Raw genomic sequence first — 123,074 nt, forward strand, 5'->3', positions numbered from 1 at the left:
CAGATCTGGGTTAGTTTAATTATTGGGTGTGCCATTCTTTTCACTGCTACTGTAGAAGAAAATATTTCCTCAGTTTCCTTCTCTCTCATTCTTTGTATAAAAATCCAAGTTTTTATGTGTTGATTTTATATCCTGGAGAAATGCAATTTTAAAGGTTTTTTTTAAAGTTTTTCATGGGTATGAGTGGTTTGCCTGCATATCTGTATGTGCACTATGTGAGTGTCATGCCCACAGAGTCCAGAAGGGGGCATCAGATCCTCTAGAACTGGAGTTATGGACAGTTGTGAGTTCACACATGGGAACTGGAACTGAATCCTGGCCTCCTATAAAAGTAACAAGAACTCCTAACTACTGAGTTATCTCTCCATGCCTGACAAATGCGTTTCCATTACCGCCTTTTAGTATATTTGTTTTGTCAATAATCCCACCATAAGATGGGGATTCTGCTAGTTTAATATTACTCCCTAGACATAGTCTAGGAAGAAGCTATTCATAGTCCCATTACACGATGGTCAAGAGCAAGTTGAGTAATCCACTTCACCCATTTCAGCTCTTAATGAGACAGTGGAGAATCAGACACGGGCTATGAAACCTAGAGTTGATGCTTTATTCTCTATGCCACGTTTCTTCCTAAACATCAAGCTCACAATGAGAACTGCTTCACGAATATGCAGTGATGTTCAAATGAGTAACAGCTCTGGGATTCGAATGTTCAAATATAACGAGCTCTTCTCATCTCCAGACCTGGGGATGAAACTCCCGGACAAGTGTGCTTGAAGTAAACTCTTTCTCTGAGGTTCAGTCAACAGAACATGCTGGAACAGAATTTGTCAAGGCATACAGCTACCAACCAAGATCCTAAATTTAAAAGCATATTCAATCTAATCAGTCATAGAGTGACTACTTTTGATGGGATGTTGGTGACACTAAAAGCTCCCTAAGAGAACAAGACGTGGGTTTTGCTGTCCCTGGAAGGAACCTGGGGGATGTCAAGCTCTTTAGAGTTGGTTTCTGGTGGGTAAACTGGCCTCTTCATCATACCTCCACTCCCAAGATGTCTTTAAATTCATCCCCAAGAGTAACATGAGACTCCCAAAAGCTGTACTCTTAAATTAGACATTATTCAACCAACTCACTCATTTCTTTGAACCTAAGAGATAGCGTCATGTTCCCCAGGAGTACAAACGTGATTTCTGGAAGCATTTTTCCATAGCAGTTCAAATAACGTGAAGAGAGCTCTTGCACAAGTAGTTCTGAGTTTCAAGTCATAGAGTAGATATGTATAATAATTTAAAAAGCAAATATACCATTAAGTGAAGATGTAGTCTACAAAAGAAATATATACATACTGCATGAATCCATCCATAAAACCGAGTATAGAGATAAAACTCCTCTCTGGACAATTGGGATGTCAACTCTACTCTTCTTACCAATCAGCATTAACTACGTCTCCTGACAATTCCAAGACCCTGCCTTGTTTTTTGTTGTCCATTTGATTATCGGTCAAAGGACATGAAAAGATCAGAAGACATCACCATCTTCTACTCAATAGAGGGGAAAGGATGGGAAAAGCCCCGAGACATTGCCAAACCTCTGTTTGTATTAACCAAAAATGGAGGTTTCCCAACTATCGAAGCCATGGTTAGACATTTCAAAGAGCCATGGCAATCCAGAAGACAAAGTCAACACCACTGTAAAGCATGAGGAAGTGCTGTAAATGTGTTTGTAGGTGGGAGGCTTAGAGAAAAGAAAGGAACTTTAAGCTTGATTTAATGTGTCAGCTCAAGTGTATTGATTGGCCCTACTGTCTGAACAGCCTGGAGACTTCCGAAATCAGCATGATGGGAATCTTATGAACCAAAAAGGGTTTGAACACGAACAGAAAAACATTACTGGAATCAGTGTCAAAGTGCCACCTCTGCCATCACAGCCCTTTGTTGGAAAACCCAAGTCAGCTGTCTGTCTCCCTGATTCAGCGCATTCCCTGGGATTCAGGGTTCTTGGGGAAGCAGAGACGTGGAACTCAAGCCCTTCCACTCTGACCTTTTCAGGCAGTCCATCTGAGTGACTCCTCCTGGTGTGTTGGTTACCGGATTTCCTACTTCACTCCAGGTGCCGGTTTCCCAAAAGGGCCATTAGAAACAGAGTCAGCAATTCGTTGGAGAGCCTTTGGGGCAAAATAATTTAAATTCCTGTACATGGGGAGGATTTTCACTTACTATCGCTCTTCTGTGTCACCCCAATTAAGTTCAGTTCTACAGAAAGCAGTTCCTGGAGCTCACACATCATTTGGGGGTACTTCCTGAAGGCTCTACAATTAATGACAAAGTTGCTTTCAGCCCAGCTGGTGACAGATAATGCCCTAGGGTTCTCTGAGGGCGAGTTGATAACGGAGCGTGGGTCGCTGGGGGTTTCCAGGGTGACAATCACTGAATTTCATAGGATATTATTACTGTGTTATTTCTCTGCAGTCTTCGCTTTTCCCTTTTACTCAAGATGATTTAGACCTTTGAAATGACTAGAAGCAGCTGTGAGTACCCTGATAGTTCAAGTCGGTCCTCGGTGACCCAGCTCAGGTGCTTTTTTTTAAAATCCCCTGTGGTTTATGCATTGCTAAATTTCCTGATTCTAGAAACTTCCACATTATTCAGGTGCCACTAAGGGCAATCCATAGGCTTCAACTGACATATTGAATCAAATCTAAAATCTCTCCCTTTTTTTCCGCTTCCAAGTCCATTTCCACTACTTTCCCTGTCCTTTTTGGCAGGGTACAAGCCTGTGGGCATTGTTCTCCCTAGTAAAATTTTGTCACCTTCCCTCCATCCCACAGTTAACACTAGACTCTGGTAATTTGTATAAAGGTAAGAGAACTCAGAATGTATTGGCTTTGCATTCCAAAGTGTCATGGCTCTTTAAAAGGCCCCGTAAATAGCAAGCCTAGATTTCAGGCTTATACAAGTCAAAGCTTGGGTAATATGTCTCCGGTCTCCTCTTCCACTCTCTCATGCGGTCAAAGGCTCCTTTGTTCTTACTCAAAGCTTTGACCCTTTTATTAGTGATTCAGAGATGACTTCATAGATTTTCAGTCTGGATTAATAGTTTAGATTTTTTTTAAATGTGGTTTCATGGCTGCAAAATATTTTACTGTTGCTGCTGTTTGTGTGGCAGGAACTATTTTTAGCATAGACATAGGACACCTTGATTTTTAACTCAACGACAGCTGGACATTTAGGAATAGCCTGGAATTCTGTTTAAGCTATGGAGAAACTAGATATACAGATGCAATGGCCAAACCAACATAAAACCAGAACTCTCATCCAGAATCTATATAACAAGGCTGAGAAATTAGATCATGAGTTCTGCAGCTACTGAGCCTAGGAAGACAAGGGGTTCATAACTTACAGCTGCTGGGTCTATTTGTTTCCAACTTGGGATTCTCTAGAGAAGAGGCCAAGCTTGCTCTGCCACGCACATGTCCTCATGTGAGAGGCTGCACGACTTTCCCCCTCTTCCATGGCAGGCAGTATGGCCCTCCAAAGTCTCACCTCGGCTGGTACACTTCATCACATACAAATACTGATATTTCTGTGTTTGTCAAGTATTATTTTTTAAGGTGTATGTACATTTTGCCTGCATGTATGTGTGTATACCATGTGTGTGCCTGGTGCCTGCAGAGGCCAGAAGAGGGCATTGAATCTCCCAGAGACTGGAGTTACAGATAATTGTGAGTTGCTGTGTAGGTGCTGGAAATTGAACCCAGGTCCTCAGGAAGCATAGCCAGGACTCTTTTTTTTTTTTTTATTAAGAAAAGAAGAAAAAAAAACATAAACAAAAAACAAGTTTCCACCTCCTCCCAGCCTCCCATTTCCCTCCCCCTCCTCCCACCCTTCTCCCCCTCCTCCCACCCTTCTTCCCCTCCCCCCACTCCTCTCCCCCTCCCTCTCCAGTCCACAGAGCAGTCCGGGTTCCCTGCCCTGTGGTAAGTCCTAGGTCCTCCTCCCTCCGTCCATATCTAGGAAGGGGAACATCCAAACTGGCTAGGCTTCCACAAAGCCAGCACATTAAGTAGGATCAAAACCCCGTGCCATTGTCCTTTGCGTCTCATCAGCCCTCATTGTTCGCCATGTTCAGAGAGTCCGATTTTATCCCATGCTTTTTCGGTCACAGTCCAGCTGGCCTTGGTGAGCTCCCAGTAGATCAGCTCCACTGTCTCAGTGGGTGGGTGCACGCCTCGTGGTCCCGACTTCTTTGCTCATGTTCTCCCTCCTTCTGCTCCTCATTGGGACCTTGGGAGTTCAGTCCAGTGCTCATGTGTGGGTCTCTGTCTCTATCTCTATCCATCACCAGATGAAGGTTCTATGATGATATGAAAAAGATGAACATGGGATGTACTCGCTCATAATTGGTTTCTAGCCATAAATAAGGGCCACGGAGTCTACAATAGGTGAACCTAAAGAAGCTAAGTAAGAAGGTGAACCCAAGGAAAAACATATAGTTATCCTCTTGGCTAAGGGAAGTAGACCAAATTGCCGGGGAGAAAATTAGGATCTTGGGGGTGGGGTGGGATGGGGGTAAGGGGAGATGGGGAGAGAAAAGGTAGAAGGGAAGGAGGGGGGACTTGGGGAATCAGGAGAATTGGGATAAAGGAAAGGTGGATAGGGGAGCACGGAACCACAATTCTTAGATAAGGGAGCCACGTTAGGGTGGGCAAGAGATTTGACCCTAGAGGGGCTCCCAGGTGCCCAAGATGAGGTTCCCAGTTAGTTCCTTGGGCAGCTGAGGATTGGGAACCTGAAATGACCCTATTCTAGAGCAATACTGACGAATATCTTGCATATCATAGCCAGCACTCTTAACCTCTGAGCCACTGGTTGGGATGTCACTGCTGTTAGTTGTAACCCACCTAGACAATCTCAGGTTGCATGATTTTCTTTAAAATCTAGTGCCAGCAGCCATGTCTGTTGTTGTGTGTGTCTCCATCTCATTTGGGGAGGAAAGGGAGATGGTAAAGAGTCAGAAGATCATGATGAGAGAGGAGATGGCAGAAAGGACAAGAGAAATGAAAAGAGAAAAAGGGAAAGAGAGAAGAAAGGAAAGGAAAAAGATGTTACAGGGAGGGTACTGAATCACTATCAATCAACTAAAGAAAATGGGCTTAGAAAAATGGGCAAAAGTGAGAAAAGCTCAAGGCTTTTCTCTCCTTCCGAGAAGGCAATGGCAAGCACATCGTTCCCACCATCAGTGGACTGGGATACCTCAGTGCTGCTGCAGGCTCCGTGACGGTGTGGCGTCAACACCCAGCGTAGTGACCGCCATCGTTTCCTGCCTCCAGAACTGTGCTCCACGGCTCCTTCCTCTTCATCTGTCTGGATCTTAATGCAGCATTTGGAGCTGATGCTTCTGGTTCACTCGGAGGCAACCGACTCATGCCCAATCTACATGGGTAAAAAAGAGGCCGAAGTGGGGTTGTCAGTTTGCACGGCAGGAAGGTAGCTTCCAATGGAAACTTAGGAAGTAGATTTTTCAACTTAACAGGTTCAATGACCAGAAAAATGAAAATCAATACAAATCCAAATACAAAAGTAATATCTGTTACGATGGGTGTCTAAGTGAACACTCAATTTCTCCGTGTTGGAAAAACCAAGGTGACACATGAACCAGGGCTACAACTGAATCCTGTCAACATCCAGTAGTTTGAGCCCCTGCACACAAGCCTAATTACCATCAGAGAGGAGAGAATGAACCCAGTTACAGAGAGGTCTGCCTTACTATTTGTTTGTTTGTTTGCATATGTTTGTGCCTGAGTGTATATGTGGGCATGACACCCACAGAGGCCAAGAGAGGGTGTCCCCTCAAACTGGGCTTACAGACAGTTGTGAGCCACCACACGGGGTTTGTAAACCAAATCTGGGTCCCCTGTAAGAGCAGTCAATTTTCTTAATCCCTGAGCCACTTCTCCAGCTACTATTGCTAGTTTTAAACAACTGGGTTTCTTCCATACCCTACAGTATGGTCATGGTTTAACTGATGTCATCGGACTTTCCCACAACATTTTTCTGTTGATGGCAAAGATGAGACACCCTGGCACTTTTGTGTTAGTTGTAAGAGAGACCTGACTTCTGGTGACCTATCTGTCGTTTCTCTCCTGGCAGAATAGAGTTATATTTTAAATTTATTACTTCTTCATTTAAAAGAACTTCACACTATTTGGTTTTGGTTACGAGGAAAGGGAATGAACTCCTGAGGAATGTACAAGGTCTCGCCGCCAGTTCAGAGGACCTGCCTTTCATTTATCTTGCTGACAGCCAATACTCTTTACCGAGAGCCCTTCCCTGGATCCTTCCTAGAACAGAAGACACTAGGGGACAGATTTCTAAATAGACTCTTCACTCAGAAAAACACAGACATCGACTTCCGACTTCCACATCTCTGCCATTTCTTATTTTTCCATGAGCCTTGTAACCATCTGTGCACCTATCCGACGTTCTGGTTACAGTGCTTGCATTTACATAATAATCTACTTCGGTGGTTTTAAAGATAAAGAAGCAGACAGCCCAGAAAGCATCAATGACTTGCTCTAGACTGCGCATCCAGAGTGTGGTGGGATCAGGACTCACTCTTGCTACACGGCTCTCCTCTTCCCAGGCTCACGTGGAGTGTGTAATAGATGCAGGTTGTTTGCCAAGGTAACTTGAAAGTCAAATCAAGACGCCCGGAAATGTGCCTGAGAGTCTCTAGCTACTTGGTTTTAAAGACCTAAGATATGTAAATCAATTAATTAAAATTCACTATTGATAATTACAAAGTGCTAATTTAACACCTTCATTGTCTTGAAAGTCTGGTGCATTGGTAGTTAACTCAGAGCCTTGAGAATTACCTTAAATTTCTCCATGTGTTGCACGCTTGAAAAATGCGGCTGCTGTTTCATCTGCTGGTATTTAACATCAGATCCAGGAGTGGGAATGAATCCGTAAGCACGGAGCAGATGTTCATTAGGTCTTATCTTGAAGCCCTGCGAAGGAGGGTATTCTAGGAGCACATAGATTTAGCGGGATGTATTTATTGAGTGACTCCTGTATCACACGTCTCTGGACAGAACAGATAATGGAAAGCAAGAGGAGATTGGTCATACAGTACACTATAGGAAGTCAGGAGGAGGTAAGTGTTACAGGAGAATTAAAGCAGAACAAAGTGAGACTGAATGGGTAGCAGCAAGAGGTGACATGGTTTTTAATAAAGTGACTAAGCTAGCTCACTAAGGAGACATTTGAGCAAGGCTTGAAGGGGATGAGGGACTTGACAAGGAAAGCTTCTGACAAGAAGGTTGTGGCAGAGCAACACCTCTGAGGTAGGTTATGCTTGATATGTCTGAGGAAAGAAGCAGCCTAGCACACCTAGAGGACAGGGAGGGGAAGAGAGGTGTAGGAGAAAGTCAGGCATGGTGGCGCCCTCTCGTAATCCTAGTAAGCAGGAGGATGAGGCAGGAGGATTAGCCATGAATTTGAGGCCAGGTGAGCTATATAGTAGGGTCAAGACCAGCATGAGCCTAAAATCCATGGTAAGATCCTAGAGGAAGAGGGTGCAGGAGGGGATGGAGAAAAGAAAGAACGAATAAACAGAAGAGCCAATGTGTGCAGGTATCAGGATTGCTCAGCTCCGTCTGGAACGGAGGGTAACCCTCCATGACCAACTATGGGGATTTCTGAAGACAAGGGAAATACAAGATGGTTGGTGGGAGACTGAAAAGACCAACTATAATCCTGTGGCCAGCTATAGTCATGTGATTGTTACCTGGGTCTAAGTCATGAGCCCACCTTCCTTATTTCATTGTGAACATGCATAGATATGTGTAGATGGGGACTTATTACATATTTTTGTTTTGTGTGTTCTCATTCTTTTACAATGTTACATTAGATGAATTGACTTCAGGTCACAGTATTTAAATATTGTTCTAAAAAGAAAACATCACCTATGGGCTTTACATTAGGGAAGGTGTGGTAGTCAGGGTTCTTAGAATCACAGAACTTATAGAATGACTCTCTCTCTCTCTATCTATCTATAGATAGGTATATAGATATGTAGATATAGATATATCATATGGAATTTATTGGAATAGCTTACAGGTTGAAGTCCAACAATGGCTGTCTGTGAATGGAAAGTCCAAAAATCTAGTGGTTGCTCAGTCCCATGAGGCTGGGTGTCTCAGCTGGTCTTCTGTGTATGCTGGGATCCCGAAGAAGTAGGCTTCAGTGCCAGTGAGGGAATGGATGGGCTGTTAAGGTGAGGGCAAGCAGGAGAAGAACAAACGCTTCCTTCTTCCCTTGTCCTTATATAGGCGTCCAGCAGAAGGTGAGGACATGTTAAAGGTGTGCCTTCCTGCTTCAAGATCTGAATTGAAGGCTTGAGTCATCCCGCCTCAAGATACGGATCACAAGAGCGCCCTCCACTTCTGGATTCTAGTTCATTCCAGATATATCAAGCTGACAACGAAGAACAGGGATCCCAGAGGACATTAGTGTACTTTTTTGTTGTAAGAGAGTTGCATCATGTTAGGCAGAATTATAATGCTGTTGTTGTCTTTGTTTAGAGATGAAGTCTGTTTTATAGATATGCATAGAGGTACCAATGGGTAAGAAGTGGATTTATGATGAGCAATTTTATGTGCCAACTTGGCTGGGCCAAGGCATGCGCACATCACTCCTGTGTGAGTTTTGAAGTATGTCTGAGTGTTTATGGAAGGTGTCACCACTTGAATTATTTGGGCTGGTTTCCTCCCCAGTGCCAACGGTCATCATCCAACTCACCAATGGCTCGAGAGTGGCAAGAAGCTGCAGGAAGCTGGAGATTTCTCTCTGCCAGCTGTGTGAGCTAGAACATCTGCCTCATCCTGACTCGAACCAGGGCTTAGCCGCCTGAGCTCTTAATTCTCAGGTGTTTGATCTCAGACTACAATTCACCCCCATTGGCTTTCCTGGGTCTCTAGTTTGTAGATAGAAGATGATGGAACTTCTGAGCCTTTGTAAACACAAGTAGCAGTTCCTCACCATAAATATTATCACACACACACATATGCACGCACACACACATGTGCAAACACACTTTGGCAGTTTCTTTGGAAAACCCTAATTGATACAGCAGTAGCAGCCTAAAGTTCTTTCCTTCAGAAACCTTGTAGAAGACTTAATTGCATCAACATTTTGCCTGTGATAAAAATTAATGACAAAACAATGGGATCTTATATAAAATGCTGCAATATGTTTTGAATTTTTCAAAAAAAAATCTATTATACAACCTATATAGCAACTATCTTTTGCTAGAACTTTTGTAAGACTCTATTGCCCTTCAAGCATTTCTGAATGTTTCTTTGAAACTTTGGTTAGGAAGTTTCCAGATCTTTTAAGCAGGGCAGAGAAACCAGTGTGGAGAGCACGGATGTCTCACAGGGACTGGCGCCTTGCAAGCAAAGAAAACCCCCAGGCATCCAGGAGACCCAGTTGGAAGGAGAAGAATCTGCAATGAGCCCCTTGGGAGCTGGCCAGACAGAGTCTGCTCTGATGGTTCCCTACAGAAAGATGCTCTTGGCTCCATCTGGTCCCCCATCAGCTCCACAGCCACTGGCAGCTACTACTGCTGCACAGCCTCCCCTGTGGAGTTCTCTGGCCCCAGGGAAGCTGAGGGTCAATCTGCCATGACCAGAACTCACCGTTTGGTACATGTGGCCTGGATGAAGCTTGGTTCGGGGCCAGGATTCAGACCTTCTTTAAAATAGCCCGGATTAGCTGAGGAGGAGGCAGAGTGCTCTGCCATTCTATTGTTCTATAAAAACAAAAGCCCGTGATTGTTTGAAATGAAAAACAAGCAATGCAATGTTTCCTAAGTGGAAAATTGTATAGCAATAGTGGCCATAGGATGGCTAGCCTGCTCTATGTTAAATCAAGGGAAGGAGATATAGTTTTACAGTCAAGTTAAATTCTGAGTTAAATGAGTAATTGTCTAAAATCCACGGCAAGGAGTTCATCTGTCCCTGCCCAAGCTGCTGGCCACTAAAGGGAAAATGTGTGCGCCCATGTCCAAAGACAAATTCAGAATAATACAGATGGCCTTTGTTTCCCAAGTATCCATAAAGACAAGACAAGCTGAAAACAAATCTTTCAAAGATGCTGTAAATTATTTGTTCCTTCCAGAAGGATGATCAGAAAGGCCTGTTTCCTGATCCACACCTTTTTCATAAGAAATCTTCAGAGTTCTGTGTGTGTAAATGGATGAAGGAATAAAGAAACGAGTGAGTGTGTGCTTAGAGCAGGCATAGAAGTTAGGAAAATGAGAAGTGAAAAAAATTATCTCATAGTAGTAATATTGACCTGCAGGAGCTATAAAAAAATAAGTACAGGAGGTGATTATCTCCAGCCATTGGAAGGCTTTATCGGCGAGGACCAGGAGAGAAAAAGGAAAAAAATGCAGCTGGTTGAAAACACAAAGCCAGAGTACATATTCTTAGCAGACACCTTTCAATATTTATGTTTATGGTGTTGTAGAATAATCTTTTTGTACACTGAAAAGATTTGTCACTCAGATTGGTTTAATGAAAACGCTGAACGGGCAATAGCTGGGAAGAAGGATGGAGAAGCAGAGAGACGATATGAGATGCAGACCCAGCAGGATGAGCTGCACAAAGATGAGGAAAATGAGCCTGGGGTAGCAACAGACTAATGGAAATAGGTTAATCTAAGTAATAAGAGCTAGCTAAAAACAAGCCTACGCTGTCGGCCAAGCTTTTATAATTAGTAAGAAGTCTCCCTGTGGTTATTTGGGAGCTGACTGGCGGGACAGAAAGGTCTGTGTACAGTATTGGTGTTTGGCCTTCATGTATGTCTGTGCACCACATGTGTGCCCATTGCCTGTGGAGTACAGAAGAGGGTGTTGGATTCCCTGGAGCTGGTGGTTGTGAACTGCCCTGTGGGTACTGGGAACAGGACCCGGGTCCTCTGGAAGAACAGTGTGTGCTCTTAACTGCTGAACCATCTCTCCAGCCCCTTTACTTTGTTTTGTTTATCTTTTTTTTTTTTTGACAGTGATGGAATGGCTATTGCTAGACTATGTCATACCTGTGCCTCACAATGCTATTTAACCATCTGTCCAACCTTAGAGAAGCAAATTATTTGGATGCAGCTGCATCCTTATTTCACTTAAAAAAGAAAAAAAATACCTGTTGTTATTGTTTTAACTCGGATTCTCCATGGCTTCCCCATGCAGTATGAAATAACTGAAGTGGGAAGCCCGTTTGGGAAGGCAGTGGCCTTTTTTACTTTAAAAGAAACAACTCTGGAGGGGAGTGGGTGGGGGTAGGCATAAAGCCTGGGTCCTTTACCAGTCTGAGAAAATAGCTGAATTCAGACCCGTGTCCCACAGTGCCTCCCAGTGGGCTTAAGGGACAGGATTCTGAACAGGGGTACATGCATGTGACAGTAGTCTCAGACATCCGCTGGGTGGGAAGCAGCTTGCTCTGTTTAGTGAGGGGACAGCTGTGGTGGGTGGCCTCAGGGTGAGACTGCACACCAGGTCACCTTAGGCCACGCACCTCCCAAGACTGGGCTTGGTTCTTTCCGGAAGCATCAAGTCAGGGCTTCAGAACTGGCTTTCCACCTGCCTGATATAAAACTGCCCGGCTATTTTGGAGATATTTTTTTCTGTCTGAGGACAAGATAGAGAAAATAACATACCGATAGACATAGTTTTATGCACATGTGATTGCCAAGCCTGTGGACAGACTGTGTGAAGAGCTGGCCTTATTCTCTCACTATGCTTCCTGTATCAAGTGCCACTTGGTTATGAGGTCACAGGACTCAGTCACATGACATTTCTGTTTGATTCACACCTTGCACATAGTTTCCAAGACCACCACAGGTCCCTACATGACTCAGTTAACTGAAGCTTGGGCCCTTCAGAATCCACCCCTCATGCTACCAGCCTGCATTCTAAACAATTAAACACCGATCCTGACATAAACGCTTTATGGACTTCTCTTGTCCTTGGCACTAAGTCCAGTGTGCCCCGGGGATATAGAAAGTTCCTTAGTGCCCACCCCTACCTGTCAATCTCCCAAGCAAACTGCCCACCTTGCTCCCTCCTCCTACTGGAATAGTCTTTGTCCTGGCTAGGTTTTATTGTTGACTTCACACCGTCCAGACTTCAATGAGGAGCTTCGGCTGAGGGATTTCCAGATTGTACAGGCCCGAAGCCATGTCTGGGGAAGATTGTCTTGATTGATAAGGGATGTGGGAAGGCCCAGCCCCTGAGGATGGTACCAGCCCTCGGCAGGTGGGCTGCCTAAGAAAACAGATTGGGTGCGAGCCAATTGTCAGTAAGCCGTCTTCCATCATGGTTTCTTCTTCAGTTTCTGTTTGAGTTCCTGCCCCGACTTCCCATGAGGATGAATTGTGACCTGGAAGTGAAAACTGAAAGAAACCCTGGGTTGCCTTTGGTCAGAGAAGCAGACTAAGACTTCCTTCCCCTCCCAGCCTCCATCGGGGCCATTCCCGTTTGCCCTGTCCTTCCTGGACATCATACTTCCATTAAGTACCTTGCCCACATTGCAGGAGCGCCACATATCCATACCATGTTACTTACTGTACTATGTAATCATTACCTGTGCTTCTGCCCCTATAGCCTGTTGACTCCTGGAGAATCCTGTGCTCTGTGCCAAAGGCATATTCAACCTTGATCAGTGTTTCAGAAAAAGAACCTGTGAATGTGGCCTACCCACTAACATAACCGGCCAATCAGATTAGTCCCAAAGTGTAGCATCAGCCCTGCTGGGACTTAGCCATGGCCATTAAACTGTAGAACCAGAGGAAGTGCGTCACCTCCCAAAGAAAGCCCACAGTGGGGAAAACCTGCTCCCGAGCCCTGCACTGAGCGAGCTGTGTGTGGCTCGGCAACCTGAGGTGTTTGGGAGAGTTTACTTAAAGATTCTTCATTAGGGAAATTAGTTTTACTCTGAAATTTCTTAAATATTTTCCAGTAAATATGTCAGATAGATTTGCAAAAAAAAAAATGAAGTGAAAATAAAAAATAACTTAAAAATAGTTCAAATATTAACCCTAGTCGGATTGTGATAGTGTCCACCTTTAATCTCAGCACTTGGGAAGCAGAGGCCGGTGGGTCTCTGTGAGTTTGAGAACAGCCTGGTCTACAGAGCGAGTTACCGGACAGTCAAGACCACACAGAGAAACTCTGTCTTAAAAAATCAAACACCAAAACCCAACGTGTGTGTGTGTGTGTACATCCCTATAAAAGTTCTCAAACATCTTAGAATAAGTTGTTTCCCTTCCAAAAATTCTATTTGAAATTGTATTTCAATATATAATAAACACAAAATGTACTCTGGTTTCTTTTTTATGTTTAAAAAGGTTTATTTTTATTCTTTTTAGATTTTTTGTTTTGTTTAGCTTTGAGTTGCTTGTTGTTTTTTTGTTTTTCTCACTGTGTTTCAGGTCTGAGTGTCCTAGAACTCACTTTGTAGGCCAGGCTGGCCTTAAATTCACAGAAATTCACCTGCCTCTGCCCCTCACGTGCTGGGACTAAAGGTGTACGCCACCACACTAGTTCTAAATATTTTTTTTAAAGCTCTTCTTTGTATAAATTAATCAAACGTATATCACTTCCATATTTTTTTGCAGGGGTGGGATATTTGTGACTTAAATTATTGCTTCATTTTTCCCAGTAAAAATCAGCACATTGTATCTGGAAAAGACATCACCCTATCCTTGATAAATTCTAGAAATTTCCATTGGTTTAAATTGAAGCTCTTTTTCCAATCAAATACTGATACAGAAATAAATTAGATTATCATGGAAAACTTTCAGGTAGTAATTTAATGTGTTTGGTGTTGAACAAATAAGACAAATTTTCATGTTCTCAATTGTCTTGAAATTGAGACAGTCACAGAGTACTAAAATAAATATACAAAATGTATTTTGGGCCTCATAGAAGATATTTGGAGGCAATCAAATTTTATATCGTGTGTCAGCATTTTTATTGGACTAATGGCAAGTCTGTGGCAGATGGATGTTTTTGCACATTCAATGTGCCAAGCCTGAGAATTTCTTCTTTATAGAATTTCACGAAAAATGTGGGGTTTTTTCATATTTATATGAAACAGACTGAGTGGGCCTTTAAATATCTTGAGTGGTCTTTAAACCCACCTCTGTGGGCGTTCACACAGGAATAACTTCCACTGATGAAGATTCAGTCTCCTTGGTTCCGGCATCCTAAGGATCTTTTACGGCATCTAAAAATCTTCTCTTGTCTGTTGTTCAGTCCCCAAGACAACTAACTTCAGAAAGGCCCATGAGCTGGAGTCAAATGTGCTTTCCATTACCCCTGCCGAACTGAGGAGCATGAATCACACAGACATCGATTTGATTCATCAAAGTCTGCCCCTCCCATACGCGCAAATCTCAGTTGGCATCAAACTATTTGTTCAGTGACTACAGAGCCGGGGGACTGAGTCGTGTATTCCGGCCTCTGTCTCTCTAAGTAGCAGCGTGATGTGGGTAGAGGCCTGGGGACCCTCGTCTGTCACATAAATTGAACTAGATGATGTCTAAGGTCTCCTTGTTGCATTCATCATGAAAAGAGACTTGAGATGTCAGCACATAAACATGACACTTCACAGCAGTATGATAGGATCCTTTCTTGCATCGCCAGATAATTTTACATTTTAGTAATTCAGAATTCACCTGGGCTTCTCTCTGCAGTGTTCTGGATCCTGACTTAACTTTAAAACAACAACAACAATGGAGCCTATTAGGAGAAAGTACTGACCTTGTTTTCTTTTCTGTGAAGCTATAACCTGAAGAATTTTACCCACCTGCTCATTGCCAAAATCTCCAGAGTTTTCTGCTGACCACTGGCTCTCTAGTGAGTTTGTAAAAGAAGTCTAGTGAGTTTGTAAATGTCGTCTGCCCACAGAAAGAGTCCTGATGTCAGTGGTTTGGCCAGATGATGGGTCAACACAGTTAAAGGCATCTCATTACCAGTTCAGAACATTTGACATGCTGGTGTAAATGAAATGTTTCAGCATAGAAAACAGGGATGCTGCAACAGTTGACTCGCTGCCTGGTCAGTCTTATCCCGTGGCTTCCAGAGTGAGTGACCAGGTCTATGGCTAGAACCGTCATGTGTGCGTACGATAAACTGGACTCAGCTTTAGAAAGACAAGCAGAGCTGGCCTTCAATCAGTCCAGAAGGGCTGAAGTTAGGGGATCTCCTGTTGAATGTAAAGGAAAACTCTCTGCAGATTATAGATGGGCAGAATGGGAAGGACTTCTGAGTGTTGTGGGTTCTGATCCCAGGTGACCACAGAGGCCACTGGGGATTGAAGAAATAAAACATGCTCTGTACATATGAAGGGAAGGAGGCCCTTCTTAGAAGGGCTTTCATGGTGCCTCTCTGTCATCTGTTTATTTTCCTGAAAGAATATGAAGTGGTACCCACACAAGGCAGACGTGGAGATGAGGTCAAGGGCATGGCCTCAGGGCCAAGGCTAAAGCAGAGAGCAGAGAAAGGGAGGGCCACATCTAGCCCTCTGGACCCCTAGCATGGCCTGGCCTACGTAACTTCAGAGAGCAAAGCTCATGAAGAAAGCAGCATAATGCAGACATGAGAGCATGCAAGGCCTTGGGGTCAGTTCCTGAGCTGGAGTCATCAACTGGAGGACAAATTTATGTATGCCACATCAGTCAGAGTTGTCCTACATCGGGTCTTAAGGTAACATAAAATTACGACCTTAAGAGCTATCCTAGAATGCTCTCCTGAGAATTGAGTCAGACCTGGGCATGATAATAAGGGATATTTGTATTATTACTGGGGCCAATTTAGTTCTTAAATATTCCCAAATCTATTCTTTTATTTGAATCTTGCGATAACTGTATAATTAGATAGGGTGAATATAGAGTATTATGCTTGTATTCTTGAGACCAAGAAAGCACAGAGCATTTGAATAACAGTAGCTAAAAGCCTTCTGCTCAGAGAGGCCAGGTTTTCAGTCATATTCCACCATGGATTAACCCTGTAAGAGTGAGTAACTCAACCTTGCCATCTCCATTTCACAGCCTATATAGCTCACAATGCAGTGGGGAACCAGAGAGTTAGGGCATACAAAAGCCTCATAGCAAAGCCTGACCAGTTGGAGGAACCAGGATTCTCACCATTGCTTCTACAGTCTCTCCCCTGATTAGTCCTACTTCTGACCCACTGCTTGGGAGAGTAATCAGTCATCAGAGATGGCCAATAATATTTCACTGAATGAACACACTCTAGAAGCAAAGATGGAAGAAGCCTAGAAGGTTCTGTGGAAGGTGATGATGAGACTTAGGTGGGCTTCATGAATGTTTAGAATTTAAATATTATGAGGACAGACCTGGAGTATGCTTCCAACACCCACGTAAAAAGCTGGTTTGCCCCATGCACGTGCCCCTGTAACCCTGGTGCTATGGTGGACAGGAACAGAAGTCTCAGGCTCAATGGGCCTGAGGATGCCTGTGTAGCTTCCATGCTCAATGAAAGACCCTGTTTCGAAGGGATAAGCTGGGGGTAATGGTGCAGGACCTCCCCTGACCTCTATGCACACATGCCTACACACACATGTGCACAATACACCACACATGCATCCACATACATACCCACACACAAAATAAATAGGTGCGCAGACACACATTCACATTTCTAGAGATGAAAGAAGAAAATGTATGTACCGCCTGTGTGTTCTGCAATTACTCGAGGATTTAATCAATTCTACAGTCCACCACTCTGTATCCTTTGTTCCCATTCAATTAATGGCAAAACTGGCTCAAAGTACATTCTAGGATGTGATTCTAGATTCTAGGATGTGATTCTAGAGTCTACAATCTGGATGCAGCATCTGTCACCCCAGTGATTGCCAGGGTTGCTCTGGCTGACCTGACTGGGCTTGATGGGTGGCCCCTTCCTCCCTCAGCAGTCTACGCACCTACCTTAGAACTGTGGTCTTTAGTCTGCCATATACATGTAGCTTCCCTCTCCAGCTAGAACCTCCAGACATGTTCTCAGAATACAAGTTTTCTACTCTAAAAGAGACTGTCATCTTACACTTAGATTTTAGTGTGTTTCTGGCAATTTTTACTTTATGTAATCAGACACCAAACCGAATCCATCATCATTATAAGACTATATATATATATATATATATATATATATATATATATATATAATCAAAGCAAACAACCCTGGGGATGTCGTTCAGCTGCAGCAAGGAAATGATGTGCAATAATTTCATGGAGAATTATTTCATTTCAGCTAAATGTTATTTTTGCTAAGTGAGTTCAATTACAGCTGTTTTTTTTTTTTTTTCTTTCCTATCAGTAGGTTGGGACTTTGTAATGATCTTTAGCAGAATGGCTCTGTCTCATCTCCCTGGACTAAAATGCCTATGTCTCATCTCCCTGAACTAAAATGGCTCTGTCTCATCTCCCAGGTCTAAAGCTTACTTTTTTACTGCCCAACATTTCAACTATTTGCATGTTTTTAGTTGTGATTTCCTCCCTCACTGTAGAGTCTTGATTTCTTTATTCTCCAAGTGTTTGCCATTGCCAGTGGGGGCATACCCATCACCCTACAACATACCTAAACACTGGAAACACACCGCAGAGAATGCAGAGGAATGTCTTAATTTTCCCCTTTAACTTCATGTTGGTAGCTTGTCCACTGAAACATGAACCCAACTGCAAGTTCACAAAGATGGATATCAAAGAAGGATGCTACACCCTGATTTCTGTGGTGGTAGCCTCCGAGTGACCATGTCTGCAGATTTGACACACACACCCCTACTTGTGTGTGTGTGTGGGGGGGGGTGTCTTGCCTGCACTGTACATGAAAAAGGCAGAGGTGGGCAAGGAGGGGGCTACAAGTCAATGGCATGCTTCCTCTATTCTTCTCCACCTTAGTTTATAAGACAGGGCTTGTCACTAGACCAGGAACTCACCAGTCAGTCAGACTGCCTGGTGGAGAGCCCTGAGGAGCCACCTGTCTGTCTCTCCATCCCTAGTGCTTGGCTGCAGATGTGCACTGCCACACCTGGACTTTCTGTAGGTGCTGGAACCTGAACTCATTCTTGCACAATAAGCATCTTGCCAGCTGAGCCACCTCTTTAGCCCTTCTTGTTCCTCTTGACTCTGGTCCTTGTCTCAGGTCCCTCTACATGTCCTTCAAGGATGACTTTGTCATCGCCTCCTTCTCCCGTCCCCTTCCTCTGCCAATATTCTTTTTTTTTATTTTTTATTTTTATTTTTCGAGACAGGGTTTCTCCGTAGCTTTTGGTTCCTGTCCTGGAACTAGCTCTTGTAGACCAGGCTGGCCTCGAACTCACAGAGATCCGCCTGCCTCTGCCTCCCGAGTGCTGGGATTAAAGGCGTGCGCCACCATCGCCCGGCCTCTGCCAATATTCTTAAAACCCTCAGTGTGCTCACACGGACCTTGACTTACCATTCAGGTTAGCCTCTAGAAGGCTGGGTCTCTATGCTTCCAGTGATCTGGCCCTTCTTCCCAGCTCAGTGGAAAGTCTGGAACCTCCTCCAGGGAACTCAAGCACTTTCCTTCCAGCTTGGCTAACCTCAGTACAGTTTGAAAAATTCTTGAACTGCCAGCACACCCAGCCAATGCTTCCTGCTCCCACCCTTCGCTTGGTGTCCTACCGTCTTTCTAACTCAATACAGACTCCACGCTAGTCTCAAATGGACCCTTTTTTTTAGTTTGTTATTTGCATCCTATTTGGTGAGAAGAGTTGTTTGGAAACCAATGTGGGGCACAACAGAGCCAAAGAGGAGTTTTGAAGAAGCTCTTGCCCAGTATCTGCTGTATACGATGAGGCAAATGCCACAGAAAGTAAGGAAAGCTGATAGAGAGCAGAGCATCCACAGTAGCAGCTCCAATATGGCCGCTCTTCCCATGTGGAATGGACTAGCGCACTTTCTTACTACATTGACAGTTGCATTGTCCCTGCTGTGAGTAAAATGATTTGTAAATGAGGTACATCTGTGCGTGTTTGGGAGGTCGGTTTCTGGGGTGTCAATCTTCCTGTATGTGATATGGAGTGGCAAATCTCCTTGACAAATGAGGTCTGCCATGGGTGTACAGAAGTACCCCAAATGGTAGTTGTACTGGAGAATATTATACAGTCTTGGGGATCAAGGCTAAGGGAGAAACACCCTGTTCCCTGGCTTGACTCGGAGACCCTGAGGCTTGGGTATCTGCCCCCGTGACTCGGTGCTATTGGCCAAAAAATAACTAACTATGCTGTATCTCTCTACTAGCTCAGTGCACATGCTCCAAAAAATCCCATAAAAGCCCTCCCCTTCATCCACCCTCTGCTGTTCCTCTTCCCACCCACAGGCAGCCACCATCTTGTGTTTCTCCCCAGTAAATCTTTTGTGTGAGGTTTGTTGCATGGTGTGACTTTGTGGTATTTCTTGGCTCCTGATTGCTAAGATACCCTTGTGCCAGAAAAATCCTTACAACAGTCCCTAAAAGAACCATAATTAAAAGGAGATTATAAAATGGTTGTGGCATCAGTTGCATGGCCTTTGCCATAGGCAATAAGACATGCTACTACAGTTGAGCTGCCCTACCCCACTCCACCAGAAAGACCATGCAATGGGGAAAAAGACAAGCAGATGCTGTCCTCTGCTCTAGCTTCCGAATTGGTAGGAAGGGCAAGGGGGTGGGGGGAAAGGTGAGGGATAGGGGGAAAGGTGAGGGGTGGGGGAAGGTGAGGGGTGGGGGACAGTAGGAAAGGGCAGAAAACCTGTCTGCGCTAAATAGCCTTTTGTGAACCCCAAAATTCATTTATGTGCATGTATGTATATTTCTGTGAATGTGTGCTATGGGGGAGGCTGTGGAGGCCAGAAGAGGGTGTTGGATTTCCTGGGGCTAGAGCTGTAAAACATTCTAAGCTCCTTGATGTGGGTCCTCTAGAGGAGCAGCAGGTGCTCTTAACCATGAGACATCACCCCAGTCCCCCTTTTTATTTGACCCTAGAGAGTTGTGGTCTTTTTTAGGCATCATGTTTACCTGGGTCTTTGGCACTTTTTTTTGTGTGTGTCCTTGTGTTGAAGTTTGCATCTGGTGGGAAAAGTATTCCTACCATATTTATACGGTGACCTCCTTAGAGGATGACTTTCTCCTGAATGTGTCTTAGTCAATTTTGCAATGTTCCCTTTGATTCTGTCTGGACACCAAAGAATAGTCTTCCTGTATGACTGGGTTTAGCTCCAGTGTGTTCCAGGTGGGAGATGGAGATACCGGCCACCTTCAGAGGTCACGAATAAATGAGGAAATATTAGCCTTTTGGCGGCTGAGACATGGAAAATGAAGTGTGTGAGATACTCACTTTGTGGCTACTCCTACAGAGGGAGGGTGACCCCGGCTTGGCTCAGGGTAGCTTCCTTCAGCACTGTGGGTTCTAGCTGCATTATTGGAAAGAGAATCTGGAGGTAGCAGTCCCAGCAGTGGGCAGGGGCCTAAAGCATCTGTATCCTAACAGGTCAGCACCATGGACCCAGATGGAGAGATTGCAGCTGGAAGGCTCAGCACCATGGACCCAGAGGGAGAGATGGCAGCTGGAAGGCTCAGCACCATGGACCCAGATGGAGAGATGGCAGCGGGAAGGGTCAGCACCATGGACCCAGATGGAGAGGTGGCAGCGGGAAGGGTCAGCACCATGGACCCAGATGGAAAGATGGCAGCGGGAAGTGCAGGCAGCCCTGTTCTGTGTGGGAGTGGCTGTTCAGGGAAACTACAGGTGGAATACCGAAGGAGCTGTGACAGTCTGTGCCACTCTGGTAAGCGTGTCTACCAGAAGCAGGACACTGGCTACAGACAGACACAGTTGCTCTTGATTCAGCCACTCCCACAACTGCCAACCCCGCAGCCCCCCTCTCTGAAAGCTATGCATCCCCAGGTAGGACAAGAGACAAGGCATCAGAGTCTCTCAAAATGCCCTCTGCACACCTTGTGGACATGGCAACAGTGAGAACTGCGGGCTTTTCTCCTTCCCTGACCATCAGGAATAAGTGCATGAACGTGATGCGGGAGGTAGGGTCTTAAAGGGAGCAGCAGGGGCACCTGCCTCTTCATTCCTGGCCATGGCGTATTCCGCACACAGTTACCATTGCCTTGATCTAAGAGGGCAAGAGCCCAGATCTAACTCCCAGTGGTGGCCTCTGCCATTCTCCTTTGTATCACTGTGCTGGGGCCAAGTGAGGACGGTAAGGCCCCTCCTCCACACTCACCACAGTGAAATGCTTCTGGAGCCCTAGTGATGGGAATAGGCTAAGTTTTCTGGCTCCTACATCTGCCCAAGTTGAGATAACTGCTCCCTTCTCAAGACAGCTCCTGGCTGCAGTGTCCTCGGGTCACTGAGAGATGATATGTGCTCTAGTTAGCTTTTCTGTTGTGATAAACACTATGGACCAAAATCATCTTAGGGAGGGAAAGGTTCATTTCATCTTACAGGTCATAGTGCATCACTGAAGGATGCTGAGGCAGGAATCTGGAGCAGAGACCTTGGAGGAACACCTCTTACTTGCATGCTTGCCTTGGGATGCTCAGCTACCTTTCTGATAAGGCTCAGTCTAACCTATCTAAGGATAACGCTGCCCACACTGGGCTGGGCCCACCCACATCAATTACCCATCATGAAAATGCACCCCCAGACTTGTCTACAAGCCAATCTGATGGAGATAATTCCTCAGCTGAGATTCCGTCTTCCCAGATGTGTCAGCCTGACAACTCACTAAAGCTATCCATGACAGTGTGCATCCCTTCCCAAAGCAAGGCTGCTGGATCGGTCTAACTTCCATGACCCAAATGGGCAGGAAGCCTGTAAGGACTGTGCACCTTTCCAGCAGCTGGTTTGCTGGGACTCTCATTCCTGATCAACCTCTCCTGCAAGAAGGATTTGCCCTCATCTAGACATGGCACCACAGTGACAAAGGACACACATTCTGCTTCTCTTCCTCTGTTGTTGTCCAAAGTCTCTGAATCCTCTTTGGTTCCAGTTTCTCTTCTGCCGATGCTGGATTTCCATGGTTACTTATCTCAAACTGTAGCTATACTCTACCTACCCCTTCTTTGCAAAGGTGGTTGCTGGGTGGTCTTATTTTCCCATCTCAGCATACTTTACTTCAGGTTGAAAACCAATGAAGGCATTCATCACAAACAGGAATGCTAGCCCCTCCTCTATTTTTCTTCCCACAGGCTAGTATGGCCTCACTAAGCAAGAGCTGTGAAAGCATTTTTCTTCTTTACACACGCATTGATCAAGGAGAATTCTTAATAAGATAATTAGCCTTTGTAAATTGAAGCAGGAGAAAGAAAAATGTGTTTAATTTTTGGTGGCCTCCAGGGAAGCGATCTATCTACTGCTAAAGCTCTTACGTTCTGAAAGTTTGGACCGCGGTCTAGAAAACTATGCTCTGCTCCCCAACACTGTCTCTGTGTTGTGTTTTCTCCTCAGTCTTCCATTTGACCTTTACCCCCTGACTTCTGCAAGTGTATCTGAAATATATACTCCGGAAATATAACTGAGACTTCAGGACACCCAGGGGCCTTGCCAGCACTCCAAGGGGTCTAGAAGCACACTGATCACTGGTCATTCCCGTGACTCATGTCCATGGGAATAGGCTGGGATGGAGCGTCTCCTGCCAAGGACCACGCCTTGCATTTGAGGAAGCAGCAGAGGCAGGAGAGTCACTCTCTCCTTCCCCTTCCCCCCTGAAGCAGGTCACCAAAGCCTTCTTCCTAGAGGTGCCCACCTGTGACCAGAAAGAGTACCTTCATCCTCAGAGATATGAAGGCACCAAGACAAATGTGAACTAAGGAGCTTTACTGCTTCCCCCAGGCTGTCATTGCACTGAACCCTATTTGTCCAGCCATCAAGCTTTAGAATAAATATACAAAGAGGCTCAGGCTGTCCTGGGGTCTCTGCTAAAGGCTTTCCCTCACGCACTTACCTGACACAATCAGAACCGGTCATGTGGTTTGATGTAGACAAAGCCTTCTCATTTCTCAGCAGCCAGTAGGGAGACAGTAACCCTTGACAAAAAATTGATAGTTGTGGAGTTTAGTGATGTAAAATTTCTTTACTTTTCCTTCTAATCCTAGCTCTCACAACCCCTTTGCTTTGATTTGATTTGACTCATATTTATGAAATACACTTTTTACATTCATTATATTTACTATGACCAGTGGGGCTTTTCGTACCATTCTAGAATCACATTCTCTATAGAGAGCAATTCTCTGCATGTACAGTGAAGAAAATAACAGACATTCTGGGCATTTGTTATTAGCTTGTGGGATTTTTCAAGATCTATTTATTTTATTTTATGTGTATGAGTGCTTGCCTGTGTGTGTGTGTGTGTGTGTGTGTGTGTACACACCACGTGCATGCAGTGCCCACAGAGGCCAGAAGAGGAACACAGATCCCCCAGAACCAGAGTTCCAGGTGCTTATGAGCCACCATGTGGGTACTAGGGACCAAACCCAGGTCCTCTGAAAGATAAACAAGTACTCTTAACGACTGAGCCATCTCTCCAGTCCTTAGAATTAAATTGCAATGATTGTGTCTGCTGATTTTTCTTAAAAGTTAGGAAGCCTTGAATGTCACACTCTAAAAATCTACTTCCTCTCCTGAGTCATAATGACCAACAAGAGAAGCTTCCCCAGAGACACAGCTGAGAGCCTGACTGTGAGAGAATCAGTTTTTACAGTGAGATGCTTTTCAGATCCTACTGAATGAGATTCAGAATTAAAAATGAAGGAACGCATGCCTAATCTTTCAGGCAAATGTCCTTGTTTTTTTTCTTGTAGAGCTCAGTCTTTGATTATCAATAAAACTGCATATGGGAAGATATAAGGATATCGATTCCTAAGGTAAAAAAAAAGATAAATAAACTCAGTTACAGGAAATGTATTCTGCCATACCTAGAGTGAGATTTGAAGTTCTGTCTTTGCAGGATAAAGCCATGTTTGTATTAATATTTTGAAAGGTTTTCGGGTTCTTCCAGGAGTGAGCACCTTTCCTGAGGAATTTATGGTTATTACGGAGAAGACTTTGTGATTTGTTTTAACTCGGGAATCTTTTTTTACTATTTTTATTTATTTTCAGGAATCTTTAAATGAACGTGAAACATTAACAGGTAAAAAACAGCAGGCCATCCGTAGATTAATGAGAAATGGAACAGAAAATACACAAAAGGGGGGAATGCCTGGAGAAGCAGAAACCATAGCGACAACCACAAATGTAGAAGTTCTTGGCAGAATCTGTGCAGGGAAAACAGCATTGTGTTAGACACAGATGGACTAATGCTGGTCTTTGAAAGGTAGCCTTCAGGAATAGCCAGGCTGAGCAGAAGGAGAGCTGAGTGGATTAGAAGAAGGCTAGAAGATGGGGGAGCCCAGATACAGAGATGAGGGAAGTAATGGGGTGCCCTGAGTGCACAGTTGGGGTTAATGAGAGTTCCGGGGAATAGGTGACTCACGTTTCTTTCTTACGTCAACTTTCGTCATGCTGAGGGCTTCTTCTCATATGACCTCCCCTTCTTGCCTCCTGGGTTTAAAACGTTGAAGGGAAATAATGAAAAGGAGAGGCAGGACCCAGACGTCCACTGTTCTAAGCAAGAGGATCAAGAAACACCGAGGGGACAAATGCGTTGTGGAACAGAATATTTGTTTAACTATGTCAAGATGTGTTGCTTTTGTTTATGACACATTTGTGTTTAATGATGTAAAGAAGTGTTGCCGTTTTACCTTGCCTGCTTAAGGCATCTGATTGATCTATTAAAAAGATGAATGGCCAATAGCTAGGAAGAGGAGGGATAGGTGGGGCTGGTGGGCAGAGAGAAAAGGGCCAGCCTGCCAGGGGCCAGCCAGCAGGGGACCAGTCAGCCAGCCGTGGGGGAAGCAGGAAAGCAGGGTGGGCAGCATGCAGGTGAGGTATATGAGCCTCAGAGAAACACACAGATGAACAGAAACGGGTTAATTTAAGTAAAAAAAAAAATGTCAAAAGCTAGCTAGAAACAGGCATAAGCTAAAAGTCAAGCTTTCATAATAAGAAATCTCTGTGTCATGGTTTGGGAGGTGGCTGGTGGAACAGAGAAAGCCTGCTACACAAATGATGCCCCAGATGTCTAGAAGTGGGTTCAGTGGGCAGTTTATTTCCATCACCCAAATGGGCTTCAGCAATTTTAATTTAAATCAGGTGGCTCCAAGTGACTTCAGTTCGCTGGAGAAATCCCAGCGCTCCACAGACTGCAGGAAGGGAGCACACCCTTAGAAAAATAATAAAAGCTATTCGAATTAAAGCAAATCTCAGGTGCTACTTAGACCTCAAGTCAGAGAGACAAAAGGTTGAAGCTGGATAGTCTTGCCCTTTAGAACACTCACACACTATGAAAGCATGCACGTTTGAGGGCTGAGAGATGGCTCGGTGGTTAAGAGCTCTGGATGCGCTTGCAGAGGACCTGAGTCCTGTTCCTGGTACCCACAGGCTCACAATCATCTCTAACTCCAGTTCTGGGGAATCCAGTGCCCTCTCCTGGCCTCTGTGGGTACTACATACATGGTGCACGTGCTTGTAGATAAAATACCCATATACATAAAACCTTTTATAGAAAAAGAACTGACTCTTTTTCGAAAGAATTTAAATTCACTCCAACCTTTAGAAAAACAATTACAATTATATACCAAGACCAAGAGTCCTGTAAAATACAACAATCACGTCATAAGTCTGCAATGCCACCGTGGAACTAGATCCTAGGCAAACAGTCCAAACAGGTGAACAGCAGCAGCGTCTGCACAAGTGGAAGTGGACCAGGAGCAACACATTTGAGACTACTGTTCTGTGCCACTGACTCATCCTCCTTGTCTCCCCAAACCCACGGCAATTTCCAGGCATTTAACAACAACAAACATCGACTCTGAAAAGCTTACTATAGATGACAAAAAGCTGAGTAATTGCCAGACTGCATAGTACTAAGGAGAGCAGACCTGTATTTCAGCCGAACCTGGGGAACAGACAGACAGGACACCCACAGAGCCCCACATACCAGCTCAAGACAAACCCCAAGAGTGAAAGAGAAAGAGCAGTCTCTGGGGAGGTTTGTCAGTGCTGGGGAAGCCGGACATGCAGATGCCTGTGTTCCTATGTTTCCACTCTTAATCCCACTCCCGACTGAAGCACATCATAAGAGGCGTCCATAGGCATCCTTACGTCATTATACTCAGCTGCGATGGGTTGACCAGACCAGATGGTCGTCTGTGATGACTGATAGATGGATCTTGACACTGTCTTGGGTAGGAACCAGCGGCAACGATGTGGGATTTCCTGCATGCACTGCGGATGAGTGTAGCTGATGTGAAATTGCGTCTGGAGGCTATTCACAGAGGGAATTCCATGTATACAGAAGACAGAACAGACAAACGCTGATGTATATCCAGTAACTGCCCTGGTGTTCTTTCTGTTGCTGCGGTGAACATTAGGACCAAAAGCAACCTGGGAAGGAGAGGCTCCATTTGGCTTATGGGTTACAGTGCTTCATTGAAGGGGCCAAGGCAGGAACTCAAGCAGAGGCACGGAGGAATGCTGTTTTCTGGATTACTTCTCATCTTGCACAGCCTGCTTTATTATACAGCCCAGACCATCAGCCCAGGGGTGGCACAGCCCACAGTAGGCCACTCCACCCCCAATTAATCACTTATCAAGAAAATGTCCCCGCGGGCTGGCTTCCAAGCAAATCTGAATCGCCAGAGGCATGCTCTCGACTGAGATTCCCTCTCTCAGATGGCTCAGGTGGACAAAATGTTAACAGAGCCATCTTGATGGCAACCCAGAGAGAGAGGAGCAGAGCCGGGATGAATGATTTACTCTGAGACGGGACTGTGCTTCCTCGTGTGTGCACAGGTCACATGCCTCGGCTTAATAGTTTTATGGAAATGACTCGGCTGTACAATTAAGAGCGCGACATTTTCTGTTAAGCTTCACGGATTAGGATATGAGCCCAGTGAATACAGCTCAAGGAAAGGCAGCTCTCAGATAACAGGGGCGAGAGCCCTTTCTCATCATAATTTAGCTTTACCTAATTAGGACACAACAGGTTTTGATTCATGCCATATGTTTAGAATTGGGATATTATTTTCCTAAGCTAGTTCTCTCTCTTTTAAAAGTTAAAAATCCTTTAAGTGATTGATGGTTCTTTTCTAGGTAGAGTTGTAATAAATTCTTTTCATAAAAAATTAACTGAATAGCCACCAGAGACAGAAAGAGAGGAAATGATATTTCTTGGTAAACTCCAGGGGCATCTGCAGTAGGTTCGTAGCACAGTTAAGCGTTCCCGAGTGTTGTGGCTTTACCTGCCTTCTGTTCCTTCATTTCTCTTTATAGAATTGCCAGTTCTGTGTATGGGCTTGACCTCAATCAAACAAAATCCTAAGTTCGAACTCACACGCAAGAGTTCAAACTCTATCTTAACGGCATATTCTTAATTAAAATATACTTGCTTAGGACAAAATGACAAACAAAATAGAAAATTAGATCAAAAAACACGAGGTAATTCTCAGGATAATATATAGTGCCTATTCTGTGAGCTTCCTCATGGCTGAAGCTTACTTAGACCAACACTACCTAGGACCACGAGATGCGGAAGCACACACTTAAATTCTCTAACCTTAAAGGCAATAACTTGAACCAGTGTCTCACCAAATGAGACGTGAGTGCCTCCTGTAACTTCCATTGAATGCCAGTGGCTTCCATACAAAGTACTTTCTTATTCACTACCAACTACCAATAAAGGTAAGACAGCATTCAGAGTGGCAGTAATGAACCGTTTGTCTGATTCAGGGTCCCATTTTAGGAAAAGCGTGTTTAGTTCAACAGTGCTGAGAGATTGTGTCCAGACACAAATGTGCCCGAACAGAACGATGCACAAGGCAAGCCAGATTACAAAACCACAGTGGGGAACCGGAGGATCGGGCCAGCAGTTAAGAGCACTGGCTGCTCTTCTAGGAAACCCAGGTTCAAAGCCCAGCGTTCACAGTGCAGCTCACAACCGCCTTTAAAGCCAGTTCCAGGGAATCTGACACCCTCTTCTGGCCTCCCTGGGCACTGCATGCATGTGGTGCACAGACAGGGATGTAGCAAGGCACCCATACATCAAAAAAAAAAAAAAAATCTCAAAAGAAACAGAGCCATAGGGCACCATTAAAAAAAAAAAAATCTTGAAAAGTGCACATTATATATTGCAGTTTTCAAAGAAAACATTTATTAAACAAGGCTAGGAGGAATTTTGAAGGTTACTTATTATAATTTATTACATAATAAATCCATATCAATGTAGCATTTTATATACATATATAAACGTGTTTCTGCCTAATTGATTTATTTGACAACTTTATCAGCTAGGTTTTATGCTTTTGTGGATCTGCAATTTGTGGGAATGGAGGGAAAAAGTACTTTTGGCTACAATGCTCCATTTCCCTCAAAGTTAATAAAGTACATTTACTCTGGGAAGGCCTCAGGATCCCCTCACGCCTCACAGACTGCCTTCTGGCATTTTCCTTCAGGCGAGCAGAGAAACAGAGTCAGTGGGACTCTGGCGGGGTGTGGTATGGTGTCACTGTGTCACTATGCAGATTGTTTCGACAGACAATTGCAGTTCCCTGCTGACGCTAACTGGGGCGACTTTTAACAAGGGGCAATGAGCTCTGGTGCAGCTAAGTACGATGGAACCAAGCCAGACAAAACGTCCGGGGTCTACTCTAACTATATGCAAAGCTTGGATTTCACACTTCAAAATAAATTGGAGGAAAACTTTATCTTTAGGGTCCATGACACTATCAAAATCAGACTGTCACTAAAGGGGAGGGTATGTATGAAAAACTGTAACAAAACTTTTGGTTTATGTTTTTCCTAAAAGAAAATGTATCTAACTTTCCATTAAATTTAACAATTTTGCTATTTGGTTGGCAAAATTTTAAGCAAACTAGCATATAAGATTATATAACGGAAGAGCATGTACCAGATTTAGCAAATAAAACAAAGACATGTCTTTTAAAGAATCTTTGAAAATCAAAATGGCCATGAGTCTTCTGTTGGCAGAAATATATAACACAGTCTTTATACATCTATAATACATCAATGTCTACACAAACAGACACAGATATAGGTTAGAAACTCAGAGTGATTTGATGGTTAGGTTTTGCTGACTTAGAAAAAACTTGAACAATCACAAGAGATGGGAAATGGGGCTTCAACTGAGAAACTGTCTCCATTAGACTGGCCTGTGAGTAGTGCGGACTGCAGGCAGGTGGTCTCGGGTTATATAAGAAAACTAGTCATGTAAGCTCTGAAGGACCAGCCAGTTCGCAGCGTGCCTCCATGGCCTTTGCTTCAGTTTCAACTTTGAGCTCTTGCCTTGGCTTCCCTCGTGATGGACTGCAAGACTCAAGCAAAGCGATCTCTCTCCTCCCTCCCTGGGTTGCTTTTGTTTCCTCACAGTAACAGAGAAGCCGACTGACAGGGAGGTTGTTTAAGGCCTTCCTGCAACAGTATGAATAGAAAACAAAGAAACACTTCTCAATGTTCATGATTGAAGCTTCCAGGACAGAGTGAGCTCCAAGGGTAAGACTGGGCTGTGCAGTCTTCTTAGGTTCTTCTGTTGTCTTAGTTATGGTTTCTATGGCTGTGAAAAGACACCATGACCATGGCAACTCTTATAAAGGAAAACATTAAATGGGGTGGCTTACAGTTCAGAGGTTTAGTCTATTATCATCATGGGGGAGACATGCTAGCATGCAGGCAGACACGGTGCTCAAGATGGAGCTGAGAGTCCTACATCTTGGCTTCCAGGCAACAGGAAGTGATTTGAAAGACTCAGCTTGGCTTGAACATATGAGAGGCCTCAAAGCCCACCTCCACAGTGACACACTTCCTCCATCAAGGCCACACCCACGCCAACAAAGTCATGCCTCCTCAGAGTGCCATTCCCTATGAGCTTATGGGGGTCAATTAGAAACAAATTATTACACTTATATAAGCTAAATAATTAAGTTCTCTGTGAAGCCTGGTGATGCGGGCTTGGTATGTGACCACTGCCTCTAGAAGGAGTGGGCTGTTGGTTGTCAGACACGTGTCTATAACTACAGAAGACAAGCAATTTCCTCTGGGAGGGGTCCCAGTCCATCCTCCCTTCCATTCCGCTCTCTTATCTTTCTAAGAATTCCAGGACCCTGAGGAAGCTTATTTTGTGTATTTTTTTTAAATAATCTTAGAACCTCCCCAGAAACTCTGTCAGACACAGCCTCTGGGATCCCTGCGAGCTGATTAGAGGCCAAATTCAATTCTACCACAGTAGCCCCAGCTCCAGAGTCCAAAGAATCAGTGTGAAGCGCTTGTCCTTCCTAGCTGGCTTTCTTTACACTTTAGAGGAAATTTTGCTGATTCAATTTTGCCCCATGTTGAGAAGCTAGAAAGGGAAATCTTGAGAAGGCTCCCTGGCTGGGTCTGACCGGAGCAACTTCTAGCTAAGGTCCAACAGTTTCATTTTAAAGACTGGAAGTAGAAGTGCCGGTATTCTCTAAATTTACTCTTAAGTACCCTATAGGTTGCTGTCATCCGGGTATCATACCTGAGCACAAGCCACAGGAAACGGAACCGGTTTCCTCTACTGTCTGAGTGGGGTGGTGGTTCACTGTGCTAGAGTCAAGCTGGTCATCTGGAAGCAGTTTCCAGTCTCCTGCGCAGGGGTGACACTGTTCCCCAGTTTCAGCAGTTGGTTTTCTGATTTTGTTCCCTGGGACACCGAGCGTGCTGACCTTGCTTCCACGTGTACATTTCCAAGGTCAGTAAACACGAAAGGCAGCGTAGAGAGCGAAAGCGTGGCTGGTTCAATGCCGGAGAGATTGTTCTCAGTTTGTGACGCGGTAAATCAAGACGCGGATTCTTTAGGTTATCAGTAAGCCAAGCTGGGCAGCAAATTCAGTTGCAGTGGATGCTGAGAACACGCCGGCAGGTCTACCTCTGCTGGGAGGGACGGCACATTGTTCGCTACAGCTGAAGCAAAGCTCCGGTAGCTGAGCCAACTTGCTGAGGGCTGTAGTTCAGACAGTCCAAGCACAGTGATTCTCCTCCTGGCACGTGAGCTCTTTGTCAGTCATGAAGTCCTTGAAATTGCCCACTCCAGATGCTGGATTTGGCCACTTGATGGGATTGTCAACAAAAAGCCACCCTTGCAGTTGGCGCCAATGGGATCCATCATTGATCTCTTGCTCTTCGGGTTTAGTTCCGCCCTCTCTGCTTTCTTTCCCCTAACCCCAAGAGTTGTGCCTCCTTTTCTCTGGGAAGGGTGCATGGTACTTGGAGATCTTTCTCTTTGGAGCCGTTTTCCTTTCCAAACTCACTGCTCATGATGACTCAAGCTTTGGATAAAAGTGGCTGTGTAAACTTTGATTTCCCTGAAATCTGTATTCAAACTGACCAGGGTCCTACACGGTGCTGGCATGAAAAGGTAATACACACGGAGAAGCATCTACCCACTCAACGGTGAACTTACGGCCACCACACCCTTTCCTGAGAGACAGTTCCTCCCAATAAAATGGTGCTAGCAAATCAGAGATTCTTTAGTATTTTGTTAGGATCTAGAATTCCCTCATCCTCCTTGATCCCCAACTACCTGCTCTTAACATTTAAAATAATGCTTCCTCTACATGTTTGTGCAGTGCCCCTGGAGACCAGAAGAGGGCACCAGAACCCCTGGAACTGGAGTTAGAGATGGCTGTGAGTTGGCATGTGGATGCTGGGAACCAAAACCGGGTCCTCTGTAAGAGCAGCTAGTCCTCTTAACACTGAGCAATCTTTCCAGTCTCCTCTTGGTACTTTTAAATTAACGATATTGACTAATTATAAGGGAACTAAAAGAAATGTTTCTCTTCATTTAATTATAAGAAATAAAGGAAAATATTTTTTCTATCATGTACTTTAACTATTAATGAGAACAATTAATCAAGAACTAAAAATAGGCTATTTCCTGAGAACTTTAAGTCATTAAATTTATCAATTTTTACTTATGGATTAGCGAAAAATTATGAATACTTTTATTAATTAAGTTCTTTGAGTTTAACCCAGTTGTGTCATATGGTTTATTCATTTTAATAGGGGAGATAAAAATATAAGGAAAATGAAAAAAGACGATATGAGGTGAACAGAAATAAAGAATGATAAAGGAAAAAGTCACGTGTTCACTCAGCTAGTGGATGTTTATGGAGGGTGTTCCATGTCCTCAGCCACATGCTAGAAGGAAGAAAAAGAAGGAAGAAAGAGAAAAACAAAAGGAAGGGAAAGCCCCATTTTGACCCAGAAGAGGTCAGGGGTTAAGTGCCATCTGCCACAACTGTGGAATGTTATCACCTGAAGGTTGTCACCACCAGCCTGTAACAAGTCCCCACGGCACACCCTTAATCCCTCCTCAAATGCAATAATCCCAGAGATAAAGTCACAGTGGCAGCTGCAGAAGTTCACGCCAAACCCACACTCAGATAAAGGACATTAGCCAAGACTCAGATGAACCAGGACTAGGAGGGTGAAATTTTGCCCATGGGCTGGAGGTCCGCCAAAATCCAAAGTGCTCCCATACGTTTTTCTAACAAATATTCTGAACCGTGTGGTCATGTCATAAGTTCACAGTTTGATGTACTGAAAAGAATGAATTATAACTCCCTCCCCCCCTCCCCCCCCCCCACACCTTGTGAAAGGGCCAGAAAACACAGCCGAAAAGGAGAGGCCTGCCCTGTCCTCTGCTCAGAGAACTGGAGAAAGTTTGCCGTAGTTGTCTTGTTGACTTGGCAAATGTATTCAGCCATCTTATTTGGCCTTCAGACCTTTAAGCTAAGATGGGGGGTGGGGGGAATTCTATGTAGTTCTTCGCTTTTCTTCAAATCCTATTTGCAGCTTATGAAATTATTTTACTGGAATTGCAAGAACCTGGATATGCAAAATGTTGACAGGCTTTGCTGCATCATGAAACATGGCTTTCTTGATGTCTTGGGGCCAGATGAATTCTGGAGAAAGACAATCTTGGCTCATAAATGCAAATCAGTTGGCTTGTGAAACCGTTGGGAAGCTTCTTTTACAGATGCTGTGGTGCTGACTGTTTCAATATGCTGTTACATGTTGCGAATGCTGGCAAGAGTTTTAGACACAACTGGTGCTGAAATTCTGCAACGTGAGATCTCTGTAAGGAGCCGGAAAGCCAACACCAGGTGTGGTAACACCCTACGGTGATTCCAGCATTTGGGAGGCCAAAGCAAGAGTTTGAGTTGGAGGCCAGCCTGAGAGGCACAGCGAGTCCTTCCAAATGGAGCAAAGCCTCCCTCACTTGCCTTGAGTTTACTGTGGGGACTGCAACTTCTAGTACTAAAGTACAGCACAGGTGAAAATGGTAGCAGAAGTCCAGCTGATGTAATTCGGTGTCAGTGTATCTGAGTGTGCTCAGAATATAGTGAGCTGAACACAGAGAGCAATACAAGAAACTCCTAATATAATGGTTCCAGAAAGGCTTTTCACGGGGTTTGAATGCTACCAAAGGGAGGTTCACCTATTGTAATGATTTGTTCTGTCTCTTTAAGAGACAAGCCATGCCCACCCCGCTCCCACCCCATCTGCTGAGACAGGCTGATCTTCAGCTTCCAGCCTGAGTTCCCTCTCTTTTCCATCTCCCTCTCGAAGAAGCAGCTTCTGCCGCTCCCCATTTCTCCCCTTCCCCCTTCTGTCCCTTCTTTCTTTCTCTCTCTTCTCTCTCTCTCTCTCTCTCTCTCTCTCTCTCTCCCTCTCTCCTCTTCTCTTCTCCCCTTCTCCCTTCCCCTTCTGTAACTCACTGAATAAATGTTCAATCTCACTCTGCATGGCGTGCCTATCCATGTCTCTTTCTCTTGCCCTCCACTGTGTGTCTCCCTGCCCTGGACCAGCTACTGCTTGGGAACCTGCAGCCTGGGACTGGCTGCTCTCAGAGCCCACTGCCTGCTGCCACATGGCCCGCTGCCACCACTTGGGGACCTGCAGTGTTTCTGCTGTCTGCCACCTCCCGGGATCCTGCAGCATTTTTAATAATCCATTTCACTTATTGCAGACAGACCACTGCAACAGCCCTCCCCCTCCCTCCTAGTAACTGACCCCCAATTTGCAGTCCTACAGTCAAAAAGGAAGGCTTTGCTGTCCTCCTCCTCTGGAGCAGTGACTCCTTGGTGACACATATGGCTACCGTTCTGGCCCTAGACAATCATCTTGATTATTTCATGTGAGAAAGGAACACACTTTCTTTTACAATGTTATTGGGTACTCACCAAGTGAGGCCAAATCAAACTGACCCCTGACCCCAGGGCTAGAAGGAGTAGATAAAAGGGGAAAGGAGGAAGTGGCTGGCTGTGGAGATGAAATCAGAAGGTGTGACATCATGAGAAGGGCAAGGTCCTCCCGCAATGCATGCCACTGCTATAGCTCCCATGTCCGGGTCCTGCCTTGATGGGGTTCACACATTTCAGAGTAGGTGCATGTGGATTAGAAAGTTTATGCAGAAGGAACAGAGATCAGAAAGAAAAAGTGACACAGAATAGAATCCGGAGGGCTATCCAGTGAATACTGAATCTGCCCCTGTTTATTTCTTATGTTCTTTAAGCACCCCAATCCAAAAGATGGAAGAAAACAAAAGACCCTTTTTGCATGATATAAGGAGCAAACAAAGTGATTACCATCTTAAAACCCAAAACACCAAGTAACCACACTGTAGGTCAAGATATCCTGTTAATAGCCACAACTTATGTCAAATCTGTCAATCTGTCAATAACCTCGAAGGAGCGAAACTAGGCCTGAACTCTCTGACCTCCAGTCCAACCAGACCTGCTTTCATGGGCTCCCACACATTATATGTTCAGCAAAGGAAGCATCCGAACTCCTGCTTCAGAACTGCAGGGCAGGCTCCTCGGGCAGCTGTGACCCTTTCTCTGAATCTCTGCATGGACCAGTGTTCCTGTGGGGCTCTCTCAGAGCAGGTGAGGGTTCACAAAGGAAGCGCCAGGGATGAAGATGCAGATTAGCGCCCATGAGGCTCAGCTGAAGAGAAAAATGTTGCTCATTTTCTTGATAATACTCAGTCATTCTCAAGTTTTCTCTGGTTGGTGACAGAGTGCTCTAGTTGTAACGGGCACACATTAGGGAACTTTCCATGGTCCCCACCCCATTGTAACGGGCACATATTAGGGTACTTTCCATGGCCCCCACCCCGCTGCATCACATGGTCATATCGAATTCTCTCAACTCAGTCTTGAAAGCAAATGCATTCTAGAAGTTTCCCTTGATGTTTGATGCATGTGACACACTGAGAAAGAAAATGTCAGCAAGTCTCTAAGAATGAACCCCTGAACCACCATCTCTCCTTCTTCACTCTGAGATTTTTATATTACTGTTTTTTTTTTCTTCTTGCCAACCTGTATAACCTTACAGTCCTTAAAAATCATTGTGTTTGAAAAAATGGTTTCTAACTTTTATGGATGTAATAAATAAGTCCAAGAAGGTCAACAGAATTCAGAGACAAGCAAGAGGGAGAACACTATTCCAAAGGACATTATAATCAAATTGCTTAAAAACAGTGGTGTAATGGTCTGTCCTGTCCCTTTAAGAGACAAGCCCCTCCACTTCCCACTCCCCACCCCCACCCCATCTGCTGAGGCAAGCAGATTTCCTTCTGCTTCCAGCCTGAGCTCCTAATGTCTCTCTCCCCAAGAGGCAGCTTCTACCTCTCTACCTTCTCCCCACTCCTCCCCTTCCCTCTCCTCTCTCTCTCTCTCTCTCTCTCTCTGTCTCTCTCTGTTTCTCTCTCTCTCTCCACTCTTTTCCCTTTTACCCTTTACCCTTTCCCCTCCATAACCCAGTAAATCAATACCCACTTTCTCTGCATGGCATGCATAATAGGTCTCTGTCACCCACACACGGCTCCCTGCCTGGGACCTGACTGGCTGCCTTCAAGGCCTGCAGTGGTCTCGTGCCCGCTGCCCACTGCCACCACTCAGCAAACTGCTGCGTTTTATTTTTACCATTACAAGTGGCAAAGGGAACATCTTAAAAAGAACTGAGAGTAAAAACCCATTTTATAAGGCTGGTGAGATGGCTCCGCACTTAAGAGCACGAGCTGTTCTTGCAGAGGACCCAGGTTCAGTTCCCAGCCTCTACATGATAACTCACAACAATCTGTAACTCTAGTTAAAGGGGATCTAATGCCCTCTTCTGGCCTCTGTGAGTACTACACATAAGTGGTACTTAGAAATACTTAGTCAAACAATTACATAAAATGAATGAATTTTTAAACACATATTCTACCCCACCCAAAACAAAATAAAAACTGTTTAAAACGACAAAGGAAGCAGTGAAATCTTGTGAAAGCTGATATATATCTGTATGTAATAATTTAATAAAGAATTTTTCTAATTTAATTCTTTGTGGATTCACATCATACATCTCAATCCCATTCATCTCCCACCCCTTCATATTTACCCTCTGTCCATGTAAACTCCACCACAAGATAAAATAAAATAAAATCTAAAGTCATGGAAGCTGTAGTGTGACCCAGTGAGGCATACAGCCTACCCTTTAGTCTGTACATCTTTACTTGCAAGTGTTCATTGCAATGAGTCATTGACCTGGTTAGAGGCCACTGGTTTCTGCTATGCTTTTGGTACTGGGTTCTCACTGGGACTCCTCTTGGATATCTCCTTGTTCTGTGTCATGGAGATCCTGGGACTTTGGGTTTGTAGGACCAGCCCCTTTCTGTACTCCAGCAGATCATAGATGGGGTGGATGTTGGGATGGGTCACCCTGAAGCCCTGGTTCTGGGCCTGAGTGGTTGCCGAGTTGGTCAGCTTGGTAAGAGTTGATAAGCTCTCCTTATCTTCATCCCCACGATGAGCTCTCCAGCAGGGCCCAGGCTAGTTCTCACTCTGTAGTAAGCAGCAGAGGCAGGCTGGTCCTTCTGCTCTCAGTGTCCACTCTCCCACATCTCTACCAACAGGGCCAGCTCTACTGCCTTGCTCAGGCAAGGTGCAGGGGCCACTCTCCCAAGTGCTGCAGCTGGTGAGAGGCAAGGTCAGCTCTCCTGCTCTTGTAACCTCAGGGCCAGCCTTCCCACCTACTACAGGCTACGAAGGGGGGTGCTCTCTCTCCCTCAGCCACATCACATGACAGATAAAGGGTGGAGGCACATCTCCCATGCTCATGTTCTTGGGTTGACTCTCTAGAGCCCCCCCCCCCCCCAACAGAGCTCTATTGAGCTGCCCGGTAAGGTGCAGGGCCTGCTCTCCAGAGTGCTGCAGTGGGGAGGGGTCAGGTCAGTTCTACTTAGTGCTGCAGCCAATGAGGAGAGAGGCCAACTCTGTGCAGCCTTATCCTTTCAGCCTTCAGGGGTAATAGAAGCCGCAGACGTTAACAGACTGTGGCTGTGGCAGGGCTATGGGCTCAGACATGGTTCTTGGCAGTAGCCCAGGCACAAACATCACCATGGCACCAGGTGGTGAGCAGGCCACCCACCTCAGCCCACTCCTCACCACCATCACCTCTTCAGATCTGCCTCTCTCCACAGGACATGAACACCCCCCCCTCTCTCTCTCGCTCCCCCCAGCCCCGTAATAGTGCCCGACTACCAGGGCACTGGGCAGGTCATGTTTTCTCCTCCCTGCCCAGGGTGGACAGCCCCAGCAGGTTTGTGGGTCTTCTCTTGCTCAGTTTAATCAGATTTTTTTTTAAGCCTGTAAGTTTTGGGAGAAAAACAGATAGCTGGAAAAAAAAAGTTTTAGATAGCAAGAACAAAGTAGAAGATCCTTTTAACTTGATATAAAAAGCATGTTAAAAAAAAACTTTAACATTGATTGAAGCTATTTGTTAAAACTTTTAGCAAAGTTGGTGTAGAAGGAAACTCTTTACTCACCAAAGGACACTGACAAAACTCTCACAGCAGCATTAGTGGCTCAGAGTGAATGCTGCCCCCCGTGGGTAAGAACAGCCACGCCCACCCACCCTAGTCACTCCTGTTGCGCAGGGTGAATGCTGCCCCCCGTGGGTAAGAACAGCCACGCCCACCCACCCTAGTCACTCCTGTGGCACAGGGTGAATGCTGCCCCCGTGGGTAAGAACAGCCACGCCCACCCACCCTAGTCACTCCTGTGGCACAGGGTGAATGCTGCCCCCGTGGGTAAGAACAGCCACGCCCACCCACCCTAGTCACTCCTGTGGCGCAGGGTGAATGCTGCCCCCGTGGGTAAGAACAGCCACGCCCACCCACCCTAGTCACTCCTGTGGCAGGGTGAATGCTGCCCCCGTGGGTAAGAACAGCCACGCCCGCCCATCCTAGTTACTCCTGTGGTGCAGGGTGAATCCTGCCCCCGTGGGTAAGAACAGCCACGCCCACCCACCCTAGTCACTCCTGTGGCGCAGGGTGAATGCTGCCCCTGCAGAAAAGAACAGCCACGCCCACCCACCCTAGTCACTCCTGTGGCGCAGGGTGAATGCTGCCCCTGCAGAATAGAACAGCCACGCCCACCCACCCTAGTCACTCCTGTGGCGCAGGGTGAATGCTGCCCCCGTGGGTAAGAACAGCCACGCCCACCCACCCTAGTCACTCCTGTGGCACAGGGTGAATGCTGCCCCCGTGGGTAAGAACAGCCACGCCCACCCACCCTAGTCACTCCTGTGGCACAGGGTGAATGCTGCCCCCGTGGGTAAGAACAGCCACGCCCACCCACCCTAGTCACTCCTGTGGCACAGGGTGAATGCTGCCCCCGTGGGTAAGAACAGCCACGCCCACCCACCCTAGTCACTCCTGTGGCAGGGTGAATGCTGCCCCTGTGGGTAAGAACAGCCACGCCCACCCACCCTAGTCACTCCTGTGGCAGGGTGAATGCTGCCCCCGTGGGTAAGAACAGCCACGCCTGCCCATCCTAGTTACTCCTGTGGTGCAGGGTGAATCCTGCCCCCGCGGGTAAGAACAGCCACGCCCACCCACCCTAGTCACTCCTGTGGCGCAGGGTGAATCCTGCCCCCGCGGGTAAGAACAGCCATGCCCACCCACCCTAGTCACTCCTGTGGCGCAGGGTGAATCCTGCCCCCGCGGGTAAGAACAGCCACGCCCACCCACCCTAGTCACTCCTGTGGCACAGGGTGAATGCTGCCCCTGCAGAAAAGAACAGCCACGCCCACCCACCCTAGTCACTCCTGTGGCGCAGGGTGAATGCTGCTCCTGCAGAAAAGAAGAGGCACGCCTGCTCACCCTTGACACTCAGTTCATCTATGTGACAAAGCAAGAATAATATAAAAACCCAACAAAGAAGCATTGCTGTCTTTGCAGACAGACCGATGCGCCACCACTAGACTCTAACAGGGCTACAAAAAGCCACCCTAATCGCCGAGTGTTTAGCACAGTGTCTATATATGACATCAGTATGCAAAAATAACTGAACTTCAATATTCCGGAACTAGTAACTCAGAAATAAATTTAAAAATACATAGAACTGGGTCATACACAGCAGGCATACACGCTTCCACGCAAGCCTGACGATCTGAGTTGGGTCCCCAGCTCCCACGTGATGGAAGGAGGGGGCTGACTCCTAAAGACTGTCCTCTGCCATCTGCACCCACGATACACATGTGCTCACATGAACACGCACACACAGTCACACACAACAATAACAAATCAATTTTAGCTTAAATGTTTAAAACTATAGAAAACTTTCAACATCTTAAGGAATACCTTATTTAAAGATAATTGTAAACAAATCTGTACACGATCTGCGCAGTGCAAACCACAGAGCGCCGTGAGAGCAGATTAAAATGAGGAAATGAATAGACACCAATCCCATGTCTGTCTGTCAATCAGAAGACCCTACATCAAAATAAATCCTCCGGTCGTTTCTCCGTAGATCCACACTTGGTAAGAACAGCAGCAGAGGGAGACATGGCGCTAACCTTGTGGAAATACAAGCAGCCCAGACAACTTTGACCAGGAAGCAACCTTAAGGCCTTGGAGTAGACGACTTAAAGACTCATCATGAAGCTACAGTGATAAACACAATGCAACAGTGGCAAGTGATAGATGAGAAATCAATAGCACAGAACACGAAGTCGGGAGATAGACTTACACACACCTATCCTCCATCGATTCCGTAGCCAAGCTTTCAGGCTAATTCAGTAGGCAATAGCAGCCTTCTCAACAGCGGTTGCTGGAGTGATTACACAGCCAGATGCGGGAAATCAGCCTTGTTTCATCTTGCCGAAAACACAAGAAAATGCAAAATTGATCATTATGCAAATATGTACTTAGTTGTATGCAATCTGTAATTCAATAATGTTGCTTAAGTGTATATATAAGCCCCACTATTGTATAGAACATATTTTTGCTATATTCAATGTGTTAAAAGGCCTGGTAGGCTGCAGAGATGGCTCTGTGGGGGACCTGAGGTCAATTCAGGGGACCTGAAGTCAGTATCTGTTCAGTTCTAATTCTACAGTACCAGCTAAGAGCAACTCTAGTAGAGGACCCCCACTCCGGTCCTAAATACTTTAAAACAAAACAAGCCAGTTGGAAAAAACAATGACAAATTCAAAATCACTCAGTTGTTATGTGGCAGGTATTAGTACCAGGGGCCTTATTTAGAAGTCATTCAAGTTCTAGAGCTAGCAAGGCACTCTGGCTATGTACAGTTAGTATCACACTGCTGTCTAGCGAGTATTTGTTACCTGTGATTAGCACGCCTGGGCTCCACTTGGGCACAACCAAGAAAATGAGTTGAGGAAATAACACGGAGGATGCTGTGCATTGGAGATAAAGTTGGAGATAAAGTCACATCAATAATTTCATGTTAATGTTTAGGTAGCTACTGCAATGAAATGTTAGATATTTGAAAATTGGCAATTTTTAGGCTTAGGTAACTAACATGAATAGCAAAAACATGAAATGTTTACAAACACAGTGTGTTTTCGTGGGCTACGGGACAGTGGCTGGAGCAGACAGTTGGCACTTTGATTGCTCAGAGCTGGCAAAAGCCTGGAACCTGCCCTTCATTACAGGCCCATTACATAGACTCATGCTTGTAAGTAAAGGCAACTTATCCAGGTCTTTGTTTCAGAAGTCCCTGAGTTCCAGGGAGGACCAGAAACAGAAAAAGGAGGAGCACAAACTTGGGTTTTGACTCAAGCAAAAAGCAATACATGATACAAGGGGCTTCAAGACAGTCTTGAGCACACAGACTGAGCCGACAGATTCTGGGGGTTCAACCAAGCTTCTGGGTTTTATGATCTTATAAAAAAGGAAGGGCTGACATAACAAATTGAAAAAGAACATAGATAAAAACACTGTGTGGCTGTTCACTTTAAATAAAGGACAGTGGCCTTCCCATACGCACCACCGGGATGCTATGAAGGCACATGCAGTCAGGGCTGACTCAGCACTGGCCCGAAGTTTGGAACAGCCAGCGAGTTAAGCTCTAATTCACTTTGTCACCTGATGCTTTACAATGAGCCACCCAGAGACTGCAAAACGTGTGCACCTGAAAACAGTGGCTGTCGGCCAAGTGTGCCTTTCAATTCAGCGGCAGTTTGCATAATTCCAAAAGAGAAAGAATTTGGTTAATATTTCAGGAATCCTTCTGTGAACAACAAAAGGAATCTTAGCCCTGGAATGAATTCTTGAATAATTTATTTCAAGAAATTTGAGTATAACGTATTCTAAAATAGGCATTAGAGGAGAACTCGGAATTGAGCGGTGGCTTTGTTTGCCTCCACAACCACCTCTGCCCCAGTTCATGCTCACATCAGTAAAGACCCTATGCTCCTCCTTCCCACATCCTTGCCAACATTTATTGTCATTTATGTCCCTAATAACAGTCTTTTTGACTGAGGGTACTTGGAATCTTAATGAAATTTTGATTTGGTCTTGAATATTTTTCGTACATTTATTGAACATTCGTACTTGTTTGTTTCCCCTTTTATAGACAGATTATTTGGCTTTGGCTTTACTTTCCTATTTCTTTACATATTCTGCATGTTATCCCTCTATTGAATGCACAGCAGGCCAATATTTTTTGCAATAATGTATGCTAATTGTCTCACTAGCTGTTCAGAACATTTTTAATTTAGTGAAATAGCATTTGTCAAAAAATAAGAGAACGAAATACATATAAAGAAAATTAAATTTATAGATTAACTGATTCCATCAATGTAGCATTCATTCATTACTTTCTGTTAATGTAACAGGATGCTCAAAGAAGCAGTGGAAGGTAGACAGGAAGGAAGGAAGGAAGGAAGTCAGGAAGAAGGAAGGCAGGAAGGAAGGCAGGAAGAAGGAAGGCAGGAAGGAAGGAAGGAAGGAAGGAAGGGAAGAAGGAAGGCAGGAAGAAGGAAGGAAGGAAGGAAGGCAGGAAGAAGGAAGGAAGGAAGGAAGGAAGGAAGGCAGGAAGGAAGGAAGGAAGGAAGGAAGGAAGGAAGGCAGGCAGGCAGGCAGACTTATTCTGGCTCCCAGTTTCAGAGCAGAAAAAGCATGGCAGCTGAGGAATGAGGCAGCTATCTCCTTATGCCCACAATAAGACAGTGGAGACATGAGTGCTGGTGTTCAGACCACTTCCCCTTGTGATTGTTTGGGACTGCAGCCTGTGGACTGGGACACCCACATTCAGGATGGGGTTCCCTCCTCAGGTAAAGCTTTGTAGAAATACCCTCACAGGCATACCCAGAGCTTTGCCTCCTAGATGATTCTTGATGTAATCAAACTAGCAAAGATGGCTGGGCAACACAAGTCCCCTCCCTTCCCTTGTTGTCTTAGCAACCAAATATCTCACTTTAACTCATAGCATTTGGGTCCTTAATAGGTTCATAGCTATCTCATAATGCAAATTACATAGTCTGTCGATTGAGTTCTTAAGTCTCAGAAATATACTGTTCATTTCTTAACATCTCTGTGGTTCTTTTTAAAAGATTTACTTATTTTTACTTTTTGCGTCTGAGTGTGTGCCTGTCTGTATGTTTGTGCACCATGTGTGTACAGTACCCACAGAGGCCAGAAGGGGGCATAGGATTCCCAGGAGCTGCAGCTGCAGTTCTGAGCCACCGTGTGAGTTCCAGGATCAAAGCTGCATCCTCTGACAGAGTAACCAGGGTTCTCAACTGCTGAGCCACCTCTCTGAACTCTTGATGGCTTTTTGGGATGGTTGGTTATTTCTTACCCTTCCAGGGATTCCATCTAGGCCTCCTTTTAAGGCATTTAACATTCCAGCACTGATCATCTCAGTACCTGATGTGTTCAGGGCACAAATCTATTATTGTTGTTTCTGTTTATGCTTACCCAGATGTGTTTAATTAACCTTTGAAAACGAGCTAACATTTGACTGACATTAAAATATGAGTGAAATGTGGGAGGCTGACTTGAGAGCATTTTCCCAGAGAGTTTGTATTTCTTGTGGCCACCGCTCTAGCTTTCACCTTTCAGTCCACAGGGCCTGTGGGTCAGCTCTCAGCACCCGCCAGTGGCTCGAGGCCCAGAAAATGCAGTTCTAACGTCCACATCGGCTTAGCACACAACCTAGCCTTTTGCATGGGCTTACTATGCTCTGCTAACATTCCAGCATTTTTGTCTTTCTCCTTAGACTTACATTTCTTATTTTGAAGTCTCCAGAAAGGCAATCCAATTTCCTTAATGTAGATGCTGTTAGCCGGAAGTACAAAGGCCTTTTAGAATACCCAGCCAAAAACTGGGAGGGAGGTGGTGGCACACAGCTTTAATCCCAGCACTTGGGAGACAGAGGCAGGTGGATCTGTGAGTTAAGGCCAGCCGGCTCTGCAGAGAAAGTTCCAGGACAGCCACACAGAAACCCTGTCCACTCTACCATTCACCAGCCGTGGATGTGTGGGCGACAGTGTTTGCTCTGGTTCTGTGTTCCTGATAGCAGTTCTTGCCGAGAGTGACAATTCTAGATGAATGAAACATGACTTAAGTTATTTTAGTTTTAGGACAGACAGCAGGGTGAGAACTCTGATTTTCTTGACTATGCACGAGTAGGTGACTGATTCGATCAACTAAGGGATATAAAAGGCTGATCAGCTGGGAGGGCCCACAGACTGTTCCACCTTGACTGGAGGGCACAGAGTTTGAGCCGATTTTTGCTTCCTCAAAGTTGTTGACAACAGGTGTGGCTACAACCAAGCGACTCTGACCTGGGGTGTGGTTAATTAGTATTTTGGGTATAGTGGTGGATTCACTTCACCTGGACCAATGGTCGGAGAATGCAAGCCTATTCTTTATGTCACAGTAATGCAGTCTGTTGTTCCCATGCCCCTTTTGAAGTGAAGTATATAAGCATGTGTTCTATAAACGTGGGTGATTCAGAATTCACTGAATTTTCCTCCAGGTGCTCTTCTATGTTTCTGTCTCTTATTTCTCTCACATCTCTGACCCTTTTGCCTAATAAATCTAATCCCCACACTCCTACCCTGGAATGTATGAGTCCCATTGAGGCTGGTCTTCGACAATGGAATTATGTGATTAGCATCTGCCCGAGGAGTGAGTCTATGTGAGCCAGCGAGTCTATGGTCACCTCTAAGAGTGCTATATAAAACACCAGTTTTAGCGACTAATCAGTTAATTCATGACCCCACATTTAGAAGCTAACATGTAATTATAATCACAAAAACCCTGCTTCTACAGCAGAATTACTTAGGGTTTTTTGTACCATAACAATTTATGGTAAGTAAATTACCCGGGTGAATAATGTCACTGTTGGCTTGCTACTGTAAGTTTTGATTTCTAATGTTTGTTATTATATTAATTCGTCTTTTTGAGGAAAGGCTTGCCTGGTTTGGTAATTATCCATGGAATATCAGGATGCCCTTTACCCCACAAACAGAAAATGATATTAAATCGGTAATGGATCAAATTTGTCAATAAAAGTCTGTAGAATCTTATAGTAGGTCTTTTTTTGTTCATTTATTTTTTTGATTGCCAGCCGCCAAATAATGACAGGGAGACTTATTAGTAATTACGAAAGCCTGACCTTAGCTTAGGTTTGCTGCCAACTAACTCTTAAGACTGAGATCATTCTGTTTATATTAATCTTTATTCTGCCATATGACTTATTTCCTCTCCTCCATGGGGTGGTCCAACTTCCTCAGTGTCTTGCTCGCATCTCCCAAGCACCTAGATTCAGTCCCTGAGTTCCTCTCTTTGCCCAGAAGTCCCACATAACTTCTCCTGCCTTGTTTTTGGCCAATAAGCTTTTTATTAAAGCAATCACAATGATATATCTTCATACAGTATATAAATATCCTGCAGCATTTCCCCCTTTTTGTCTAAATAAAAAGGAAAGGGTTTGATTCTAATGCAGCAAAACTATATACATTAGAACAATTATCAAGTAATTGTAAATTACATTTACAATGTCCAGTCCATTTGCGTTTGGAAAATTTGTAGAAGTACTTTATTATTACCCTATCTTGATGATAGGCTATCTTGATCCTATCTTGATGAGTCCAAAGATTTATATCTAAATCACTTCCTATTATAACTTGTATTATCAAGTTAAATATATCTTTTAGTCTTAAAACTTTTTTATATAAACAACTTAAGCTTTTATATCTCTCAATCTTATAAACTTTACATCTCTCTCCTAAGTTCTTTTCTGAATTCAGTAAAAAATAAAATAATATAACAATCAAATCTTCTGTAGGGGCTAGAGAGATGGCTCAGAGGTTAAGAGTGTTGCCTGCTCTTCCAAAGGTCCTGAGTTCAATTCCCAGCAACCACATGGTGGCTCACAACCATCTGTAACAGGGTCTGTTGCCCTCTTCTGGCCTGCAGACATACAGACAGAATATTGTATACATGATAAATAAATATTAAAAAAAAACAAAAACAAAAAAACAATCAAATCTTCAACCCATTAGAGACCCAAGAAGGATAAAATATTATCTGAGTAAACAGGAAGTGCAGAGCATGCAACTTTCAAAACTGTAGAAATGACAAAGACAGCTGGCTGCCTGGACAGTCACCCAAGATTCCTCTGCAATATTGTGGCATCCATCTTCAGCCAACAGGCCTAGAATCTCTGATAGACTTTCTGTAAAGCAGAAGAAACACGCCTTTAATCACAGAACTCAGGAGGCAGAGGCAGGCTATTCAAGAGAGAGAGAGAGCCTGGCAAGTTCTTGGGGAACTGCTGGTCCTCAGTCATCTTGACCTAGCCAGGGCTAGAAGCCTAGAAATACAGTTCTGATACCTGTGTAATGTAGGTAGGTCTTCTGTCTATGTGTTACTTTCATTGGTCAAATAAAGAGACTGCCTTGTCCTTTGATAGGAAAGCAGCTTAGATAGGCAGAGTAGACAGAACAGAATGCTGGGAGAAAGAAGCAGAGTCAGGCAGACGCCATGCTTCTCCTACCCAAGATGGACAGTGGTTAGACTCATGCCGGTAAACCAAAGTCCAGTGGCGATACACATTAATAGAAATGGGCTAATCAAGATGTAAGAGTTAGCCAGTAAGAGGCTAGAGCTAATGGGCCAGGCAGTGTTTAAATGAATATAATCTGTGTGTTGTTATTTCGGGTGTAAAGCTAACCAGGCAGGAGCCAGGCGGGACAAAAAGCAGGCCTGCTCGCCTCATCACTATACCAGTGAAAGAATCAGCAGCAACAGGATAAATCAACAGAGCATGGAAAGAGAGAGGAAAGGCCAAACAAGTAAAAGGCAGCCATCTTCCTTCTGCCATGCCCTTTTCATCTGGACTGCTACCCAATGGTTCAGTGCCCCCACCCTTTCTGAGGTCATGTTACTACAGATTACGTACCTGCGTCTATGTTCTTCACAACAGTTAACTTGGGGACTCAGCCTAGACACCCACCAACAGGTGAATGGGTAAAGAACACATGGTGCACAAAGACAGTGGAACATTTATAAGCCACAAAGAAGTCAGACAAACTCCCACATGGAGAGGGGACTTGGACACCAAATCTGCTAACTATCGGCAATGCAAGGATACTGGGAGAAAGAAACTGATTGTTTAAGGATGCGGCCCTGTCTAGGTCAAGCTTGCTCCAGGGGATAGCTACTGTGCTGGCTGGTCTCACGTCAACTTGACACACAAACTGGAGTCATCCGAAAGGAGGGACACTCATTTGAGAAAATGCCTCCATAAAATCCAGATATATGGCATTTTCTTAATCAGTGATGGATGGGGGAAGGCCCAGTCCACTGTGGGTGGTGCCGTCTGTGGGAAGGTGGTCCTGGGTTCTATAAGAAAGCAGGCTGCACAAGCAGCACCCCTCCATGGCCTCTGTATCAGCTCCTGCCTCCAGGTTCCTGCCCTATTTGGGTTCCTGTCCTGACTTTCTCTGACGATGAACAGTGCCTTAGTTGGTGTTTCATTGCTGGGAAGAGACAGCATGATCACATCAATTCTAACAAAGGAGCCCATATAACTGGGGCTGGCTTACAGTTCAGAGGGTTAGTACATTATTTCATAGTGAGAAACAAGGTGGCATGCAGGTGGTATAGTGCTGCAGAGGTACCTGAGAGTTCTATATCCAGAATGGCATACAGCAGGAAGAGAAAGTGACACTGGGCCTGGCTTGAGCATCTGAAACCTCAAAGCCCACCCCTAGTGACATACTTCCTCCAACAAGGCCACACCTTCCGATAGTACCACTCGTAATGGGCCTGTGGGGGCCATTTTATTCAAACCACCACAAACAGCAAAGTGGACCTATAAGCCTAATAAACTCTTTCCACCCCAGCTTGCTTTATGACATAGTGTTTTGTTGCAACAATAGAAATCTTAACTAAGACCGCCACACACCCAAGGGTACACAACAGCACAACGTGGACTTGATGGGTTTAAAAACAAAAAGAAAACCAAGTGGTGGTGGTGCACGCCTTTAATTCCAGCTCTTGGGAGACAGGCAGGTGAATTTCTGAGTTTGAGGCAGCCTGGTCTACAGACAGGGCTACACAGAGAAACCCTGTCACCCTGTCTCGAAAAAGGAGAGAGAGAGAGAACAACATTGGGCTCTAAGTAGAGAAGGGAGATGCGTCTGGGAGGAGCTGATGTTAAGTGGATGAAAACATTGCACAAAATTCTCAAAGAATGAATAGAAAGTGAGAAGAACGGAAAGGATAATGAAGGGGTGGGAAAGATGACGAAAGACAGTGTTTGCCTGTATGCAAACGTCACAGTGCAATGCATTTGTCTGGTTGGTAAAATGCTCTCAAAGAAAGGATTGAATCTTATATTCACGGTGATCTCTAGAGTGTATATAAAGGTTACTGCAGCAGAGACCGGCAGCCTTCACCTGTTATTCAGAGAGGCCGGCAGCCTGCACCCCTTATCCAGAGAGGCCGGCAGCCTGCACCCCTTATCCAGAGAGGCTGGCAGCCTGCACCCCTTATCCAGAGAGGCCGGCAGCCTGCACCCCTTATCCAGAGAGACTGGCAGTTTGTACCCCTTATCCAGAGAGACTGGAAGCCTACACTCCTTAGCCAGAGAGACTGGAAGCCTACACCCCTTATCCAGAGAGAATGGCAGTCTGCACCCCTTATCCAGAGAGAACTAGGCCCCTAAAGTTTCAGCACACCAACTCCCCTCAATTTGCCAGAACCTCGTTGAATCGCACTGGATAACTGTAGGGTTAAGACAGCCCCTTTAGGGGGCGGGGTTTGCCTCGGGCGAATGCCTAGGGAGGCGGCTCCAGCCCTTTTCCTTCCTACCTCCTGTGCCACGCGGGAACTTCCGTTCTGTAAGTTTATCATTAAAATGTAAATATTCTTTAGTATCTGCATTGCATTTATTTACGCCGATACATTTGGCGCCCTCCCCGTGGGGCTTTGCCGAGACTTGGCCCAAATCGGAGCCACTGCTCCTGGCGGTGGTCTCCCTGGGCGCGCGGAAGCAGCTGAGATTCTGAGTGACTCGATTTTCCCTGCTGCTTGCTAGAGAATCAAGCAGGATGGGAGAGCTAGCACTCCCTGCGTTTTGAAATAAGCAGCACCTCTGTAACAGCGTGATCAGTCTCTCTTCCCCACCCACCTCCTCCGGCGCTCGGGTCACGTGACAGCGGCCCTGCGAGCCCCTGCTCGCGGGCATCCCTCTAATTTGTTCACTTTGGAGGCTTTTCTCTCTGTTGCCATTCTGGACCAATTGCTACTTATCAGTCTGGTGTCTGTTTCAATTTTGTTTTTGAGTCATTCATTTCAGACTTAGGCCACATGGACTCAAGTGGACTCTTTCGTCACCACTGGCAGAAACTGGTCATTACAGGTAAAAGAATTTTTTCTTTTATACATAAAATGTCTGAGAACGTAACAGTTTCAGATTTCAACAGCTTTTTTGAGTGTACCATTTTGGAGATTTTACAAGAGGTGTCTATCAACCCACATCTATGGATATTTCTGGGATTCTTAATTTTCCTTAGCACTATTTGGTTTGATAATAGGAAAATGATCAAATCTCTTAAGGCAGAGGTTGAACGTTTAAAAACTATTGAGAATGACAACACTCTTCTCAAGAATCAGTTTGAAGTTCTCCAGGAAGAAAACAGATCTTTGTTTAACATGACTCGGTTAACTGAGCAAAATCTAAAAAAGGTACAGGCTGATGTTAAGGAGAAATTCATTACTATGGAAGAAGGAACAGCTGAATTAGATCATAAGTTCCAGCAGTCCCTTTCTGTAGGAACTAAAACATTAACTGAGAGAATCAAAACTGCTGAATGTGACAATCGAATTTTGTCTAAAGCTTATGACAGATTGGCAGAAAGATTATCAATACAAAAAGGCACGGTTTATGCCATAAAAATTATATCCAAAGATGACAAGTTATCTCTAATGGACAAATTTCATACTTTAGAATCCTCAATGAAGGCTTTGGAACATAATTCTGGACAGGAGATTCAGACATTACAAAAAACAATGGTGAATAGAATTGAAAGATTGAGGAATTTCTAAATTCTGATGAAGAAGAGCAAAGGGTAGAAAGGCAGATTTTAACTACATCTGTGGATAAATCCCTTAGGGACAATTTCCACAAAGCTCTACCTACAGCTCTACATGCCTTTCCACTAATAACAACAGAAAAGGTGATTGATTCCAGAAATCTAGGGTCATCAAGGAAGATATATGGGAGCCTGTCCGTATGAATGATCTCAAAGAAATTAAACAGGCTGTCATAACTTTTGGGATGCACGCCTCTTTTGTTAAAGAGATGCTAAAATCTTGGGCCACAACAAGCAGAGCAACCGCCTCGGACTGGCTCCAGCTGAGCTCCGCGGTCCTTGAGAGTGGACCGCAATTAAAATGGAAATGCTTATTCAGGCAAGAGGCTAGACTTTTAGAGCAGCAGGAAAAGGCGAAGGGAATTGACATTTCCCTAGATACGATTCTAGGTGAAGGGCTCTTTTCTGACCCTCAGGAACAAGCTAATTTGGATGAAAACATACTCTCCATGTGTACTACAGCAGCCTTAAGGGCTTGGGACAGAATACAAGACCCAGGACAGAGAATGGAATCATTTGTCAGAGTTAAACAGGGTCAGAGAGAATCCTTTAGTGACTTTTTACAAAGGTTAACTAAGGCTGTACAAATAGGGATATCTGACCCAGAAGCAAGACGTATAATAATTGAGTCTTTGGCTTACGAAAATGCAAATGTGGAATGCAAAAAGATCTTGGGGCCTTTAAAGTTCAGACCAGCGTCCTTGGAAGAATGGGTCTTGCATACACTAAATGTTGACACATTTGACTATGGCACTGAAGCATGGGTAGAAGAAGCAATTTATATGGTAAAAGGAGACACCAGAATACCAAATGTTTTAATTGTGGCAAACTGGGTCATATGAAAAGGAATTGTAAACAACGGATTTTCAGAAATAATAATAATGCATCTTCTAGAAATAACATAAATAGAAGGACTCAGCCTTCAGGTTTATGTAGAAGATGTGGAAAAGGCAGGCATTGGACGAATGAATGCAGGTCTACAAGAGATAGACAAGGCAATCTGATACAGACGGGAAACGTGAGAGGGGGGCCTCACAGGCCCCCATGGCAAACATGGGTCAGTCATTTCCAGTTTCTGCAGAGAACGTGCCTCATCAGGACAATTAGGAAGCCACATGCCTACTGTTACAAGCACTAGTAATCAGAAAGATGAGTTACGTGTATTTCTATAAATGATCAAAGACCTAAGCTGAGAATGTGTATAAATGGCATTTTTATTACTGGCCTGCTGGACACAGGTGCTGATGTAAGTATCATTACCCCAGAATCTTGGCATCCATATTGGCCTCTTCAGAATGTAAATGTTCAGCTCCTGGGAATTGGAACCCTATCTTGAGTAAGGCAGAGCACGAGATGGGTTGAATGTATAGGGCCTGAGGGACAAATAGAAAAATTAAGGCCATATGTAGCCAATATTGCAATGAATTTATGGGGTCGTGACCTATTACAACAATGGAATACCCAAATTAACATTCCTGCTGCTTCTAGAGCCTATATTTCTGAAAATAATATTAAAAGTTATTACAAACGGAGAAAACCGGCCATTAGGGCTGTGCAAGAACAAGCAATTGATGTCCCTTCAGAGATACCAACAGCCTTGCCTCTAAAATGGTTGACTGAGAAACCAATATGGACAAAGCAATGGCCTTTAGCTGAGGAAAAGTTACAGGCTTTAGAACAGCTGGTACAAGAACAATTAGATGCTGGACATATAGAAGAATCTACCAGCCCTTGGAATTCTCCTGTATTTGTGGTTAAGAAAAAATCAGGTAAATGGAGAATGGTGATAGATCTCAGGGCCATCAACAAGGTTATTCAACGTATGGGCCCTCTGCAATCTGGAATTCCTTTGCCCTCTTTATTACCAAAAGGATGGCCTCTCATAATTATTGATTTAAAGGATTGTTTTTTCACTATACCTTTGCAAAAAGAAGATAGAGAAAAATTTGCCTTCACAGTGCCTACTTATAACAATTCTCAACTTTCGAGGAGGTACCATTGGGCCGTCCTCCTCCAGGGTATGTTAAATAGCCCCTCCCTGTGCCAATATTTTGTGAACCAACCATTGCAAATAATACGCAAGAAATTTCCCAAATCTATAGTATACCATTACATGAACGACATATTGTTATCTGATTCAAACATGGATACCTTGAACAGACTGTTTGAAGAAATACAGATACTGTTACCTAAATGGGGATTGCAAATTGCTCCTGAAAAGATTCAGAAGGGAGATTCTGTTAATTATTTAGGTTATAGAATATGTTTGCAAAAAATTAAGACACAAAAGGCACAAATTCGGAGAGATCGCCTACGGACTCTTAATGACTTTCAAAGACTGTTAGGAGACATTTCCAGTCTACAACCAGCTATCGAAATAACACCTGATCTAATAATTCATTTGAACAAAACCTTGAATGGTGATAAAGATTTAAACAGTCCTAGAGAATTAACAGCTGAAGCAGAAAAGGAACTGACAATGATTGAGGAGAAATTACAACAGGCACATGTGGACAGAGTGAATCCAGAGCTCAATTGTATTCTCGTCATATTACTGTCAAAAATTTCTCCTACAGGAATTTTAATGCAGAGAGATGATATTATCTTGAAATGGATCTTTTTACCACATAAACCAAGTAAGAAACTGAAAACTTATGTGGAAAAAGTCTCTGAGTTAATTATAAAAGGCAAGCTGAGACTTCGTCAACTAGCAGGCATAGACCCAGCAGAAATTATAGTGCCTTTCGCTGCTGATGAACTAAAGAAATTATGGGAAGATAATGAACCATGGCAAAGAGCTTGTGCTAATTTTTTGGGAGACATTAATAACAACTATCCAAAAAGCAAGCAGCTTAACTTCATAAAGAGAACTTCTTGGATCCTTCCCCGAATCGTCCGTGATGCTCCAATAACTGGAGCCTGTACATTCTATACTGATGCCAATAAATCAGGGAAGGCAGGTTACAAATCAGAAGACTTGGGTAAGGTGGAACAAAGTCCTTATGATTCTGTCCAGAAGGCAGAATTATATGCCATTCTTATGGTACTAAGAGATTTTAAAGAACCTATTATTATAGTTACTGATTCACAATATGCAGAAAGAGTTATTTTACATATTGAAACTGCTGAATTTATACCTGATGATACAGAACTAACTTCATTGTTTATCCAGGTTCAAGATTTGATCAGGAACAGGCTTTGCCCTATGTACACATAACACACATCCAATCCCATACGGGTATGCCAGGTCCTCTAGCACAAGGTAATGCAGAAATTGATCAATTATTGATTGGTAATGTACTACAAGCCTCTGAATTTCATAAAAAACATCATGTTAATAGCAAAGGTTTGAAGAAAGAGTTTTCTATTGAAAGACCCTACAGACCCCCTCCCCCAAAACCCGCAGCTAGCATGCTCCCGGGGGAACGTCCTGTTTGTTTTAAACAAATCTCCGGATCAGCAGCCAGCCTGCTCCCGTTAGAACATCCCAGGTGCCTGAGAAAACAGGAGATAGAGATAGGAAGACTGCAAGGCAAGATGTCAATAAGATAGGATGTCAACAAAGCAGGTTAGCTATAAGATAGGAACAGGATGATTGTTGCCAGGCATCCATGCTGAGAGAGGAAACCTTTCCGCCGCATTCCAATAACCACGCTTTTGCTTCTGTAAACTTGCTTCTTGCTGACACCCATGCTGAGAGGAGAAACCATTCATGCCCCCGCCTCATTCCGGTCAATCGATAACCACGCTTTTGCTTCTGTAAACTTGCTTTTTGCTCTTCCCTATAAAAAGCCCGCCCTCCAGTTGGCAGGTGCGCAAATCTTCCAAGAGATCTTGCTGCCCACAGGTACCTGTGTCTACTCAATAAACCTCTTGCGATTTGCATCCGTGCGGTCTTGGCCTGTTCCTTGGCATTGGGGAGGTCTCCTCCTGAAAAGAGGTCCTTGTCGAGGGTCTTTCATTTGGTGCGTTGGCCGGGAAATTGAGACCCCCCACCTAGGGATCACCGACTCACCAACGGGAGGTAAGCTGGCCAGCTCTGTTAGTTGTCTTCTGTGTTCTTTTTTCAGTTGTCTTCTGTGTTCTTTGTCGAATTTTGTACACTCAGGTCTGAGTGCGCTGTACCTGGCGGAGGGAAGGGGGCTGACGAGCCTGGTACTTCTCCCCCGCAGTCCGTGGAAGACGTTCCACGGACATCGGAGTCAGTCCGCAAGGACTTCTGGAGCCCGATTCTTCGGAGCTCAGCCCGTATCCGAAGGATACGTGGTCCTAGTTGGAGGAGGGGGATCCGGACCCTCAGAGCCTCCGTCTGAGTTTTGCTGCGCTGCGCATCTGTTCTGTCTGTCTGTTCTGTCAGCATCTGTCTGTCTCTGTCTGTTCTGTCAGCATCTGTCTGTCTCTGTCTGTTCTGTCAGCATCTGTCTGTCTCTGTCTGTTCTGTCAGCATCTGTTCTGTCTCTGTCTGTTCTGTCAGCATCTGTTCTGTCTTTGTGTGTTTTTTTCGTTTTGTTTTGTTTTGTTTTTTGTTTTTATATTTGGTTCCCTTCTCTTCGAGAAGATGGGACAAACCCTAACCACCCCATTGAGCCTGGCTTTAGACCACTGGCCTGACGTCCGCGCCCAAGCCGACAACCTATCAGTCGATGTTCGAAAGAAGAAATGGGTGATCTTTTGTTCGTCCAAGTGGCCTACTGTTGAATCAGAATGGCCAAGAGACGGCACTTTCAATCTCAATATTATTTCCCAGGTTAAGGCAAAAGTGTTCAGCCCAGGACCACATGGACACCCGGACCAACGCGCCTACATTGTTACCTGGGAAAGTTTGGCACGTGACCCGCCCCTATGGGTCCAGCCCTTTGTCATCTCTAACAACATCTCTAACAAACCCCAACTTTCTCTTACCCCTACAGCCCCTAAGGCTCCCCCTCCCCAGGAGAGCCAACCACTTGTGCCTCTTCCTCCTACACCTTCCCCTGCCCCACCCTCTTCTTCCCTATACCCCACCATTCTTAAGGAGAAGGTTCCCAAAGAAAAACCTCCGAAACCTACCCCTGCGCCCCCTCCCGTCCTTCCTCCGAACCCTGACTCTCCCCTCACTGACCTTCTATCAGAAGAACCCCCTCCTTATGCAGATCCAGAGGATCCAGAGAGTCCGGATGGGCCAGAGACTGCAGCAGCAGGTGGACAGCCTGCACAAGTCTCCCCAGCCCCTTCACCCATGGTGGGAAGACTCCGGGGAAGGCGCGAACCACCCCCTGATTCCACTGCTCATGCCCTACCCTTGAGAGAGGGCCCAAACGGCCGACAGCAATACTGGCCATTCTCTGCCTCAGATCTATACTATTGGAAACACCATAACCCCCCATTCTCCAAAGATCCAATAACGCTGACTAACCTGATTGAGTCTATTTTAGTCACCCACCAGCCCACTTGGGATGATTGCCAGCAACTCTTGCAAACCCTGCTGACCTCGGAGGAAAAGCAAAGAGTCTTTTTGGAGGCTCGGAAAAACGTCCCAGGCGACAACGGGAGCCCAACCCTTTTGCCTAATGAAATTGACGAGGCTTTCCCTCTGACACGACCTGACTGGGATTTCACTACAGCTGCAGGTAGGGGACACCTACGCCTCTATCGCCAGTTGCTAATCGTGGGTCTCTGAGGGGCAGCACGCCGCCCCACCAATTTGGCCCAGGTTAAGCAAGTAATACAGGGAAATGAAGAGACACCCTCAGCCTTCTTAGAAAGGCTCAAGGACGCTTATAGGATGTATACCCCCTATGACCCTGAAGATCCAGGGCAAGCTACAAGTGTATCCATGTCTTTCATCTGGCAGTCTAGTCCGGATATTAGAAGCAAATTGCAGAGGCTTGAGGGTCTCCAGGGATATACTATACAAGACTTACTAAAAGAGGCAGAGAAGATTTTCAATAAGAGAGAGACTCCAGAAGAAAAAGAGGAAAGATTATGGCAGAGAATGAAAGATCGGGAGGATGAAAGAGACAAGAGGAGAAACAAGGAATTAACTAGGGTGTTGGCCACCGTGGTTCAGGGACAGAATAGAGAGGGAAACAGGCAGGGAGAACGACGTAGGGCCAAGGTGGACAGAGACCAATGCGCCTATTGTAAAGAACGAGGACACTGGATTAAGGATTGCCCCAGGAGGAACAAAGGACCTAGGAAGCCCAGGCCCCAAACCTCCCTCCTCACCTTAGAGGATTAGGAGCCCCCCCCCCAGCCCAGGATAACTCTTGATGTCGGGGGGCAACCAGTCACCTTCCTAGTAGACACCAGGGCCCAGCATTCAGTCCTGACTCAGACTTCAGGGCCACTCAGCGAACGATCTGCTTGGGTCCAAGGAGCCACTGGTGGCAAGAGATATCGATGGACAACTAATCAGAAGGTTCAGCTGGCTACTGGTAAGGTGATGCATTCCTTTCTGCATGTTCCAGACTGTCCCTATCCCTTGTTGGGTAGAGACCTCCTCACCAAGCTAAGGGCCCAAATTCATTTTGAGGACACAGGGGCTAAGATAACGGGCCCAGATGGAGGTCCCCTCCAAATTTTGACCCTCCAGCTGGAGGATGAATATAGACTTTACGAGCCCCCGGGGCAACAGACAATTGACATGGCCCCTTGGCTCAATGACTTTCCATTGGCATGGGCAGAGACCAGGGGAATGGGGATGGCTATACAACAACCTCCACTCATCATTCAATTGAAGGCAACAGCTACTCCTGTTTCAATCAAGCAGTACCCCATGTCCCATGAAGCATATCATGGCATAAGGCCCCACATAAAAAGACTGCTGGATCAGGGCATTCTCATTCCCTGCCGGTCACCATGGAATACCCCCCTTTTACCAGTAAAGAAACCGGGGACTGGGGACTACCGGTCAGTGCAGGATTTGAGGGAGGTCAACAAAAGGGTGGAGGACATACACCCCACGGTCCCCAACCCCTACAACCTATTGAGCACTCTGCCGCCATCCCACGTTTGGTATACCGTATTAGATTTAAAGGATGCTTTCTTTTGCTTGTGGCTGCACCCGGAGAGCCAGTCCCTTTTTGCCTTTGAATGGAAGGACCCAGATCTTGGACTTTCGGGTCAATTGACCTGGACACGGCTTCCCCAGGGGTTCAAGAACAGCCCGACCCTCTTTGATGAGGCCTTACACCGGGACCTGGCAGACTTTCGGGTTCAGTACCCTGCCCTGACATTGCTCCAATACGTAGATGACCTCCTTCTGGCGGCTGCTTCAGAGAAAGAATGTGAGGAGGGTACAAAGGCCCTCCTACAGACATTGGGACAAGCAGGCTATCGGGCATCAGCCAGGAAGGCTCAGATATGCCAGAAGCAAGTCATTTACCTAGGTTATCAATTGAAAGATGGACAGAGATGGCTGACCGAGGCGCGCAAACAGACCATCACTAACATTCCTGCCCCCCGGAACCCCCGCCAGCTAAGAGAGTTCCTGGGAACAGCGGGATACTGCCGCCTCTGGATCCCAGGGTTTGCAGAGCTGGCTGCACCCTTGTATCCATTAACTAAACAAGGAACAATGTTTGATTGGGGGGAGGACCAACAGAGGGCTTTCGAAAAATTAAGAAAGCCTTGTTAGCCTCCCCTGCTCTGGGCCTCCCTGACATTACCAAGTCTTTCGATTTGTTCGTGGATGAAAAATAGGGTTACGCTAAAGGGGTCCTAACTCAAAAACTGGGCCCTTGGAGGTGTCCTGTAGCTTACCTCTCAAAGAAACTCGACCCAGTAGCTTCAGGGTGGCCACCCTGCCTGCGAATGGTAGCAGCTATTGCAGTCCTCACCAAGGATGCGGGTAAACTGACTCTGGGCCAGCCATTGACTATCCTGGCGCCCCATGTGGTGGAGGCTCTGGTCAAACAGCCTCCAGACCGCTGGCTCTCCAATGCATTGGGTGCACTTCGGACCTGTGGTCGCTCTTAATCCCGCGACCTTGCTTCCCCTGCCGGAGGAAGCCCAACACCATGACTGCCTCCAGATCCTTGCGGAAATACACGGGACCAGGCCGGACCTGACAGATCAACCCCTCCGAGATGCTGACTATACTTGGTATACGGATGGCAGCAGTTTCCTGGCAAATGGGGAACGAAGAACGGGGGCGGCAGTGACAACGGAGACTGAGGTAATTTGGGCAGAAGCCCTTCCCGCAGGCACCTCCGCCCAGAGGGCTGAACTCATCGCTCTGACCCAGGCACTCCAGATGGCAGAAGGTAAGAGGCTAAATGTTTATACGGATAGCCGATATGCCTTCGCCACGGCTCACATACATGGGGAAATTTATCGAAGACGTGGGCTGCTGACCTCAGAAGGAAAGGAAATTAAGAACAAACTTGAAATACTGGCACTCCTAAAGGCCTTATTTTTGCCCCAAAAATTAAGTATTATGCACTGCCCTGGGCATCAAAAAGGCCATAGCCCTGAGGCAAAGGGAAATAGACTGGCAGATGACACTGCTCGAAAGATTGCTATGAAATCAACCAAGACCTCCCAAGCTTTCCCCTTGATGAACCCGAAAGAGGCCCCAGCCTCCAGTTCGCTACCCTATAGTACAGAGGACATTGATCTCCTAAAGAAAATGGGGGCCACATATGACCCCAAAAAGCAACATTGGGTTTTTAAGGAAAAGATTGTTATGCCAACAAAACATACTTATAAAATAATAGACTACTTACATAAATTGACCCATTTGGGGCCAAAGAAGATGAAGACCTTGTTGGACAGACAGGAGTCAGGCCAACACCTCCTGAACAGGGATGGAGCCCTGCAAAAAGTGACTGATGAATGCCAAGCCTGCGCTCAGGTAAACGCAGGCAGAACCAAGCTTGGTCCAGGAGTTAGGGTACGGGGACATCGTCCCGGAGTACATTGGGAGATCGACTTTACGGAGGCTAAGCCAGGTCTCTATGGGTACAGATACCTCTTGGTGTTCATAGACACTTTTTCAGGATGGGTGGAAGCCTTTCCCACCAAACACGAAACCGCAAAGGTGGTGACCAAAAAGCTCTTGGAAGAAATCTTTCCCAGGTACGGAATGCCTCAAGTCTCAGGCACCGATAATGGCCCTTCCTTCATCTCCCAGGTAAGTCAGTTGGTGGCCAAACTCCTAGGGGTCGAATGGAAATTACATTGTGCATATAGACCCCAAAGATCAGGGCAGGTAGAACGCATGAATAGAACAATTAAGGAGACCTTATCCAAATTAACGCTTGCAACTGGCACTAGAGACTGGGTGCTCCTCTTGCCACTGGCCTTGTACAGAGCCCGCAACACACCAGGGCCTCATGGACTGACACCTTTTGAAATCCTATATGGAGCTCCTCCCCCATTTATAAATCTCTTTGATTCAGACATTGCCGATTTTGCTGACAGTTCTTCTCTGGAAGCCCATTTACAGGCGTTACAGATTGTGCAAAGAGAGGTCTGGAAGCCACTCGCTGCTGCTTACCGAGACCAACTGAACCAGCTGGTGGTACCGCATCCCTTCCAGATAGGAGATACTGTTTGGGTCCGCAGACACCAGACCAAAAACTTGGAACCTCGGTGGAAAGGCCCTTACACTGTCCTTCTGACCACTCCAACGGCACTGAAGGTTGACGGCATCGCAGCCTGGATCCACGCCTCGCACGTTAAGGCCGCCCATACAGCTGAGAAAGTGGAGCCTGCTGCGACCCCAGCATGGAGAATCCAACGCACTCAAAACCCCTTAAAGATAAGGCTTACCCGTGGGGCCCTTTGACTATTATATGGGCCCTACTAAGACTGGGGATGGCAACACAAGAAAATAGCCCGCACCAGGTTTTCAATGCACCCACCAGCTGCACTTCCATCCCCCAGCATAAGCTGACCCTGTCTAAAGTATCTGGACAGGGACTTTGCATAGGGACTATTCCCAAAACCCACCAGGCCTTATGTAACTCTACCCAAAAGGTGTCCAGAGGAACCTATTACCTAGCTGCCTCCAACGGGACCTATTGGGCATGCAGTACTGGATTAACCCCATGCGTTTCAGCTGCTGTGCTCAGTGAAACTTCTGATTACTGCGTTCTAATTGAATTATGGCCCAAAGTTACATACCATGATCCTGAATACATTTATAGTCATTTTGAAGGGAGACCCTGATTTAGGAGAGAACCAGCCTCCCTAACTTTGGCCTTATTGCTGGGAGGCATCACTATGGGGGGGTGGGGAATAGCGGCAGGGGTGGGCACAGGGACCACCGCTCTTATGGAGACCAGCCAATTTAGATAACTTCAGGCAGCCATGCATACTGATATCAAGGCACTGGAAGAATCGGTTAGCGCACTCGAAAAATCATTAACCTCCCTCTCAGAGGTAGTCCTACAAAACAGGAGGGGGCTAGACATGTTGTTTTTGCGAGAGGGAGGGTTATGTGCGGCACTCAAAGAGGAATGCTGCTTCTATGCGGACCACACTGGGCTGGTGAGAGACAATATGACAAAGCTTAGAGAGAGGATAAGACAGAGACAAAAGCTGTTCGCATCACAACAAGGATGGTTCGAAGGATGGTTCAATAAGTCTCCCTGGTTTACAACTCTATTGTCTTCTTTGATGGGTCCCTTGATTATCCTCCTTCTGATACTCCTGTTTGGGCCCTGCATCTTAAACCGCCTGGTCCAGTTTATAAAAGACAGGCTGTCAGTCATCCAGGCCCTAGTACTGACCCATCAGTATCACATGTTACCACAACAAGATACCGAGGTTCTGTAATTGCTTTGAGTAAAAGATTTAACTCATTAACAAAAAGAAAAAGGGGGGAATGAAAGACCCTACAGACCCCCTCCCCAAAAACCCGCAGCTAGCATGCTCCCGGGGGAACGTCCTGTTTGTTTTAAACAAATCTCCGGATCAGCAGCCAGCCTGCTCCTGTTAGAACATCCCAGGTGCCTGAGAAAACAGGAGATAGAGATAGGAAGACTGCAAGGCAAGATGTCAATAAGATAGGATGTCAACAAAGCAGGTTAGCTATAAGATAGGAACAGGATGATTGTTGCCAGGCATCCATGCTGAGAGAGGAAACCTTTCATGCCCCCCCCCCCCCCCCCCCCCGCGCCGCATTCCGATAACCACGCTTTTGCTTCTGTAAACTTGCTTCTTGCTGACACCCATGCTGAGAGGAGAAACCATTCATGCCCCCGCCTCATTCCGGTCGATCGATAACCACGCTTTTGCTTCTGTAAACTTGCTTTTTGCTCTTCCCTATAAAAAGCCCGCCCTCCAGTTGGCAGGTGCGCAAATCTTCCGAGAGATCTTGCTGCCCACAGGTACCTGTGTCTACTCAATAAACCTCTTGCGATTTGCATCCGTGCGGTCTCGGCCTGTTCCTTGGCGTTGGGGAGGTCTCCTCCTGAAAAGAGGTCCTCGTCGAGGGTCTTTCACTATTACATGGCAACAAGCTAAGGAGATTGTAAAGAAATGCCCTACCTGTTCTTTCTATAACCAAATGCCACTGCCAGCAGGGGATAATCCAAAGGGCACCCATAGGAATGAAATCTGGCAGATGGATGTGTTCCACTTTGCAGAATTTGGCAAATTGAAGTATGTTCATCACACCATTGACACTTATTCAGGCTTTCAGTGGGCAACTGCTTTAAGTTCAGAAAAAACTGATTCAGTAATCACTCATTTATTAGAAGTCATGGCTATCATGGGTATACCTACACAAATAAAGACAGATAATGGTCCTGCTTATGTCTCTGGGAAAATGAAACGGTTTTTTGATTATTACAATATCAAGCATGTTACAGGTATACCATACAATCCTACAGGTCAAGCAGTCATAGAAAGATCAAATCAAACTATAAAGGATATGTTGAACAAACAGAAAGGGGTGGAAAACACCCCCAGAAATAGGTTACATAATGCTTTGTTAACCTTGAATTTTCTCAACGCTAATGAGAAGGGAACGACAGCTGCAGAAAGACATTGGATAATGGAAAAGTCTGCTGAACTAAATCAACCAGTTTATTTCAAGGATGTGCTGACCTTACAATGGAAGCCAGGAGATGTGCTGCGTTGGGGAAGGGGTTTTGCTCTTATCTCCACAGGTGAGAAAAAATTATGGATACCGTCAAAATTAATAAAGGTTCGGTTTGAGGAAGAAAAATCACTTGGAAAAGATAAATAACAATTCATTCACGAGGATGACCGGCATTCAGATGGTAAGGATTACAGATAGAATGGGGGCAGGGTTCTTTTCTTATCTCCACAGGAAAATATTCATCTCCAAAGAATTTAAGGGACCCTGAATATTTAATTACTGATGGATGGAAAATAGTTATGACCCACTAAACATCAACAATAAAATTCTATACATATTGTAAATATTGATTTTTTTATATATATTTATATGTTATATTGAACACTTCTTTATAAATGTGTAGAGCTGGTTTTGGAGTTGGACTATGGCTCAGTCCCTCTTCAATTCCAAGCCTGTTGATAAGAAATATTTCAGAGTTTCTGTCTCAGGTCAGGAGCCATGAAATGGGACAGAATAAGAATAATTTTATATTTGATAAACTTTCCTTGCCTTTCCTCATATCTGTGTCTTTCTTTATATGTCAGTATATGTCCTTCTTATTAATGTTTAAATTTCCCATAACAAGCAACATATTTTCCTACAGTAATCTTTGAAGTTTCCAGGATGAAGATGGGGCCCCACAACATCAACTCAATCAGGCTTTTATGACGTCATGAATTTTTCTTTTTTTTTAAGCGCTAATATTAGATCTGTTTTATGGAATTAGGGGTATATATAAAAAAAGGGGGGGGGATTAACTGGTTTGATGGGATGATTGGTATTTGTGACTTACTGTTTTTAGAAAATTATATTGGTACTGTTTCTTGTATGTTGATATATTGAGTATTGAATGTGAGTGTTCCTACCTCTATTTTTGTATAAGAGTATGCTTATATTGTATGGATACATCTATCATATCACAATGTACATTTCTACCTCTGGTACTATCTATGTAATAACATTGTTTACATTTTGATATGTAATGACATTGTCTACAGGTGAAGATCATTGTCTTCATATATTGCACAGTTGTTTATTCTCTTAGTTTTCAAATTAGATAGGTATTGAGAATTATATGTTTGTCATATTTATTTTTAGGTTAATCAGGTCTTTTAGATACATAGAGATTATTTTTAGTATAGATAGTATAATCTTCAGCCTCTTTGAAGAGCTGTAGAAAATGGCCTTTAATCTAACCTAGAATTCTGTGCCATCGAGACACAATTCCTCCTGGCAACACCACTCTACTCCCGAGAGAACGTTGAGCACCAAAGACACTCCACTGGGAGCTTGTCTTCTTGGCAGAACTGGCCTTTGGGTTAAGAAAAACCCATACCTCAACTACTGACTAAGATATGAAACAGGATTGTCCTATCTTGCCAAGACAGGGTAGGATAATTCTAAGAAAGTTCCTTGCATTTGATAATGGTATATCAGTTATGTTAGGCCTTAGCCAAAGTTGGTTGACTCAACATTGCAAACGAGACTTTGGGTGATTGCCCAGGTAGTCAGTTGTCTCTGTCATTTGCTGCACATTTTGGATATCTCTCATTTGTTAAGTAATATTTATTCCCTTCTCAGATCTTTGATGGAGTTAAAGATTATTTAATAGTAGTTACTCTCTACATTATTTAGACTCCTTGAGATAGAATGCCTAGCAAAACTTTTGTTCTCAATATTGTTTGTTATATTTATCATTTGTTATTATTGTTTATAGTTATATTTGGTTTAGTTCTGTCTTATTTAGACAAAACGGGGAGATGTAGGGTTAAGACAGCCCCTTAAGGGGGCGGGGTTTACCTCGGGCGAATGCCTACAGATAAATGGGCGCGCGGGCGGCAGCTCCGGCCCTTTTCCTTCCTACCTCCTGTGCCACGCGGGAACTTCGGTTCTGTAAGTTTATCATTAAAGTGTAAATATTCTTTAGTATCTGCATTGCATTTATTTACGCCGATACAGATAATACATCGCATACTTATATTTGCAATATTCTGATCAAAAGTCACTCCTGACAGGAGATTGTAACGGGAGAAATGAGTAAGGCTCACCAAGGCAGTTGTGTGCTTCTCTGAAGCAATTTGCCAAGTCTTCCATTCTAGCTCTGCACGAAGCACCCCTCTGGAACCTCCTTGCAGAGTGTACCTTTAAGGAGAAACTGGGTTCATTCACCCCTGCTTGCACACATCTATCACACCCCTGTGTGCCTTTCAGCCTCTCCAGCTGCAGGTCATGCACCCACGACCCATCAAAGATAAAATGCATCGACTACAAAGCCGCTCACATGCTCGAGGTTTCTGCCTTCAAACATCAGTAATGAGCTGAAGGTGTTCTTAATTATTATTTATAATTACTGCATTCTGGGTCATCCTGGGTTAACATTTCAAAGATTAACTCTGAGCAGCCCTGATACAGAGGATCTGACTTTTGCAAATTCAGTTAATATTAAGCTCGGGTTTAGCGTTAATGCAGAATTCTAAACTAAAATCTTTGAAGTCTAGATACCTTTTTCTTTCCCCCAAAGATACATTTTTGTGGAGAATATACTTACACTTCAAACAGCCTTGTGGCGGCCAGTTAACGGTATTTAATTGCATTTTAAAATTTACACTTGACATTTTAACAACTGAATCTCAGTGTCCCTCATCCTGGCAGCTCACAAGGTTATCTGAGCAGCACAGTGGGAGGTTTTTTTTTTTTTTTTTAAGTGACAGAGGTTTTTGTTGTTGTTGTTTTCATTTTTGTTTTGTTCTTGTTTTATCTTAAAAGACCTCAAGTTCAGTGAACAGCAGGGGAAGGTTTCTTCAAACAGGAGAAAACCTTCCCATATTTTTTTCATGTTTCATTCTCTGCTGCTCTTTCCTTTCGTTTGAAAATCAGACAAGCCTGGACCTCAACGCATCGCAAGAGTGTCGACAGGAATTTTTAGCCCACTTCTTAAAAGGCACAAGAACTGACTTCATTATGTGATAAATAAAATATTTTGTATCTCAAATTCTGTTTGGATCCTTAGTCTATCAAAGGCTGGAAGGAGAGCGTGAGGCCGGCTCCACCTGCAGGCAGCCCGAAGCAGCAAGTGGGGCTCCCATCCTGCCCAGCCCTGCTCTAACCCACACGACAGCCCTTCTTCCCCAGTTAGTGAAAAAAATAAAGAATCCATAGTTTGCCAAGGAAATCCCGCTTGTCTTCCTGGGACATTCTTTAGGATTACAGTCGGATCAATTGAAGTCCCTACCGAAGCTCACACGAAGCCGACTGTTTAAAAAGCTGCCTTGGGGTGTGAGTGAGAAAGAAGCCACAGTGGCTTCGAGAACTGAGTGCAAGCGGGGTGCTCTGTGCTTTAAAGATCGACTGCGGTTATGAGGAGTCTAAGCAAAATTTAAAGTATTAGGTGACTATTTCAGCTGCTGAACACGAGCCCACACTTCGAACCTTTGCTGTCTCAAGATGCTCAATATGGTCCCTAGTGTCCTTCATGCATGTGTTAGCGAGGAGCTTTTTTTCTCATTGGCATCTTGCATGAAAACTGCGTCTAAAGAGTTCCCACTGCGTTCTTGGTAGATCTATATTCTTTTACGCCTTGAGATGCTACATATGTATAGGTGAAGGATGGGTGCAAGTTGTTCCAGGTGCTTCGACGAAAACCACAAAGCTATTAAAACATCGCACATCTAGTAAGGCTAAGGCGCTATTTACATGGCCCCTCTTATCCCAGAATGAATGCAATGGTCAGGAACAAACTGGACGTTTAATAGAAAGTGAAACAAACAAACTGTAAGGACAGAAAGAAGAAGGAAAAAAAAAAAAGAGCAGGTTCCCTAGTGACAAGCGACCATGTCCCTTCATGCCAGGGAAGTTTCAGCTGAGCATGCTCAGATGCATGGGAGGCACCAGGCTCCAGCAGAACTCCTTCCGAGGAGCAAGGAGGACACGTCTAAGAACGCAACTGCTGCAAACCTGCAGGTCTCTCCTCCGCTACTGGACACCTGTCTAGCTCAGATTGATGGCAATGTGGCTCCTACTTCATGTCATCACCCTGACGGAGGTCAAAGGTAAGGCTGCTGATTCCCCAATTCCCCAAGATTAGAAAACCGGTCTGTAGTTCTGGGATGTTTACAACAGCCTCAATGCAAGGTTTGAAAAATAGACACCCCAGGGTGCATCCCCCAGAAATGAGCACTAAATGCAGTTTCCAAATGCAACATGCCTCCCCCCAGAAACCCAACTTTTCATGTTGTTAGAACTAAAGATGAGCTGTGTTTTAAATATCAATGTGGACATAGCAATTATAGCAAAGAAAAATGTACTTTAGTATTTCCTTCTGAGAGCAGGGGAGATTCGTAAACTGAAAGACGGTCTGTAGAAATCCAACCTGTTGAAATATGTCTATAAAATGCATGCCATCAATTGTTAGCGGCTGGGTTTTTTCTGTTTGTTTGGGTTTTTTTTTTGTATATTTATTTGCTTCTGTCCATTTAAACTAAGGACTGTAAACCACATACAAATTCAAAAAAGCCAGGCTCTCTAGTTCACCTATGGAGAACAGTTATTAACTATAAAATGGATATTTTTATATCCCTCTCTTATCTGCTCTGAGGTTTGGAAAGCTTGGGTGGAATGGTCTGCTTCCAGTCGGTAACTTTCTCACTTTTATAGCTACAAACTGCTAAACTGCTTCAAGTTGAGGTGAAAATCTCATTTGCCACAAGTTAACATCTACTCCCATGATATGTGAGCTCGTTATTACTTTGGTTCAAAATGTATTCAGTTAATTCATAGTTTTTCTTTAAAACTTTCAAGAATAAATATTAGATTTTGAAATTATAATTAGCTCCTGAAAAAAAATCCTTTTTATAACTACTCAGTTTGTTTAGACAGGTTCCGAGTGAATGGTTTTCATCTTTAAGTAAAACATTCTGCTTAAGGGCACAGACAGACTTCATTTCCAAGCATAGACTGCAGCATTTAAGAACAACCACCAAAAGGTTTTTAAATATTTAAATCTTGTTTGGAATTAGCAGTGACACCAGAACTTTGTTTCAAATTATCTGTCAAAAGCCCTAGCGCGATGTATGCAGTACGCGGTGTATGCAGCCCAGTTTTGGACGTTACATGGAAATCTGTTCTCTAAGGAGAAACGGTAAACTCATCCTTCAGAAAACCACGGCTTTACAAACAGGAGTCTGATTTGGTTGAAGATCTTAATTCAGAAGTCTGCGCTCTGTCTCCATTCGTCACCCTCAGTTTTGGAGGATGCTTAAGAATGGAAGGGTAAAAAGAAGGTCCTTGCGCTCTTTCAAGAGCCCTGGATGCCCAGAGGATCACCCGCATCCTCATCTTGGGGCTCTGGAGTGTGCTTGCGCTAACCTTCCCGACCCCCACGGCCCCCACATCGCTCTGACGTTACAGCTAATGGTTTAAGATAGCAATCGGCTCTGAAAAGTTGGTGAGGGGGAGAAGAAATTTAAAGCAGATCATTTGGGTTTTTTTTCCCCCTGAGGGCCTAATTTTAGATTTATACCGCAAACCTAGTAAATGTTTATTAATTAATTACATTTCTCTGATAAGTGTTGTTTTCCAAGCTCACATTAGTTCACCTCATCTCAAACCTTTATGTTTACAGCGAGTAGCTTCAGAGTGTATCGTGTGCTCGATGCTGGCATCTTAGGAGACTGCAATTATTTATTTAAGAATTGCTACGGCTCTTGCATTTCCTCATTCAATTCTTGACATCTAAAACAGCAAGTCTCTTGGTCACAACCAAACAGAGGGTTTTGTTTTTGTTTTTCATTTTTGTATTTTTCTCAGAATAAAAATTGTTTTCCTAAGTTAAATTTGCGATCCCTTTCCGAGCAGTTCAAGCTGCACGATTGTTTTCTCGTCGGGCCGGGGTCACTCGAGTGCTCAAAGAGTAAATTATGTTTCCTGTCTTAACCAACAACTTAGGTTGTCTTGGCCGGCAACCTCCAGACATCTATCGTGATGTCTCTTTAGCACTAATTAATTCACTCAGGATGTTTGCTAACCTGGCCCCAAACCATCTTAAAAAGGAATCTTAATGAATGAATAGGGACAGTCTTACAAGCTCAAACAGTGCGCCTCTGAGGAAAATTAAAATATCAAGTTCGGAGAATCCTACTTGCTACCAACCAACTGCAACGTCCTCAAATCATTGCCTGCTCTTCACTAAACATGATCTTAACGCAAAGCGGAGCCCTGGCGGGCATTTCGCGGTGAGTAGTGTTTGAGTGCCCCCTCGTGGCCAAGCTGCAGCTAAGCCTCGAGGGTGCTTTCCAAACCATGGGTTCTCTGAGACTGCAGAAAAGCGGCTCCAACTACGTTTTAATTTCACACAATTGCACCCATGCTGTGCCTAGCTGTGAAAATCAATTGTACTTCAAGCCAGTCCTCTTGAAATTCTTTCTCGCCTTTAATAGAAAAATAAATTTGCCTGCTTGAGGCAAAAAATAGGACCTGCTTGGAATGGGTAGCCTGGGACCCCAACGCCAAAGCCTTCTCAGCTGTGTAACCTCCAGAGGTGCCGGGTGGGCATGCTCCGCCACAGGTGCCCCCTCACTGGGAAGAAGCGTGGCCAGCTGCAGCAAAGACTTTCAAAACACCTTCCACCTGAATCCAAGACACCAAACTGGGACGCTGCAAGCGAGCTGATGCTGGAAAAAAACAAACCAAACAAACAAACACAAAAAACTCTGATGCTTTTTAAATCTTGAAATATGCTGTCTCAAGTAAACTTCAACCAATAACGAATTACTTGGGGGTAAAGAAGTAATGTAAAAATAAAGGCACGTGGCTTTTAGAATGAGCCAGCGCCGCCAAACGTCGTGTTTTACTTACTCAGTAAATGTGTAACTTGCTAATTAAGCAAAATCAATGTTTGTTTTACACAAGAAATACTAGTGGAGGTATGGGGATAATTATGCGGAAACAAACAAAAATGTTGTTTGTGTGTGTGTGTGTGTGTGTGTGTGTGTAATTTACAGTGTATTAATCTCTCATGGCTATGCTCCCAGGGCAGGGGACCTCGGAGGGTCTTTGTATAAAATGTCCTCCCAAAAACGCTGGTTTTGCATATGCACGATAAGTGGGTGTTTGAAGGGTTAACACTAGACAGAAACTGCAGTCTGGAAATTAGCCATGTTGTGAAAGAAAGGGTCGTTAAAATGGTTAAATGATAACCGATAGAATTCTAGCCTTCCTTTCTTCTCTGGCCCTTCTGCCGGCTGCCTTGGCCCCTTGCCTGTCCTTGGTGATGCCTGCTCCCTTCTCTCCTACTCCTAAGTAGGAATATTCTGATTTTGCTGTGTTTTGCTCTTCGCTTTCGTTTTTTACTTCATCTTTTTACTTGGCTTGTCAACCTTGTAGTCATTTGTGTGGGGGGAGGGGATCCTGGGTCGTATCTGGCTGTGCCCATGCTGTGATGTGCAAAGAAGAACAAGTACATACGCACACACTTTCGTTTCTTTACAGCCACAGCCTTCAACGGCCTTTTGCTTCTTGCTGACATGGATTGATTGTGCCCATCAGCAGGACTCAGTGTGAGGAGTCCTGGGTGTGCCAATCAACGCAGGATAATTTGAATTTCCCTGTCTTTCATTTCACCTCGGGCTTGGAGTGTGTGAGCACCTTCCTTCCACACAGGTAGAAAAACGCTGCACATTCTCCCATGTGGAGGTTAAGAGACTCTCCTGAAATGCAGAGCACTGCTTGCTAGAGGCCGAGGAGAAGCGAGGAAGGGAGATGGTCGCATCCTGCTGTCTACAGCAAAGGCATGGCCACTGTTTGGTATTGAGGAAGGCACTGCTTCGTGGGTTCACTTCCTGTGTATTTGCCTCTGCTCGCCTTTGTCCCCCTCTTCCTATCATGGCTACAGCCCTGCTAAGCTCTCTGCTTCCTGTCTGGTCTCCTTCTGAAATCTTTCTGGTTTTCCATGTCTGTGCTTCTCAACCCTCCTGTTCCACCAGCCTCTGTTTCTCTGCTCCCTCCAACCCTGCCACATCCCATCCTGACTCCCAGGGCTGCTCCATCAACGGTGTCCATGCCTGTGTCTGTATTTCCACTCGGGGATCCGTCCCTTTCAGTAAGACCTTCCTTCAAGTGTTCCTGGCCTCTCATCACCTCTGTCTTTGCTGGGCTTCCTCTCCAAGGACTTCCTGTAGCTTTCTGCTTCTCGTTAACTCGACTTCCTTTCTGGCATTTGTGGCTATCCCCTGGTGTCCTGGCCTGGTGATGGTCATCACTAAGATTGTGTGGGCTAAGATTGGGGCACAAAACCCAAACAGAGGCAAACGATCATTATACCTTAATACTTCAGTGCTGGCAATGTTCTGTTCTTTAACTCTATAGTGATTTGCCCACAATTCTGAAATATAGGAAGCCCTGAAAACGAAGTTTGTTCAAGTTTGTCTACAAATTTAGTCTAAATCAACCAGGGACAATCTAGAATCCTTCTTTATGCATGTATTGTAAAAATGCATTGATTTGTGCTATAGAAAATTAATTCTGTCAACTGAAAAAACTCCCTTAATCAACAGGAAATGGTATTCAATCATTACCTTTCTAAGATTAGTACATAAATATGTATATGTGTGCACTGGAGTTAGAGAGATAGATCACTGTTAAGAACACTGGTTGCTCTTGCCAAGGACCTGGCTCCAGGTACCCAACACCCACATGGTGGCTCCTAACCATCTGTAACTCCAGTTCTAGGGGATCTGTTGCCCTCTTCTGGTATCTTAAGATACCGGGCATGTGTTTGCCTGAATGCATGAATGTACCCTACATGTGATCAGTACCCATAGAGGCCAGAAAAGGGAATGGGATTTTCCGGAACTAGATTTACAGATGGCTGTGAGCTGACATTCAGGTGCTGGGACTCAAACTCCCGTCTTCTGGAAGAACAGCCAGTTCTCTTAACCACTGACCCATTTCCCCCAGCCTCTGTATTTTTACAGCCTCTGCATTGAGGATTTTTAAGATTATGGATTTTAAGCTATTTCTTAAAGCTGTTTGAGTCCCAACTTCTCCAGTATAGATTTCCCCTGTGCTTGGCCCTGGATTTGCTTGTGAGGCTGGAGAAACGTCCGTCCTGTTTTCTGACCCTCTCTAAGCGGGCTCATGGGTGTGGTCACATAGGCAGCTTGTTGGGATAGATACTGAAGGCATTTTGTCCAGACGCAGGCCCGTGTCCTGTCTACAGCGGCTCCCTATTGCTTTCCTGTTGGCTATGAGCAAAGGGTTTTACTGAGATCACAACTTCGGGTGGCTAGTCAGAGTGGTTCTCTCCCTGGTCTACTCAGCGGCTCAGTACCGCCCTCTGCTAGCCCAGTTGCACTCAGCCTTCTCAAACTACATTTGAGCCGAACTCTGATCATACCAACAAGGACAGACTTCATTTGGGGGTAGTAATATGGAAGCATATGTAGGATTTGCCCATAGAGGGGTGGGGTGCTCGCCTGGAAGTCAGAACACACCACATGCACGCAGTGCCCACTGGGGACAGAAGAGGGCACCAGATCCCCTAGAACTAGAGTTAAAGACTTCATGAGCCACCATCGCGGTGTTGGGACCTGAACTCAGGACCTCTGCAAGAGCAGCCAGTGCCCTTAATTTTGATTACTAGGTCTGTGCTGTATCAAGAAGGAAATATGAGAAGGTGCACACGGCAGAACCAGAAGGTCACTGGGAGGAGGGGCTGGATAGGCCGGGAGGCAGTCCTACACGAGGCTGACTTACTGTCAGCTGATTAACGTGAGGTCATAGTCCTGACATTTACTTTGGCTCTCAGCTCTCTCCAAATGCCAAATGCTCAGTATCCGCAGCCGTGGCATCATCCCTGAGGTTCTCTTAACTACCAGGGATGAAGTTAAAGAGACAGACCCTTGGGTGCCAGAACAAGAAGATGCAATAGATGGGGGGGGGGGGGGGAGGTGCTGTGATGCTGCACAGTGCAGAGGCATACTAGCTGGCTCTGTTGCTCGAGTCATGCTTACAAGCGTGTCCAAATGTAACGTTCTAAAATTTGAAGTTATTTTTATGTATTTATTTTATGGCTATGGCGTTTCGCCCCTATGTGTGCTACATGCATGCAGGGCCCACACGAGGCCAGTAGATGGCACCAGATCGCAGGTACTTGTAAGTCGAGTTGTAAGTCGAATGGTGGGTGCTGGAAGCTGAACCCAGGTCCTCTGGAAGAGCAGCCAAAGCCCTTAACTACTGAGTCGTATCTTCACCCCAAATCACTTCTTTAAAAATAAAAATATGATATTTTTATTATACCATCTGTGTGTATCTGGACGGCTAACTGAATCCACCTGGAACACCTATCACATTAATTCTACTTGTAAAGCTTTTTATTTTTTAAGTTGGAGGTGATAGGGGCAAATTAAATACTCGGCAAAGGAATTGCTAATCCCTCACTAACGATCAATGTACAGCTTCCTAGCAGATGGCATAATTCAAACTTTGAACACGCAAGTTTACCTACAAAACAATGTTAATCACCATTCCATTCTATGGGAAAAATTAATTATATCATAACAAATGGCAGCAAAAAAAAAAGAGCTTTCTGCTTTCTCTTTCTCATTTACCTGTCCTTTGTTATCTACGCTTTGCTCGATTGTGGTTTAGATGGAGCTTTTATGTAAGCGCGGGAGATATTTTAAAAGGTGGAAGAGAACCTACAGTCCCTTCTGTCAGAGGGACTCAAATGTGTGACTTCCGGGTGCAAAGGAGACCAGAGAGTCTTGACGTACACCACCTCGCAGGCAGGCAGGCAGGAAGAGAACCAAGGTCTCTGCAGAGTTCCCTGAAAGCAGACTTCCTTATTGATGCCATTTCCTTGATAGCCATTTCCTCTTTCCCATTTTCAAATGCTGCTCTTACTGTAATAAAAGCTAAAATCACCCTCTGGGAGAGATAAGGTGTCCTCCCTAACAGCACAGGGGCTCCTAACACTGGAGCGGGTCAGCCTCCTTATGTGCGTGAAATGTGTGTGTTTGCTGCTTGCTTGCAGAAACACCTCCTCCTATTCCTGAATATTTCATATGTAGATGGCAACTTCTGAGACATGTACCACATGCTAGTAATCGAGAAGTTTCCTTGCCACCGGAACAGTTAAAATGAATAATTAATTTCTTTCCACCAAAACAAGGCATAGTGTACTGTGTGAAGAAAAAAAAAATCCAATGCTGTAAGAATCAGTATGGAGGACGGGCAAGGTCATCACGTGGTTGGGGATGAAAGCTCACGACCTGGAGTGGTCTTGGAAGGCTCAGGGAGCCTTTCCCAGAAATGACTTCAGAGATGAATGTCAAATAAAGAGGAAGTGGGAAAGGAAAACAAAGCGCATTCCCAGTGCAAAGAACGGCGCATGCTAAAACCGCGGTGTCTTCCCAGCATAAAAGGCAGACTTCCAGGAATGGTTTCCTGCAAGAGACAAGAGAGCTTGAGAGAGTGAGGAGGTTTGGCCCGTGGTTCTGCGGGACCTGAAATCACTTTGACACTTTCGCTGGTTCCCTTCCCAGCCTGCAGAGCATGTCATTGCGGGATCCTGTCGCTATCCTTTACACGGCTCTTTCAAAGATATTTAGATGGTTGCCAGTTTGGGACTATGGGGAGTGAGATGCCCCTGAGAAAGTTCTGGTAGTGGGATGGGGGAGGGGGGTCCAGGCACACATTTCCACGGACTCCAAAAACAGCCTGATGACTCATACAGTTTGCAGGCTTCAGGAGAGGATGAGATGCTGTTTCCCAAAGCAGGTGTTTTCATGAGAATCCCCAGCAGTGAGTAGAGCTTGCATGACGTCATAGGCTCCCCCAAATTGTTTTGTAAAGTATGGGGAGGGCTGGAGAAAAGGCTTAGAAAAGGGTAAGAGTACTTGCTACTCTTCCAAAGGCCCCGGTTCTCCTCCCAGCACCTACATGGTTGCTCACAACCATCTGTAACTCCAGTTCCAGGGGTCTGGTGCCCTCCCTTCTCTCTGCAGGTCCCTTTATCATTTCCATGATTTTTTTTCTTTTGTCTCCCAGCCCCAATTTTAACCCGAGCCGGCCCTGTCACCACGCATTTGGAACTACCTGCTGGAACCTGGTGGACTCACTGTTGGGTACACAACTGGAAACAGTGACCCTCCCTGGCCCAGAATCTATCTATAGTCAACAGTTCAGCTGGGAGAGGAGGGGCTCCCAGGAGCCCCTCCCCATTCCATGATTGGCTGTTGACAGGCCCAGTCTTGTGCAGGCCCAGGGCAAGCAGCCACAGCTGCTGTGAGATCATCTTTGCCATGGCGGTTGTGCCCCGGAGACAGCATTTGAAGCCTCTCCAGCCCTTATAATTCTCTCTCTTCACCTATCTGTCATGTTCCTCTGTTTATTTACAGCATTGATTTCTCTCAATGATTGCCTATATTTTACAGAAAAACTGTGTCCATGTTTTGGGCTTATCTCTAAGTATGTGGCTGTTGATGGAAAAGGTGGTTGTGCTGGTCATTTTCCTTTCGCATTGTTTGCTGCTTATATCCAGCTGGCTCTGGGGAAAACCTCAGGTTTCTCATTGTTAGATTGTTCCAGCACAGTCGTCTATGAACGACAGCAGTTGTAACCTCCCCCTTTTGGTTTCACTCTCTTGCTTACCTCCATAGGCTTAGCGTTCCGTGATAATATTGAATAGAAATAGTCGCAAGCATTGCCGCCTTCGGAAGCCTATCATGAAGCAAGCCTCGACCCGACCGTACAGATTTAAAAGCAAGTCAGTTGCCTTTACGTTTCAGTTTGCAGAGTTATTTGAATGGCAGGGTCCGGGAGTTTCACCCCTGGAGCCCCTCTTGGAAGTGAAGTCGCAGACAAGTGACAAATGAGGAGACGATACGCCTGAGTTATAACAGGAGGCCTGACCTCCCCAGAGAATTCCAGCCACATCTCCAGACTCTGTTTTCTCACATAACATTCCAAACACTGTGTTCCGAAGTCCTGCTGCTGTCAGGAAGGAACTTCCCACAAGCCCCTACGCCCCCGCGCCGCCCCCCCCCCCCCCGCGCCGCCCCCCGCCCCCCCCCCCCCCCCCCCCCCCCCCCCCCCCGCCCCCAGCGTGAATGTTAGAGTCTCCCTTTAGAAGATGAACTTGTCTTCTCTGGGGAGATAATAGAATACTATTTTTCGAATAAATCGAGATGAAATGTAACAGAGATTTTTAGAGCACCCTTACGAAGCTAAAATATTAATGATCTTCTCAAGTTCTGGTAAATTCTTTGATTTGTTATTCAAAGAATTTCAAAACCCTAAAAAGCTCTGGCCTCGTGCCTACCCAGTGAACTTCAGGATGCTGTGCCACCCACATTTTTTTTTTTCAATTAAAAGCAAAAAAGAGAATGTGATTGAGAGGCTAAGAGGGGGACTTTGGAAGAGGAAATAGAGCTGGGCAGGGAGGGGCCACAGAGCAGGGGAAAGACGCATGTTGTCTGATGAAGGCGGTAGAATTTGTCAGACACTTCAGGGGACAAGATCGGTAGCAGAAAAGGACATTAGGCACACAGTTTGAATCCCAGCACTTGGGAGGCAGAGGCAATGGGATCTTTGTGTGTTTAAAGTCAGCCTGGTCTACAGAGTAAATTCCATGCTTGCCAGGGCTCCATAGTGAAATTTCTTTTTAAAAGGAGTAAGGGTGAAGGCCAGCAGGCAGACAAACACCGGTCCTGATGTTGACCCTGCTGGAGTAACAAGGCCAGCAGTAGAAGCAGTGGGTTGACACATAGTGGACTGGAGGCAATGGAGACATTGACTTTTGGGATCCTTCTGAGCAATGTCATTGTAAAGGGGAGAAGACTGGGTCTTGGTCCCAAAGGCAACTGGATATAACAGGACTTGGACTGCTTGGTTGGTTTACTTGTTTTGAAGATGAGATCTGATGATTTTTCTGGTTTGTTTAGGAGTGTGTGTGTGTGTGTGTGTGTGTGTATGTGTGTGTGTGTGTGTATGTTATGATACTGAAGACTGAACTTGGACCTCACGAGACAAGAGTTCTGTCTCTAAGCTATGTCTAGCTCTGAGAACTGACTGAATTAGACTAACGTGGCAGAGTGTTGAGGGCATGCTATGACAAGGGAAAGATACTGGAAATACAGGAAAGAAATGCTATAATTCATGTAGAGAGGTTTGAGATGCCGAGGCAGTGTACAGACTTGGGAGACTTTACTGGGAGCAAGTGGGGAGCCCTCATCCTTCAGATATCATCAAGCCTCATCCCTGACCCTGGCTCATTACCATGGGACCTGCAAATGGCTCAGCAGAGTCTACGTGTGAGGTTCCCTACATTTGTGTAGGGTCTATCCTGACCAGTGTAGGAGTTCTGGGTGCCGGGGAATTGTGAACTGATGGCAGTGAGATTTGGATGAAGCCCAACCAGAGGAGTAAAAGCCAATGAAAGTTCTAGGAACAGGGAAATCCGCGACTCAGAATTTGAGGAGTAAAGAGATGAGACAGAGAGAGGTCCCAATGTCACCCAGGCAAGATGGATCTAGTCTGTCACCTTCACAGTCTGCCCTGCTCCTCTGCCCTTTACCCACCCCACTGGGCATCCTCTGAGCTCACTGGCCTCTGGCAGTTTTCAGAAAGAAAGCGGACTCTCCAATTACACACAAGATGGAAATTTTCAACACTGGAACACAGCCAGGCAGGCACTGTGAGACAGGCTTGTAATCTCAGGACCCCTGAGGCTATGGCAGGAGAATCATGAGTTTGTGGTCAGCCTGGACTCTGCGCAATGCTTTTAGAGATGTCCTGACTCTTCCCAGGAATCAGGCAGCTTCCGGCAAGTATACCAATCAAGTGACAGTTGCCCAGAGTGCCACTGTAACCCACTCAGATGGAGTGCCCAGAGGGGACACCAGTGTCTGTCTGGTTGACTGGCAATCAGTTAATGTTTCCTGAATGTTCCAATAGTTAACTCTTAAATGAATGGCGGAGGCTTTGTCTGTGATGTCTGCTGCATCCCTGCAGCTCAGTGGCCTCCCTCCGTGACAGTCTCAGCCTCACAGAGGTAAGCAGCACCACTCGGGTTACCTAGGAAATGGCCTCCTTTGGCCAGTCACCTCTGTGGACCGTCCTCTCCGGTACTGGTTTGGGGAGAGTGTTAATCCCAACGACGAGAGGAGAAAGACCACTGACCCAATTCATTGTGGCCAAATGAATTAAAACAAGCAATTAATTACAGCAAGCTTTTTTATTCATGTGCATGGGCTGCCACCCCCTAAGGTGGGGTTCCAGAGTTTAGCCTCAGATGTGAGGAAGACAAGGCTTTTGTAGCTCAGGAGTAAGGGGTTTCCAAATGGGGATCTGGCAGGCAAAAGAGGCGGGGTCAAAGGACCAGAACATAAATATAGCAAGCTATTCCTTCCTGAAACAAAGATTTGGCTGCGAGGTGTGCATCACAAGGGAGTCATAACAGCTGGGAGGTGCAGATGGTCACAACAAGCTTTTGAAACAAAGGTAGGGATGCAAGATGGCTATAAGCAACTTTCTGAAACAAAAATATGATTGCTACTCCTGGAACGGGCAGAACAGAACCATTTATAGTTAAGGTGGCAGGAGAAGGGTGTTGTCCAATCCTTGGGAAGCAGGTTTAGTCTTAAAGAGGAATGACCGAGTTTGTCTTTACAATAAGATGGCTTCCAAGCCCAAGATGGAGCAGGCTGGTTCTTCAGAAGAACCTCACTCAGTTCTTTCCTTAGTTTTCGTCGGCTTTCCTCAGTTCTGTTTTGTACTACTGCTGTGGTACTGAATAGTCAGGGCAGGGACCCGACCGTCTCTAAGGGTTCTTACACGGAAAACCTAACCAATCCTTCTCGAACATCGTTCCTCGGTAGGGCAGGAAAAGGGTTGAGTGGAAACCAGAAGCACTCTTGGGCACCAGTCCAGCTGGCTCCAAAAGGCAGGGGCAGAAGCATTGTGTGATGCCAGGGCACAGCCATGTCTGGAGACTGACTAGAGATGGGGGAGACCATGACAGCAGCTTCCTTTCACAAGCTCAAATCTCCACTCTGCTGTGAGTTTGGCCAAAGGGCCCCCATGGAAACCTCTGGAAGCTACCAGTTTTCCTTTGATGTTGGTAGCCTCCACTTTTATAATCTCTGAATTTCAATAAAGCTGCCTCTCCCTACTTCCACAGCTGACAGGCGCCCCAGACTGCCGAATACACCTCCCACGGATGGCCAGTGGGTCTCCTTCAGCACATGCCAAACACAGCGGGGGACCCTTAATTATTATTTAAATTTCATGATTGTGGGGCAGAATGATAAATAGGGTACATAGAACACTGAATTTTATTCCATCAGGATTAAAACAGGAGCCTGCAACTTTAGCAAAATTAAATTTTGAAAGGAGCTCTTTCCTTTTCCAAACCCAGGGATAATTTTGTTTTTTTGTTTTATTTTGTTTTGCTTTGTTTTGCTTTTCGAGACAGAGTTTCTCTGTGTAACAGCCCTAACTGTCCTGGAACTAGTTCTTATAGACCAGGCTGGCCTCGAACTCACAGAAATACACCAACCTCTGCCTCCTGAGTGCTGGGATTAAAGGTGTGCGCCACTACCAGCTGGCTGAGAATTTACTTTTTAAAAAGATAATTGAGCACCGAGTAATACCAGACACGAAAGAGACAGCGGACAGAGAGGAAGGAGTGGAGTTCTGTTGTTATTTTCTTTCTATATTCCATTTATGCTTGAAATGTCCCAGGAAGAAGCCACCATGGAAGGGAATTAACAGATGGAGTCACTCACGCTCAGCCTCTCTCCTCCACTTCTTTTGCTCCTCCCTCCCACACCCACATTCCCACCCTCAACCAGCATTCTCAGGTCATACTCTAGATGGGCCTCCTCGATCAAGAAGGTTCCAGAAGACGCATCTGTGAGAGCCTCCAAGTGTGCTCCATGATATCACTGTCCCTGGGGAGGACCAGCTGCCCTGCTTTTGTGTGCTTGTTCCGTCTCCAAGGTCATCTTGACTAAGGAGCTTAAAACTCAGGAAAGGCAATTGTCCTCTCCAGCCACAGGCTTGGAAGCTTGGTGTGCGCTGAGTCAGGCAGGCTGGGTGCCCACAAGCAAATGCCTGCCTGGTAATAAATGCACCTCTGTGAACAATGAGGGCCAGCAGGGAAGTCTCCAAAAAACGTTTGTGGGATGCAATCTCTGTGCAAGGCAGCAACTACTGGAAGGCACAGACGGGTCTGGTGTTTCCCCTGACCCAGATAAAAGCGTCTTTATGTTATGATCCTAATACCAGTAGCTCCATTGTCTTTAGCATTCAGTGAGACAAGGAGGAAATACCCAGCACACAGTAGGTGATGTTCATGACGGCAAGTCCAGCCACAGCCTATTAAAACCCGTTGTTCTCCTCACTCCCTCAAATGTCCTCCTGGTCTCCTGGTGGCATCATTCTTGGGACCACTTGGCCAACACCTCTCCCCAGCCCTTCAGCAGGTCCTAATAAACCGTGGCAATTTCAGTCTGCTTGCTCTTTAAGTTTGTGAAGTTCTCAGCGTTCAACTTATTCATTAGCCTGCAGCGTTCGGCGGGGATGCCGTTGCTCTGTTACAGGGTGAGCCGTTTTAGCTCTTCATATGTGTGTACTCTGTATTTCGCTAGTAGGTTTCTACAGGCTTTTCCGAAAGGCCTTCAAGAGTTCGTGTCTACCTGTACTCCCTCCTCTACCCTGCCCTCCTGCCTCTCACCCCATTTAAACCTTGACCGGCTCTCTCCCTTCACCATTTACACCATTTCATCCAATCTCCCCTCCCAAGGATGCACAGGCGGCACAAATTGGACTGGATGGGCTTAAACAGATGAGAGGATACAGCGTTGGGGGGAGGGGAGGGGAATCTGGGAGGAGTCAGGGGAGGGGATGACTGTAAACACAACGCAGGGTACAAGAGTCTCAAAAATTTGTGATGTTCCAATTTGACCTTGAGACTTTTTGTAGTTTTGCTAGCCGATGTGTGCAGAGTGTGTCTCTATTTTTCTGAAAATTTGAGTGCATGTTTGTTAGATTCAAATGTCTGGGATCGCTTTGTGCTCCCTGTTCCCTGGCAGGTAGGTACCTTATAAATTGTTGTTGGACCTCCTGTCTACACCCCTCTGCTCGACTAAGGATGAGCTCAACACTTGTTCACGTGTTACGCCCTCTGCCCAAGACGGCCATTTTTAGTTTGTCTTCATAAATGGCTTCTGCTCTTTGAAAGGCAGATTCCAGAATGGTCTCTTCCATCCCTGCATAGTGTGATTCTCAGTGGCCTCTGGAGTCAGAGGGTAGAATGAGACTTTAGCCAAGTCACCCAGGTGACAACCCCAGACAAGATGCTTAGTTTACCACCTGCTAAGACATGCAGAAAGACACAACACCAGCCACACTCTAGGGGCAGTGGTTCTCAACCTGGGGGCTGCGACCCCTCTAGGGGTCAAATGACCCTTTCGCAGAGGTCACCTAAGATCATTGGAAAACACAGATATTTACATTACAATTCATAACAGAAGCAAAATTACAGTTATGAAGTAGCAACAAAAATAATTTTTGGGGTCACTACAACATGAGGAACTAGATTAATGGGACACAGCATTGAGAAGGTTGGGGGCCACTGCTCTAGGGGGAGTGAAGGAGTAACTGAGACAACTACCCAGCAGAGTGCTGGTACTCCTCAAGAGGGGTTACTGCTAAGGTTGTCACCCCTTATTTTAATGAAGGCTGGGCACTCCCTCAAGTTCTCATTTAAATGGTCCTTCTGCATATGTATTTTGTCACCTTAAATCCTTCTTATAAAAAAACTATTAGCTGCATAAATCAATTTCTTTGTTCCTATTTAAGCACGGTTTTACCCTACTATCTGAAGAAGTCGATACCTCCCCAACTCCATGTAATAGTGGAACAATACGCGTGGCTTTCTCTGCATTTACCTCCCTGAAATAAAAGTTCAAAACGAGTCTTCAGGTCACCCGTGGGACAGCTAGTGTGAGGTTCGGTTGTGGTAACTGACAGTGTTATTCCATACCGGTGTTCTAAGAATGATCCCGGATGAACCAGCCTCATGGAGTTCTCACATTAAACCGGACAGTGCCAGCAAGGCTTAGCCGCACTCACATTTGGTCCCTTACAGAAGAGTTTTGTATCCACCCTGTCTCTTCTCTCACACAGATGTCGTACTGGCTGATGGCAGTATGGTGGTTCCTCTGTGCCCCAAAGGGTACTTTCCTTGTGGGAATCTCACCAAGTGCTTACCCCGAGCCTTTCACTGTGATGGTGTGGACGATTGCGGGAACGGTGCTGACGAGGACAGCTGTGGTGAGTCCTGCCCCCTCCTGTGCATGTGCCCACCCCCGCCCCCCAAAACTGCGGGTCAGTCAGTGAGCGAGGGTAATGAATTGGGAGGCACGACCTAATAACCACTGCCATTGCATTCAGGAGAATGACCTGAAATTTAGGAGATGGAGCTTGCTAAAGTCAGAACGACGGTCCCACAAAAATTGAAATGGCAATCTAAATTTTATTATTTTGCTTCTCATAACTCAATCTGAAGAGGCTTCCTTGTGGCCAATAGCTTTGCTCAGCTTTAAGAATGTCCATAAGCCGCCTTGAGCTCACCTAGAGAATTAATTGATGGTGCAGACAGACGTTGCGTGTCAGCTATGGGTCAGGAACTCCCCATATCACTGAGACGAGGTGAGCTCAAAAGAAATAAGGTGGAAACGAGGCCCTTGAGCTCCTGCGACAACATGGACAAAGAAAACAATAACATTGTGCTTAGGTGACTGAGCACATCTGGAGGGAAAGGGGTCGTTGAACAGCAAAGAAAGAAAGAGACAATAAGGACAGAATCAAGGAAAACTTGTCTTTAATTAAAGTGACTTGAACTGAGAACAAAATGGAAGGAAGGAAAGAAGGAAGGAAGGAAGGAAGGAAGGAAGGAAGGAAGGATAGGAAATAAAAGCCTGGGGCTGACTGAAATAGAGTCAAACAATGTCAATCAAGTCACATTTCTGTGAAAGCAATGTGACTTGAGCAGAGTCACGCGAAGGGTGAAGAGGTTCCAAAGTTTATCACTCGGGCTCTCCCAGGCCAAGTGTTGAGATCACACATCTTGCCTGATCTAATCTGCCTGTTTGCAGAGAGGTTGATATGTGAAGTTAGTCACAGTCAACGCGGTAACTCAGACCTTCCTAGTCTGCCACATAAGCCGGCTTCCTTCAGCACTGGCCCACTAGCATCTGAGTCGGGCCGCCATGTCCTGGAGGGCCAAACAGAATTCCGCAGCTTGCTGTCTTGCCCCGGGTACTCGCGCACCCTTTCCTTGGATGGGAAACAACCGAGCCTCCCACAGAGCTCTCCTGCCTGTTCTCCCATCACGCTCAGTTCAGAGGGACTGGAGGCAGCTCAGGGGGTGGGGAATGCTTGCCTAGCAGGCTGGAGGTTCAATCCAGAGCAATGAAAAAGAAAAAGGGCTCAGTTCAGGTCCTCCCCCTCGAAGACAGCTGCGCAGGCATCCCCGTGGGTAAATCTCCTGCCACGTTGAGTCACGTGTGTTACTTTTTCACCTCCTTGCAGATATGAGCACCCTAAGAAAAAGGCCTGGCTCACCTTCGTTGTGTTGCCCCCAGAATGTAGGCTTGTAGAGTACACAGTAGGCACTCAATCTGGGCTCAGTTCTCTGATTGTCAATGAACAAGCTACTCAGAGAGATTTCCTCTTTGCTACCTGGGAATCAAGGATCACTCCTGCTTCTCTACCCCCACGAGGACGCTCTGACCCCAGACTGAACAAAGCACATGGAACAGCTTATAATACAATTAAAGATATCACAATAGCACCATTCAGGATATGAGAAAGGAATAGAGATAAATTTAGATATCAGGGATCATGAACTTACTTTTTGATTTGTGTGGACTTTGATGCCATTACAATGCAAATCTTACCATTTCTATAGCACATACCCAATTAAGGAAGTTTCAAAATAGGCACGTTTTTGCAAATATGTATGTATATATTATTCATATGCGATTTTGATAATACAAAAGGAATATCAAACAAGAATATTACAATAGCAAATGACAAATTGACCTTAAGGCATGACAAACCAAGGCACTGTTATTTCTCTCGATAGGATTTAACACTCTTTATTCAAAGATATTTTGCTTTTGGCTTTATTTAAAAATAAAATCTGGCAAGGAGTGAGATAGTCCATGCTGAGCATCTGTAAGGCCCTAGGTTCAATCCCAAGAAACAAAGCAAAACAAGGAAGGTCCAATTTTTATCAGTCTTCAGTACCCCCTTACACAAGGCCCTCCCATCTCCACAGCGCAGAGTGAATTTCAGAGTGCAGTTGTCTTGTGAAATCCCCAAAACTCAAGTCAAAGCCTCAAAATGTCAGTGTTAAAAATAGGTGCTACTTACCAAGACATTTGAAATTACAATAAAAACAATAATTGCATTATATACATATTATATATGTACGTCTGAAATCCTTGTGAGTAGAGGAAGCAGGAAATGCCCGGAAGTATGTGTTTAGCTCTCTCTTGCTATTTTTAGATTTAAAAAAAAAAACATTCTGTTGCTTGAGCAGGATTTCTCTTTTTTTTTATTTGATTTCATGAAATTTTTATACTTTTGTTTTTGTGGTATGATATCTGATTTCTAGACTAACTGATGCGTATCAACCACCCCACAGGTGACACTAGTGGATGGGCGACCATATTTGGCACAGTCCATGGAAATGTCAATAAAGTGACATTAACACAGGAGTGCTGTAAGTGGTGTTGGTTCAAAGACGGTATCAGCTTGCAGAAAACGTGATTGTGGCGCGTGGATTTATCCGGGAACAGCAGCCCCCCCTTATCTAAGGTTTTGCTGTCAGTAGTGTCAACAAACTGCAGCCAACTGTGGTCCCAAAACAGTAAATGAACATTTTGAGGAGCTGGGACTCCAGCTTACAATAATGATGATGATGATGCCCTGAGACAGGCAGACCACATTCACGTAACATTGGTCATGGGATATCGCTATGATTTTTCTATTGAGTTATTGGTTATTATCAATCTCACTGGCCTGATGTATAAATTGAACTTTTTCCAGAGGCATGTAGGCACAGGGAAATCAGTAAATACAGGATTTGGTGTTATCTCTGGTTTTTATCATCCACTGGGCGTCTTGGAATGTGTCCCCTGTGGATAAGGGGGGACTGCTGTAGTGGTTCAGTTACCTTCGGGTCAATGTATTTCACTGGTAATGATTGTCCTATCTGCCTGTGGGCCTAAGGAAAAGATGGGAGAACTGGTCCATTTCCATGCATGCTCATTTCTGGTGTCAAGGTATCAATCATGGGAATACAGAAATGATCAATAATGGTGACAGACAATGAGGTTCTATTTCTTTTGATTTTTTTTTTCAACGAAGAGCTCATACTATGTTCCAGACATAGGAAGTACAATTCTGATTAAGGTGTGTCCCCAACTCACAAATAGCTCGCATGTAGCCGGAAAGACATCCTCACTAAGCCATGGTGATTCCAGGCTGCACAGGGAGGCATGGAAGACCACGGTAAGAAATGGGGCTCTGCCAGGAATGGGGATATGCTCCCAAGCAGTGCACTGAGGCGGCTGTGAAGTCCCCGGATGGAGATAGAAGAGGTAACGGGATCCGCAGGTAAACGAGGCCAGTAAGATCTGCGAGTAGCTGTCCAATGCAGGTTGCACAATGCCTTTATGTAAGTGTGCTGAGATTCTTCAAGTGTGAGCTGGGAGGCAGAGCTGAACTCAGGAGGTTGCAGCGTGCCCCTAGAGGATTGGGGGCACGCACTGTGGAGGTTGACCTCTGTATTACTGGTAGAGTTGGATGTGTGTGTGTGCATGTGTGTGTGTATAGATAAATACATAGTTTGATATATGTTAGTATACATAAATTTCATTTATGTGTGTAATGTACATATATTAAATACTATACTGACATTGGGCCTGGTTATGCACACCTTTAATCCCAGCACTCTGAGAAGCAGAAAAAGGCAATTTCTGTGAGTGCCAGGCTAACCAGGGATACATAAAGGAACCCTGTCTGAAAAACAAGCAAAGAAATAAACAACAACAACAAAACTCTACACTTACAGTTCACATACAGTTAGGGCTCTCACCTAGGAGTTACACAGCTGTGTATTCAACCAACTACAAATCAGAAATAGTTTGATTAAAAATACTATACATGTGCTGAATTTGTACAGAAAATCTAGTCGCTAATATTAATGTCTATTATTCTATATTGTTATATACTGTTACAATCATATAATAATATAAAAATATGTATATAGTATAACAACTATATCATCAGCATTCATATAATAATTAGTGTCCTGAAGCCTCTAGAGATGCACTAACAGATGCAGGGGTTTGTGTGTAACAACTATACAAACACTGCACCACTTTTAGAAGGGACTTGAGCATCTGTGAATTTAGGTATCCACGAGGGCCCTGAAAACAACCCCCATACCTGAGAAAGATTGCAGGATGCACTGCAGAATACCAGTTCATAATTCATATACTTGTCCAACAATACATAATCTATGGAAATGAAATTAAGCCAGAGACAGTGGCTTGTACTTGTAACCACAGCAATCAGGAATCTGAGGCAGGAAGATCCTGAGTTCAAAGCAAACCTGGGCTGTGTAGTGAGTCCACATATGAAAAGATAAAAGAAAAATTGGGGCTGAGGAGATGGTTAAGAGCATTGGCTGTTGTTGCAGAGGGCCTGGGTTTAGTTCCTAGCACACACATGGAGGTTCACAACCACCCGCGTGTAACCAATGTGATCTGATGCCCTCTTCTGGCCCCTATAGAACTGCACACATGTGGGGCACATGCATCCAAACACATACACACACACATTAAATAAAATAAAATAAATATTTGATAACTGAAGGTAAAAATCACCTAGGTAGTTTAGCGTAAAGACCAATTTCTTTCTTAAATGTTGTTGGGACTAGGAGCCCTTGGCAGCTTCATCCTTGCCAGAGGCCAAAAATACAAAAGTGTTGGGGAGCTCTGATCCCTAATCTGGTTCTTAGAGGATTCCATGTTTCCTGGAGAGACAGAATATAGCCATGAAGGCCTCTTAAGAGAAAACTCCTTTTGGTCCAGAGAATGGAGTTTCTGGCCTGGTGCAGCCCTCCCAACCCAGTGGACTAGGGCAATCTCCTGGCCAAGCGACCAGCCACAGGGAGGGAGCTGTCTCATACTGCTGATGGAACAGATGCAGATCTTCACCCTTGGTCCTAGGGCCCTAACTCAGGTTTCTTGAGCCAGCTGTTACTACACACAGGTTCCCCGCACTGTAGAAGTTTCTTGTTCCAAGGCAGGATAGAAGAAAGGAGACTACAGTTCACTGACTTTGAAAAAAAATAGTGTTTAAATGAATAGGAGGGTTTGGTAAGGCTATTAAATGAGTCTTTTCTACCGAATATTAGGCAAACTGTTTTTGACAGGAAATTCAAATCTTTTTATCCGTCCCACCAACTATGCAAAAGTATTAATTCCCCCACCCCTCCCCACACACACCCTGAAAAATCTTTGTTTACACAAAAGCCCTTCAACATTCTTGAGCTAAAGTAGCTGACCCCTTCCCCACTTTATTTTCTTTGTGCCAATTCTTTAAAAACTAGCCAATCATGAAAGACCATGAGGTCAGGAGCCCAGGCAATGGAGAAAGCCACTGTCACCTAAGCGGGGAGTAAAAGCCAGTGCACTTCCTGCCCTGTGTGCTTGGCTTGCTCTTCTTAGTGAACTTGTTCTTCCTTGTGCACCCGCTTATCCAGACTAAAGTTCTGCCTTGAGACACTTTTAAAAAGTTCTCCCTGCTTGGAAAACAACAACAACAACAACACAGAAAAAAAATCTAAATTAGAAATGACAAGATTAGTCAGAAACATAACTGAAAATTCTAACAGTCTTTCTAGTATATCTCGTTTGGGAGCTCGCTTCACACACAGTGGGAAATCACCAGTTATGATTTTCCTGCGTGTTTGACTGGGCTGGGTCCTTGTTTGTGTGTCTTAGTTTTTAACCCTAAAGAGAGGAAGCTCAGGATCAGGACAAGATGTTTAAAAAGGGCCCCTTCAGATGCAGAATGCGGGAGAGAAAAGAAAGTCTTCTCTGGGACTTCATGTCTGGCTGCGACTGTCTGAATTCTTAGACTGGTGGAACAGGCGGCTCCTGGTAGTTAGGTCTTGAAGGCTGAGCAGGGACACTAGAGAGTCTTGCTGAGTACAAGACAGATCCACAACCAAGAGGGATCTATGGCCAAAAAAATCCCTGGACCAACTGAGCAGGAAGAATGAAGATGATGCCGAATATCACAACATCAAGTGCAGACAGACAGGGCGATGACTCTGAGCCTAGGAAATGTCTCAGGAAGACTGAGGAGGAAGGAGATGAGGGCCTTCCAGTACCATCCACAGAAGAGGGTGGGGCATGACTGCCTTGCAAGATGGGGAGGGTGGAGAAGGGCCCACATTTCTGCCTTATTAAAGATTTATTTATTTTTATTTTTTAATGTGTGTATTTTGCCTGCACGCATGTACATGTACTGCATGCATGCTTGGTGCCCGAGGAGGCCAGAAGAAGGCATCAAATCCCCTATTTCTACAAATGGTCGTGAGCTGCCATGTGGGTGTTGGGAACTGAACCCAGGACTTCTGCAAGAGTAGCCAGTGCTCATAACCACTGAGCCATTGCTGCTTGAACCATCAGCTCCATCATGCCCCTGCTTTAAGTGGCATGCCCAGTTTGACCACATAAAATCCTTTTATTGCCAAGTGCCTTCACTCTAGCAATACAGCCATAATAGTCTTAACGTCAATAAACATTTACCAAAGATATTAACATTATCTCTATTGGATTGGGCCAATTATCATGCAGACCACATAATATCTTCCAAAAACATTACGTGCTGAGAACACCTCTCGCATGAACTAGGGACCCAATGATAACTATGGACTCTTTATTGCCAAAATGCAACTAAATTCACTTTAACTATGATCCAAAAAACGGATGGGCAATTAGAAAGAATTTATACTGACAGTTCAACACATAATAGTAAGAAGCTGGGTCTACACCCTGTCACAGGTATTGAATACCATCACTCAGCAGGTCAAGGCAGAAGGTAAGGTACTACGTAGCAAGACCCTGTGTCAAAACAGCTCACTAATCAGTTACAATAAAAATATAAATAAAATTAACTTTCACTTTCTTAACTGCATCAAATCAAATATCCATAGGGTCAGTGGAGAATTTAAAGATTCCATTAAAATCCTCCCCATCTTTCTCTGCTCCTCTACCGCATTTCCCAAGGGCCATATGGACCAAAGTAACATCAGTAAGCATTCACTTAGCAACGGCTTCAGGCTCCTGAATTGAGTTGGTCCAACCATCGCCATGGAGATTTACTCGAACAAACGATGCTTTAATTAAACTGACCAGAAATTCATCTTGTTTCAGTGCATGGTCTGATTTTATTTGTTTACCATTATAGTTCCCTCCTGTTCTATATGTTAAACTATGAGATGTTAAATGTCTTTGAGGCGACTATGGAAAGAAGCTAGAAATGAGAGGAACTCCCCATTGGTCTATCCTTGATTTGGAGAGAATCTTTAATTGTTTTTAAGGAAGGGCTCAAGGAGTCCATTAATAGATACAAATTGTTATGCAGTTGACTAAGTAGTTGTCATAAGCAAATGTGGTTGGCTTTGCTTACTTGTTTGCTTGGTTGGCTGGCTTTGGTTTTGGTTTGTTTTTTTTTTTTCTGGTACAATTTTTTTATCTCTTCTCCCTAGTTCTCAGCCAGTATCCGCCACACTGTTCCTGTAGAGAGAACGAACTGGAATGCATAAACGCTGAGTTAAAAGCTGTGCCAAAGGTTTCTAGCAATGTGACATTACTGTGAGTATGAGCCGTAGATTTGTAGTGGAACTTTCACCAAAACCACAGAAAACTCTGTAATTCCAGAGTGATAAGTTATTAATAGTAAAATAAGCAAATACTTGAAAGTACTTTTTAAAAGATTTATTTATTTGTATTTTATGTATATGAGTGGTGCCTGCATGGATGTATATGCACCACATGTGTGCAATACCCACAGTCGTCAGAAGAGGGTGCCAGAGACCCTGAAACTAGAGTTACAGATGGTTGTGAGCTACTCTGTGGATGCTGGGAATCAAACTTGGGTCCTCTGTAAGAGCAGCCAGTGTTCTTCAGCCTCTGGAACTCCTAAAACTAGTCACCAATGAGGCTGACATGCTTCCTCTGTAGGAAAATACAATTTAAATATGATCTCCTAGATGAGCCTGGTTAATGTTCACCTCATGATGTCAGTCTGTGGCCTGGAGTGCTTGTCCTAAGGCCTGAATGTGTCCTGTGACTGCTGCAGCCCTGCTGCTGAAGAAAGGGAGCAGGCTTATGTCATCTTGTTTTTAAAGCTGTCAATCCTTCGAAGACCACAGGATAGGAAGATCCACAAAGCTAGCTGTTATACATCGTGCCAACTTTCCTGAATTTTGCAGAAAGAGATTTAAGACCGGGAATCTGTAGTCATGCCCTCATCAGGCGTGGCCAAGGTGGTGGGGATCTGGGGTGGTCACGCCCTCATTGGGCATGGCTGAGGTGGTTGAGATAGGCATGGTCACACCCCCATTGGTGGTTGATATCTTCCGTAGTCTTTGCTTTTAGTTGTTGTTATGTTTTGTTTCTTTCTCCAGAGACTAAGAGAGACAGTGAAATCATCACACCCTACATAGTTTATTATAGCAACTGGCTAAGGAGAGAGGATGGAGATCAAGAAAAGTTTGGGCTAGCCTGGGGTATGTAATGGGACACATGAAAGCTTGTCCCAAAGTAACAAGGAAAACTGTTTTGACTTTTATTTCAGATCTCTTAAGAAAAACAAAATCCACAGTCTTCCAGTGAAAGTTTTCAGCAAGTACACAGAGCTCAAAAAGATGTAAGTAACTATAAGTAGATTCGTGAGGAAATCATGGTGATGTTTTAAGGTACTTTTGATCTGAGAACAAAACTGAATAATTTTTATATGTGTTGCTAACTCTGGTTCTAAATTTAAGATTAGAAAGTAAAGCCCTGGGAAGGAGATTATGTTTCTACTTCATAGTTTAGAGTATGATCTCACCAAACCATTCTCAGAGCATTGACTTGAACTTGAGATAAAATATTTCAGTATGTAGTTTCAAGTCTTTCCTTAATATTATTTGCAAATGGCATTGCAAGATCAGAGGGGCTGGATGTGCTTTCTAATTTGGAAAAAAAAAAGTAAAATCACAGGCAAGAATAGTCATTGTGTTTAAAATGCAGTGACAGGGTATAGCCTGACTCCCAGGACAATGGGAGGAAAACTGATGATGATGATGATGATGATGATCTTAGTATATCTGGGGAGACAATACACCAATACACCCTAGTTATAAAATATAAATAGAATCCAGCGAGAAAGAAAGAGATCACAAGCTTCCAGAATTCAAGAGAAACAATAACTGAGACCTGGTCATGAGAGATGGTCTCTGTGGAAGCCTGGTGTTGAACCCTCGACCTCCATCCCGACACCTCAAGTTTCATGAACTATCACTTGATAGGACTCAAATGCCTTTGCTTTGCTCCTTCCTCACAAAGCAATCTCATAATCATCACCTTTTTTTGGCTTTTTGAGACAGGTTTTCTCTGGGTAACAGCCTTTGCTGTCCTGGAACTCGCACTGTAGACCAGGCTGGCCTTGAACTCGCAGAGATCCACCTGCCTCTGACTCCCGAGTGCTGGGATTAAAGGTGTGTGCCACCATCCAGCATCACTTTACTTTTTAAAAAAATTTTATTTGTTCGAGGCCAGCCTGGTCTAAAAGAGCTAGTTCGAGGACCGGCTCCAAAGCTGCAGAGAAACCCTGTCTTGAAAAACCAAAAAAAAAAAAAAAAAAAAGATTTTATTTATTTTTATTTTGTGTGTATGAGTCTTTGAACTGCCTGCACCTATGTGCACCAAATGCATGCAGTGCCCACAGAGGCCAGAAGAGGGCAACAGACCTCGTGTAACTGGAGTTACAAATGGTTGTGAACCACACTTAGGTGCTGGGAACTGAACATGAGTCCTCTGAAAGGATAGCTAGAGCTCTTAGCCACTGCATCATCTCTCCAGCCCCTCACTAATCTACTTTATATCTTCATAGTGGAGTATTTAGAGTCATATTGGATAGAGAATAAAAATACTTATACTGGTCAACACGATGCCTTTTATTGATATTGTGGGTAGAAAACTCACAGATTCTCAGCATAGTGGCCATTTGCAGCTTAGGTGATTGTCTCCCAGTCCTTCCGAGCAGAGTTCCTCTGGGTCTTTAGAGATACTACACCTGCCAAGAGGACCAATAATCAGTCTAACAATATCAGCAAAAGAACGCGGCACATGCTAGATCCTTGGCAGAAATGTTTTTATGTTTTATCCTTCAACACCCAGCATAAGAGAGAAGTCTCTGGAAACACTATCAGTGATTCCATGTTCATGAAATTAAAGACAGCTACCCTCAGACAAGAAGCAGACCCCTGGAGGAAGGCTACCTCATAGAGCTGTGTGTGGGTGGACACTATCATTGTACCAGCTTTGGTCATCATCTACGAAGTCCTACCCACAGTCAGTAACTATCTGCTCCGTCCTAGAGTGTCTGATCAGATTGCCATCATCACACTGGCATAGCTACACATTAGCCCTAGGCTTCAAGGGTCCTCTAGGGAGGAAACCAGAGCCACAAAGCTTCTATGTCTTAGGAATTCTTAAAGTCACAAGCTCCTTTCATCAATCAATGCTGTGCTTGTGCCTGCATGCATGATATCCACCAGAGAAGAAATTTAATGGCATCACAGAAAGAATGACAAGATTTTTTGTTTGACAACCTCTATTCAAATAAAGAATCAACTTTTCATCACTTACACAAAACACCCGAGACAATCAATTTATAAAGAGGGACGGTTTCATTTGATCCCAGTGGGGGAGGTCTCGGAGCAGGACAGATAGGCCCTGCCCTGGAACCATGTGGTGAGAAGAAGATCAAACCTCCTAATGAGGAAACAGATGTGAATGAGGAGGAGAATCTGGGGGCCCACTCTTCTCTTAAAGGGGGAGTGCCCCCAGTGACCTGAAGACCTCCCTCTGGTCCCCATCTCTTAAAGTTTGTGTCCCTCTCAATAGCACCCAGCAAAGAGGCAAGCCTTGAACACTTGAGCCTTCCGGGTACATTTAGGATCCAAATGCTAACAAATTCTATTATCAGGTATCCTAGAAGTTGTAAGAATTTCTAATTAGACCACCTTAGACATGAGCCAGCTGGCGTGTACAAAGGTTAAGGGACTCAGTTAAGACCTAGAGTTAGCGAGTAGGAGCATCACAACCAGAGGCCAGGGCTTCTGATGAACATGGTGGTACTTAACCATCACAATGAAAACCTAGGGAGGGAGAGAGATTGGTCAGTATGGCCCAGAGCTTCCGCTGAGACAGTCAGTCTTGTCCCAGGCAGGATTCCATCCTGCGCTTTTTGTCTCCTGCTTGTGGAGACAGATGAGCAGCCAAGGAGGCATGGAGATCATTAACATGTTCAGACAGGAGCCCTAACACCTGACATCTCTAGCCAAGTCCTTCCTCACCCACTGCCCACATCGCTACCAGAGGTAGCTTGTAGCCAATGGAAGGAAGACTATGGAAACAGTTGCATAATTCAGCTCCCAAATTTCCTCAGGGTCCAAAAGGTAGAGACTAACTCTCCTTGCTGATACACACTGTGTGTCGCCCCCGGGATAGCACAAAACTTCCTGTCCACTGAGTCTCCAGTCTAGACCCCTCCAAATCCCCAACGTAGAGTTGTGGTCATCCTGACCTGGAGGGAAAAACAATTCCTTCATCAAAATTTAATTTTAACCGCCAGATGCATGAACATTGCTCAACGGATGTAAATTTTCTTTTTACTGTGGATCGATTTCGTTATCATTATAATCTCTTAAAGCTCCAGAATTTTCTAAAGCCGAAGAAGAAAAAGTAGTTTGAGATGACCTTTCAGAGAAATAAAATATAATTTATGGGGCTGACTCTAATGTTTGATCATCACTGCCATGGAAACCAACAGCAATCCTCTTCTTCACTGTAACACGAATCTTATAAAAAATTAGGTATTTCTTCTTAACCTGAGTTCCTGTTAAAGGCAATCAGTCATAGGCAATGTAACATAATTAAAGGTGCCTGCCTGGCTCTAAGTACATAATGTCACATTTAAATATAGTTTATGAGCATGCGAGCCATTAAGATATTTATTTGCTTTTAGTCTGGTACCTAAGACCCTGGTGTTTCGCTTGAAAAGTCTTTGCTAGCTGAAAGAGCCGGGATTTGTGATCCGGGAAGCTACTCTTAGACAAGCTGTTCGGTGTGAGAGACTTTTAATGGACTCGTGTCTCGGTTTGGAATCGAAAGAGGCATCTCTTGCCAAATTGTCATGTTTCCATTCTCGCATTCTCTAAACGGCTCTTCTGGAAACAGAAAGTCGACACCAAAGGAGAGGCCTTAAGTGTGGCGGTCTACGCCTGAGACCTGAGACCTGAGACTCGCAGTCTCTCCACAGCGACAGCCAGCAGCTGAAACTAAGACCAGGGGCTCTCCATTATTTAAGGAACTGGATTCTTAAGTGATGTTGGTGAGAGGGGGACCAGCTGCAGGCAATGAAGGAATAACACAGCTCTGCAGTTTAAACGCCTCTTTCCTTTGGCTTCTAATGTCAAAGCACCCAGTGGCATTCGCAATTTGCAAGGGCACCCATCTCTTCACGAGGGAGGACAAGCACGTGTTGCACTCTCGGATTAAAAATCATCTCAAATAAAATGGAACCGCCCTAACTTGAGTAGTGGATTTTATATTGACGAGAAACTTCCGTTGGCCTTTACTAACACAGTGTGTGCTTTTATCGTTTTCTTTTATATTGCCATCAAATTCGTGATGTCCAGACAATTCCTCTAAGGTTCAGAGACTGCTCTGTGTCCGTCTGTCCTATTCAGAGTGGAGTCATAAGCCCAGAGAGGGATTTCTGCTGCCTGTGTCTCCCCACAGACACAGTGCAAGAAGCAAGCGGGCCTTGGGGTCGGCGAGAGGGGTTAGGACGCAGGGGTTCACACCTCCTTTCAGGTTTCCTTTGCAGTGCTGGGATTGGTGCTTTGTAGGTGGGTACAGGTGAGATTCGAGTGCCCTGGATCAGCACCGGTTTCTGCCGTAGGGGTGCGCATGGACGTGTGATTGCTTTTGCCCTGAGCATGGCTAATAAGCTAGAAGCTGATCTTGGCTTTTTCATCCTGCTGCCTTGAGGCGCAAAGACGTTCAGTTCTTGTCATTTTTGTAACACACTTTTGATGCTAAGGAAAGGTTGGTGGCTTAGCCAGGTTTCTATTGTGAAGAGACGCCATAACCACAGCAACGCCTATAATTGGGGGGGGGGGGAGGCGCTCGCTTACAGTTTTAGAGCTTTAGTCCATTATCACCGTGGCAGGAGCATGGCGGCGTGTAGGTAGACATGGTGCTGGTTACATCTTGATCAGAAGGCAACAGGAAGTGTCTGACACTGAGCGAAGCTTAGGCAAAAGAGACCTCAAAGCACACCCCCACAGTGACACACTTCCTTCAACAAGGCCACACCTCCCGACAGCACCAGTCCTTATTTCCGAGCTTCTGGGGGCTAATTTCATTCAAACTGTCGCAGTTGGGAAGCTCTGACAGGGAATAATTGCAGTGCCGCGGAATAAAATGTAAAGTCTAGTTAGACACCAAATGCATGCATGTTCTGCCCAAGGTTTTACAGTAGGATACCATAACAATTAGCACAGCCTTGTGTAATATTGTAAGCATTGATTCAGATGGAAATAAGAGACATCAAAGCCATAGATAATGTAGGGTTGGCCACGTAGTTCAGTAGTAAAGCACTTGCCTGGCCTGCACAAGGCCCTGGGTTCAATCCTCAGCATTGCGCACGTGCGCGCGCACACACACACACACACACACACACACACCGTACAAAAACAAAACCCACAGACTTAGTAGTCACTGCTATAGTATAGCTGTTTCCTGCCCCAGCCAGCCTTAGGGCAGACAGATTCAGGGTTAATTTCCTATTGCATGTTGAGAATCATAAGGAAGTGTGTGCTCTTTCCATAGTTTTGTGACTCATAGGCCTGAAAGCTGACATAGCATGGCAGTTGGAGTTTGGCAGTGGCTGAGACCCTGAGCACCTCGCTGACATATTTGCTTCTTGCTTGACATGGAAAAGACTCAAAGGGCCCCTCCTTTGGGCGTGAGAACACGATGAAGATAAGCGAGGACTGAAGGGCTCAGCTTGGAGCTGAGACATACAGTAGAGGGACTGGATGGTCTCCAGGGTCAGCAACTCCTACCAGCTAGAAAGGAGGGCTGCTGGAGGTCCTGACGGAATAAAAGAAGACTAGATGCAACACACACACGCACACACACACACACACACACACACACACACGTACACACACACACACACACGTACACACACACACACACACAAACACACACATCACTATACGTCAGTGGTCCAAATCACAAATGGCCAACCCTCTTTGCATGCCTTGTCTTGCTTTGTAGCCACCATACCTCCCAGCAACATAAGAACAAAACTGTGCTTTATGATCCGAATTCACCCACTGCCTTCAGGCAGAAAGGGGGGAAAGAGCATTACATAGCCATCTACGCTGAAAGCCTGTATACCGCAAGCCCCTGACTTTCCTGTCTTGTCCCTACAGATACCTCCAGCACAACTGCATCACACGCATATCCAGGAAAGCATTTTCTGGATTATATAATCTACAAATACTGTGAGTAACTCCTTCATAAGTATCTTATGGGTGTCATTCGAAGAAAGGACTACAAAGGCAGACTCAGTGGTGGGAGTGGGGAAATGGAAGATCTCTTAAATCTACAATTCTCATATTGGGGCTGAGGATGCAGCTCACAGCATTTGCCTAACGCGTGAGATGAAAGACCAGGTTTGATCTCCTGTACCACAAAAAGGGACCTAAATTTCTCATTGCACAAGAATAATTAACTATCCAAAGTTTCCGTCTTTAATATTGCCTTCTTGCTGTTGGTCACTTCCACAGCATCTCAGTATTTTATCCTTCCCCCATAGCGCATTGAATATATACTTCTTAAAATAGTAACGTACCAAGAATGTGACCAAAAAAGGACATTAGAAAGAATTGCTCTACATATTTGCTTGTCTTTCTTTCTACTACGACCGAATGTAGGAGCCACCAATATTGTTCTTGGCCACATTGCCTGCCCTGGTCATAGTGTGACCCAGCTGGGCTTGTAGTTACGGGCACCTCCTGGTCCCTCTGGCCTCTGCTTCAACTCCTTCAGAACGTGCTTGTAACAGCAGATACCCAGACCTCAGGATCGAATCGGTCTAATTGTATGTGGCTGGCTGTGGTGTGGCGTTTTCCTAATGACCTCACCCATACTGTTTTTAGATATCTCAGCCATAACTGCATAACAGCTCTCAGGCCTGGAATATTCAAAGACTTGCATCAGCTCTCTTGGCTGTAAGTATCTTGGCTCCTCTCTCCTACAAATGCTCCTAGTTTTAATGATTTACCACAATGTTTGGATAGTTTCCAGGCTGGGATGTCTCTGGTTTCTTCTGTTTCTGACTCACATGTAATCTGATGTATTTTGCCCAAGGAATTCAGACCTGAGTGGGGCAGGCGATGGTTGTGTGGAAAAGAGATGTTATTACTGGGGAGCCTCGGCACCCCACGGCAGCCCTGCCAAGTCAGGCAGCCATCCAATGTCACCAAGAACGGAAAGTCCTTGACCCCAGTGCTATGGACATCTTGACTTCTGTAATTCGTTGCTCGAAGCAGACAAGACAGTGTGTTCCATGCATGGCAGGAGGCCTCCTCTCATTCGAGGCCAGCAATGCAACTCCTCTCTAAGTTGTGACAACAGAAAACTATCTCCAGGCATTGCCAGGTGTCCCCGGAAGGGGAGAACCGCCCTCTGTTAGAAACCTCTGAGTTAGGAAGAGAGAGGTCCAGGGCTTGCTCTGGTCCCCAGGACATTCAGAGAAAGGTTGGAGAATCTAGCAACACCTTCCATTTTTCTACTTCTTCTCTGAGCCAACAGCTCCATCTCCAGTCATCTCTCACCAGCCACAGTAAGCAGAGTCATAGAAGGCTCTGTGTTTGTTGTCTGCAGATTGGTGTGGCTCCTGGAAAGTCCGGGGCTTCAGCTCCCTCTAGACCTAGTGTGAACCTGGTCCTGGGCTTAGTGTTGCAGCCAACTTCCTTAGCATGCCAGGCCTTGGTCTTAGTGGCTCCTTCTTTACATGGACTGTTTTGAGCATTGTCACACAATGAACATGAAGTGCTCCTGTCACATAGTAGGTGCTCTTGTGGCTCTGCTCCAGGTTCTACGTGCCATGGACTTCCGAGAGTACAAGGTGGTACCTGGTCCCTAAAGCCACTATCTCCCTTTGCCTCGAAACATAGTTTCAAATAGTGATTGTTGACTGTATGGCATGCTTTCTCCTCCTCCCTCAAGGCTCCTGACAAATGTGCTCCTGCCCTTCTTTTCATTTGCACAGACCTTCTAGAACGCATAATTTCATCACAAGATTAAAGAACTTGTGATTTCAGGGCTGGAGAAATGGCTCAGTGACCAAGGGCACTGGAATTAGGATCAGTTTCCAGCGTCCACGTGGTTGCTCACAAATCTGTAGCTCCATTTTTAGGGGATTTGGTCCTCACTTCCAGCTTCTGTAAGCACCAGGCATGCATATAATGTACAAACTATGCATCCAGGAAAAACACACAAACACGTAAAACAAAAACACGTTTTAAAAACTGTAACTTTCTGGGAATTGTACTACCCTCTACTCTTTTGGAAGGGCACACGGTGGCGTTTCTTAAAAGACCACACCTGCCTGATGGTTCTGTCTTAATGTTATCCTACTCTTTCTCAGAAAACAGATTCCCAGTGGAAGGAAAGAAAGAAAAAAATGAGGAAAGGAGGGGCAAAGCCTGTGCAATCTCAAGTCAGACAAAATATCCCAGCATGGGGGAGGGCAGGAAGTCCCACCTTCTGAGGAGCTATTGGTAATCGATAGTTGTTATGAGAGGGAGAACTGGTTTTCTTTAGGGGTGTGGCTGTGGGCAGGTTCACCGTGCCCCGCTGGGTAGTGTCACACCAGAGGGTACACAGGCAGTACATACTGGGCTGAAATAGAGTTTGGGTAGGTATGGAAGGGAGAGGTGAATCTGGGGAAGGTTGGAGAAGGGGGAGCAATGTAATCAAAATACACTGTATGAAATTCATAATAATTTAATACAAACATTTTTAAGTAAAAGAAAAAATCATAGTGTTTTCATAAATAGAAAAAATTAGCACATGATAAAGACAACCCATCTAACCAGTCATTAAGGGAGTGCACCTTCTAATTTTCCTACCTGATATATAAAAACATTGAAGTTGTTCATAGTAGCAGGTACTGTGTGATGTTCCAACATATGCAAACACTGGGCGATGTTTAAATCTGGTTCAACACATCGGCTTCTTCAATCACGTATTATTTCTTCTCTGTGATGAAGACATGAGATCCCCTTCTAGCTTCTAGAAGGGAATAGTTCACAGCTGTTATGCTATTCGAGGGCGAGTGTGCAAATTCCCATCTATTCAGCTAACCAGCAGGCAGTGCGCTGGTGGAGGCCATTTCATCCAGTCAGGGCTCCTCAGGCAGGTGCAAAGAGAAATCCATTCCAGCTGGGCGGTGGTGGCGCACGCCTTTAATCCCAGCACTCGTGAGGCAGAGGCAGGCAGATCTCTGTGAGTTCGAGGCCAGCCTGGTCTAGAAGAGCTAGTTCCAGGACAGGAACCAAAAGGCATCGGAGAAACCCTGTCTCGAAAATCAAAAAAAGAAAAGGAAAGAAATCCATTCCAACTGGGTAAGAGCTACAAGAAGAGCTTCAGGAACTTGGATAAAACAGTGCCCTCCCCCTCTTCGAATGAGAAGAGGAAGGAGTGGGCCAGGCGATGGGAGAAGCAGGTTTCTCGTGGTCCTTTTATATTTTCCCTGGGTCTAGTTCAGGAATGTCTCTAACAATGGAAACATTTTGATGTGTCTTGTCAGAATTTTAGACGACAATCCAATCAGCAGAGTCTCGCAGAGGTCCTTTACTGGATTAAGCTCTTTGTTCTTCTTGTAAGTATCCTCTCTTTCGGTACCCCTGCCTTTGAAACACAATCCCTTGAGAAAAGGTGTCAGAAAACATCAGGCCTGTCTTTGCTGAACTCCAGGCAGTAGTTACTGTTGCTAAGCCAAAGGCAACAGCTGGACCAATTGTAGTTACTGTTGCTATGTCAAAGGCAACAGCTGGACACATTGTGCTATGTAGCCTAAGCTTCCTGCTCGGCCCTGTTTATCTCCTGTCCTTTCCTAAAGCACCAAGTCATGTTTCTATGAGCACTGGTTGATCAAGAAGTTGTTTCTGTTTTCCAGCATCCTAGTTAAACTGTGTAATAGAACCTCACAGGAGCAGAGTCCAACTCCATTTTTAAGAGATTTGTTTAATTTTATTACTTTGTGTATGAGTATTTTTGCTTACCCGTTTGTCTGTGCACCATGTTCATGCAGTGCCCATAGAGGCCAGAGGATGGCATTAGATCCCTTGGAACTAGAGTTACAGGTGGTTGCAAGCTGCCATATTGATGCCGGCAACTGAACCAGGGCCTTCTGAAAGAGCAGTCAGTGCTCCTAACCACTGAGCCATCTTTCCAGCTCCATTCTCACTAAAGGAAATATGCTTTCTCCCAGAGATAACCAAAGAAAACTCCAAATCTGGGCCCTATTGACAGATGTTTTCATGGCTGTGCTTCCAATATCCTAGGATGACTGACAGGCAAGGGGTTGCTGTGTCCCTTTACACTGGGTGACGTGACATCATGCCTGGTCCATTTATCAAAGGGACTACAGCATCATAAATTAATCATGGATCTTAGCATGCTCAAGAACTGTTTGCTCTCGATAATTCCCCTTCCTGTCGTATCTTAGATTTAATGCAGTTTTCAGTGTGGTTTTTTTCATGCTATAAATGATTACTGCATCCCTGAGAAGACATCTTGAGAACCTAATGGTGCTGGAAATCATTACAGGCTTGCAGTACACGAGGAAAATGATCGTGCACTTCGCAGTTACTGTCTGATATTTGCTTTACTTTTACCTCGTAAAATTAAACTGAGCAATAATTTGCGTTCGGATGTACACTGTACATGCACAGCCAAAGACTGGCGGCACCCGGCCCTTGGGCCTTGCCACACACACACACTCAAAGCACTGTTTGGAAGGCACACTTACATACCAAGTCTTCATCCTGAAATAGAAATTACAGAAGACAATTTTCGAAATGGTCAACGAGAAAAACTCCTCTTTTTGATGTGGCTTAATCATTTTGTATCTAATTGTCGTTTTCTCTGTGCGGAGGTCCATGGTGAGTAACCAGCTAGAAGGCCTTCCTGAACGTCTGTGTGCCCAGATGCCTCAACTCAACTGGATGTGAGTATTCGTTAGGGACTGGACTTGTTGGATGCTAGGATTAAGGAGGTAGCCACAAATTGAGTTCATAATTATCTTTAAAATCTATCTAAGATGTCTCTACCAAACCCAAATCTATTGTTACTTCCTGTTTTTAAAGACCTTGTAGGGAGAGGGGAGGGTAGGAGAGGGTCAGGTGGGTGTGCTCAAAGTACATTATATACTTGCAAGAAAATGACCTTACACAATTTTGTGAGATGAAATGATAAAATGCCGTTTGAGAACAGCTGGAGCACAGCACTTGGGAGGCTGAGGCAGGAGGATTGAGAATTTAAGCCAAGCCTGGGTTACATAGTGAGTTCTCTGCCCCCTCCCCCCCAAAAAAAACCAAAAAAGCAAAAACAAAAAAGGGGACTGAAGGGATGACTCAGTGGTTAAGAGCCCTGGCTGCTCTTCCAGAGGTCATGGGTTTAAGTCCCAGCAGTTCATAACCACCTGTAACTCCAGTTCCAGGAGATCGGATGCCCTCCGCAGGCACTGGACACATGCTATACAGACATAAATACAGGCAAGACACTCATACATGTTACATAAAAATACACGAATCTTTGAAAACTAAAATAAACAAGAAGGTCCTTGGAGTGTCCCCAGATGTGTGAGGTGGCGCTCAGTCGTCTCCCGCCAACCTCATCGCAACCCCTCCCCTGACATTGCAATTTTCTGGTCTTTCTTTTAACACCCAGCCTAGTCCCCTGAGTCCACTTTAACTTGGTTTGTTCCTCTTACTTGGTCCAACCAAACTGAAAAACAACAACCAGTGCCGAGAAGGGACATTTCAAAGTCACCGCATGTGTACGATGCAAAAGGGCTTCCTATTATTCCTTATTACTAATTCTGTTTATTATCCCTTAAGCATTTCTCTCGGCATTGTCCACCCCTTGCCCGTCTGCGCTTTCTAACCCCACTTCCTCCGCATGCCCTTCTGTCTAGATGTGGTAAACCCCAATTCTACACCCATCTCTGGGCTTAGGAGCTTCTTGAAGCTGGGAAAGTCTTTCTCCCTCACCCCTTCCAATGTCCACTGAAGCATCAAATCCAGGATGCTGTCTCCACACACTGTCCAGCTTCCATGGATGCCTGTGCGTTTCCACCGCCCTTCACAGGGATCTACCATGCCCCATCAGGTCCGAGACCATGCCCACCACGTGATAGGTGATCAGGAAACCCTCAGTACATAGATGCACTAAGCCACTCCCACTTTCTTGCCTTGTCACTACTACCTGCTTAGGAGGGTCATGATGCTACCACCACCCACTATTCTCTGCCAGACACACCTCCCTGATTTCCTACAGCAACCCAAGGTTGTCATGGTCATCAAAAACATACATCACTGCCATAGCTCTTCTCGTGTCAAATAGGTGACTGGGTCCCTGCCAATCAAAAGAATGTCAGTATCTCAGCTTTCCCAGTCTCTGAACTACGAGGTGGGATTGTGTTGATTTGCTCACTCTAATTTCCATGTGCTTATTTCTACATCTCTCACCAAAAGGACTCTAAGAAATAGAGGTTTCATGTAAGTGTGCCACTATTAAAAACCACAAATGATTATCTGCAAACCACAGGCTTTGGTAGCTCACACCTGCAGTCCCATCACTCCGGAGGCAAGAGGCAGAAGGATCAAGAGTTCAAGGCCCTCCTCGGCTGTCCAGAGAGTTCAAGGCCAGGGGGCAACATGAGGGTGCTAGAAGGGTGTAATCTTCTAGTACCACTACGTGTAAGGTGGAAAAGGAGGAGATCAGGAGATCAAGGCCAATCTCAAGTCCAGAGAGGCTGAGGCCCACGTGAGCTCCTTGAGACCTAGTGTCAAAAATCGTAAAAATTGCCGGGCGGTGGTGGCGCACGCCTTTAATCCCAGCACTCGGGAGGCAGAGGCAGGTGGATCTCTGTGAGTTCGAGGCCAGCCTGGTCTACATAGGGAGTTCCAGGACAGGCTCCAAAACTACAGAGAAACCCTGTCTCGAAAAAACCAAAAAAAAAAAATCGTAAAAATTGAATACACACAAGAGACAGAGACAGAGAGAGAGAGAGAGAGAGAGAGATTAGAAACATTAGTAAAAATGCCTGCTTTTTCTCATCCCTGCCTCATCACACTGCTAAAAGTAAGAATTCCAGAAGGTTCCAGAAGGCATTTCCAGAGCATGTAGGATGGCAGATGTGCCAAGGATCCAGCTGGTAGGAAGGAGTCTCCCTGCTCGTGTTCTTTGGAGTTCTAAGGACATTTCTGAGCAGCTCAAAGAGTAGGGCATGGTAAGAGGAGCTTCCGATCCAGCAGGTCTGGTGTGGAGTCTGGGAGTCTACACTTCTAGGCTCAGGGGTCAGGTCCTGCCTTACTTGGAGTTGTGTTACAGAGGCGTTAGCATTCCCGGGCCACTGTAGAAAGAACACCTTGATATCACAGACCGAGATTTATGTCCTAAGGTTGGTGAACAGTCTGTGCAAGACAACTTTAGCCTGAGTTTCCTCTTCGCCCGAACATTGACTGTCATGGGGAGGGCAGTGGGCCATGGTCCGGATTGCCACAGGACACGAAGTGTCTGGGTTTCAGAAAGATCTGACTGCGAAGGGCTCTTCTGCCACGCACCAGCTCTATGCGAAGTTGTAAACTAAATCTCTGAGTATCCCAGATGCCTGCCCCACCTGTTGAATGGGCGATAATGATGCTAACCCTGAGGGACGCAGTGGTAGACATGCAGGGCAATACCAGCCTAGGGGATGGGAGTGGACGGAATGGGGCCAAGGCTACTCCGTCTTAGTCTTTTGTGTGGCTGTGAGAAAACACTGCGACCACAGCCTCTGAGAAAAGAAAGAGTTTACTGCGTTCTTGCATTTCCAGAGGGTTGGCGTCTGTGATGCCAGTGTGGAGGTAGCAGGCAGCAGGGGGCCAGAGCAGCGGCTCAGTGCTCCCTCACATCTGGAAACACGAACAGGAAGAAGAGGACACATCCTAAGTGACTAGAGTTTGAAGCCTCGATGCCCAACCCCCGTGACATACTTCCTTCATCAAGACCATATCTCCAGATCCTCCCCAAGCAGCCACCAACTGGTACCAAGTAGTCACATGACTGAGAGTTATTAAAACACCACCCATAGCTAACAGCATAGTGCCCAGCCCAGACGGACTCTCCCATCCCAAATAATTAGCTGCTTTTCCCTTTGTTGTTCTTTGTAATTACATTTTAGCATCAGTTGGGAAAAAAGGAAACATAATATTAATTATAGAAATTCCACAAAAATTAGGAAAGATATATGGCAAAAAAAAAAAGAATGAAGGAAAGATAAAATTCAGAACTATTCTGTCAACAGAAAGCATCCCTTGCCGCTGGTTTATACAAAGGTGTTTGAAGTGTTTTCCCTCCGTGGCTTTCAGGGATCTGGCAAACAATGAAATAAAGTACCTAACGAACTCCACCTTCCTTACGTGCGACTCGCTGACGGTTCTGTAAGTACGAGACGGCCCTGTCGATGGGGAAAGTCAAGGAAATTCTGGCCATGGATTCCAAAGTACTATTTTGATTCCAGCCTTGATGTGAAAGTTCACTAGTGGAAAGGGGGGGATGTATTTATTTACAGTGAAATGAAATCCTTTTCGTAAAAGTGGCTACACTCATTGAGCTAGGTCTTACACACACACACACACACACACACACACCACACACACACACACACAAACACGCGCGTGTGCGCACACACACACCCCAAAGAAAGTGGGAGCACTCTCACGCATTCCAATTGGCCAAAGATTCTTACTGGCGTTTCTGATTACTGATTGTGTCTGTCCTGGGGGCGGGAAGGGCAGATAAATCGGCCAATTGACACACTTGTTTTGGCAAGATAAGAAACACAACTAGTGTGTGTCGGCGTTGTAATTGCAGTTTTATGGAGAGAGTGGCTGGAGAAAAACACAGGGGACAGAATTTAAAAAGAGACACTTATAAAAATGATCAGAAATCAAAGAAAATGTGACTTCACAGACCACACTCGGGTATCTGAAAGCGCACCCAGCAGTGCTTCCTAAGGGACTTGGGTATGACTTTCGTCAGGGGGGAAAGTCTTGCCTGGCTCGGGCTCCCGCTGAGCCCTCAAAGGGGGCTTACTAAAAGGCACCTGGAGCAGCTGCATCTCCCCGCTGGAAATGATTGTGACTGAGATAGAGACCCTCGGTGCTAACTCTCACCATGTTTTACAGGTTTCTGCCTAGAAATCAAATTGGATTTGTTCCAAACAAGACATTTTCTTCATTAAAAAATTTAGGAGAACTGTAAGTAGCATAGTCTCTGGGGAAGAATATAGTTGCTCTCTTCTGAGACCACTAATCTAAAGGACGAGGGAGATTGTCTCTCCTCTTGGAGCAATCAAGCATCCGTAGACTATTAGATATTCAAAACCAAGTAAGGAAACCCTCATGGTCCTGAAGTCAAGAGGGCATTAAAATCATTCACTGGGATTGACAGGGAGGCAGCCTGTTCTACTGTCTCTGCCTGTTTCCCTTGGGTCAGTTTTGTATGTACGTGGGTGAGGGCTTATAGTGTGTATGTGTGTGGTGTATGGTGTGTGCATGTGTTTTACGCATGTGTCTGCGTGTGTGTGTATGGTGTGTGTGTGCATGTGGTATGCACATATGTGGTATGGGTGAGTGCACATGTGTGCATGTGTTTGTCTGGTGTGTGTGTGTATGGTATGCATGTGTGTGTGGTGTGTGTGGTATGTGCATGTGGGGTGCATTGTGGTGTGTATGCATGTGTGGTATGTGGTGTGTGTGGTGTGTATGTGTGTATGGTGTGTGTGTGCATGTATGTGTATGTGTGCATGATGTGCGTGCATGTGGTGTGTGTGGTATGTATGTGTATGATGTATATGTGTCTGTGGTGTGTGTGTAGGGGATATGGTGTGTGTGGTGTGTGTGTATATGGTATATGTGTGCATGTATGTGTGTATGGTGTGTGTCATGTGGTGTGTGTGGTATGTATGTGTAAAATGTATATGCATCTGTGGTGTGTGTGTAGGGGGTATGGTGTATGTGTGGTGTGTGTGTATGGTGTGCGTGTGCATGTATGTGTATGTGTGTATGGTGTGTATGCATGTGGTGTGTGTGGTATGTATGTGTATGATGTATATGTGTCTGTGGTGTGTGTATAGAGGGTATGGTGTGTGTGGTGTGTGTGGTGTGTGCATGTGTGATGTGTATGCATTGTGATGTATGTGTGGCCTGTGTATTGTGTGCATGTGGTGTGTATGTACATATGTGGAATGTGTGTGTGTGTGTGTGTGTGTGTGTACTCTGTTTCTATCCTTCCTGGGCACTCTCTTGGTCTAGCAAACATTTGTGCCACCATGGGAAGCATATCTTACTTAGCTGTAGTCCACCATGTAGAACACTAAATAACAGTTTGCTGCAAATGTGGTCATTCTAGCTAGAATTCTCCATCTTAATAATAATTGCAATGACCCCAACAACAAGTCCTGAAGTTGGCTTCCTAGCCCTCTACTCTGTGCTGATGCTAAGTTTTCTCAGACCCTGAGCCCTGCTAGAGTCTCTGAGGAGACTGTGTGGACAATCGACCCTCACCTCCCTCTCTTAACTCCACCCTCACCTCCCTCTCCTAACTCCACCCTCACCTCCCTCTCCTAACTCCACCCTCACCTCCCTCTCCTAACTCCTTCCTCCATCCTCAGCTCCCTCTCCTAACTCCTTCCTCCATCCTCAGCTACCTCTCCTTCCTCCATCCTCAGCTCCCTCTCCTAACTCCTTCCTTCATCCTCAGCTACCTCTCCATCCTCCATCCTCAGCTCCCTCTCCTTCCTCCATCCTCAGCTCCCTCTCCTAACTCCTTCCTTCATCCTCAGCTCCCTCTCCTAACTCCTTCCTTCATCCTCAGCTACCTCTCCTTCCTCCATCCTCAGCTCCCTCTCCATCCTCCATCCTCAGCTCCCTCTCCTAACTCCTTCCTTCATCCTCAGCTCCCTCTCCTAACTCCTTCCTTCATCCTCAGCTCCCTCTCCTAACTCCTTCCTTCATCCTCAGCTCCCTCTCCTAACTCCATCCTCAGCTCCCTCTCCTAACTCCTTCCTCCACCCTCACCTCCCTCTCCTAACACCACCCTCACCTCCCTCTCCTAACTCCTTCCTCCACCCTCACCTCCCTCTCCTAACTCCTCACCTCCAGCTGTTGTCACCGTGACTGTTAATCTGCTTGTTCTCCACTGCCAGCATTACAGAGGAGACTGATTTAAGGAGGGTTACCAGCCTCCTGGGCTGGGTCCCTGGAATGTGACATTTCTAGAAGCATCCTCAGTGATTCCAATGCTTCCACTGTACTATGGGAAATAAAACCTCGACACTTGCGAATGATGCTAATATCCTGTATCTATGGACCCTTCCGATTGCATTTCCTCTACATCTCTCCCATAACTTTTTGTCTTCCACGCATGCTGAATCATTTGTGGGTTCCTGAAGATGATACACAACCCCATGCATGGGTTTCTCGAGCTATGCTTTACTCTTACCGTAAAAGCTGCTCTTCCTTTACTAAATCTAAAATCCAATCCTGGGGCTTTGTCTGCCACTTCCTAATTCCATAACCAAGACTGATGGCTCCACCCCTTATCATTTATCTTTTCTTATTTTGTTTCTTCCTTGTCTTGTAATATCGCTGCGTTTGTCCATTTTCTGTCCCTGTAGCAACATAACTGAGGCCAGGACTTTATGGAAAAACAGGTTTACTTAGCCCACACAGTCCTAAAGGCTGGAAATCCAAGACCAGTCAGATCCATCAGTGCAGCCTCTGGTGAAAACATCGTCATGAGCATGAGCGGAGGGGGGTCACATGGTGAGACCGGAAGTGAGAGAGAGTAGGACTTCCTTTTTTTTTTCCTTTTTTAATTTGTGCAGGAGCTACCTGGAATCCCTTAAAACTATGTCAGTATTTTCCGAGGGTGTGCACACAGAGGCCTAACCATTCCTCACTAGCCGCTTCCTTTTGAAGGATCCACAACATTAAACCTCAACACTAAAGACCACACCTCCCCTACATGACCCACAGAGGAGCGGACCACATCCCAATATAACCCTTGTTGTTCCTACAAATCAACTTCCTTAGGGAAAATCCTCTATGGTTATTTTGAGCTCCCCCATATCTATTTAAATCTCGAGAATAGTTAGGATCTTAGACTTCAGGGGCTGGAGAGATGACTCCGCAGTTAAGAGCACTGGCCGTGCTTCAGATGACCCATGTTGGGTTCCAGTATGGAAGCCCACACCAACGTCACTCCGGTTCTGGGGGATCTGATGCCCTCTCCTGGTGACGATTAGCACTACACCCACACGATAAGCACACAGACAGGCAAAACACCCATACGCATTTTTTTTAAATGTGCTTTTGCTTTATACTTAATTAGGCAATTGTCCACAGGTTTCATCTTTAACATCATCTCTACTTAGAGATGTTTTAGACCCTCCACCGATCTGTGTCTCCAATTGCAACAGATCTCTTTGCCATACTCTCCAGAGTGACTGCTATCCTATGACTCTTTCTTGATTGGACAATGGTTTCATATTCCATTAGAAATACTCATTTTTTTTTCTTGTGAAAAACAGAATGTAATTAAACCACCAGGGGATGTAACAGAGCACTTGACCAGCATGCATAAGGTCTCAGGTTCAAACCCCAGTAATGGGGCTGGGAGCTGGGGAGCTGTATTCAAAACATATAAATTTATCCACTCGAGATTGTCCGAGCAGATACTCAGAGACTGTCACTCATTTAGATGGAATGCAAAATAAATAGAAGATGTAAGTCTCGACCTCCAAAAGATTAGCTGGACAGACATATGTGGGCTAAGTGGGAATCTCAGGCACGTGGGTGGTAGAAGTGAGCAGGGTGTGCTGAAGACAGGAAATTAATCGAGGATCCCAGAGCCAGAATGTACTGGCAAAGGGGTGAGAGGAGATTCCAGACAGGAACTGGATGAGCCTCATGCAACACGGTCTGTCAGTGATGGGAAAAATCACTCACGGGCATGGGTCGCAAGTTCGTGGCCTGACTGAACTGGATTCGTGTCTTCTCTTGTATCAACTGGGAAATGGTAACTGTGGGGAGAGATGCCCTTTATCCCCATGACTGTTTTTGGTGTTCACTGTCTTCAACAGGGACTTGTCTAGCAATATGATAACGGAACTACCAGCTCACATTTTCAGCGACTTGCATCTTCTCCAGAAACTGTAAGTCCCTGCCTCATCATCAGATTTAACGAGCGTATCTTAGCCTTCCAAGATAATATTAACAGCCATACTTATCCTCCCCCTCCTCTAATGATAAAAAAGGAACCTGTCGTCCAATCCTCTTCTGTATATCCACCAGAACCAGTTTGGAAGTCTCAAACAACTTCAGTCTCTGTAAGTAAAGCTCTCTGATTATGCCGGCTATCACTGTAGCGAGGCTGTCTTGCCTAGCGATGTGTTTGATTCTAAGTGGGTGTTTCTCATGCTGGAGCAGGAGTCCCCAGGAGTCGTCCCCAGGAAATCCTGACTGTCCCTGTCCACTGTCAATTATGAACTAACTCATACAAAGTTGCTGCTGTGGCCACTCAATTGTGCAGCTTCTATCTGTGTTTGAAGCTGCATAAGCATCCATCCTGAGGACTGGACTTGGAGGGAAAATCTAATCCCATGACCTTCACAAAGAATTAAATATGTAACAATTTTGCTTTGAAAAAGATTGGCAAAAATGCATTCTCTAAGACTTCCTTCTTTTCCTCTATCCTCTCTCCCTGGGAATCTTTAGGATAAAAATTGATCTTCACTTTTTACTTTATTTTAGTATTTATTTTTATTTTATTTTTACTTCTTTTTTTTTTTGGAGACAGGGTTTCACTATAGTTTTAGAGCCTGTCATGGAACTAGCTCTTGTAGACCAGGCTGGCCTTGAACTCACAGAGATCTGCCTGCCTCTGCCTCCCGATTAAAGGTGTATGCCACCACCGCCCGGTTTGCTTCGCTTTTAATAAATGAAAAAATCCCACAGAGACGAACATTCAAATAATTGATGTTGTTTGGTATTTTATAGCTTAAACTAACTTTGGTTCTGTTGGTACCAAAAATTTTGCCAGTTCCTTAATTGTGATTCCTCTCCCCTAGGGGACCAACTGTTGGCTAAAGTTGATTTGTCAGACCAGAAACCTTATTATATTATCTATTTCAATCTAAAACATTTTTCTTTGACTCCTAAGACTGATGTTTTTGCTTTGTTTCTCTTGTTTGAGACATAGTGGCTTTGTTTGATTTTCTGAGACAGGGTCTCCCACAGCCCAGGCTAGTCTCAGGCTCACTGTGCTGCTGAGAATGACCTTGAACTTCTGACCCTACTACCTCCACATCCCACACGCTAAGGTCTGTTCCAACACTCCAAGCTCCTTCCAAAGACTAATCATCAGCACCGCATTTCTTTTTGTTAACTAGATTTCTGTCGGGAACTAGCAAAAAAAATTAGCGTTTTTTTTTAGCCAACATTAGTGAGCATTGGCTGGTAAGCAGCATAGCTTTTACCCTTAGGAAGCTAGACTGTAAATAACCAAAGTCTATAAATATATTATTGTGATTTTTCTAAAGACTTATTATATATTTATGTTGGAGGTAGGCATGTGGACATGCGTGGCAGTGGCTTTGGAGGCCAGGGGAGGGCATAGGATCTCTGGACATGGAATTAGGGAGGACTGTGAATCACTGTGTGAGGGGTTGGGAAGTGGACCCGGGTCCTCTGGAAGAGCAGTCAGTGCTCTTAATCACTGAGTCATCTCTCCATCCCTAACCTGTTATTTTTAAACTTGACAACAGACTTCAGACTATGGACATGGTTCTTTTGGTGGACAATGCTATCATATTTCATTATACTCAACTTCTTGTGCAAAGACGGTCCTATGTAGGAAGACATTTAAAGCGCTGGGGAATGTAGCTTAGTGGCAGAGAACTTGGCTGGCTTAAGGTTCTAGGTTCACCGAACACATTTCTAAAAGGGAGGCTATCCAGAATGATCCCTTTCCAAAAGGAGGTAGGGGCAGTTAGGTCCACATTCCTCTCTTTGTGCTCACATTTATTTACTGTCCGATTTCTGTTTCTGAAATTCACTGGTACCCATATTTCACCCTGGACATCAACTCATATACTGCACTGTCTTACAACCAAGATATAATGGCTCTACGTTGCAGTGGTCACACAGTCCACCTAAAATGTCTATGGTGGTAGAGAAGGAGAAAGCTGGAGAACAGATGAAAGGGAGTTAGAAAGATCTCGGGGTGTTTTCCCAGAGGGGTCACTTGTCGTAGCAGTATCTCTTCAAGTTTTGATTCTGGTCCAGAGAGCAAGGGGACTCTTCTGTGAAAGAGCCACTGGGCCAAGGAGAACTCAACTCCAAACAATGTTGTGTGAAATCTTGATTCCGATCAGAGGAAAGCAACAGGATAAAAGCCTGGTTTTAAACGGCAGCTTCCGAGCCCACGCTGCAAGCAGAAGGATCTCACTGCTTTCCAGAGCCTTTTCCCTCTTTGCTCCTGGAGAGGTTTGTGGCTCCTCCTCCTTCGCAGTGCCCCAAAGGATTCCGAGATCCTTAAGAAGCGCCCGGATAATTTCAAAATGTCCGGAGGCCTGCTGGAGCCCTTTGAAGATGTGTTCTAGAGCCTGGAGGGACAAGAATGATGTTTCCTCTGGGGTTGAAGTAAAAGAAGGTCCTGGAGCATCTGACTCTTCCCGCTGCCTCTGTGGTTCCACTCCAAAGATGCGCAGACCAGGAAAATGCGTATTCAAGTCCGGATTCGCAGGGGACTCACTTGAGTGGTGTTTTCTAGTTAGAAGTGCTAACTATGGAATGAACCATGGAATGAATTTCCATGGCAGTGTTGATCAAATCAAGGTATACAAATCGTGTTATACTTACATCAGACACCACTGCCATTTGGTCTATGGATTGTTTGTTTGTATGTTTATCACTTCTGGTGTTGGGAGCCAGAACCTTGTGTTTGTCGGGCAAGTGTGCAACCACTGAACCAAACTCTCCCGGCTAACTAATTCAGTATATAGCACCAAAGGGTTATATTAGAACATAATTCTGCATTTAAGTGGCAGGAAAGCTCCCACTTACAGGAGATTTTTATATTAATGATAATTTTCTCGGAATGTCTACTATGAAATTTTTAGCCATATTTGAATTGGAAGCGTCAACTTTAAGATGCAACCAAAAAAAATGAAATAATTTCAAAGCTTAGCCCTAAAAACATTAAACCTATTGTATATATTTTCCAGAGACCTGGAAAGGATAGAGATTCCAAACATAAACCAAGGCATGTTCCAGTCCATGAAGAACCTCTCGCACATGTATGTATGCTTGAAGGGGTGGAGGGAAAAGAAGGCATGATGAATTAATTCAAATATTCTCATGCTCTGACAACTGTCTAATTGTCACTGAACTGTGTTTGCATGCAACAAACGTCTTCTTTTCTATTGAGAACTTTTTAATTTTGTCACCTTTGGTCCCTGTTCAAATAGAGTTCAATATAATGATGTGCCGACATGAATGACCCTTCTCTCTGGAAACACGATGTTTATCCAATTGAGGCCCAATAAGAGATCAGGGTACCAGAATGCCACACATTACAACAAATGAAGTCCCTGGCTAAAGGGTACTCAGGAGGCCTGGAAACATTAAGTCACTTCACATGAGTGAGCAGTCGGCTGCTCTAAGATTTGGGCTTTGTAGATTCCAGGTGTTGTTTCTCTTATTAAGTGCACTGCAAAATGGAGGTAATTCATCTTTATCGTAGTTTTGCAAAATGGAGGTAATTCATCTTTATCGTAGTTTTGTTAAGTCCTTGAATAAATAAGACTAAAGTGCACTGTGTAAGTTGTATTCATGTATGTGTTTTTTTTAACATGATCATTTCGTTCTCAACTGTATATATGTTCCTAATTTCAAAATTAACCATTGTCATCCACAAAAATAGGGAGAACTCGATGTAAGATCCCAAGTTGGGTGCAGCCAGTCGATGAGAGTGTTGATGTGAATTCAGGTGCTTTTTTGGGGAGAACACTCTGGGTCTATCTGGGCAGGTGTGGTGCCTCAAAGACAGGTGTCCAGTGCGCATCTGTGAGCTTTTGTTCATTTCTCCTCCCGGGGCACCGCTAGATAAATAATTAACGAGGCTATCCTCTACTCCCTGCAGGCGGGAGGTGAGTTTCCTTAGAACAGAGAAACCTAGCCTTGTCAGAGTTTGGTGAAGCTGCTTTTCTAAAGGGCAAAGTCGAGGCCCACAGAGGGACCAACAGCAAACACAAAACGAGCTAGCTTAGCTGCATCCCTACCGAATGGCCTGCTTTCCTTCCCTTTCTTTTCCTTTCCTTGGCCTTTCTTTGTTGAGGCATCCCTCTCTCTTCACCCTGTCTTTTCCTCCTACCCCTGGGTACACTGGGAGGACCGACAGGACTCTCTCTGAAGATGATAAGCACAATGGAATCCAAAAAGAGCCAAGGGGTTGAGTGCGTGCCGGGAGTCCAGGATAGGAAAAGACAATCAGAAATCCAGATGTCTATCTCCTTTAATTGGATGCCAGCTACTAGGAAACTGAACTATACACCACTTGGGCTGGAATTTTCCTTCTCCAACACACCCAGCACCCAACCATCTATAGTCCTTTGCTTGCTGGGTCCTTGGCATCCAACAGGCACATAGTGATGCTGAGGACATAGTGATAAGCAAGAGGAAGAACGCGCCAGAGGACTTTCATTTAGCTTTGAAATCAGAGTAAATGAGCCAATAAGTAAATGTCTATTAAATTCCCTGAAGATTCATGGAACAAAATAAAGAGACAGATGAGGACCCCGCATGGACTGTCATGTGGCACGCGAGACAACCCCAATGCATCCAAAGGAAAAGCACAGATGCCTCTTAGAAGGGGAGGAGCCTGGCTTGTGCGGGGTTAGAAGGTCACTGTGTTTGGGTAAGAGGCCAGGCAGCTAAGGGCACCCAGGCAAGCCATCTTAAGAGGGCTCCATACAGTATCACGTTATCATCTAATTGCTGACATGGAAACTGAATTAGGAGATGGTTAAATTGTATTCCGCTGGGAAAAAGACCCAGCTTAGCTAAGGGAGAAAATCTAAAGACACAAGTCTGGGGTGAGCTGGCCCATTCCGACCGTCGAGACTCCCCATGCCCAGATTACAAATGCGTTGACCACAAACAAACCTTCATTTCCTGCTAGAATTTAAGTCCCTGGAAGAAACTCTGATAGGAACCCTGTGTTTAAGGTCACTGCTTCTTTTCCCAGCTCCAGACTCAATTTTCCCAGTCTCAGACTCCACCCCCATGCCAGGACAAGGAGAAGGCTAGACAGTCAATGTTCATTGAGAACATTTTTTGGGAGTCGTAGGTTCCTTACAGTGAAAGCTTGGGATGTTGGTTAGAGATCAACTCTGTGACAGTGATCTGCTTTTTACAATACCCAGTGAGAAAACACCACATCCAATATGGCTGGGCTGGGCATAGTAGTGGAGCCCCATGCCCAGATCTCTATGGTCCCCCACACCCGTGACTCTCTCTAGACGCAGACACACGCTTTGAAGTCTGTGTCCTTGTGGTACTAAGTCCCCCTTACAGCCACACCTAGACAAACAAATTACACAGGAACAAAAACCCTTCACAGTAATAAACAAACCAGCAAAGTGCCAGCCCCTGCTTCCCGCCTGTAGCCTGGTAGGGCTCCCTCAGTCACCGCTGTCCAATAACTGTCTCCTTTCTCTCCTTTTGACTCCAGTTACTTGAAAGCCTTTCGATACTGCTCCTATGTTCCCCATGTCCGAATCTGTATGCCCTCGACTGACGGCATTTCTTCATCTGAGGACCTCTTGGCTAACAATATCCTCAGAGTGTCTGTCTGGGTTATAGCTCTCATTACCAGCGTTGGGAATTTCCTTGTCATTGCTGTGAGATCTCTTATTAAGACTGAGAATACGACTCACGCTATGTCCATCAAAATCCTTTGTTGTAAGTATGTTTCTTGTATAAATAGATTATCTTCTATGAGCTGATATGTATATATATAATATATGTATGTATATATACACATATAATTTTGTGTATATATTATATTTAGGATTGTATATTCAACAAATATCCTTCAATCCAAGTTAGCTTTGGTGGGCAAATCTTTTCTAGGTATAAATGCACTGCCCTTTGTGACTTTAGGTTACAGGCTCTCAGCATGAAGCGTAGCCCTGGGGATCATGTCGTAGAAATGGATTCACAGGTCAATGGGTGAGGGTGGAAAATGGAATAAGTTTGGAGATTTGTAAACTAATTTCTCCAAGTTGTATTATTATTAATTTAATATATTATTAATTTCAATTACAAAGGCCCGTGTGCTTAAAAAGCCAGATCCCCACCCTCTCTGCCCCCCCCCCCCCGGTCAGGGAAAGGAGGGCTAGATATTCATGTCAGACAAGAATATTTTATTAACTATACCAGTAATGGGCGTTCTCATTCAAGTACTAGCCCTCAAGAAGTGTTCCCTCTTCCGCCCTTTAAACCAGAAACCAGATCAGGTCCATTGGCTGGTTGGTAGTCTAGTCGGTTCATTTAATACAGGAAGCAGAATCGAGGAACATAAAAGGTCTTATGCTGAGCACTACCGCCACGGGCTGCTTGGGTTCCCACAGGTGCCGACTGCCTTATGGGGGTGTACCTGTTCTTCGTGGGCGCCTTTGACATCAAGTACCGAGGGCAGTATCAGAAGTATGCCCTGCTGTGGATGGAGAGTGTACCCTGCCGCCTCCTGGGCTTCCTGGCCACGCTGTCCACGGAGGTGTCGGTGCTGCTGTTGACTTTCCTGACCCTGGAGAAGTTCCTGGTCATCGTCTACCCTTTCAGCAACCTGCGCCTGGGCAAGCGCCAGACTGCGGTGGCCCTCGGCAGCGCCTGGGGGCTGGGATTTCTCATAGCGGCCGTTCCCTTCACCAGCGAGGATTATTTTGGCAACTTTTATGGGAAAAATGGAGTCTGCTTCCCACTTCATTATGACCAAGCAGAAGATTTTGGAAGTAGAGGGTACTCCCTTGGGATTTTCCTAGGTAAATTTTACTTTTCTTTTCCCAGAGAGACACCACCTACCATTTACCTAGAAATGACACAAAGCGTCAGATATGAATGGGTCCATTCAGAAAGAAAGGTTCTTCACGTTCATTTTGTAGGTGTTTTTTTATTATTATTAAATTTTGTATTGCTGAAATGTAGGACAGAAGACAACGATATCCTTTCAGGACCTTTTGCGTGATTTTTTTTTTTTTAAATCACCCTTGATTTTTTTTTGCTTTTCTTTCATAGTGAGCACGGCCTGGAAAAATTCTAAGTTAATATCCAGTCCTGAAACCCTACCAAATTACTCAGATGCCTTTAAAAGGTCTTTTTTTGCTAACAATTTAGTTATAACGTAAATAAATATTAATACAATTCTAGAAAATCGCAAACATGTCATCTAAACACCCGCAGATACACTGCCTTTTGTAAAAACTGCTCTTGAGGCCACGCGATACCAATTCTTCTCACTTTCTTTAATTTCCCGACTTTTTCCTTAGAAATGACGATCCCATATTTTCTACTATAAATGAATGACAGACTGAGACCTTAATATTAATTTTCTTTGTTATTGTGTAACACGCCTTAATTCGGCTTGGAATGAAGGTGGCTCCCAAAGTGTTTTTAGCTAACACATTATTCTGTTCCCTTCTTGCCCCTCATCTTCCTCATCAGCAAGCTTTTTGTCACTTTCTTGTCAAAACAGTTTTCCTCTGCCCTTCGTCTCCACTCACTGCTGTCACCTCCCACCGCCCTTGACATCGTAGTCTTCCTTCCTCACGTCTGTCTGTCTGTCTGTCTGTCTGTCTGTCTGTCAGCCCTGTCAGAACTTGGCTACAAAAACAACCGCTTCTCTCCTATCTGAAACCATCAACGCCCCAAACGACTTTCAAGATCAAGTTCAAATGGGCAGCTTAAACTCTATCCTGGGGTGACCTGAACCGCTGTGTCCCTTTCCCCAGTATCCCTTCTCCTTTTCTGAAATACAGGACTCTTTCTTTACACCGCTTTGGGCGCTCTCCTCACACACCATTCTTTCTTGGTATACGTGTGTTCGTAAGTTTGTCCTTTCGGGATACCGTAGACAGTTCGTGCTTCCTCCAGGCTCTCCTCTTCACAGCTACCAGCACAGGCATACCTCACAAAGACCTTCATGGATGTGTGTATGTAAGCACATGCACCCGCGTGCACTCACGTGTGTGCCTATGTAAGCACACGCACCCGCGTGCACTCATGTGTGTGCTCATGTAAGCACACGCACCGGCGTGCACTCATGTGTGTGCGTATGTAAGCACACGCACCCTCGTACACTCATGTGTGTGCTCATGTAAGCACACGCACCCGCGTGCACTCATGTGTGTGCCTATGTAAGCACACGCACCCGCGTGCACATGCCAACTACTGTCTATTCATGAGGTCAAGGATTTATTGCGAGTCTTCTATGAGCTGTCCCAATATTAAAAGCTAGAGCTACACCAGCCCCCGTTCTCGCAGATATTACAGAACAGAAAGCAGGACACAGACCCTCAGATGCGTCCTCACAGCTCAGGCCAACAAGCACCACGGGCCAAGCGTACAGGACTTCCTAGTTGCCCCACATGGGAGGACCATGTTTCCACATCTTTGACAGAGAAAGGAAGCCCCAGGGATGAGGAGGCACAGCCAAGTGAAGCCAGAGGATGGTGTGGGTGGGAGCTGTGTTCTGGGAAAAGACGATGGGGTCAGAGACCCAAAACCAGGGGCCAGGCCCAGCTGCAGTGCTGGGAAGTCAAATCTTACAGCTAAGGCGTGAGATGGCTAAAGTGGGCCCAGCTCCTGCCACGGAGCCATTTTGCTTTAAGCCAAGCGAAGCTTTCTGACAAGAGGCCTCAGACAAGCCGGGCTTATAAAATGCTGTTGTAGCAAAAGTAGTGAGAGTCCATGGATGATGAAACGCTGTGGTTAAAAGTAACCTTGAACCTGAACCGTTTTTCCCTGCCGTTACCGGTCTTTCACACAGTCTAAATTCAGATTGAGCATGGTTTTTAGCAGCTATGGAAACATATGCAAATTTTATGCTTATCAAAAGAATTTGATAATCGCTGTCTTGGATGTTCCTTTTATTACAGCAAGAATAAAGTAAGCAAAGAAACAAGAAGTCACTGTTACAGGGGCTATCCGTGAAACTGGCCTCCAAAGAGTGATTCATTTAGTTGTGTTTTTAACATTTTTATTTCTTTTCTAAATTGAGTTTAAAGGGCTCTGAATAGCAACAAATCAAATTACTGTGAGCAATCTAAGCAAAAGTAAACAAAATTGCATTTTTTGTCTGATGTGTTACATTTATTGAAGGGCCGAAACATTAAGAAGAGTGCTTCTGAGGCAGTTATATTTATGATTAATTCTAAGATTCTTTTATTCATATATATATATATATATATATATATATATATATATGAGAGAAGGAACTAAGATTGTTACCTACTTTTTGAGACAAGCACTATACAAACAGCAATACCTTAATAGGTGACGTTCCAGGAACTAAAAACGAAACTCCGTGTGTGTGTGTGTGTGTGTGTGTGTGTGTGTGTGTGTATGTGTGTGTGTGGTAAGTGAGTGACAGACAGAGAAAGTGTGTTTTTCCTATAATAGTCTCGCCAAGAGCAGTGGTGCACACCTTTAATCCTCAGAAGGTAGAGACAAGCAGGTGTCTGTGAGTTCAAGGCCACCCAGGGCTGTATAGTGTGTGACCTTGTCTCAGGAGAGAGAGAGAAGAAGAAGAAGAAGAAGAAGAAGAAGAAGAAGAAGAAGAAGAAGAAGAAGAAGGAGAAGGAGAAGGAGAAGGAGGAGAAGGAGAAGGAGGAGAGAGAAGGAGGAGGAGGAGGAGGAGGGGAAGGGGAAGAGGAAGAGGAAGAGGAAGTGGAAGAGGAGGAGGAGGAGGAAGAAGAAGAAGAAGAAGAAGAAGAAGAAGAAGAAGAAGAAGAAGAAGAAGAAGAAGAAGAAGAAGGCAGTTTTGCTTCATGGTATTCCAGATCTGAATTTCCAGGCCTAATTCTTCATAAAGAACTTTCGCCTTTGAAATCCCTCTGTAGGGCTAATCAAAACCCAGTTCTTGAAATTATTTCCTGAACTTGGGAAGTTCTGCTCCACACCTCGGAGCACACAGAAAAGGGTGCTTCTGGGAACCCCGGTGCCCGGGGACCATGTTAACAGCCACGTAGCTGATGTGTCTCTACTGACTTCCCTTCCCACGGAGATGTAAAAGCAGTGTGCTCTTCCCAACAGGTGTGAACTTGCTGGCTTTCCTCGTCATTGTGTTCTCCTACATAGCCATGTTCTGCTCTATCCAGAAAACAGCCCTTCAGACTGCAGAAGTGAGGAACCACATCCGGAAGGAAGTGGCTGTTGCAAACCGCTTCTTCTTTATCGTGTTCTCAGATGCCATCTGCTGGATTCCCGTGTTTGTCGTTAAAACCCTGTCTCTCCTTAAAGTGGAGATACCAGGTCAGTCCCCTTCCTCATTCCCAGGGACACTGTGTCTTCTTAGGCCCTTTGTTTGACAAGGCCAGAGTCTGGGCGAGCCCCTTCCGTGAGGTAAGGTCTCTGTAAGTGTCTGTGGCGTCAACACAGCATTACCATTGCTACCACAGTGTTTTATAATTAATATTCTAAGGCAGGCAGTGGGCAGTGGTGCAGTCCAGTGAGGAAAAATAAAAACACTGAGTGCAATGACTGTGTGTTACCTGTTTCTCTGGCCTCTTCAGCTGATGTGTTCACAGGGAATGTCTGCTGGTGTTGGGGGCTGGGAAACTGGAATGAGTTGTGGGGGATGGGGAGGATTGGAGGAGAAGGTCTTTGTGATCTGTTGGGATGGGGTCAAAGAGGAAAGGGAGAGCACAGCAGGTTTCCTGCTGCAGAGCCAGAGGTGAAGCTGGGTGAGCTCAGGAACAGAAGGAGAGGTGTGGATCCACCTCCATCCAACTTATTAACCTGGGAGAAGCTGCCCTGGGTTAGCAGGTGGAGTCTGCTGGGGCTGGAGTCAGGGATGAGGCAACAAGGGGAGGGGTTAAAAGGGGAAGATCTGTGGGGTCTGCAGGAGATGGTAGTAGCAGGGCAGGCAGGGAAGGAAGGCTTGCGACAGATGTTCTGCAGCAGGGCGGGAGGATGAGACTGGAGGATTGGGTCTAGGGAAAGACGAAGAGGGGAGAAGGCCTGCAGGCAGCCTTCCTGGTTTTCTGTCAGCGTGGGCTATGGTTTAGCAGGGGGTGCCTGCTGGAGTTGGAAGCCAAGATATCGCGACGGACCAGTGTGGGGAGGGAGGTTAGGAAGGGATGGTCTGTGGGATACACAGAAGAAGCTGCGGGGGAGGTGGTGGGGGCGCAACTGGTGTTCTGTTTCAGTGCTAGGGGTGAGACTAGGGGATTGGATCTTGGGGAACAAAAAGGGAGGAGCCACTTTCTGTTCTTTTTCACACTTAATTTTCTTCCGCAGGTACGATCACTTCCTGGATAGTGGTGTTTTTCCTCCCGGTAAACAGCGCCCTGAACCCCATCCTCTACACTCTCACCACCTCGGTTTTTAAGGACAAGTTGAAACAGTTGCTGCACAAGCACCGGAGGAAATCGATTTTCAAAGTCAAAAAGAAAAGTTTATCCACCTCCATTGTGTGGACGGATGACTCCTCGCTTAGACTCGGAGTTCTGAACAGAATAGCCCTTCGGGACAGTATAATGAAGCCAGTCTCCCCTTAGTGGTTTTGGGTCACGGGACTTTGAGGGTACTACCTGAAACAAGGTACAATTTGGGGAAGATGGCATCAGAGACGGTTTCCATCTTGGCCAGCAGCCACCCTTTCAGCACCAGGGATACTGTGGAATGACTGTTGACCCTGCCTTCTGGTGACAGCACCATGACCCATCCACCAAGCGAGAACTGCATGGAAAGCCTCTCCTCTTCACCTGGCCAGGCCTGGCATGCACAGGTGAATTCACGCAGGCTGGCATACGGTGGATCTCCAGGTAGCCAGCACTGCCTGCCTACCCAAGAACGCCCGTGTGTAGCCACTGCGTGGACTTCTACATCCACTTGCGCTGTCTGTAAGTAAGGACGACCACGGCATCTTCTCCCAGCACAGCGTTCCTGACACGGAATGAACATTTTTTTCCTTGCCCTTTCAGTAGCCAATGAACCATCAGCATCTTGTCAGTGCTTCCGACAGCTTCCGACAGCTTCCGCAGGCAGCTGGGATAGCAGCTTTGCCCGTGGTTCTCCATACGAGTTTATCCTGCCTTCCGTGACCGGACAAGCAGGAGGCATGTGGTGGGAGCCTAAAACCAGTCATCTCTTGACATCTATGAAGCATCTATTTAAGCTCAGAAATGCTGAGATTTTAGATGCTTTCCCTAATGTTACCCAGGGAGCAAAGGAAAATCGGGCACCCAAACAGTTATAATTTTCAAGTGCTTTAGAACAGTATTTCTATTGCGGGTGAGTTCTCTCTCCATTTAGCACAGAGACACGGAGAGTTGAAAGGAGACTCAAGGAGACTGCCCTGATCTGGGGCCTTTTGCTTAGTTGCACAAATTCCCATTGCCATACAAGAAGATCAGAAACGTTGGATTAGTTTTTGTTGTTGTTGTTGTTGAAAGTGAAAAATGCATAGGAAGACTGAGACATTTTTATACTGAGAGTTTATATAAGAGGGGAAGAGTACTCCGAGCAAATTTATATTTTGCATTTGTCTGCATGCTGCTTTAAGCTTGACAAAGACTGTGGGCGGACTTGCTGATGTCTGAATGTGTTTCTCCAGATGAGTAGCATCACACAGCGCTGTGTCTCACTGGACACATCTTACCTTTCTGTTCTTCCCGTTGCCAAAGCATGAAACAGTAAGCGAACTTCATCACCTCCCTTCCCTTCTTTCTGAGACCTTTGGAAGAAACAAAACGCAAACATCTATCTTAACACACTGTCTGTGTTGAGGGCATCCTCCCTTGAAAGGAAGAGCCACACCCCCAAAAGTCCATGGGAGCCTCACATGATAGTCTAGAAAGACTAAATTTGTTTGTGTAATTTTTTGTTTGTTTGTTTGTTTTTCGAGTTTCGAGACAGGTCTTCTCTGTGCCTTTGGAGCCTGTCCTGGAACTAGCTCTTGTAGAACACGCTGGCCTCAAACTCACAGAGATATGCCTGCCTGTGCTTCCCAAGTGCTGGGATTAAAGGTGTGCACTACCACTACCCAGCCTGTTTATGTGATTTTCAGTTTGCTTACTAACAGGGTTGTTTACGCTCACCATAGTCTCTAAAATACCTTCGTTCTGGTCACAGGCTATCTGGTTAGTTTTTGTCAACTTGACGCAAACCTAGCCTGGAACATGAACCAACCACAACTGGAAAGAAAGAATCCTAAGGGAAGAATTGCCTCCCTCAGATTGGCCTGTGGTCATGTCTGTGTGGCGTGTTCTTAATTGCTAACTGCTATAGGAGGGCCAGTCCACTGTGGGAGGTGCCACCTGGGCAGACAGGTCTGGGTTGTATAAAAGTGTAGCTGAGCTAGTCTGGGGTGGGCGGATGGGTGGGAGCAAGGCAGTAAACATCGTCTCTCTGTGGCCTCTGCTTCAGTTCCTGCCTCCCGTTTCCTGCCTTGACCTCCCTGCAGTGATGAACTATATATAACCTGTGGGCCAAATCATCCCTCTCCTCCGCAAGCTGCTTTTGGTGGTGGTGTTTATCATGGCAACAGGTTTGAAACAAAATTACCCAGATTTGAGCTTTGCCTACAGGCAGTGGTAGCAGGGTGCATTTCTCGCCCCTTTTACACCCCTTCCTCAGCTCCTTTCATGTGGGCCCCAGAGCATGGGAAAGCCACATGGCTTCAGTCTCAAGAAATTGGGAGCACTCTTAAGGGTACTCCAGGGCCAGATTGACTCCATATTTGCCGATTTTTTTTTACCTCCTTCTATCTTCCTCAGTTTAGTAGGGAGCAGTGTGGAGAGGCACAGAGTGCACACACTAGTGAGCAGTGTGGAGAGACACAGAGCGCA

The 123,074-nt window shown here is 45.2% G+C and overlaps 2 protein-coding genes across 2 annotated transcripts; both read left to right on the top strand.

Moving 5' to 3' along the window:
* Positions 1-54,707: 54,707 nt before the first annotated feature.
* On the top strand, positions 54,708-59,242 carry LOC121464665. The gene is given in 4 exon segments (XM_041677689.1): positions 54,708-57,744; positions 57,747-58,077; positions 58,079-59,184; positions 59,187-59,242. Coding segments are annotated over 4 exon segments (4,530 nt in total).
* Positions 59,243-66,053: 6,811 nt separating this feature from the next.
* Rxfp2 (relaxin family peptide receptor 2) lies at positions 66,054-120,782 on the top strand. The gene is made up of 19 exons (XM_041677690.1): positions 66,054-66,271; positions 70,202-70,317; positions 81,411-81,557; positions 83,938-84,015; positions 89,083-89,188; positions 90,174-90,245; positions 96,094-96,165; positions 96,823-96,894; positions 99,480-99,551; positions 100,830-100,901; positions 104,308-104,379; positions 105,127-105,198; positions 109,086-109,157; positions 109,260-109,331; positions 112,230-112,301; positions 114,737-114,966; positions 115,638-116,048; positions 119,317-119,535; positions 120,523-120,782. The coding sequence occupies exons 1-19, from the start codon at positions 66,054-66,056 to the stop codon at positions 120,780-120,782; spliced, it is 2,505 nt and encodes an 834-aa protein (XP_041533624.1).
* The last annotated feature ends 2,292 nt before the right edge of the window (positions 120,783-123,074 follow it).

Source organism: Microtus oregoni, unplaced genomic scaffold (genome assembly GCF_018167655.1).
Source record: "Microtus oregoni isolate MIOR12 unplaced genomic scaffold, Mior012 000029F_ref0000214, whole genome shotgun sequence".
Classification (NCBI taxonomy): domain Eukaryota; kingdom Metazoa; phylum Chordata; class Mammalia; order Rodentia; family Cricetidae; genus Microtus; species Microtus oregoni.

What these genes read in the sequence shown, in the direction of transcription:
- Rxfp2 (XM_041677690.1), top strand. Translation starts at nt 66,054, where the DNA reads ATGTCCCTTCATGCCAGGGAAGTTTCAGCTGAGCATGCTCAGATGCAT. An exon ending in TGCGACTCGCTGACGGTTCT is followed by an intron (nt 104,380 to 105,126) that starts GTAAGTACGAGA and finishes CATGTTTTACAG; the next exon opens with GTTTCTGCCTAGAAATCAAA. An exon ending in TTGCATCTTCTCCAGAAACT is followed by an intron (nt 109,158 to 109,259) that starts GTAAGTCCCTGC and finishes ATGATAAAAAAG; the next exon opens with GAACCTGTCGTCCAATCCTC.